At 42.2% G+C, this 105,463-nt stretch overlaps 1 protein-coding gene across 2 annotated transcripts; it reads left to right on the top strand.

Moving 5' to 3' along the window:
* The first annotated feature begins 28,619 nt into the window (after positions 1–28,619).
* On the top strand, positions 28,620–104,940 carry AKT1 (AKT serine/threonine kinase 1). Of its 2 annotated transcripts, none has more exons than XM_079307709.1 (14): positions 28,620–29,168; positions 35,556–35,730; positions 68,061–68,189; positions 74,851–74,962; positions 77,725–77,872; positions 82,195–82,326; positions 82,486–82,551; positions 84,417–84,485; positions 85,192–85,317; positions 86,623–86,751; positions 91,386–91,600; positions 98,758–98,845; positions 103,282–103,384; positions 103,967–104,940. In XM_079307709.1, the coding sequence occupies exons 2-14, from the start codon at positions 35,685–35,687 to the stop codon at positions 104,044–104,046; spliced, it is 1,443 nt and encodes a 480-aa protein (XP_079163835.1). In that variant the 5' UTR covers positions 28,620–29,168; positions 35,556–35,684; the 3' UTR covers positions 104,047–104,940. The 2 variants fall into 2 exon arrangements, with proteins under 2 accessions (XP_079163835.1, XP_079163836.1); XM_079307710.1 differs by lacking the exon at positions 28,620–29,168 and adding an exon at positions 29,338–29,457.
* Positions 104,941–105,463: the final 523 nt, after the last annotated feature.

Here is a 105,463-nt window from a genome sequence, read left to right as displayed (position 1 = left end):
TGAAGTGTCAGAAAATAACAACAGCATTCCCCTTTCCTCTAAGTATCCATTTGGCACGTTGCTGGCTTGCTTTTTCAGGACTCAGAAATACTATACTCACCTTCACACCAAGGCAATGCTGGGTACAATACAGGTGTTGTACTGATTTAGCTACGGTTGTATAAAATACTGGTAGTACAACTCACTAATGTAAACAAGCACAAAGTCATTACTGGAAGCAAGGCAACAGGAAGAACTGCCCCAGAAACTTTATTCCAAGAGCTCCTGGGTTTCTGACAGCCCTCGTGAGAGCACGACAGGGTGAGCAAACTCTCTGCTTTCCTCCCCCTGGCCCCTGAGCCCTTCTCAGGCTGAGGGTTCCCCTCCCACCAAGCCCAGAGAAGGCTCTGTTTTCACTCCTTCCTCAATGGAGCAGAGCCAGGCAGAGCTGCTTGGCCAATACAGAGCTTTGTGCCTGGTGCCTGTGCTCAGAGGAGATCACAACCACCGTGCCCCCAAACATCAGGGTGGCTGAATATGGATGGGGACTGATGGAAGCTGTTGGGAGTGACCATGTTGGGCATCCTTGTGCAGCTGTGTGCATTCCTGGGTCTGGCTAAAACCCTTCTGGGCTCCAACAAACCTTTTGCTGGCTATGGAGCTCTCCAGAGTCGAGCAGAAAGCCTGGCTATAGGGCAGAGAGAGTAAAAATCAGTGGTGCTGGCAGGGCTTCCATTTGCCAGGCAAGGCTAGCCCTGCTCCTGGTTGTTTTTGCTGCCTGGACACCAGCCAAAGCCCACAGAAATTAGTAGAAAAACCAACTGGATCAGGTCCATAAAGCCTGAGGACTTGCTTCCATTCTTACCCCTTTGATCCAACAAGAGTAGGTATTTACTGAGTGGGGCCTCTCTAGTCCTCTTTGTTGGCCAGATGCAGAAGCAGTAGCAACAGGTTTTTCATGTGATTTAATCGTTTTCTCTCTCACCACATTGGGCAGAAGCCTCTTTGTGTTTGTTTCTACATGATTTCAGTGCTTTTATGTTGGTTTTTTTTTTAATAGGACATCTTCTTTGTGATAGTCCAGTTGCATTTCGGAGGGAGAGTCAGGGCCTGAGACTGTCTGATACTTGCAGAATTGAAGCTATTTTAAGTGCATTGGTCATAGTGAGGTTTATTTGCAGAAGTTCTTCCAAACTTTTTCAAAGGCTGTTTTATCCCTTGCAGACAGCAGTGAGCATTAGAAGGACTGAATGCTTCATTCCCTCCTGTGAAACAGGGAGGAATTTAACCCCAAAAGATGCAGAGCTGGTGATGGTAAGACAAGGAGCTGCCCTTGGCATCCACGGGACTTCCCCAATTAGCAATCTCCTCCAGCACTTACCCTGCAGTCAAATCCAAGGTCAGTGTTTGGGGGGGTTGTTCAGTTTGCAGTCAAGTCATAAAAGTGGACACGACTTTCCCAAAGATCTTTTCAAGCATGTCATCCAAGACTCCAGAAAGCATTAACTTGCACTGCTGCCATTCCAGACATTAATCAGAGCATATATTGCAGACAGTCTCCTCAGCAGTGTGCTTATGTGAGTCGTATTTGTTTTATGGCTGTCCTGCTGATTTCTCCCCGATAACGAGACCCTGCATGTGCTGCAGGATTTGTGAGTGTATATTGGAGCAGCCAGGGCTGTTGTCAAATCATCCTATCAAATGGAGAGGCTGGTGGCACTAAGCTGCATGTATAAATTACATATTGTTCTATTTGCCATAACGTGGCTGTCAATAAGGCTGCATCAATCTAGCAACACGCATTAAAATCAAAAAGGACTCTGCAGAGGTACCACTGGCACAGGTCACATTTGACTCTGCAGTGAGAGCTTGCAACATCCCTGTCCAAGCCAGCCAGGCATTTAATGTCACACCTGTACCTTGGTGCCCCTGTCAGCATCTGGGAGGCAGCTTTCACTCAGTTATTCATCTTCCCATGGTTTCACTCAGCTTGTCTAACCCTTAACTTCTGGTTCGTTTTTTGGGGTTTTTTTTCAGTCTGCTGTGCTCTGTTTTTTCTTGAAATGAAGGTACCTTTTCAGCCTTTATAAAGCCACTGCTTTTTCAGTAAAGAGAGCATGCTTCTTGCTTTGCAATGCTGAAGGAAATTTGCATGGCATTGACAAGGCACACTCTTCTTTCAGAGTTTTTTTTCCCCTCTTTCACTCGTTCATCATCCTGGCAGCTGTATATTAACATTGCTTGGGTTTTCTTTGCCAAATTAATTTAAAAATTCAAATACAATTAAGCATGTTCCTTTTTAATATTTGTTTTATTTATTTATCAATGCCCAGGAAGGAACTTGAGAACCCACATTATAAAATAATAGGTGTGTAGAAGTTTGTAGCAATATATATAGAGAATGACAGTGAAAGGCCATAAGTGCCAGTGGACACTAAGAGATGAATTTGGTGTCTGCTTTGGGACCAGACATAAAATTTATCACAGCCAGACAAAGGTTTTTAAATCAGGAGCTGCTGTATCCTCAATAAGGGTCCAGTGTAGAGTTACTGATTTCTTATTAAAGGAGAGAATTTAATTGGTGTTGGTCTATTTGTAAGAAAATAATGCTCTGTGTTAACAATGCATTTCTTTTGGTAACTCTCAGAAGAAACCTTAATACTGCAGAAGTGTTTTGCTAGATTAGGGCTGGGAAATCTCAGGATGAAAATACTTGCTGAACAAAAAATATAATCTAGAATAAAGGGCTTTGTTCTAAAGGTGTTCTCATACAAGTTTTGTAGCAGTTCCTCAGAAAACACTTAATCCCAGGACAAATCAATATTACTTCCAAGTACTGCCCTGAGCTTTACAAGGCAGAGATCTGGCATATTTATCCCACTATCTGCAAAAGGTCTCTTAAGCAGGATCCATTCCTCTCCTGAGACTTGTGGGGTTGGCTGAGCATATTCTTAGAAGAAGTGTTGGGTTCCTCATTAGATAAATCAGCAATCTCAGGGCACAAAAGACTCTGTCTTTTCTCACATGTGGGGTATATAATATCAGTCTTCTCTTTTGCTTTTCCTTGGGGTTTCCAAATCAGCCTGGCCTGAGTACAAACAAACAAGTATCCCAGATGCTTGTTAAAAAAAGAAAATCCCAAACATCTCACTTTTCTCCACTGCCCACACTAAAACCTCCCCGTGTTACACAGTTCAGGCTGTCACTGCTACAATATCTGTTGGTGGCCTCAGTGACATCCACTCCTGCCCTCCCAAACACGTCCCCATAGCTGCAGCAATCACCTCTACTCTTCCTTTATCCTTTCATCAGGTACTGAATCAAAACCAAGCTGCCTGTTCCCACCTCCAAGACCCTCTGCAACTTGGAGTGCTCACACTGACATCAGCTTTTAACCTTTTCCTCACCCTCATAGGATGTTTCCCTCTTCCCTCACCTTCCTATCTTTTTAGAGTTGGCCCCTTCAGCAAAGGCAAGTCTTGCTCTTTGCTGTGCCTCAACCTTGCCTTGATGTTGCTCACAATGTAATCAGAGGAGCTGGGATGAAGATTTTGGGGACACATTTAGGGGTGACTTAGGGAATTCTGTGCAGAGAGAGGCTGGGCTCAGTGGGCTGTCTCTGCTTGACTCCTTTGGGAGCCTGAGTTCCAAACCCAAGCCTCTGAGAGCAGCCCAGCCCCAGGTATGGAAAGAGAAATGGGAGGCTGGGGATGAGGAGAGCAAGACAGATCATTTTTCTAGTCAAAATGAGCTGCTTTTGTCTCAGGGCTGTACAGTAGCCATCACACTGGTTCCTCCACTTCCCTCTGATGTATTCCAGGTGCAGGGGAAGTCCAGAGAATGTCATGTAAGAAATGCAAATAAAAATGTCTTTCTAGACTTCCTTCTCTTGCATACTGTCTGCCAGAACCTTCACTCCCTCTTTTACTGTTTTGCCTATGGATGCATTTTATGCTCTTATGTTGCTCTTCTGGTAAAAGAAGAATTACTTGCTATGAGTTTACATAACTTGCCTTTTACTGCTCTGGAAATGAATGTGGGACTTCAGTCTTAATTAGACTTTCAGTGTAAGTCCTGATTTAATGAATCACTGAAAGATGTGAATAACATTAAGCAGAATGTGGCTGCAGAGTTGGATGCCTGAAGTTGGTCACCAGAGTGGGTCTGTGGGAGGGGGAGCACTTAGTACCAAAGTGAAGGTGCAGTGAGGGGGAACAAACTCCCTGAAACCTGAGTAAGTTTGAATTTAGCTGCAGGTAGACCCCTGCCTGTGGAAGAGTTTTGATTTCAGAGCCTGTACTCGTGTACTCAACACTTTGCTCCTGCATCAAGGCTTCACAACAAAGCAACAGACCTCACTGCACCAGGAAGTTCAGGCTGCAGTCTGAGATCCAGGCTATCACATTACTGAGTAGCTCCTGCAACACAGCGACCAGCCTGAGCTCCACCTGCACCCAGGGAGGAGAAGGATTTCAGTGGCTTGCTCTTGGAAATAAAGTGGGGTGGTAGGGATGTCAGAAAATGTACAAAAAAATGTTAGGAAAAAAAATACAGGCTCATTAAGCTGTACTCCTGATGCTTTTGCAAAGTGTCAGTCTGATCTGGTGAACCTGGTGGCACTCGCTAAAGAGCAAAAGACACTCAGCACCACACTTAGCCCGAGGGCCAGCCCACACCAGTTAATAAGTGAAAGGAACAACCTGGAATGGTGATCACCTGCTGGGGACCTGCGGGTGTCGCTGGTAGGATGTCACCTGGTCACAGCAGAGGGGGATGAATGCAGCACTGTCCTGGAAATGGTGCTGGCGACTGGAAACAAAGGAGTTCTGTAGAAGCTGGCATGACAATGAAAGGCTCCTCCGCAGAAGACAAAGAAGGGGCCAAACTAAAAGTAAAACTAAATGGACTGGGAGAGCTGCAGAAGTAGCAGTGGGTCAAAACCCCATGGTTTTTACAACTCTCTTTTCTGTCTGACCTTCACAACCCACACTTGATGATGTGCCTAGGAGGTCTGTTGGGCTGGGGTGACTGTAGGACCCAAGGTTTTTGTAGCCAGCAGTGTACATGGTGTGATGTGCTGCTTGCTGCTCATGCCTGCCTTTAATTCCATAGTCCAAAAGGCTAAGTACTTATTTTCAGCTGGGGGAGGTAGAGATAGCCTCCAGCTCTAGTCCAGAGCAACGTTCAAACTACACCTTTGCAATCAGGATACTCTCAGGCTCTCTGCTGCATCTTAGTGATGAATATGGGAGAGGATTTGTGACTACATGCATTTAAACCAGACTCCAAAGAAGGCAGGGACAGAAAAGGAAAGCAGAGGTCCTTTTAAGATCAGTTCTAACAGAAATTTCATTAAAGAGGATATTTTAAAATTTGGTTATTGAGAGTTACCTGAATTCCCCCAGCTCTTCCAGCACTGCATTTGATGTGGAGTCAATACTGAGAAGATCAGCTTTGATGCAGAAACTGAAATCCAAACAATTTCTCACTCCTAGTTTGGAGATCAGATTGCCCGTTTGATTCATGTATACAAGTAAGGTGAGCAAAAGTAGCAAAATTTATATAGAGCAGAGATGAGAAAGAAAGGAATTGCAAGGCAAATAATATTTGGAATCATAGGGAACTCTGGGGAAATAAGCAAATACCAAGGAACAGTGAAAGGATAAAAATGGCAAAAAAAGTAGATTTTATTTACTGGAAAAATAAGATGGGTAAAGGCTAAATCCCACAATCCTTTACTCATGCAAGGATTCCTGTTGACTTAAATACTTGTGTAAAAGTATTTTTCTGGGTAAAGGATTTGTTGGAGTGTGTCCAAAACCGGGTTAAGGTTGACGTTTTCACAGAGGCAGCAGTCTTTCCTATGCCACCCTGGGTAGTGAATGACAGTCATGGGACACGTCTTACAGGACACACCAAACAAATGAACAAACTAACAAAAAAACCCAGCCTCTGCCGAAGTTTCTGGGAGGTTTGGGGTGGCAGGAAGGTGACTCAGTGGCCAGGAGGGAGGGTCGGTGGCGCTGGCTGCGAGCGCGGACCCTCGGCCGGAGGAGGCGGCTGCCAGCACAAACTCACACAACTTGTTCTGGCACCTGGCCTAGAACAACACGGGGCTGTTTTTTCCCTTCTGTGCTCAACTCTGTTGCACTGGGACAATGTGAGATTTTTAATTTTATATGCAGAAGGAAAAAAGAATTCGACCTTTTCCTTTTTTTCCCTTTTCCTTTTTTTTTTTTTTTTTTTCCTTTTCTGTTTCTTCGCTGTACTTATCTTTATGTGTGGTGGTGGTGTTACAAGGCCAGGTCAGCAAATACTTTATTCCAGTGACAAGTTTTTTGTGCAAAGGTCACAGGGGGTGGCCATCAGTGATCAGGCACTTGTAATAGTCACAGACAGATGTGCTGCTCCCACCTTTAATTTTCTGCTCCTTCTGTGAGCTACCAGGCCCAGCTGATGCAGAAAGAGGGAGAGAATGAGTAGAGCAGTAGAAGGGAGGAGTTTGGTGCTTAAAGCCTGACCCACAAATGAGATAAAAAGTCCTGTCTTCCCTGTGCCCTGCTCTTGGCACCAGTGACTCAGGGAGCCACGTTGCAAACCTTGCACTTGTCCAGGTGTGCCTCTATGGAGATGCAGAACTCTTCCCACATCTTCAGCAGAGCCATCAGAGTGAGCCTGCATGTACCTGCCCAGCAGCACCAGGAAGGGCTTCACTCTGCCAGTGTGAGCCCTGAGGAAGAGCTGCTCATCCCCCTTCTCCTGCTGCAGGGCTTTGCATTGGGTGCCATGAATATGCACAGCCCCGGTGTCACTGAGGCTTTACTCCAGGCAGGTGCTGCCTGGATCAGGACCTAAATGGTTAATTTACAAGTGGCTTCTTAGAGCAGATGTTCCCATGTGTATCCCCTCCTTCCTTCTTCTGACACATTTCCTACACAAACAGCAGATTGCATTGCTGCTGTCCTTTTGATCTGCGGGAGGGGGAGGAAAATCCCACACAAATGATATTAGTTCTCTTTTCAGGCAGGCTGGTGATGGTGGGTACGGGCATGTGCCTCCCTCCCACCTCTCCCTGCCCAGATGCTTTTTCTGGGACTTTCTTCTTTAGTCCCTGCCCACTTCTGGAGCTGCTTTTAAGGTTGCTTACCTTAAAGTCCAGAAAGAATGAGGAGGTAAGGTTGGGCAAATTGTGGAGAATTTGTGTTTGCAAAACGTTGCTGTCTGTCTAAACATATCCAGAGGCTGGGGGACTGTCTGCTCCATCTGCTGCCATGCTGCTGGCTCTCGTGCCTGGCACTTGGCTACCTGCACTTCTTGTGGGCACTGATTAATTAAGCTACACTGCTTAAGTTCTTACCAGTCAGGAGACTCTCTTTGAGCTTGTGTCTAGATCATTCCCAATCCCAGATTTACTGTCCAGCCTAGTGGACATGGCCATGTGTCTCAGGCTGGTTGCAGAGGGACAGCTCTTGCAGCCTTGGTGAGAGGTGGCTCAGGGTGGGGTGACAGGAGACTGCAGGATCAGATCATTATGGGGAGATCAGGCCTTCTCTCTTTCTTCCAGGGTGAAAACCAGGAACAGCAGACAAATTCAGCAAGACTGGGTTCAGGATGAATTAAATGAGGTGATTATGGGATTGCAGTTAGGGTGTGCATCTCCTTGATACAGCACTTCCAGGTATCAAGAGTGCAGGGGTTTGGAGGACCATGAGAAAATTTCACAATCAATGAATTCATCAAAAGGTGTTAAATGCACAGATTTGGGCTGATAAAGCCACACAGTACTGACAGCATAAAGAATATTCTGGGGTAGCAACACTGATTGCTTGCTCCTTTCTTGCATTCATCTGACCACATCACTGCTGTTCTTTTTTGGGAGAGAAGACATGATATACCTCTGGTCTGTCCCAGGATGGCCTTTTTACATTATTATCCTGAGACAGAGAAGAAAGCTTGCTGTCTCTCTGCTGTGGGTAGCAGTTGCAGAAGCCCTCTAGATGTGTGATGGAAATGATGGAGGTAAGGTGTGATAGAGTTGATGGAATCAAGGTGTGGTGGCCACTAATTTTTCTAGCATCATCCAGCTGTAACTTGATTGGGTTGAAAAGACAAACAGTTCTGCCTGAGCTCCTTCCTAGAAAGACCAGGCATTGCTGTTCAGGAAGAGTCTTTGGGATGTCTGGGAGTCTTAACACTGCCAGTGTCCCTGGCTTGCCACAGCAGCAGTGTGGGTGCACTGACACAAGGCAGGGTGCACATGTGAAGTAGCCTAGCTCTGAGCTGCCTGCTGAGACATCTAAGTGTAGCCAGTGCAGTTTTGGAAATCTGATATTTTTCTTTATTTAATTTTGTCTTTTTTCCCTGCTTTAGCGTCATCCTCATTTTTAACCCTCAGTTTATAGCATCAATGCTCTCTCCCATTGTCTTTGGAGGCTTCCATGAGAAACACCTGATTATAATGAGGATGTTGTTTCCTGAGGCAGGGGATGGGAAGGCTCAAATGTGACACTGTGACCAGCCAAAACAGCAAGGCAGGGAGTGACTGGTTGAAATGCTCTAAATAACAAATTCTTTTAAACCAAAACCAATTCTAAAGAGACTCAGCGTATTTGCAGATGTTATTCATATAGAAGGAGAATCAAATATCATCAAATAACCCACTAAGCCTGACTTGCTCACTGGCTTAGATAGGATATGCTAAGCTTTGCATGTTACTTCACTCGATTTCTTGGGCTTGTAACCAGAACCAGGCAGTTTGCAGCATGTTCACTTCAGCTCCTTCTACTGTAGCTAAATTTATTAAAATTGCCCAAGAGTTTGCACTGAAGTCATCTCCACATAGCTGTACACCAGCATTTCTGCAGGGACATGGAGCACATGAGGATCCTGGAGGGTTGTGTGTGGGGAGGGTGTGTGCAGTGATGTGGGCTGGTCCAGGCATCACCAGCACCTCTGCTTTCCCAGAACATCTGGGAACGTGCCAGAACATCTGCCCTGGCACAGGCCACTGGCATCAAGCAGTGCTGCTCTTGCAATTGCTCTCACAGAAACAGGCAGTGGGGAAAGGGAAGAACAGACTCGTTGCACTCCTGTGAGGAAAAGTGCAGGTTGCTTTTCTTTCATGGTGTTTCCCATGCAGCAGCTTTTACAGTTGAATTTGGGATGTCTCCTAGATGGTGATTTATTTTATTTATATATTTGAATTTCACAAAGGTCTGATGTTTCGTGTTTCACTCTGTCTGCAGGGGGGAAAAAAACCCTGCACAGTTCTTTGTTTTCCTCATATTCATATTTTCATAATTCTTGCACTGCAACCCATCAAGTGAGCTCTCATTTCAAAAAGTACGGGGGTAGAAAATCTACAGTTTTCTGTATTTTCGTTTCCTTGAAACTTTTTTTGAAGTTCATGAAATGATGAGAAGTTAGAGACTGCAAAGAAAAGGCAACCAGAAAAATGGGGACAAGTGAATCCCTCCCACTCGTCGCCCTGGCATCACCCCAACATCTTTCATTTCATTTTGTTCAGCAATAACAATAATAGGAAACAGACTTTTTTTGTCAAGTTATCAAGTGTCCTTTGTGAATACTCAAAAAGGTAACTATTTTATTAGTTTATTACCATCAGCATTTGGCTTCATTGCTCAGCACTTGGAAAAGCTAAAAAAAGCAGGTTATGGTAGTCACAGTGCCTGTCACCAGGAGCTCAGACTGAACATGGGAGACAAGGATTCCCCCACAAGCATCAGAACCCTGAGGTCTCCACGGGCCATAAGGGTTCACTTGCTCTTAGACAGTCTGTCCATATTGGCTCTACAATATCAGCAAAAGCTGAAGGCAATTTCTTTGTGCCTTTCCCAAAGTTGCCAGCATCCCTCAGTCCCACTCAGCATCTGTCCCATGGCACGAGCTCTCCTTCCTTGGTGCTTTCACAGCTTTCCAGAGCTCAGGGATTAGGTGGTTGCCCTTCACATCAGGAAACTGTATGATGCATTTCAGCACTTAAAAAGATAAATGTATCAGTTTCATTGCCTTGTGTATATGTTTATGAAGAGTGTGTCCATACAATTTCTACCACTAAATTTTCAACCCTGTGGCAGCTCTGAGTAGCCTTAGATGCAGCAAGAATCAAATTCTTTCCATTTAACATCAAATTTTTCATTATTGTGTGATTTATTCAAAGACTGCAGTGTGGAAAGTAAGAAATGCCTGTTGTTGCCAGTAATATAATCACATGTGGGACTTAATCCTGTAAACATGCACAAGAAAAGTTACTTACATATCTCAGTCTTTAGTGCAAGCAGCCATTTGAATAAACTCCTCAGCCTGAACATACATCTGTACAGTGTTTAACATGTAGGGTTTGAGCCAGCCTGGGGTCTTTGTGCTAAATATATAATAATTATTATAATGAGAGTATTAATGATTTGTTTGTGTGCTGTTCTTACATCTAGTGCCAAATATTATACAGAATGTGAATCTGGGAAGAATTTAGCCCTTCACATTTTATATCTGTAATAATCCATGACTGAATTGCTGGATTCCATCTCATTTGTATATGCCATATTTTTTTCCAGAACATCTGTTTAAACCCACACTGGATAGCTGCCAGATTAGTGGAAAGGATATGGTATAAAGAAGACTTTTGTTTCCTCTGAGCAAGGAGAAAAAATAAGTTACAAGTTGGTGCATATTGCTGAGAAGAAGCAACTTTTTCTCTCCAGAAGCAGATGTCCTGTAGTGTTTGAAAATGAAATGTTTTTGTGTCTTGCAGGCAAAGGTTCTGTGCTTCAACAATATTGATTGTCAGTTAGTGCAGGCTGTCAGCCTGCCATGGTTAACCTACCAGTTGTTGGAGAGACAATCAAGAGCAATTAAGAATCACATTTCGCAGTTTTAAATGCATCCATATTGCCACTTTATTCAAAATCCTTTTTTTTTTTTTTTTTTTTTTTTTTTTTGGAAAGTACATTGGTAAGAGAGAGAGAAGGAGTTTTCTTTTTTCCTTCTGCCAACCATATTTTCATTGCTGGCCAAATTAAGAAAGATATATATAATGCTCATAAAGTTGCTGCAGTTACTTGATTAAAATCTTACATCCAGCACTCCTTTGAACATCAATCTATATTAATAAGGAGGGAGCACATTGCATTGCATGTCTGTGTTGTGCCTTAGACACAAAGCACCAGGGAAGCATCAAGGAAAGGTTCAGCTGCAGAACAAGCAGTAGGACTGTTCTTCATGAGGATGGACCTTTGTGATTTGGAACAGGAAAATGGATAGGAAAATTAAAGTCAAGAAGAGCCAAGGGCTTAGCAGCTGAAATTACAGCAGTGCTGGCTATGCAGCAGTTATGGGAATGGCTGATAGAGTCAAGGTAGCAATGTGCTGAAATCAGCCTGGTACACCAAGAAAAACAGAGTACTACACGTTCCCAAAATCAGCAGTGCCTGTGGCTCTTGCCAAGCATCCTTCAAGGCATTGGTAGCTGGTGGCTCTTTAAAGAGGAATATCAGAGACACTGGGTCTGGGCACTCTCTTACCATAACTCAGTTTGTCACAAAGCCTGTGCCAGGCACTGTTGTGAGAAACTGTGCATATTATCACCTTAGTTGGTAGTTTCAGTCCAAACACCTGGGAACCATCTCAACATCATAAACCAGCATGACTTAGAAGGACTTTAGGCAAAGACAAATCCTGCCTACTTTTCCAGAAGTTTTTCATACAAAATCATTTCCTAAAAGTAGCAAAAATTCCATCTGTTCTTTCAAAACAGCACACCGCTCACAGCCTCAGAAGAGGTTTCCATCAGATGACTCCCACCATGGGATTCCTCTACACCCCAAACCTCAGAAGCCCTTCCTAAGCCTGTGTAACCCACCTCTCATGAAATCCATGTGTTGTCTGGGTCTATAATGCTCGGGGGAATGGGACTGGGAGCAGCACTTGCAGCTTTTGTTGGTAGAATGTGCCCCTTGCAGACACATGGGGTTCTGCCTCATGCACAGGCAGGGCAAGGAAATGTCAAGTCCTAAGCAAACCTGTGCACATCATTCAGAGATTGTCAAGAGCAACCAGTAGGAAATGTCAGCACATGCTTCATAGCTCAGAGGATCACAAAAATGAGTTGGCTGTGACCCTGTCCTTGTGAAGGGGTTTTTCCCACCTTGCACTCACTTCCATCAGCATTACAAGCCCTCCCAAAAAAACACAAAGCAGCATTGAAACAGGCTAAACCAGCAACAGGCTGAGTCCCACAGAGCTGCTGTGGCATTGAAGCACTGATGGAGTAATCCAGTAAAATTTTCATGATTTAGGATCTCAGCAGAAGTATTTCAGAAAGGATGGGCAATTTGGGTCAGCAGTACTGCAAATGGAAGATGCTCAAACTGGGGAATCCAAAGAAAAAAGGGAAATTATGCAGCTGAATAATATTGAGAAATCTCCTCCTACATGCAAATGTACACAGCTTCTGATACCAAGGCTGATATGAGTATAAAAAGTGAAGAGTTTCATCTTTAGTAAGACTTTGTCAATTCAAAACTTAGATTAAAGGGATTTCTGTGCAGTAGCTCTCTGACCATCTTCACCTCTTTGTACAAAACACAAGTTTGTGGTTTTACAATCACATTTTCCTATTTTTAAAACATGTTTTCTCTGCTGTCTTGCTCTGTGAGAAAGACATTGAAACTGCAAGAGAAACCATCTCAACAGAGGAAACTGAAATGGTTTTGTGCATGACATGTGAACAAGGGAACAAAGTAAACACCGACGAAAATAGAAAGCAGAGCTTTATTTTCTCTCTGATCTTTCATTTTTAGGGGATATTTGTGATTACAGAGAACTTCCAACATTTCAGGCAAATGGGAAATTTTTAAATAACTGAGGTAATAGAGAGTTTAGGTGTTAGCATGCGATGAAACAATATCTTATTCTTACTGACAGCAGGATACAAAGATTGTTTGTATTTAGGACTCTTCCTGAAGCAAGAGCAATGGATAAATGGCTTTATATAAACTGCAGATCTTCACAGCACTCTCCACAACTCTGATAGCTCTATACTTTGATTCTTCTAAGGTTAAGCATTTAAGGTAACTAAACATGATTTTTGCCCCTTCTCATATGTCTGCCTTTGAGCTGAAGGAGAATTTTCTATTAAGTGATTCAAGCTGTGGAAAAGTACCCTGATCATCTCACTGTTATTTATGATCCCCAAAATCTTGCTTCTGGTACCAGAGACGAGAAACTTGGATCCACATTGAGAAAAATCACTTGGTGTTATGCTAATCTCGATCAAACTGTTGACACTGACATTAAGCAAACATACTGGGGTGTAATTACATTTCACACTGATCTATGAAATATTCATGTAATAATAATGAATACATACATGCAATCATACAATATCATCATCATAAACTGTGGTCAAATACATATGATATTTGCAATGCTTATACCTTGTTCATATAAATAAATATTCATTAGAACTGAAACTAATTACTGCATGGTTGATGACAGTTGAGAATATTAAACACCACTACTGAATTATGCCTTCAAAGGCAATGAAATGACATTCATTTTTGAGTCGGGTCAGTTTATTTGTCCAGCTATGATAATATTTTTTCCAATGGAAAGAATAATATTTATACTAATTGTCATGAGAATATCTAAGCATTTTCTGTGACTAGTAATCAAATTAGGGAGCTGCAAGTGTCTGTAAGTACACCAATGTTAGTCTATTTTCATATTTAAAATTGGCCTTTCCCACAGCTCATTCAAGTTTATGTTCTAGCCACATGTCCCACAGATAAATAAACAGATGCTCTATATAAAGAGTTAGATCATACTCTGAATGAGTGAGGAACATATGTCATCATTAAGGGAAGCTTCAGTGCCAACTCTGGCATTAAGGTAGAGGAAAGAAAACAAGGAAGAACTTGAAATAGAGCAACATAATCCCAAGGAAGTTGTCAAAACCAGAAGAGAGGTTATTTGTGCTAGAGTTGGCAAGAAAATGTTGTTCGGCAGTTTTTTACTGAAAAACAAAAGAATAGCTAGAGGAAATTTTGATTTTTAATTAAAAAACATCCTCTGTTGTTGGTAGTTCTGGCCTGAAACCAAAGACTATGTTTTTTTTACCTTAACAAGCCAAATCCCTGTGTTTTGTTTGCACTGAACTTTTTGTGCAGTGTTTGAGGTGCCCAGTTTTCCAATGAAAACAAAAAACAAATAAAACTTAAATTTCCCAAGAATATTTCTCTTTGTTGGAAATCTAATTTTTTTTTTTTCAAGTAAGGAATTTTCATGTAAGTTTTTTTTTACATGCTGCTGATGAAAGGAGGATATCCAGATATAGCTGATGATAGATCTTTGCTGTCTGAATGCAACCAGATGACATTGCTTTTATTGTTACTGTAGTGTTGTGTGCTTCATAAATAGAGACTGAGAAGACAGTTCATGCCCAAGAGATCATTGTAATCTAAATATAAGTCTAGAGGCTTTATTTATAAAATATACAGAATCAGGGGTTTTTAATTGCATGCAGAAATATTTTTCAGAGAAAAGTACTATGCACAGATAAAAAGAATTCTAGTTCTGAAGTTTTGAGAAAATCCTAAGTGAAAATTCATACTGTAAGTGACAACAACAGCAACAACAACAGAAAGAGAAAAAGTTATCTGCAAATACCCGAGGGATATAACTGGAATTCGATCATAGCAAATGAGCAGAGGACTGACACAGAAAACCTGGAAAAGACCAAAGATCTCCCTGAAGAACCAAAAGAGGGAGATGAAGTCTGTGATGGGCAGAGATCACTGATGCAATCAGAGGGTTTATGCAGGATATTGATCCAAGTGATGGTTGATTTCCCTAAATAACAATCTTTCTAAGATACATCCAAAGATGTGGTGAATAATAATGCACAAAGCATTGGAAGGACAGAGCTGCTGCTACTCCGATTTTTAACACTAAATTCTCTAAATGAGAGTTAATTTTTTGTAAGGAATGCACAAGAATTGGAGCGGAAAAGAGGAAAAGGGAAGACCCAGTTCACTGGTACCAGCATAGCAGGGGGGGATGAGGATGAGGAGGCCAGGCTGGGGAGCCTGTGGCTGATGGTCCATGGAGAGGAGGGAGGTTGTGCATCTGCACATGGTGCAGCTCCTCCCAAGGAGGTTGCTGCATTCAGCAGCCGCTTTTGGCTGCCAGTTGCATCGGTCAGTGGCAGCGTGTAAAGGTTTGGCAGTACACAGCCGGATCTCTGTGAGACTTGGCTGCCTGCACCATCTTTTTATGCACTTAATTTGAGAAATGAGTACACGACAGAAATTTCTCATGGCCTGACGCGACAGAAAACATCCAGTGCTTTGTAAGCTGAAAACCTCCCATAAAGCCCCAGATCCAGGAAACACCCGCCTGCCACTCGGGATTTGGAAAAGAAACTTTACAGGAAAGTTGTTGAAAGGCTGTTTGGGGCAGGATCATTCATACCAACAAGCTTTATGCTATTTCTTGTCCATAGTTGTGCAACTGCCCTTCTGTCCAGGTGTCCAGCATTGCCACTAAATGAGTCTACACCAACCAGCTCCTGCCAACAGGTCCTGAACTCCTGAAATGGGAGTGAGGGAGAGGACAGCCTGGACCAGGGTGGCCACTGTAATGGTCTGCTCACAGTTGTTGTGGCCATCACCACCTGCTCTGGGTCCCTTGGATGAGCGAGTCCTCTGAGGGTGACTGCAAGAAGAGCAGAGCCATAGGATGCCAAACACAGTCAGCAGGCACTGGCAGGCAGTTGGCAATCAGGTACATTCCTGCCTTGCTCCAGCTATTTCATTTATGCGACCGTTTGGGGGAAACATCTGGCACAACATCTGACTGACACATATCCAGCTACAGAAAGCTGATAAAAACCAAAGCAGCCATCAGGGATAGCAAATGAATTTTTATGTTACTGAAGTCTCATTCTCTTCTCTCAGCCACCAGGAGTGAGCCAGGAGTAACTCAGCTGAGGTCAATGAAGGACAGGCTAAAGATGGTATGAGTTTTGGTGAAAATATTCCTGCCTGATGAGACAATCTCTCAACCAAGCCATCCAAATTTCCCCACTTGTACCATCACTGATTTTGTGTAGGACCTGGGATAGTCATTTTTCTTTCCCTCACCTCAGTTTCTCTCTCTCTAAATGAGTAAAACAAAAGGCTGCTTTGGTTACACAAGTTGATATCTGCCAGTGCATTCTAGAAGAGTTGAACATAATTACAGCCATTCTGACTCCATTGATGATTGCATGCAACTTTTGGTGAACATCCAACAACCAAAGGTAAAACAGCATCAGGAGCTGGAAAGTGAAACACTTGCAGTTTAGCCTGGCTGTAAAAAGGTTGTTTTCAGCACAAACGACGAACCACTGCAACAGCTTCCCAGAAACCATGCTGGATTCTCCATGCAGAGTATTTACAGGCTGCCTAACTTTTTTTCTGCCATTAAAGATAGAAGATCTAGAGGACTAGAAATGTGTTTCAACATTTAGCTTTCCTGTACCCAACAGCTGTTGTCCTCTCTTTAACTCACAGCTCACACTAAGATGTGAGGGAAGGCCAGGTCTCCGTGGGGCTCAGATCCAGCTCCAGCGAGCGAACAAGCTACCTCATGTCAGCTGGGATGTGGTAACTCTGTGGGTGCTTGCTCCTACAAGCAATCACAACAGCTCCCTACAGCAGCTGTAGTGAGCTGTCTCAGCCCTGCTTTCCTCACAAGCAAGTGCCATTCTGCTGCCTTTACGGTCACAACCGTCCCCCACTCGGCTGGGCTGACAGGCAGCAGCTTGCTGAATGGAAGCAACTTGATTGAGACTTCTCCAGAGATGTGGTCATTCTTCAGACATCTTAGAAGTGAATTGTGGCTGTGCAGTGGCAAAGTTGAAACAGGAAGCCCACAATCTTCTCCCCAGGTCTACGTGGAGTTCTACGGTTTCACAAGCAGTCGCTGCTGCTGCTATCCAAAGTAAATGCTTAAAATACTTTCTGCTGTTGGAATACGCCAGAACAGCCCTCCTCCCACATCCAGCCCCCATATGGAACGATCTAAATGCAAAAGAAATTACTAAAAGGGTGTTTTTGGAAATAATTAGGTCAATTAGAATGTAACAAGGAGAGTGGTCTAGACATAGAGAGCATTTAAATTAGCAACAAACTGCTCCATTTGGGTTCTTCAGTTCAATCAGCTATTTAATCATCAATTCATCTATGTGAATTCCTAGCAAATTAGGGAATTTGCTAATTTAATGTACCCTCAAGGTGGTGACTAAATTATGTATCAATGTCACTGATGCCTGCTCTGTCTAAAGCATGAGAAATAGTCAAGATCTTCTGAGTGGGGCTTTGGTGTCATGTACTCTCCAGGGATCACACAAACTGATGTGTTTTAGAAAGGTTTGTAAGGTTAAAAAACAGACTTTGGCTCTATATTAGCCCATTTATTTAATGTTTCCTTGCCCAAACCTGAAGCCCAAGCACAAAGCTGCTAATAAATGGGAGGGAACTGGAAGGAATTTGTTTCTCAGTGTGTCCCATACTCTAAAGTGGCAGGTGGCCATTTTTAAAGCCAAAGGTAATAAACAATAATCACTTTTATAACTGATACAGTATAAGCAGATCTAAAAGTGGAAGGTGATATAGGAAACCACAGCATCCTCTTACATGATATGTTAAGAAACTAGTCCTTTGGCATGTACAGCATGTCTCCCAGGCAATATAAAATGCCATCAGTCTCTCCTCGTGGAGCCAACCCTTACCTGGGTGAACCTGGCCCCCGTGCAAAGCCACACAAGAGTTATCCATCACTCAGGTCACTCCTCTAATTGTAACTGACACATTAAAAAAATCTGTTCTGACTCTATAATTGATGCCCTGCCAGAAGCCAAAGTGTCCCTCCTCTGGGGCTCAGATGTGATCATCTCACATCCTCCTTCAGGACTGGCACAGACTTTGGTGAGACTGAAATCAAGCTCTGAGGAAAACAAGTGTGTGGTGTGTCTCTGAAAGGGACCTTTGCAGAAAGCATGGGTGGGGAGGAAATGGAAGATGTGAAAGTTGAGTGTAAAGGAAAACAAAAACCGGAATTTTTGAAAATTTTAATTTTGTGCTGCACAACCTGCATGTTTTACCCTCTTTGCCATTCCCTTTCATTTAGACTCAGCGATTTGAGGAAGCCCCCACTGTGTAGTCAATAACAGACTGTGGATTCAATCTTGGGTCCTGCCTAGAGCAAAATGGATGCTATTATTTGTCACACAGTAGCTCTGCTTAAACACCCCGTGCTCCTGTCTCATGAGAGCAGGCTGACAGCCCCAGAGATCCTTTCTGGATGGAGTGGTACCTCTACAGGTAAGAGGCAGCATCATTCCAGCACGAGGTGCTCTTTGTCAGACACTGTCATCTGCAGGGGTTCCTGAGAGGTTACACAGTGACAGGAAAACAGGTCCAGCGTCACAGAGTTCAGATGTTTCTTGAGTGGTGTTCAAATGCCTGGAGATAGAGGGATGGGTGCAGCCTTGGCAAGATCTTAAAAGCAAGATAAGGAGAAAGGAATAATTAGGCATCTTACTGGAGCTGAAAATTCACTTCTCTCCTCAGGATTGGTGAACAGCTTTGGCTAAAATAAGATGCAATTTGAATCTCTGCCAGTTGCCTGTATTAAACCAAACCCTTCTTTTCTTTTTTTTTTTTTTTTTTTCCTCATCAAGATCAGAGATTGCTTTGTTCAATGTTGGAGCACGTCAGAAATTCTTCTGTGATCCCTGGAAGTCGAAGTGGAGGGGAGTGGAGAAGAAGGAGTTGCCATATTGCTGCATTTGGCACCTGGTGAAGCCGAGTGAATGCTGCCTCCAGGTCTGGGTCTGGGATTCTGCAGGGATTTGAGAAATTATAGAAGCTGCATAGATACAGTTACCCACTTTACTACCTCTCTGTGCCTGTTTTTAGGACATTTGTCTTAAATATAAACTCCAAAGAGAGGGACCCTCTGCTTATGCTGGGGGTGGCTGTTTTCAGAGAAGTTTGCCCTTCAGCCCAGGACTTTGCACAGACATCAGCTTCCTTCCATAGCTATTTGCTGGCTTTAAAACGTCTTTCACCCCTCCCAGATGGGCCTGAGATGGCATGGAGTTGTGTTCCCAAGGTTCTTGGGATTTTGAGAGTTTGCAGGCACCATCACTGAAGCCCAGAGCAGACCCAGGAGAGGGGTTTCAAGGAAAATACCCTTTGACTTCAGCAGAAAGTGAGTTTATTCAGGCAATAAATGAATACATCAAGTATAGACTAATGTGGCCAGATCTGAAATGAAAAAAAAAAAAAAGACAATTTTAGCATTTACAGTGCCAGATTGAAGAATTTGGTCACATGGCAGGAAAGAAGGTCACTGAAGAGAGCTCTTTTAACAGAGGCTCACTGATATTTTAAACTTGGTCACATGCTTTTTCATTTGTGTCTTCTCTGATGTGAGTCCCCTCTTCCTTCATCTTCATTTACACTCATCTGTTTTCATAATTTGCTTTGAATTCAAGCAGACTTTTCTCTATCAGCCAGTTTGAAGAGGCAACAGAGTCACCCCCCTCAACTCCTGCTTGTCCTGTGTCCAAGAGGAATCACTTCTCCTAACAAAAGAGCATCATGGCAATTGCTTTGACATGATGCATTTCATGCTGACTGGTCAAGATCAATTTTAGAAACAAACTGTAGCATTGCAAGTGTTGCTACTCTTCCACTTGCCTCTGCAGCCAGGCTCACATCACACATTCCACGTCATGTTGTGGTCCAAAAGAAAAGGTTTGCTGCTAAAACAGTGGGACTCACAGCTAACACTGTCTGTCAGAAGTGCTCCATAGCGATGGCACTCTGGCAAAACACAGATTTCTATCAGAGAAACATATATCATGCTCAGGAGGACAGCAGTGTTTGTAAAAGCGTGCCGTACATAATGAGGAGAATTTCACCATGCACAGCAAGGAGATAGATTTAATTCATACCTGTGAATAATTTGATCTTCAATTTTCCTCCACATTACTTTCTACACCCAAACAGCTTGTACAAGCTATCGACGGGCAGAAATTGTCAAGGAGTTACGGCTTTTTAAGATCTGACTTTCTCAGCAGTTGCAAATGCACAAGCAGAATGCTGATTAGCCCTAAGATGACATATGCATTAAAAAAAGGACCCCAGGAATAAAATAATTCAAGGCTACTTAAAATGGAATGTGTTTTTGTAAACACTACACAAATAGTGATTTGGGGAATCTGAGCCTCGAGCTGAAAGGCAGGCTGTATGTATTTCAAGGGAATGTACAGTTAGTACCTTGACTGTGGTAAAATTTCAATGAGCATTTTTGACTATTGCTAACTATACATTTGAGCTGTGTGGGTCAGCGTGGTGACTCAGCAATTAAAGTCACTTCATCCTGCTGCAGAGGACTGCAGTTTGGTTTTCAGCACCACATTTAGGATTTCCAGGGGGAGCAGGAGATGAGTCAGGGAATTAGAGCAACCTTGCATTACTTAACTAGTGCTTGTGGCTTGATCAATGGCACTGGGAAGGCTGTGCTGTAGGGAACCCCTGCAACAGTGTCGCAGTGTGCTCACTGCTACAGAGCGCTGTGGAGGCTGCCAGTGCACTCAGAAATGGGGGGGAAATAGGGAAGGCAAAAAAAAATACATACGGTCAGCAAATAATGTGAAAAATTACTGTAGCGTCACATGGCAGGTATTATTTACCTTACTGTGTGTGAATTGGTGCATACTATATCACCAGGCAGACAGAAAAATTCATACTGCATTAAAAAAATACTAAAAAAATGCTGCTATTTTCTGGTTATACCCAATCCCTGGTAAACTGGAATGTGCACAGACCCTACAACATTCCTTAGGGCAGGAGTGTGTGCTCGCCGGTCAGCTGCAGCATCGGGCAGGTAATTAACAAATGCCTGGGTAAAATGAGCATGGGCTTGTTTATCAATCAACATCCTATTAATTAGCCCACATGTCAATTTTAATTGAAGTGATTTGTATTAATAATGGTTGTTTGTGCAAGTTGTGTGGCTTACCTGCAGGAATCCGTCCTTGCTCCTGGGCTTAAATTCTGGCAAACATTCCAGCCTAGGAAATTCCTTCACAATTTCAGAACACTGATTTTTGTGAGCTAAATAGCTGTGTAACTGATAGCTATTTATTAATAGAACTTTTAGATGGTAAACCATCACCTGATAACTACTTCTGAAGTGAAAACAGGGTAAGAGTGTTATGTAAGAAACTCTCTAGCTGAATCAATGTAATAAAAAAGCTCCAATGATACACATAAGGGGGTAACATTATTTGCAAATTATAATAATGGCTTTCCACATCTGTTCTCATGAAGAGGGAAAACTGTGTGACTGCTGGTATTTTATTTAAGGTTTGAATCCATCCCATATTGCTTTACATTTTGCAGATAACCCACGAAGCTATTACTCTTCTTCAATTTACCTTTTCTTATTTTGTTAAAGGTAATGCTGTAGCTCAGGTTACTCGGAGGTTGTCATCATCCCAGGATCAGGTCAAGCCTCTTTTGGAACTGAATTATCCCAGGTGTGCTTTCAATTTAAAAATGACTCCGTGAGGACAAATATTAGGACAATCACAGCTGCTTCCATGCCACTGCACATGATTGTTATTTTATCATTTATAGGCTTGCCAGAGCTCCCTGGTGCTGTGTGCTATCCTCACACTTCACAAGAGGCAATACCTGCCCCAAGGAACTTATAATCAAAAACTGCAGAATGGGCTGGGAGAAGGGAATTAATCAATGATTGCCTTTCTCTGCATTAAATACAGGAGTGTCTGAGGTATGGAGATTCAATGACTTGGCTAGGTTATGCAGAGAGTCTATAAAAGAATTGGGAATTGAAAGTAGCCCTCTTCCATCTAAATCCAGACATGTTGAGTCATCAGTCAATAACAAGACTGATTTCCATGGCAGTAGTGTTTGGAGGCTTTAATCAGGTTTCATGTCCTATTATGCTGGGTACTGTGTAAATATAGAATAACAGATACTCTCTGCAGGCATGTCCTTAAACAGATCCCTGCTGATTTCAGTGGAACTCTACACGTCCAGAAGGATACCCTGGGGTAGATCTGATTTTCTAAATAGGGATGAGGCACAGTAGGTGGGAGTAAAACCTGCAGGATTTATGGGGAACATACCATTATAGGTAATAGGTAGCAACTTCTTTGATCCCTTATTTTATTTTGGAAGAGGGTAAATGAACGAGAGAAAATTATAAACTTTTTCAGTGTTATTCTGGTACCTATATGCTTCAAAATATCTCAGTAGTGGTGTTTTACTGAAATGTAAAATTTCTCTGCTCAGGAATAAATAAAAAACACTTAAAACAACTTTGGCAAAGCTCTTCTCCAGTTTTTCACACAGTCTTTAGCAAAGAGTAACCTCTTTGCCAGTTTAAAATGTGGGACTGTGAAAGGTAGATGGAAAATAAAGATGTTATAATGGGAGAACTGTGAGCACGTTTGGAGGACATCTGCTGAGATGTTATCGGTGGCAAAGAAGCCCTGCCCATTGGGTGACATCATTCCCTACAACTGCCAGCCTGTCCTGGCAGGCTCCGGGGCTGCAGGGGAACGCTGTGTGAGAGCCAGGCTGGATGCGGCACAGGAACACAGTGGGCTCGATTCCCTCTGGGCTGTCAGGGAATAAATGGCTGAGGAGCAGTCGCTCCTCCAGCTGAATGCAGATGACAAGGCTGAGGGCACTGAAGACTGCAAGGCCGCTCAACAGAATGATTTCTTTCACTGCTGCCTTTATTATTGTAGAAGTTAGTGTGTTAGATGAGCACCAAGAAGCTTCCTCAGTGATGGTGCTCAGCCCGGACTTGGACATGGGTAGAGATGGGTACTGTCCCACACAGTCCTGGAGGGATAGCCCTGTCCTGACCTACACAGGCTCCTCTTGGACCCAGCTAATGCATGAGCACTTCTGTTCAAGGCTGGGGTGGGAAGCTCAGCAGACAGGCAACGTCTGGTGACTCGAGGTCCAAGAAAACTGGTGCTATGTGCCAAGCGTGCTGAGGGGTGGGGTGGGCAACCAAAGAGGTTTTTGTTACATCAGCACGTGTGCAGGGGTTTTGAGCCTGCATTTTGCAGCGCACGTGCCCGATACTTATTCCCAATATCTTCTTAAAATTCTCCCTAAAATCTACTTAACTTCTGGTTTCAATACCTTGCTCTCTACTAGCGTGCTTGAATCAGGACTGCGTTGTTGAGGCAGACCTCCAGATAACATTGATTTACTGCAGTTAGGTTTGTATCACAGACCAGTCCGGGAGTGCATGAACTGAGTGCCCTTCCAGTGAACCTAAAGCAGTGTGATCCTCCAGAGCAGTTCACATGAACTCTGGCCATCACTGGGTATATAGCCCATGGGACTCCATTAAAGCTAGCCTGAAGAACCCCCACTTCCCTAAAACAACTTTGGTTTGGAGATGGGTTCCTAAACATCCGTAGAATCACTCCAGAAAACCATTCCTCCAGTGCCATTACTGCTCATACAGACAAGTGCATTGCAGCCAATTGCTCTCAGGGAATTTCAGACAGAGGGCAGAGGAAGAGGGTTTGGGCTTGGAGAAGAGCCCAGCCCCCTCAGAGCAGGATGGACATAATTCACTCTGGCCACAGAGCACAGCAGCCTCAAGCCTATCTGTAGGCACAACTTACAGGACTGCTCCTTGTGTTATAAATAAAGCAGAATCTGAATATAAATGAAGACATCAGTAAGCACAATTTTGTGGCTGCAGTAGCCAGAGCGTCAGACCAGAATAATGCGGAAACAGTCACCTCTGCCTTTAAATTTCCAAACTTTATAATTTTGAGCAGGTGATTCAAAGCATAGCAGATTTTTGCATGCATGCAGATGCCATTAAAAACACGCTGAAGAAGTTATAAGCAACCCCTTCTCTTCTAGCATTATTATGTAAATAATAAAAACACTTGCCAGTGCTCTGGGTAAATGTCCCAGGTATATGCATTTTAAAGGATATGGGAAGTCACCACAATGCTTAAAACCTGAAAATCGTGATTGCAACACTTGCTGTTTAGGAAAGAGCAAATGTCACGAAGAAGACTGAGCTGCTCTATGCTGGCTGTCACCTGGAGATCCATGTGGCCAGAACCAGTGCTCCAAGAACCCACTGCTGTGCCTGTGCCCTCATCCAGCAGCATGGCTGCTGCTCCTTTCAGAGATCTGCATGTGGAGATCTGCAGGGGTAACCAGCCACTGAAACAGCCCCCAAGTTAATATGCTCACACTGTGCTAAGCTCTGTAATTTTAGGTGAAGAACATAATCAGCACTGGGTGAGGTTTGGGAATGCAACAGGAACCTGAAAGTTTTTATTTTCTTTTAGTATGTGTCTATAATGTCAGTATTTCAGTCTCAGAGGATTTGTCTATCTGACTATAGATAAGATCGTGGTGTTCTCTCTCACAGATCATTGGAGTTTAGCTTTTTTTGGGTATCTTTCCTGATCTAAGAATTCATGACGTGTCACTTTACAAGGAAAGGGGAAAAGCAGAGGTTTGAAGCAGATTTCAGTCCCTCACATCAAAGCCCATGTCTTCTGATGTGTGGCTACAGTGCCTAACAGTGCCTAGCCCGAGACTTGTGGTTATTATTGTAACAAAATGGCTGCAGTGGGGTATGGCACAGAACTGATATATTAGCTATTTTTGTATGCTTTATTTGGTGCATTTTCTATGCAAAAGACTCAGTTCCTGCTTATGTATCAAACTCCCCCTAGCACGTTTGCCCCTTGTCATGGCTATCATTATTCCTGGTGAAGAGGACTGTACTGCTCTCATTTTGGAGTTACCAGCACTGACACCCTGCCATCCCAGGCCTAGCTTTAGCATCCAGGAACAGAAGCAGGTAACCAAAGCTAGGTCTTTTGTCCAGCCTATTCCAAGACTTCTATCAAGCCCTGAGGAAGAGCAGCAAGGCCTCATTCAGTGCTGCTCTCCACATTATCAGTTCAGCTGACACTCAGTTTTGGAAATTCATTGGAGAAGTACAAACAAACTCATACATCTATTTGGTCTCCAGATTAATTTCTAAAAAGCAAATGCACAATGTTCCAGCATGACTATATTTATTATTTTTTCCAGAGAGCCTGATATTGTTTTGTTATTGAGAAATACACCTTCAAACATTGGATTAGTTAAGTTTTAGAAGCGCAACTGTTTATTATATTTGGCACTGTGAAAAGCACCTCTAATTTCTATTTTTATTGAGCTGGATTTTTCTCTGAGATCAGGACTGAGTTGTTTGTTTAAAAGTTATTAATGCCTAGACTGAGATACCAGTTCTGTAATTCTAATAAGATGCCATATAGTTTGTTCCTCTGAACATGTCTGAGTACAACCCACCTTTTAAAAAAGGAGGAACAAATTCACTGTTGGCCCACAGAGGTGCTGTCATTACTTGAAATCATGGAACAGAGCTTGTTCTACTGGGGGTTAACTCAGTAATTCCACTTCATTTTACCATGCTAGTCTTTCTTCTTATGCCTGGCTGGATAATTTTATCCAAAGCTTCATAATTTAAACATTTAGAAATAACTTTTTAAAGTGACACTGAATTAATTGTTACCTATGTATGTGTTAAAAATGGATGGGAACAGGAGTGCCTGCTCTTCTGGCGTGGTATCAATACACTGTCTGAAAATCATACATCCTTTGCCACTAACTCCCACATTCAGTATTTTCGGGTAATGCAATACCAAGGCTCAGTTGATGCACCTTATCCTGAAGCACTTTATAAACTAGAGTTAACAGATGTGAAATCTGAGGAAGCGCTCAGGGAAATCTAGGGACTTCCCTGAAAATTAGGGTTTATAGACTATAATCCCACTGATGATAGCTGAGTGATAAAACCCACATTGTTTGTATTTATAACAATTCTTGAGTGATTTCATTGTTCTCAAAGAAAAAAAAAAAAGCTGCTTTTGTTCATTGTTGATACAAAGTCACTCTTGTTGTTGCAGACCAGGCACTTCCTACTTTACCTGGGTATTTTTATCCACAGTACTTTGCTGTGTTTGAGAGATAAGCCCTTACTCCAGACTCTGAATCACACTTCCCCCTCAGATTTGGGGAATGTCATACCCAGATCGGGATCCAAACTTTCTAGTTTGGGCCTGTCTTTCATCATGGTAAATCAACAGTCGGCAAATCTAAACAATATGTTCATGTTGAAATCTGGAGGGGTTTTTTTAATTGTACTTCCTTTCTAGCAAACAACGGACGTTTATTTTCTTCTCTTCAGGACAGAAAACTGTTTACTCTATGATTTTATTTTTTAAACTGCTGCTTCATTTGCAGGGGCAAGTCCTAATGGCCTTGCTCACCAAGCAGCCTGTGAGCTAATCAATCACAAGAGGGCTTGTTAGGAAGGTGAGAAAGCTCTCCTGAAATCAGATCTATTACCTCTGCCTGGACAGAAGTATCTCACAGCCATTGAACTCCTATACTTAACATGCAATCTTTACTTCTAGATGTAACTATAATCTGAAGGCTCAAAATTAATTGATAAATTAATTTTATCCTTGTTTTTGTTAAGTAAAGTACATGTCCTCTAAGCTGCCTGCAGGTTTTGCACACTGATGATGAATTTAATTTTAAATATATTCTTTAAGGACTGCCTACATTTTAACACACACTAAGTATTTTGTACGCAATGCATGGTGCAATTATGCAAAATGTGATCACAAACCTAGATTTTTCCTTTCTATTACCTTTACATCTTAGAGAGTTCCCAGAGCCCTGGGTAACTGGGCCAGTACCATGGGGCCTGCTTACTCTGCTAAAGTGCCTGAATTGTATATTTTTAAAACTGTGCTGAAATATGCCCCAGTAAACCTAAAGGTGATGCACAGAAAATCCCACACTGGTGTAGCTGCTCTGCCAGCAGGAATTGCTCTGTATGTTGGTGGGAAAGGAGGCATTACTCTTTCTTTACCTTCCATGAAGCAGAGTGAAGAATTTTCTTCTCTTCCTCATCATTGGCTCTTCTAGCACACTGGTGTACCCAAAATCCAGGAATCCATTTGACACTCAGGAACCCTGATGACAGACATGATCAGTCAGAAAAAGAAAGTGAATTTCAGTGAACGTTTACAATCAACAAAGTGATGTGGTAGAAAAGCCTCATATTACATCCAATAGGTTTGTAAAGGCAGAGCTGTATTCCCAGCTTTACTGCTGTAAATGCATTTTATGCACTTTTATGTTGCCAACAGTGCAAAGCTGTGGAAAGATGTGCAGTTTCCTAAATTCCAGCCAGCTTCTGATTGCAGAAATGTGATCATCAGTGATCGTATGTTTCTGAAGAAATCCAATCAGTTCTTACAACCCAGTTAACGTTTATGGCACTGTCAATTTGAGAATAAACAAAATCCCTTAATGAGCGAAGAAGGCAAATTTTGGGAGAAGGGCGGAGAATTGTTAATCTGTCATAGGTGTTTCCACAACATTGTTTTTAGAGCAGAATGGCTGTCAAAAACCTTATAAAAAATCTTGTCATGCTGTAAGCAATAGTTGAAGCAATTTGTGATGTTTTGAGCTGTTCCTGCTGTGAGAGCAGGGTGGCCTCAAGTGCAACATCCAGAATCATTACACTGACCCCTCCACAGGCGATGGACAGGCAGCCTGTCCATTGTGGAAAGGGATATTGGAGCATCCTCCAAGGTACTGTGATACCTCATTATTTATTCATCTGATATTTTATGGGAGTGTAAGGAAAAGCTCTGAGGGCAGAGAATTAGCACTGGCACCCTGTGATTTTGGGGGAGTTTGCAGGAAGAACCCCAAGAGGTTTAAAAGAACCTGGCCCTTCCTGGAGTCTGAAATACTGGGGCTGCCTGGGCCTCTCTCCTATGTGGAGATAGGTCCCTCTTTTTTGGGGTTGCTCTTTGTCCAGAGAAGGGCAACTAATCTGTTGGAGAGTCTGGAAAACAAATCTTAAAAGGAACAGCTGAAGGAGCTGAGGGTGTTTAGCCTGGAAAAAAGGAGGCTCAAGGGGGGACCTTATCATTCTCCAGAACTCCCTGACAGGAGGGTGTAGCCAGGTGGAGCTGGGTCTCTTTTCCCAGGCAGTAAGTGACAGGACCAAAGAACATAGTCTTATACTGCACTGTGGAAGGTATAGTTTGGATATTAACAAGAAATTCTTCACAGGAAGGGTGTTTTGACATTGGAATGGGCTGTCCATTTCAGTGGGAGGTGGTGGACTCCCTGTCCCTGGAGGTGTTTAAGGAAAAACTGGATGTGGCACTTAGTGCCATGGTGGCGTTCGGTCATAGGTTGGACTCGATGACCTGTCTTTTCCAGCCTAATCGATTCTGCGATCCTGTAAAATTGCCCATGCTCCAGGCAGCCGGTTCACAGGCCGAGTCAGGAGGGGCCCCATCCCGCCCGGGGCACAGCGTCCCCAGCGCTCCGCGGCAGGGCCGGGCCGGGCCGTGCCGGGGGAAGGGGGAACACCGAGCCGCCCGGGGCCAGGAAACGCCGCCCCCGGGGCCTGGGGCCGGGCCGGCGGGTGGGCGGAGGGGCCGGGCTGGCGGGCGCTGCTCCGCCGCGCTGTGGGAGCTCGGAGGGCGGCGAGGCCACGAACCCCGTCCGGGGAGCGGAGCGGGGCGGCCCCTCGGCACGGGCGGGAAGCGGCGGCAGGACTCGGCGGCCGCTCCGCGGAGGGTGTGAGCGAGCGCCGCGGAGACGCGTGCGGGACGAGCCGGGCCCGGGGCTGCGGGGGGAGGCGGCGGCGGAGCGAGGCGAGGGGCGGCCTCGCAGGGCGGAGCGGCGCGGAAGGCGAGCCGGCAGCGGGAGCGGGCGTGCGAACCCCACGGGCCGAGCGCCTGCGAGAGGGGGAGGAGGAGCCGCCCCGCCGCCCGGGGATGGTGAGGAGGAGGCGGCGGCTGCCGGGAGCCCAGTGAGGCCTTCGCTCGGCGCCCGCCGCAGAGCCCGCCCGCCTCGCCGGCCGCCCCCTTCCCCCGCTCGCTCGCTGGCTCGCTCCCCCCTTCCCTCCCCTTCCCCTGACTCCCTCCCCGGCTCCCTTCCCCTGCCGCCGCCGCCGCCGCCTCCTCCCCGGGCTCCAGCCATGTAAGTGACCCGCTCCCCGGCTGGGAAGGGCTGGGGGAAGGAAGCGCCGGGGCCGGGGCCTGCTCGGCGCGGCCGCATTGTGCGGGGCCGGGAGGGAAGGGAAGGCACGGGAAAGGGGGCGGCCGCTCTCCCTTCGCCTTCCCCGGCCGTGGGCTGCCCCGCCGGCCCCCGGGCACGGCCGGGCGGGGTGCGGGGTGAGGAGGCCCGGGCTTAGGCGGCCCCGGCCGCTCGCTGCGTCCTGCCCGCGGGCCCGGGGCGGACAGGAAGCTGTTGGCTGCCCGGGGATGCGGTGGGGGAGAGGGCGGCGGGGCGGGGGTCTCCCCTCGGGCCTGCCCCGGCCCCTGCTCGAGCATCGCCCGGGGAAACGGCGGTGGGGGCGCCTGGGGGGTGGTTTGTGATATTTCCGAAACAGCGGCCAGCGAAGCAGCCGAGGACCCCCCATTTTCCCACCTCCCCCGCCCCCATTTTCTCCCCTTGTCTTCTGCGGCCGCGTTGTTCAGCCCAGCTCCGCTTTGCGGACCACTGAGTGTTTGCCGACGGGGGCGTGATTCTCTCCGTGGGCATTTGGCGTGTGTAGGTGGCTGTGCAGCGCTTGTGGATTTGATTTTTTTTTTTTTTTTTTTGCAGTCGTGTTTTGCAGAGGTGTAGGGAGCTGTCTGCAGATGCCCCCCCCCCCGCCCCCCTAGGTGAAATTCTGCAGTTGCCGAAATGTTCTTAGAGACTTGTAAGACTTGTAAAACACACAATCAAGCATATAAACGTTCTGGTACTTTTTAATATATTTTACTGACAGGACACTACTGATGCAGATACAGCTTGCACCTTATCGGTGGTGTGTGTCCTCTGTCCCAGCCACCCCTGTGGGAAATATTTAACTGTTTTGCTTTGTTTTCCTACCACCTCTATCCATAAAGAAACAAATCTATATATTTATAGCACAGGAGAGATGTACATTTCAAAATACAGTTATTAAAGAGAGTTACTAACACTTAATGCTAAAGAATATTTGTTTGCAGGTAAATAAATTTGACATACTGCATGACTAGTAATTATTTTCATGTAGTAGTTAGTTTCATGGTGACAGGCACAACATTTTTCTGAGTTAGCAGATTTAAAGACACTGTGGAACTACCTTTGTTTTTTTTAAATAGTAGGGTTTGTGTTGTGTGTGGTGTTTATAGAACTGGTTTTGGTGTGCAGCAGTGGTAAATGAAATTGATCCAGTGTCCACAAGTCACTTTCAGCTCCAGTATTCACTTACGGTCTTATGAAAATGTCCTGTAAGTGATTACGTTAACAATTAAATAGTTTCACAACTGTCTTGATTTCTTTGGGGACTGAACAAAACTTCTGTTACAAATACTTTAAAATGGAATTTGATTAAATATATCTCAGGTATTAAATATATTCAAAGTTCCGAGCAGCACAGTTCTTAAATTATATGAGCATAAACTATAAAAGGACTTGTTCTTGTTTGGGAATATAAAGAAGATTTTGTCAGGGTTGCAGAGGGGGTTGTGAAGAAGTCACTTTTCTGGCATCACTGAATTTTGAAATAGGTGGCTTAGTTTGTCCTATCAAACTGTTTGCAGCACGGATAGTCGGATGTCGTAACTGTGGCCCCTCACCTGAACAGCATTAACATAACCTCCTGTCTATTGATCAGCAAAGGCAGGAGAGCGCAAATATTTCAAATTACTGTTTTGTAAACCTGGATTAAGCAAACAGATTGGGAAAAAAAAAAGGGGGGGGCGGGATATAGCTTTAGAGATTTTTATTTTCCAGTTACCATTTTCCCCGTAACTTAGTATCTGAGAATCCTTTGTGAACAGTGTCATCAGCTGCACTTGCTGCCATGAAATTCCAGTTTAGAAGTGGTGCCATTGGACACATAGTAGCAAATACAGGTGACCACACCTAAGTAGTGGCCCACAATACCTTTTCGTGAGGGAAACGAAGATGGTGGAACAACCTGGTCCTTCCAAGCTTCCTTGAAAGCTGTCTGCCCAGATTTGGTAACTGGGTCATGGTGCGACGCTGCTGCAGGCTCAGAGGGCCTTGAGCGCGTTGGAATCGCTGCTGCTGCCGTGAAACAGCCAGGGCAGGATTTGCGTAACGCAGGAGATGTACTTCACTGGTCAAAGCCTGGTGGGAACATCTATCTGTATGCTCCACTTGAAATGTTGGCTGGAGCCCAACTTTGTTGTGTCTGTGCTGTTTAGGTGCAGTTGGCTGTCAGCTGGGAGCTCGCACTGGGAAGAGAGCGAGGTTGCTCGTGGCATCCCATGTAACGGGCCCGGACTCACTGGCCTGGCCCAGTCTGGTTCCTGTGTGCCTCCTCTGCTCTCATGACAGTGTCATGTGGCCACAGCAGGCAAGCTGGGGCAGCTGGATCCTGTTTTGCCTGGTCCTGCTGCTGTGTGTTCTGAGAATGTGTAAAGATGTGCGGGACGTTTGGGCCCAGGGTGTCTTGGGGAAATCAGGAATGTGCCACACCAGGACAATGGGCATTGGTAACTGGTGGTGTGACAGGGCAGTGTTAGCACAGGGGAATGCTTTTTTGTAATCTGCTTTCTGATCTGGGCTAAGCAGTGCAGCCCGGACACAGTGTGACATGCCAGGACTGAGGCTTGTGGGTCGGTCTCCCTTTAGTCTCTTGCTTACTTTCTCTCATGAAGATGAGATGATTACCATAAGTGCTCCTGCATCCCATAAGCTTAAGCTTCAGCTTAAGCGTGAAAGACTTCCTTTTCTTCCTGATCTGCTCTACAGTGTAAGTGGAAGCAAATATAAAACTTTGCATTGGAAAGAGAGCAGGAAGTACAGATTAATATTTCTACTTTCTCAGAGAAAAAAAAAAAAAGGTGAGGATAATGTATAGAAGAGAATGAGAGAAGGAGTTCTAATGTGACTCTCCCAAACACAGAAAAGATGGTTCTGCTCCACCTTCTGTTGAGTGGTTGGTTGGAGTGACTCCTTAAAGCAGGTTTCACTGCTGCAGTGCCTAGGGAAGTGAGTTATCTCATTATTTATGAAGTTAATAACCTTTAAGGAATTAATATGTACGCAAAAGCAGTGTCACCATGATACAATGCTGATGTCATGCCATTCATGATTTACAGCACTTCAACCACGTGAGGACTATTTCAGTGTTTAAAAAAGTATTACAGAGCTGCAAACTGACAAACAAGCAAAGAACACTGAGAGAAAGACCGAGTTGTTTAGCGTTTGACAGTATTCAGTCCTGTGCAGACACAGACTGGAGCAGCCAGGTCATACTTACCTCAGATGCCCTCTCTTCACTGGGAACCATTCCTAGATGGCCATAAATGAGGACTGTAATCATTCTTTTTTTTTTTTTTTTTTTTTTTTTCCTTTTTCCCCTCTAAGGATTTTATGGAAAAGGAACTTTTTCTGGTTTACACATCTTCAGTAGTACATTGACCTATAGTTAACTTGCTCTTCTATTCCGAGAAATTACTCTTGCTTGCAGCCACTGTCTTCAATAACATCTCTTACTAAAATAGATGTATTAGGCACAGCTTGAATGTGTGTTTTAAAATACAGTAGAGTAGGTTTGCTGCTGCTGGAACTGTCTATGGACATCTTGTTAGATAGTGAGAGGGGATACCCAGCTCTTCACATTGCAAATTAAAAATAGCTTAACTTTCTCCATGTGAAGTAAGTGCTCTGACCTGGCTGACTGAAGGACTGATGTGGGACCCATGCTGCAGGTTGGTGTCAGGAAGTGTTTAATGTTTTTTCACTTTGTTGTGCCATGTCTTTTTTATAAAAACTCTCCACCCCCTGCACCACCCCTGTCCCCTGAAAAGTGGTGGGCAGATAAAGGCACATCCTTGAGAGCACAGCTACAACAGCAAGTGGGAAATATTTCTTGGGTAGAAATGGTATGGAAAAGGAAGTCCAAGCTGCTTTGATACCACAGAGAACAGAAAAAGTAGTCCCTCTAAACTTTGTATTTCTTTGTTGATCTGCTTTATTTGGCTCTGTTGTCATTCAAATTTGGATTATTAAATGACAGTTTAGCTGATGACAAGCAGGAAGCTGCCAAGTGGTAATCCTGACAAGTGTTAACGCAGGAAAACCTGGAGTAAGTTAGCTGCAGATTGGAGAATTCTGGTCCTTTATGCTTTTTTATGTTTTTAATAATAGTATTGCCTTTTCTACAGCCTAGTTTGTCTTGTAACTTCCTTTTTAATTTATGGTTGTTGGAAAGGATATTGATTGCTCAGTGCCTCTAAATGGCTGAATTCAGGATGCAGAGGTAGGATTGCACAGTCCCTGCACCCTGTATGACACAAAGTTAAAAGCGTTAACTTTCACACCTGGGTGTTGCATTTCCATACTCAAGTTGTGATAATCTTGGGGGTTTTGTTCAACACTTTGCAAATTGCTCAAGCCTCTTAAGTGAGGTCTAGTCTTCTCTTGACATCAGCACACAAATCTAGCTTGCATGGCTGTTGTGCATTGTACATGGCCATTTTGAAAAGAAAAAGCCTGCTGTGTTTGTCAGGTTCTATCCTAATTGCTCTGGAGCTCAAGGAGTTTGTTCCAAGGTGTTTCTGGCAGCTGTGGATTACTGGTCTCTGTTCTGCAGCATACAGTCTTCTCATATTTATTTATGAAATTAGGAATTCTTACATGTCACTTGTTCCAATGTAATTTTTCGTGTGTCTTCCCTCCCTCAGGCAAACATCTGTTTTGTGGAGTTGATAATTCTAAGTAGTGAGGTCGGCAGATTTGTAATTTGGAAAAAAAACCAAACTCACCTTGTTTCTGGGGAGAACTTCAACATAAACTGTTAACTGGAAAAGCTGAGAAGCAGTAACAAACAGTGTAGGTTTGTAGGCAGAGTGTCAGGGGAGTGACCTCCTTTCTCTGTCCATTTCTGCTGGCAGTGATGGAACTTGTTCAAATTCAAGCTTTGTGCTTTGAACACTGCCTGTTTCAGATCACTCTGATGTGGTACAAAGCCCTCTGCCCCTGCTGGGGTTTCAGTTCTAGGTTGGATTCATTTTGACCACCTGTTTTCTTCCATCCAGTGTTGTGTCTTAGTGAGTTATGGGGAATTAGTTGCTTTTAAATCTGGTTTCTGATGGATGGCTATCACCTGCACACTCAGAGATAATTGATGCAGACTGCCAAATGCATGCAGAGATGGTATATATTTGTCAGGTGGGAATGGAATGTCTCTGTGGTAGGTGAGAGACTCCAGCTCTTTGGTGGCAGTTTACAAATGCTGCTGGGTTTTGTTTTATTAAACTTATTGGTTACTGCTGGGAATTTGTCACCAATTAGGTTTTTTGATCACTCAAGTAATACCAAATTGAATGGCAGCATGGACACTTTGGGGAACACAGAGGAATTAAAGGAAAAACAGGGAATATTTGTACCACAAGCACAAAAATAATCAGATTCAATTTAGAAAAATAATAAAAGCTAATGCATTTGGGAAGAGATTACATTCAGTGAGGGAGAGAAATGCACAGATTGTTTCTGTGGTAGTCAGCCATGAGCAAGGCACATTCTCAATAAGAAATGGCAATCTTGAGCTATTTAGGGAGGGGCTTTGCCTCATAAAGCAGAGGGGTAAAAATCCCAAGTTGTGCTTGGGTATATTTCATTGTTATAAAATCAGCAGCAAACTGCAGTGTGGTTAAGGAAGAGCAATAAAATTGATCAGGGTTCTGTAAGGGCTGATTTGGGATAACAGTAAGGTACGTGAGCTTATCTGTGGTTGTTTTTATACCTCTAGGAGAGGTAAAAGTTAGAAATACCAAAGGTAGAGAAGATTATTTTTGGGGAGTCAAGAGATCTGAGTAGGATAAAAGGGATGATGCTGAAAGTAGGAAAATCTGAAGCAGGATAGGAATATTTACTGTCAGAGGTTTATCTCTAAGACACACTGTGTGCTGGTTAACAGATTATTATCAGGCTGTAAAGAAACCTTCCAGGAGATGTTCTGGAAGTCTTCCTTACCAGGAAACATTGAAATCTGGGCTTTGTGATATTTCAGAATTTTTATTGTTGCAAAGAATGAGGTGATGTTGCAGACATAAAGGTCTACTAGGTAAGATCTTGAATCCACCTGTAATTCAGACAGCACCTGGTATTATTGTGAGTCTGCCCATGATCAGCCTACTCACTGCAGAAGCAGGACTTAAGCAAGCCTGTATTTTGGCACCTCCACCTGCCAGAATAAATTCTTGTGGAGAGCTAAGCCCTTGTTTAAGATTTGTAAAAGAATAGAACAGAAAAATCCCAAACTAACAATTCAGCAATGAAAACTGCTCCCTGTTGTATCCCTTGTTGCACATCTGCGACATGCTTTGAGATGATGGTGTACTCTTCTTTTGATCCTTTTAGAAATAGCTGGGAAGGAGGAAAACAGGAAAAACCCTTGTCCCTCTTGTGGAGCCTTCTGCTGGAGTTCAAGAATTTCAGAAGAGTGATCTTTTGCCATAAACTGGTTTTTCAAGAGACATTCCTGCCATTATGAATGAAGTAGCGATAGTGAAGGAAGGCTGGCTTCACAAACGAGGTAAGTGACTCTTCCCTTCTGGACAGTAAATTGACTCCATTCCTCTCTAATCTGGTGCTCAGCAGCATGTCTTCAAATAATCCATTATTTTCCTGTTCATCCTAGTAGTGGGAAGCAGCACATAAGGAACATGCTTGGCTTTTTTTTCAAGCTTTAGAAAATGCATCTATGAGGTGTTTTCTTGTGTGTGTGTGTGTGTGCATGTGCTCACCAAAAATTGGTGTCAACTGCTTTGAAAATGATGATAAAGTAGCAAGTGAAGGAGATGCTACTTAGAGTGTTAGTGGTTAAACTGTAGTAAATAATTTTGGTTTGTGTATAGGTCTGTAGCTTTCCTTTTTGTGGTAGAAGGAAGAATTGAGATGAATATTTTTGAACAGTGAAAAATATGCCTGTATTTTGCAAGCAAAGCTGTGCTCTTGCAGAGACTTGCTAGAAAATGTGCTGTTCTGTTTGTGTGTGAACTGCTCTGGGTACCAGTGTCCTGGACAGGAAGAATAGCCTTGAGTTTGTGCACTCTGTGAATTTTGGTTGTACCACCAATGACATTTGATTTTTAGAAAAATTCTTTATTCTTGACTGAGTGGCAAAACTAAGAAGATAGTCACATGTATTGTTAGGCTTTTTGCCTTCTTACATATTTTCTTCCCAAAACAGTTGGTTTGTTCTTTTTTGGGGAGGTGTTGATTTTCAAGTACCATAGCACTGATCCTATAGGGTATTTGACTTACCTGTTTCTTTGTATTCTACTATTGTTTCTTGGAAAGGAGAGTACTGCTAGGTACTTTCCATGATAGTGTCATTTTTTGGACCAAAAACAGAATCTGTGTGTTCCAGTGGTAGGAAAGCTTACATGGTTCTGCAGACTCAGGATTTTTCTAGAGGGTTTGCAACAATTTGCCTGAAGGTGCAAAGGTATAGCATAATTATTTATGGAAGAAATTTGAAATGCATTATCATAACCTTGGTGAAGGCTGGTGGTTCTTCAGCAACAATAAGAAATTTCTAGGAATTTAGAAAACATGTTGATAATGTGTATTTTAAGAGGGTGAAAATGTATATTTCTGACAACTGGATATACAGTGTAATTTAGCATATTGATGCTTGATGTACAAATGTTTTGCTCAAGTTTTTTTACCGAGGCGTGTGGGGCTTTTCTTTGTTCTGGTATATTTCAGTTGGAAACAAACACCTTTGCACTCATTGGCTTAACTAGCTCATTCAGTAATTCTGGTGTACCCAGGGTGCTTTGTTCTGATAAAGTATTTGAGAACTCTTCTGCATTTGGATTAAATAGAAGAAACAAACACAGTTATACTTCCCATTCCCATTTATCTAGAAACTCTTCAAATCAGATTTTTTTTTTTGTTGTTTTAAACAATGTTTTCATGCAGTTTTTAACCATCTGTTGTATCAATTCTTCCTGCACTTACCTGTAATTAAAAAAAAAAAATCCTGTTATTTTTAGAAGCACTGCACAAAAATCTGAGGGAGAAGCATTTATTTTGAACAGTATGGAAAAGGCATTGACAGGATGATTCAGAGGCACATATGTCTGAAACTTTTAAACAATCATGTTGTATATTTCAGGGTTGTCTGTGTTTTTTTGTTGTTTCTAGGATTACAATAAAGCTACTTTTAAGTAAGGAGACCTCTGGAGGAGGTAGTAAAAGATGCCCAGTTGATTTTTTTGTTGTTGTTCTTTTAAAATTGCCTTAGAGAAACAGATTATTATCTCTGATAGTTTGCTGATAATATTATGGTTAGATTATGTGCTGAACACATTCCCATTTTCAGAATGTTACTATGCGTGTTCCGCATACTTGATGCTGCAAATCTGTGCCCAAACTCCTAAACTGTTAAACATACCTTGGCATTTTTTGGATGCCAGGTTTCCTAATCTTTTTAACCTGTTTCCCAATGTATTTTTGTCCTCCTGGTATGTGCAGTGACACCTATTTCATTCCACTCCATTGACTTTACAACTGTTAATTCAGTGTAGTCCTCATGAGGAGGTTTTTAGAAAGCAATGCTCTATCTTCTCTTCAGCCTGCTGGTGTCAGCCCTGGTAATCTCTTAGTTTTTACAGCTGTTCAGGGATAGGTTGACAAATTCAGTTCATTTGGCTCTGTCTTTGCTGGGGAGTAACTTATCCACTCTGTGTGTGCGCGTGTGTTTTGTTCAGCATCTTTCTTTTTTTAATAATCTACATTTATTGCCAGACACTATCAGTGTGCTGGCTCTGCTAGATCAAGTGCTTCAACCACAGGATGTTTCCAAAACTGATGTCTGATACAGTGAGCTTCTGAAGTCAAGGCATAAACAATAATTAGTGCAGGGAGGGACTGCTAAAGGGGGGCATTTCAGATATAAGAAACATATATATATATATATATATATATAGTTTGTCTTTTAGATAATATACAAAACCAAAGGTTGCACTGCATGTGTTCTTTAAAGATCCTAGGGCTTTCCAGACACAAATATTTTAGGTAGTGACTGGCCAAAATCCAGGTTGGGCAATGATCTTCTCTCAACCTAACGTTCCCCATGGCTTTGGATTGGCTTTGGTGTCTCTTACAGTTCCTGTCCTGAGCAGTTGAACAGCATGGCTGCGTGCAGTTGAACAGTTGCTACATCTCACCCCAGAAGTGGCTTAATTTTGGTGGATTTAATGATTTGTGTATGTGTAAATCAGGCTGCAAAGTGCTCTGGAGCCCTTCTGGATGGCAGGTGTAAGTAAGCATAAAGCCATCATTAGCAGGAGCAGGTGTTTCAGCCTGGCAGGGAAGTAGCAGGGCTTTCTGGAACCATGGAGTTGTTTTCTTCTGTCAGCATGCTTTACGTTTATGTTTTTGTTTCCAAGATTAAAAATACAAATGGAGAAATGAAATTAAACATTGCTTGCCTGACCGAGAGCTCTTGGCAGTTCTCTAAGTCAGTCACTAAAGGAAGCTCTACTTCCAGTAGTGCAGATGTTTGTTTGTGCAGGGGCCAGTCATGTCCATGGCATGTCTAACCTCAACCAAGCAGAAATAGAAGAATTCATGAATGAACTTTCCCCTCCCTATCCCTTTCCCCATTGGCAGTGCTTGGTGCTGTTACTCAAATCCCAGCAAGGACAGACTCTTGTGACCACTCTTTGTATAACTTGGCTGGACTGTTCCAGCAGCAGGCTGGAGGTGTGGAGGGGCTCAGGCTTGGGGTTGGTGCATTGTGTGTGTATCAATGTGTGTGTATCCAGCATGTGCAGTGCTGGTTGTGTGATGCTGAAGGAAGGATGGGGAAAATGGTTCGACACAGAGGTGCTGTAATTGTGATTGAATATGAGAGGAGAAGGAGAAAATTATCTGCCCAAATTGCTGCTTGTTGAGCTCTAAGATTATAGGTTTTCTGAATGTATATCACGAGAATCCTTAATTTTGGCTGTGTGTGGGGAACTTTTTGGAGAACAGAGGTGTGCCCAAGTGTATTTTACTTGCTTTACTGATGCATTTTAAACATCTCATTGGATTTCTTGCATCTTTCTGCTCTGGTCCCTGTTTATAAAGGTCCTTCTATTGTTTTCAGTGTTCATCCTGTTTTGTTTTTTTTTTTTTTTTAATGGAAGTCTTTCTGCATGGCTAACAAAGAGGGGATTGTGTGTTTTGATACTCTGTCATCTCTGTCCTCCCTAGTATGTCCGGTTTTCTTATTAGGGCATAAACTTGTATGAGAAAAAGGAGTCTTTTGGAGGCAGGGAAAGAGGGGGAGGGAAGAATATACACTGACATTTGAAAAAGGAATTGAAAATCTCCATTTCACAGTCTGAGAAATCGGAAGCAATTATAAGGAGCTGGAGAGACCTGTGTATTCATCCATTAATATTTAGCAGGAAATGCAGAGCTATTTTGTTTTTAAATAGTATATTAAGACCAGATAGTAATTTTAACCATGAAAACCATCACATATCCTCCAAATGCCAATTTTTATTGACTTCAGGCAGGTAAAGCTATTTGACTGATGGAGTCTCTGGCTTACAAGCTGATCAAAACTAATAGAGGCCCTTAAATGAGAAGTAATACATAAGATACCTACTTCACTTCTGCCTATAATACCTTTTTTCTTTTGGTTAAAGAATTATTTATGTAATGAATGGAGTGATACAGACAACAATAAATAACAATGGCCCACTGTGATTTGTTTTGCTATAAATTCATTGCATAAAGTGGATGTGAGATCCATATGTAAAATACAAACCAGGACTAAAATGCTGATTGTTGCTCTTTTAGCTTTCTCTAGCAGAATAGCACAGATGGTGAACTTTAGCTTTGTTATTTTGAGCACAGGTTCGTACTTTCAGTATTCTGTTAGTGTGAATCAAAGAGGATTTTGCAAGATATGACCAGATATATTTTTAAGCCAGGGAGTCTCTGGTGTTGCTGTTTTTCTTCACCTCTTCTTTCTTCTCTCTTTTCTGTTCTCACCATGTTCCCTACCTCTTTTTCTGTGTGTGTGTGTGTTTTATTTTGGGGTGTTTTTTTGTTCTTACCTTGGCTTCTGTCTGTCCCTGGGATGTAGTGATACATTGTTTTGGTGACCTGTGTAGTCAGAACCTTTGAGGTTCAGATTAGTTCAAGGATCATCTGGCTTTCATGGTATTTCAAAGAATGGCTGTGGCACTTGATGCAAAGGATCCTGAGAGCCATCTGAACTCTGAAGATGCCAGCTATAGAGGGCACAGCTGCTTCAGAGGAAAAGCTGGGGGGAATGGAAAGGTAAGAAACAAGATAGGGGCTGAACAAAAAATGGAGTGGGGCTGAATGAAGAAAGGAGTGGGGAAGTTGTGACAGAGGGAGAGAAACTGATGCTGTTTCTAGAGCTGAAGGGTTGGGTTTATAGGGAAATCTGTTACTCTTCTTGTTGGAAACAAAAGATAAGCTGTGTCAGTTTGTGGTTTTCCTTGTGTGTCTCTTTTTCAACACAAGGGGCAATAGTTTTGCAATTCTAGCTCTTGGTTGCTTTCATTTTGCTTGTCCTGTTCTGGGAAAAGGGGACTGGGGAGGAACCAGGAAATTGTCAACCAGTAAATCTGACCTTGGTGGTAGGCAAGATGCTAGAAACATTAAGAAAGGATGAGATCACAAAACATCTGGAGAAATATGAGCTGATAATGGCTAGTCAGCTAGACTTTTGGAGGGTAATCTCATTTGATGGAATTATTTGTGGAGAGATCATAAGAAATAGGCTGGATCCAGTGTACTGTAAAAATTTTGCTCTGGATGACAGGGGAAGTCAGAAACTGAGAATCAGCTGGTGCAGTGTAACTGTACTGTACTTCATCTTTGAAAGAGATAGTGTAGCCTAGAAATGGCTCATCTTCCTTTCACAGGGCAGGACTACTTGTCTTTGAGTGTTTTTGTTACTTTCCAGCATCCTTTCAGAAAACTTTCTTCCAGAACACTTTTGCATTAAACTCATTCTTTAATCCACAGCTTTACATTTTTGAAGGGTGCATCCAAATGTTTCTTTTTTTCCTGTAAAAATTACTCCCAGAAAGTCTTTATTCCAACATTTTCACAAAATACTTTCAGTTCTTTAGAGAAGTGATGCTGGGTTAGATGTGTTTCTCATTGATTGTGAGGTGACTGGAACTTACATGCAAGTGACACTGAACACTCTCGCTTTGAATGGCAAAGAGGAAGATCTGGGATGTTGGTGCCCACATTATTTATGTCAGTCTTGGAAGTTTACTTTCATATTCTGTTTTGTTGCACATCAGAAGCGAAACAAACTAGGTCTCAATTTTATCTCTAAAAGTGGGATAGAGTCATGAATTAATGTTACTTGTTATTAAAAGGGATTTGAGAATGAGGGATCTAGGACATTGCAAGCCCTGTGAAAGTGAGCTTGGGAATGCTTGATACAGTGGATCATGCAGAAAGTGCCTGTATTGGCTTTGATTTTCTTTTTCATGGTTCCTTCCTTTGCAAAAAGGGAAAGATAGGCCTCTGGAAAAAAAAAAAAAAAAAAGCTGTCCATGTTTTCTGTTCTTTTTCTCTCTCAGTAGGCATGTTGAGAAGTCATCAGGTTTGGATGTAGGAAGAAAGAAGTACTGAGTGAGTATGCTGTTTTGAGGTAAAGAGAGAGCAAGAGAATAAAGCTTGCTCGTTGTTCTTGCAGGGGTGGTTTTAGTCAAGGTGCTGTACCATGCATTTAAAATTTGGCACCTTGTCCTTGTTTGGAAATGTCTTCCCCTGCAGCCCCTGTGTGGATGCCAGAAGGTTCCTTCCCTTCCAACTAGTGCTGCTGCCACTGTGTTCAGTTGAACTCCCTGTCTGTGCCTAAGGCTTCCCCTGCCCAGACTTGCTCCTGGTTATCCCTGGTAGCCTGTGACTTTGACATGTGAAATAGCTGGTGAGGACTTTGATGTTCTTAGAGCAGTACATGGTGACATGTAGTGTCTCTCCTTTCGTGCACTTTCTGTGTTACTAATAATTCTCTTAAAATTTGGGGTGGTGGTTGGTGTCAGATTCATTTGGGAAATAGGCCTTGATATCTATTGGGGGGAAAAAAGGATTTGCTTAATATTTAATATTAATGTATTTTAAAAGAGAGCGCATTGTAAAAACCAAATATCTGTCAGCCGTGTGGGGTTTTTCCCCTTTTACATATTGGAGTAGCTGATTTGCTAAGAGAAAAAATTAGTTAAGTCTTATTTAAAAGTCATCTCTCATGGGGGAAGACTGAGGAGGGATTATTATTTTCAGATGCATTATGTTGTAGGTACAATGTGCTTCTTAAAGGGGGAACAAAAACCAGGAAACTATGTGAGGAAAGAGGAAGAAAAAGAATGGAGAAAGAAAAGCACCATATTAGGTGTGAAGTAGTGTGTTTTTGTGAGAAATATTTATTGCAGCTGAAAGGGGGAAATAATGAAGACTGACTTTGAATGCAATTGGTAAGCATGCTACAGACCTCTGGGATTATTCCCCCATCTCTTCAAGTTGAGCCAAAAATGTGAAAAAGATAGCTGGTCAAATAACATTGTGAAATTTGTCAGTTTATTCAAAAGTGCATGGTCATATTTGAGGACAGCCGAGGTAAACAATTATCACAGACTGTGGGCAAGTCAGTTACTGTTTCCCCAAGTCTCTTGGGTAAGCTGGGAGAGCATGTTTTGAAGTGCTGTCCGAACCCAGGCCTTTGGTGAACTGCATGTAGAAATACACTTTGGAGTCAGTGGTTCTGTGCATGGCTGCAATGGTATTTCATGCTCATGTCGAGACTGAGTGCAGCATCTGAGTCATTTGTGGGGCTGTCAAATCAGTCTCCTCTGCCTGTGCTTCACTAATGGACTCCTAATGAGAACCACAGGATGAGCATGCCAGAGAAGTGGGCTTTGTGTTGGTGGTGAGCCTTCACAGGAGGTACCTGTTTTGGGAGGGAGCTCCAGCCTTAGAATGACTGGAGTTGGAAGAGAGCTTTAAAGATCATCTAGTCCAACCCCTGTGGCATAGGCAGGCACACCTTGCACTAACTGTGTTGCTCAAAGCCCTATCCAGCCTGGCCTTGGGCAGTTCTAGGGGTAGGACATCCACAACTTCCCTGGGCTGTTTGTGCCAGTGCCTCACCACCTTCAGAGTGAAGATTTGCTTTGTCAAACATTATATCGTCTCAATCTACTCTCCTGTATTTTAAAATTGTAATCTGTCACAATAGGCCCTGATAAAAAATCTCTCTCAGTCATTCTTTAAAGCCCTCATAATGTGTAAAAAGTGAGCAATAAGATCTCTCCAGAGCCTCCTCTTTTCAGGCTGAACAGCCCCAAACTCTCTCAGCCTCTCTCCATAGGAGAGGTCTTCAAGACAAGCATTTTTTGCTGATGGAGACCCCAAAGGTTGACTCTGGTGTGCCTTGAAGTGAACTTCAGGTGCTGATGGAGGTCAGGCTTCTTTAAGCAGTTGCTACTAATTCTCAAATTTGGAGTGCAGCCTTTATGGCTATGTTGGCTTTATAAATCAGTTCCCACCTGTAGAAGTCACAAGGTTTTGATCCTGAAGCAGAGAAGGTTGCTAGTCCTCATGATGTTGAGAAAAATGGGAAAAGATAACCTGAGTGCCTGCTTCACAGTTTAGACTAAGCAGAATAAAAAGGGCTGTTTAATTACTTGTCACAAAAGAGCTCAAAAAGTAGAGGATTTGAAATAATTTGTAGTATGTGTTTTTGTTTTTCTGGCCTTAGCAGTATTAGTACCCTGCTATTTCTGCAGTTGTATCAGAGGGTCTGGGGATCACAGAACACATCCTAATCACACTTTGGAAAGCAGGCAATATGAAAAAATAAATTTCTGATTATCTGCAGGATGCTTGGCAGGTCTAATTGTTAATAGAAACATAGAAATGAAACTGTATTTGAACTGCTTTTTTATTTATCAAACTCCCCTGAAATAAATCTTAAGAGAAAAAATACTTAGTTAAAATTTTTGCCACGTCTTCTCATACAAGCTTTTGTATGTGCCATATTACCAATTACATATTGCTGCTGATTTGTACAGAATGATGTAGTTAAACTGGTGTGGAAAATATTTGTGCTGAGTAGGGTTTATGTCCAGAATTACAAGGCTACACACAATTCTGTATATTTTTGGTTTTATGCCTATGCTAGAGCTTCTCAGTTGAAGTATTAGCAAATAGTTACACCCTTGAACAACCTGTTAAGCGGCTCAAAATCCATTGCCAGGCCTCTGCAGAGTGGGAATATAGCCTTTTATTTGCTGGTTGCTTTTCAGGAGCTTCCAGGCATGGATTTTCTGGACTGGTGTTTTTACACATTGTATGTATCCCTGTGCTTCTCTGTGGTCAATAAACCATCTATAAATAGTAATCATTTAACTAACTGGAAGTGTTTTCTTTGTAATGTAGATTTTTCTTTGTCTTGTTTTATTATTTTTAACTTTTCATCTTGCAGTCTCTTTGCCTTCCTATGCTCATTAAGTAGAATGAAAGTTTGGGAACACCAAGGAATAATTCAAGACTCAAATATGTAGTTGCATAGATTTAGCTGTATTAAATGTTTATTATTCTACTGGAAGTTTATGTGTGGAGCAGGCTGGAATCTAGTTGTGATTATCTGTGGTGACAGTGCTGGTTGTAGGATTTGTAAGTAGTTTTCTAGGTGGACTTTGATTTCCAGGCAGAGGATAGGAGTTCTATGCCACTATAAATTCACTGATTGAGTCATTCTATATGAAGTGCTCTTCATGCTGCTGGGGCAATGTATTGAGAAGACCATGGGCTTCTTCCCATAATTTAAAAAAAAAAAATTCCTATCTTTTTACATGGTTGTTACTAAAAATTTGGTTTATCTGCTTTAATCGTAGAATGGATTGAGTTGGAATGGACCTTAGAGATCATGTAGTTCAACTCCCCCTGCCATGGACCTTCCACTAGACCAGGCTGCTCAAAGCCCCATCCAAACTTCTCATGAACACTTCTAGGGATGGGATGTTCACAGCCTCTCTGGGCAGCTTGTTCTAGCACCTCACCACCTTCAGCCTAAGGAATTTCTAACCTAATCTCTATCTTTTTTCTTAGTATGAAACCATTCTCTGTTGTCCTCTCACTGTCTGCCTGTGTAAGAAGTCTCTCTCTCTTTAATCCCTCTTAAAGAATGAAATCAGTGACTTTAATACTGTCTTTGGTGTTATTTTTCCAGACAGTGAAAGAGTAGGATACTATTTGACTTTTTCAATTTGAAATTTTCTTTGCATCAGGGATAGTTGTAAATCTGGTCTTCTTCTCTGTTTTTACTGTAGCAGGAACGTTTGAAGTGTATACAACTGATTTATCTCCTGATGTAGAAGTCAAAGTTGCCTTATCACTTGCATGATAAGAAAAGCATTTATTCTAAATAAGAATTAGGGGAAAATTGCATTTTCATTTGTGGAAAACCACTACAAACTTGCCAGCAACAACCTCCAGCTGACTTGCTGTATCGCTGTAATGCCTATTGAACACTTTTGTGGCAGATTGTTTCTGTTGTTTCTGCTGAAGTTCAGCCTGTAAAGTCAAGATATCTCGATCTGAGAGATGGGAAGATGGTTAAATTACATCATCATGGAAGAATAGCAGCATACTTAGCTTTAAAGCCATTCACGACTACATTGGCACCCCTTTGTTATACAGTGTAGCTGAAAACGAACTGCAGCAATAATGAACCAATCCATCTAAATCACAGCAGCTGAACAACTGACTGTTCTATCTCAAAATGCAAATGCTTTGTGCAGAATGGATTTAATTGTAAATGTTTGCTTAGTAGGGAATATGAGCCTTTTAGTTTGTGACAATAATTGTGAATACAAAGACCCACAGAATTTTAGGGTTTACATAGCTTGTCCCTGTTCTTATAACAATATTTCAAAGTCACTTTTTTAAAATGTACCATTTGGCTTTTTTCTAGCCAGTGAATAGAACTCTAAATGCCCAATCTCCAAGTGGTGTTTTGGAAACTGAAGGATAAATTTAGCTCTATGTACTTAGATCAGGCAGAATTTTTTGTTATATTTCTTTCAAATCTATGTTAGGGCTTTTACGTAGTTTCAGATAATAAGAGGAAAAAAATGCTGACTTTCAGGGGTTGAATTTGTTTTGCTGTGCAGAAATGCCAAGTGTGACTTAGAGTATTAAGCATTTTCTTTGAGGTTCTAGTAAGGTGCCTCAAACAATTAAAAGGTTACTGTGAGGAATTTCTTTTGTAGTCAAACTAACAAGCAAAATCCCTCTGTATTAAAATCTTCATTCTTTGTTAAATTCCTGGAGCCTGACCGCTTGAGTGCAGCACAAGAGGGTGAATCTCTCTCACTGATTTGAATGAATTAAAATAAAGCAGCATTGTCATTTTGGGAAAGGAAAAAGCTCACCAAAAAAGCTTCATCAAAAAAAGTAAGAAAAGAAGAATACCTGCCTCCAGGCTGTTCTTAGGTATCTGTGAAGGGAAAAACAGATAAAACTTGGAAAACAGACACACACAAAATGTGCATGTTTATACTTCTGTTGGCATTTTGTGTGTTCTTTAATAGCCTTCACATGTGGATTAGTCCTTCTGAAAAAAAAGGCAACCAAGCCCCCTGAAGAATAGGCCTTTGTGACACTGGAGAAGTTTACTGTGCCAAAGTTATGGTAAGAATTTGTAAATTTTGGCTGCTGAAGTACTTCCTTCCCCTGCTATGTTTTTATGTTGGAAACTTGTAAGTGTGGAATAGAGGGTGTTTTTTGGTTTGGGTTTTTTTTTTTAATGACAATGCAAACATTCATTTCACAAACTAAGCCGCCTGTTCACATGACGCTGCTGCTGTATATAAACACCCTGTTGATCTTGTTCTGCAGAAGTGTTTGTTGGGCTTCCTGAGTCATACGGAAATGCTCCACTGCTCTTCTTGGGGCTGTGCTGTGGACTTAGGCTGTATCTGCTCAGATATAGTTTCCAGATTAAGGTCCTTGAAAGACATGTTTTTACTTGGAACAGGACCCTCAAAGTTGGGATTTTTTTTATGCCTCATTTTCTGTATTTAAAATTTTTCCTCCTGCTATCTCGGGTGTAGGTTTTGTCTTGGTTAAAGCTGAACCTATTGGGAAGATGTTTGGTGCTTCATAGCTGCAAACCTCTCTTCCCCTTACATATGGTGTTGTTTCTTCACACAGATCTTAGTTTGAGGCAGGCAATAACTCAGGCTGAAAGAGCTGTGCAGAGCACACAGGCCCAAGAGGATGCTGCTGGCTGCACTGCCAGGTGAGCCTTCCCAGCAGCCTGGGATGCAGACAGATCTGGGCAGCACAGTTGACTTCACAGGGGTTTTCTAGACTAACCAAGGGCAGAATTAGAGTCCAAGGCTAGACTGTCATGGTGACAAAATATTTAGAAAACATTTTCTTGCTTGAAACAAAAGCTTGGATTATGCAACACAAAGTACTGTCCCAGTGAAATAAATGATGCTGTGTATTTTTAAAGGGCTCTGTGTGTTCCCTGTCAGCTCTTGCCAGATTCAGCACGTTCAGGTAAAATGAGGTATTTTTCCTTCAGACTGTTGCTTTTACTAGCTGGGTTAATCTCCCACCCTTTATGCAGTGGGGTTGCAAAGATGTGGCAGCCAAATGTGACCTCACATACTGAACACAGTGGGACAGCCGTGTTAAAGATGGATGCAATGGAGCCCTGTCTTCCCTTCAGCCATGGTGGCTCAGCTGCATTAGGAGCAGTTGCTTAAAACTTACACCTTGTAATTGGCATAGACTGATCTGATTTCTAGTGTGCTCTGTGACTAGACTTGGTGATTGCTTTTATTGGGTTAGAATGTGCTGTTCTTGCTGCAGGAGGAGCTTTTTGTTCTGTGGGTGTTTCATCCTTCCATAATAACTCATGTAACTCTCTTTTTGTTAATCCTGAGGTTTGGTGATGCCCCAGACTTACCAATATCTACCCTCTGACTTGAACAGAAGCCACAGGTCTAAAGTGTCTGTAGAAGATTGTTCATTGGGAATAATGTAAAATGATTTTAAGTTAAGCAAACCTATGAGAACGGAATGAAGCCATTTACAGCTCAGCACTCTGCACCATTTGAAATTAATACATATTTTTCCCAGTCTGTGTTTCCTGGGTAATATCAGTTGTAGTTTCAGAGGAAGCATGATTTTACATGTATCCTGCCTTTTCTGCTTAGAGCAGCAGGTGGCCAGATTTCTTTCTGAAAAATAGTGACTTGTCTCAGCTCTACAGCAGCTCTAAGAAGATCAGCTGCAAAGGTTTTTTTAATCTTCAAAGTTGATTTTTTTAAAGTTCCTGTAGTTGTTGGACTGTACTGTTATTCTTGAAAATGGAAAACAAAAGCAAAAACATGGAGGAGGGGAATATACTTTTCTAAGGTTTGCATCATCTTGCATCTTTGTATGCTTGGCATGTAACCGTGTCCTATTCAGAGTGCTGCTCGTTCTCTAGGCTGCTGCTTTGTCCCTACCACTAGTTCCTCTGTTGCATTGAGCTGCAAAACCAGCTGCTTTTGCTTTTCATACCTATTTTTACCATCTCTAATTTGCTATTAAGATGTTAACTTCTGCCTCCCTTTAGCCTCTACACTGTGACTACAACGTAGAGGCAAGCAAGCACTTACGTGCTTTCTCTTGTGCTACCCTTTCACACTTGGGAAATGGTCCCTGTAAACAGCTGCAGTGCTGCTTTATTGTCCTCTTCAAAAGCTCTGGTTCCTTGTGTTGCTTATAAAAGGCTCCAATGAACTTGTAATGTGTGTGTACTGAGACTGCTGTTCCCAGCCATGCCCAGTATCGGTCCCCCTTTTTGTGTGTGTGTCTGTGTCTGGCTTTCCATTGTCCCTGTCCTGTGACAGTCAGCTCTGCAGAGCAGGGACTGCCTCATTGTTCCATGTGTACAGCAGGTGGCTCAGATCCAGATGTGTCTCTGAAGTTGCTGTTAACTGCAGTAACAAATCATTATGCTACAGAAAAGCTGCATCTAAAATAGGGGAAAAAACTCAGCTACACTGTAATAAGTTTTATGCACTTTTAAGGATTGGCATTTGGGTTTGGTTTTTAATAAACTTCTGACATGTTACTGGTAGGATTTTGCAAAAAATGAATATATATGAAGTTCTCTTCACATTTTAAGAAACCTTTGGCTAGAGGAAAGCTTTCTTCTCAGGAGCTGCTCCAGGCTACTAGGAGTGGGCTACTTCACAACAGCTCTTGTTGGTTTCTTGGAGAGGTTTGTTTATTCCTGTGAATAGGGTGTGCTTATGGCAAAACCTCATGTTTCTGGAGATTTTCCTCTTTTCAGGCATTATTTTAGAAACTGAATGTCACACAACAGGATGTGTGGTTGTAGATATATGTTCACGCTTCAGGGGCCATGCATACCTTTGTGACCATGTACAATCCTGTGCTTTTTCTCTCATCATTCATGTGGTGAAATAAACCATGGAGGAACAGTGGGTTCATTTCTCCTTTTTATGCCCAGAACACACAGAGAATGTATTGATACTCATCTTTCTGTTGACTCTTAAAATGCTCAAACCAGTTATTGGAGGTAAAGAGGTAAAAAAATGAGGGTACGTGGCCAAGCAGGCTTGAGATTTTATTCCTCAAATTTGATTTAAAAAATTTAATTTGATAAAACTGCATTTGTTCTATTTCTTGTGTTTGTGTGTATTTTAATTCTGAATTACCTTCATGCACTATTAGTGTTAAGAATTCTCTTACAGCTTTCTGAGTGGTCCCCCTTTTGTAAGGGTGATCACCTCAAATGGATCTTTTTAACATAATGGATTCTGTGATTCTTGACAGGTTTAATACTGGGATATTGGGAATCTCATGTAAAGCCCACTTTGATTTTGGAGGAGAATAACAACCCCATTTGTAGAGGTGTTTGGCTTTATTTTTCATATTCCTTGTGATAGCCATCAAACAGAAAAAAAATAGCAGTTCTTCAGTTCTCAACAGGCCTTTTCATTTTTCAGTGTTGGCTGGTATGTTCAAATGCAGAAGTTGGGATTTTTCAAGGAAAGGTTCAAAACTTGGAATAATAAACAAACTGTGCTTATTTACTATTTTTGTAAGTGTTTGGGTCTGAACCCAAAAGTTGTTTTTTGCTTTAATTGCTAGAATGTCTAGCTTACTAAGATTGCTGTGTAGCTGTGAAGCTGCTGGAAGTTTTGCTTTCATTTGTTTATTTGGCTCTTGTTGCTGTGATGCTTGCTGTCAGAAAGTAGAAATGTTTCTAACCTCATCCTTGCCTTTCTCCTTCACTTTTTTATCATCCTAGTATAAAAGAAAGGGGAGAAATTTGGGCATAGCAGGATGTGTGGTGGAACTATCTCTGTTCTTTCTGGTCACCTTCAGGCAGGGCTTTTATTTTGTCACTGATGGAAGTTGAACTAGGTGCCTGATAGTGCTGTCTCCAGAAGAAGCTGGTTGGCTGCAGCACCTTCAGGCTTTAGCAGAAGTTGGCTGCAGCTCCTTCAGTCTCTGTGGCAGAGGAGCTGTGCTTTGGATGCACATTTTGTTACTGGTGGCTGGAGTTTACAGCAACAGCCTGTTGTAAAAGTCCAGGCCTGAGCCATGCTTACCAGCAGCAATTGATAGAACAGTCCATGGATAGCAGAGGTGACCTGGGAGCTCACCATGGCCCATCTGGTGTCCTCAGCTACCACCAGCTCACAAATTTCTTCCTTTGACCCAGTCAGTGTAGTGCCTGTGTCATTCATCAAGGCCTGTTCATGATGGTTTAGTAGCACTCTTGTCATTTTCTGGCCACTGAGATAAGCAGTCACCTTTTGGAGTCAGATTGGATAAACCTGGTGATCCATAGTGTAATAGATCTCTGCTGTTTGTTCCAGGGTCACCTCAAACAGTTGACATTAAATGCTGCTTTATGAATGCCCTTAAGTTGTAGGTTATTTCATAACAGGTTCTCTGGATGGTTGCAGCTAGAGTCCCAAAGGACAGAGTCAATTTTGGATCTGATCTGCTGTTTCACTTAGAAAAGAGAGCCTTTGAGGGCAGGGTTGAAGCCTGGCTCCGCCAGGAATGGGAAACCTTGAGCAGTGTACAGCCTCTGGAATTTGTTTTATCTGAGAAAATATTGTTGTGTGAAGTCTGGAGCCAAGGTTTCCATAGGAAACTACGTTAGACCTTGTTTGGATCTGTGTATGAAATGAGATAGGTACTACAGCTAAGGGACATTTTTTTATTGGTGTTGTATAACTCACACTCTCTAGAACAGGGAGATTCTTGAAGGATGCATGTCTAATACCTGCTTCCTGTTAAACTTTCACTAATTATTTTAAAATTATACTTAGAATCTGCTGTGGATGTTTTTAATTTTCTGCCTTGAAAACTTGATACGTCTTCCTTCCTTTTCCCACAATACCAGGATAGTGATAGTTATTTTGGAAATTGTTTTCCTTGTTCAAATTTGGACTTCTGAATGCAAACAGTCTTATGCCTGATACCCTCTTCCATTTTTCTGGGGTGGAAATGCTATTGCTAAAAGGCATACCCATTACCCTATTCCATGTGGCCCGGGGGAGCTTGATAGGTCAGTCAAATTGAAGGCAGAGCACCTTGGAGCTGAAGAGGTGTCTGGTGCATGAGGGTACTGTCCTGGAACTGAGAATTGAAGCCATTCTTCCCCTGGTCTGCCACAAACTTCCTCCTCATACAATCACCTAGGACAGGGTTATTTTTCTCACTCTGTGCCCCAGTTCCCTATCTGTAAAGTGGTGATAACAGCACTTCCTTACTTCATGGGGATGTTTTGAGGACAAATGCAGCTCAAGCTGTAGGGCTCTTGGATACTGTGGTGACTGGGAACACAGATGGAAGAAGGGAAATGTTCCACATAAAAGCTTTCTGTTCTTTGAGCCCAGTGGTAGATTATGGCACTGATGTGATTGTGACTTCCATGAAGTCATGGCTTGACTGGTGCCATGTCTTCCCTTCAGAGATTTCCTTGCTCACTTCTGTGTGCTGACAGGGAAAGCCCTTAATGTCCTTCTGAATGTGATTGTTTGGGTCCTTGGCTGTGAGCTCTGTGAGCCCAAGAGCCTGGGTGAATCTTGCTGGCTGTTTTGCAGCCTGGCCTGCTCACAGTTACTGAATGGAGTGTGTACTTCTGGCACCAGACACCCAGGACATTTCACAGACTAACTCATACCCTGGAAGGAGTTAAAAATACATATGAATGGATTTTCACTTGCGAAATCCAGACTACTGTAGCCATTATTGTGAGCAAGCCCTGGACTGCAGTGTGGCCAGAAGAAAGCAATTGTCCCTGACATAACTGGTTAAATTTCTTAGAAACCACATCCTTTGTGTTGCCACTGACAACATAACATTCCTTAATGTTTGATTTCAAGCAAAGCTTTATTACCCAGCTGTACATGCAAGCATGCTTTCTTCTAAAGAATTTCTGTCGAGTGTCACCACAGAGTGAAGCTCTTTCCATTTTAATGTGAACTTTATAGTCTTGTTTATATATAGTACAAGCAGGTAAGAGACAGGAAACCTATCTGCTTAATATGTACATTGTGACATGTCTGAAGGGAAGGAGGCGGTGAGTTGAGTATTTGTTCAATTGAATCTTGCTCCTGCAAATGAGTTTGGTTTTGGAAGCTTTTTGGGCCAGGAGGTGAAAGTATACTTCATTTATTGCTTGCTCCTTGGAACATGGGGCTCATATAATCTTTCTTGTTCACCTGCCTTGATAAATTCTATATATAGTTGTCTCTGCCCATCCACTTGAACAGGACAAAAATAGCTTCAGTGTAATCCATCCTCTCAGTCCTTTCCTCTCCACCCCTTCCCTCCCCTTTCCTTTCCTGCTGCTAGGTTTAGGGCATTCAGTTGTTTGGGAAGTGGTGTTTGTTTTGCTTTGTTTCCTTACAAGTAGGGTTGGAGGGCAGGAGAAAACATTTGTACACTGGCATAAAATTGTTGTGAAGAGTATGCAAACTGTCAGAAACACTTCCTCCTCTCTTACAACATTTGCTGAGGGGTCAGAGTGTGTGCAGAGTGTGTGGAGGGAGGTGGAGCAGAGAGGTTGGGAAATGACTTGCATGTGGCATACATCTGTCTGACAGAAAGCCAATCGTGCCAGGGGATAAATGGACAAACAAATAGTGTTTCAGTTCTGAACTCAGAGGTTCAGAACTTAAAGTTTGCGCAGAGCAACTCTTCAGATAAGTTTCCAAATTGGACCTTGACTTGTGTTGTGCAAACACGCAGTAGCTAGCACAGAGGAGTCTGTCCTCTAAAACCCTGCCTGGGAGAGGATCTGGGCACAGGCTGTGCTTTGCATGGCTTCTCCTGTGTTCACAATGGGCCTTTAGCATGAATTAAGATTTCTATAGACATTGGCTATTTTTGGATTGGATAAAGAACGTCCACTGAATTTACCAAAATGCTTGCTGTCTGTGTTATCTGAAATATTATTGTCTTCAACCATTAAGCTGATAGAGGTTTAAGGGAAAGAGTATTGTTTTGGTGAAACTGCTTTGAAATACAGCCTGCCAAGTTCTTGTATCTTGAGCTGAGTGTTGGGTATGTTGTTGTTCCTGACAGACACGTTGTCTGGAGATGTAGGGGGACTGATTGTTCCGACAAAAAATATTGCTTTCTGTAACTCAAGCATTGTTTTTTTAAAATTAAAAATGCTAGAGGATTGAGTTGTAGCAGAGAGATTGAGGGGAAACCCTTTAATTGATGCCTAATAAAATCCAAGGTGTTTTTTCATGAAAATTTTCATTTCAGTATCTTCCTTTCAAAGAAAAGTGAGGGTAGGGTTTTTTTGCTTATTTTTGCATTCATAAAATTGCTGTGGGACAGAAGGAAGAAAGAGTTGGTTTTGAAAATCGGTTGCAATTTTGAAGACTAAAATTCTTTGTTCTTCCTCCTCTTTTGCTTGTGTGCCAATAAAAGCCTGAGCCATGGGGCAGTGTCAGAGTGGCAGTGTGGCCCCGTTTTGACTTGCACTCTGAGTGATAGAGTGTGAAGGATTGAAGGACAACTGATTGGAGGGCATTGATCATGTAGGGTCTTCTGTGGTGTGAGCTGTGCTGGACAGTACAGTGGAACCATTCCCAGACCTGGCTTGCACTCAGGAGCCAAAATCCTTGTTTGAACCTCCAGGCTGTGAGTTTGTGACAGGGCTCACTACCAGAACCCACCTCCCCTCTGTGCCGCGGTGTCCGATTGCCTTGGCCCCCGTGCTCAGCCCTGCTTTTAAAGCAAAGGGCACTTGAGTTTCTAGGAATGTTAATTCCTTACTTTGCAGTGCAAATACATGCTCTGAGTGTTTGGAAAGGAGCGGGCCCTGAATTTAGAGCTTACACTCCCAGGCACGGTGTAATCCTGTTAGGAGTCTGGGCTGCTGCAGGGTCCCGGGCAGGCTGTGCTGCCTCGCAGGCATCTGCTTCTCTGCCGATTGAGTCAAGTCAATATCCTCAGAACTGCAATTTACACTGTAATGATGGATTACACTTGTCATGGTTTACAGAATTTTGTGTTGTGTGTTTAATAAAAGAAAACGCTTTCTAATGCTTATTATTTCTGAAGTCCAACACGTCTGAACTAAAGCTCAGTGTATGCGAGGCAAACTATGCTCTAATTTTACAATTGTCTGATGGGACTTTGCGATTTATTTGTTGTTACTTCCTTAATGATGTTGCAGTCAGAGGCACTGTTTTGCTAAATGTTGTGTAAAAAGTAAATTGTAGCACAGCAGATGTTGGTATTTGGATGGATGTCGGTGCAATGGGGGGACAGCAACAGTCATCTCTGTCAGCTGTCTTCAGGCTCGGCAGGCCTGCTGCGTGGTTACTTTGGTGTGTAAAAACAGCTCGTTTTGCAACTGGGAAGTTTGGCATTACATTTGGCACTGAGCCATGTAGCTGGGTTAACACAAGTGTTTATCCAGTGATTTTCTCAAAATTGGTAACTTGGAGAGAATGTTATTGAACTTCAGTACAAAGAAAGGGGGAAAATGTGGATGGATCTCTTTCTAAAAGGCATTGATGTTTATAATCCTAAATTCCATTTTAAAAAGTCGTTTTATTTCCCTCACCCCTTTCTTTTTTGCTTTTTCATCTTTTTTCCAGCTTACTGTTGACAGTTTCCTTTTTAAGAATTAAGACATGGAATCATACCTAAGGAAATGCCATAACCACCTTTTTCTCCATCCTGTGATGAATTAGGTGCAAAGAACAGAGGACTGCAAATGGAGCTGTTTAATTGCCACCACCCAAAATTTGGTAGAAATTCCAACTGCTGCATGAAACGAGATATATGCATATCTGCAGAGCAGTTGATTTCTGGATGGTAAATTATTGTAAATTTTATCTTTGGGTTAACAATCCTTGCAGGCCATCAAGAATTTTTCGTAGAACTCTTGTTCATATTGGATGTATTTCTTTACAAAGGTAGCAATTAGACTGCATTTTCAGTAAGGACAGGAAGGAGCATGTGGTAGTTTTGAAGAGCAACAATTCCAATCAGATTTTATACCTTAAATGTGGGACTTGTTGATTTAATGTTCATTGGGAAACTTTATCATAAAGGATTAATTTTTCGAAGCAATTTTAATCTTGTACTGCATCTGTGATTAAACAACTAGATGTCTTCATTATTTGAAAAGGCTTCCATTTCTTATGAAATTGGGAAAACTGTTAAACTAGAAAATTTGGATTCTCTGATGAGGGGAAGAAAAGTGCATAGAAAAACATTTTCTCAAACCAGTGATAGCGACCCAGTAGTGGACTTGTGCTTAGTTAATCTTATAGTTGAGCTGTAATTTTACCACAAAATAAAATACCAGGAAAGTAATTTTCATTTGCATCCTTTGTTCTCTTTTTTTTTTCTTTTTATCTCTTTTTTAAAAGGGTGTTACCTGTACTGTTCAATTTCTATAGCCAAATGTGTCTTCATTTAGAAAACTGTAATTTGCAATAAGTCTGCCCACAACCAAGGTTCATTTAGTATGCTGTGGTTAAATGAAAATTGTAAGTGTTCAGTGACTGCTTTTTGGAAACATTTTTGTCTCTTAGTTTGATACTTGGGCTATAATTCTGAAGTTAAAAAGGTTTTCTCACAGGAGATGGAGAAATAAATGTGCAAAAGCAGTAATAGGGAAATAATCTAAACCTTACAGCTTCCCCAGACCAGAGGGTGGTACAGTCTTGATGGCCAGTGTGACATAGGAAGATTTTCCTGTGAGTGTTGGCTGTGCCAAGGAGCAGGATCAGTGCAGGATCCTGTGCTCACAGCCAGGCTCCATGTCAGCTCTGTGGAACATTCCTGTGTGTATCTAAAGGATGTAGCTTGGAGATTTCAACTTGCTGGGTTTGGCTGCGTGTCACCAGCGAGCTCCTGCGTGGGGACCATACTCACCCCACAGACTGGGCACAGCCTGCACTTCCAGCTGCCTGCATTGGTGCTGGGACAGGAGCAGGAGAGGACTGGTGATGGCCACAGGCACAACTGGCTTGGCCTGAGGTGACTGTCTGGTTTGGGCTTCAGCTTCTCTCTGCTCTTCTCTTCTGCCCATCAGAGACACAGCTTGTCCCTTTGTCAGCACTGCTCTGATGCAGCTATTTCAGCCAGAATTGTAGACATCTACAATTCTGCAGAACTGTAGACATCTCAGCTCATGTCTACCAAGGTTTCCTCCCTCTCAAAGGTGTCTTTATTTCCCCCCCCTCCTTTTCTCCTCCTGCTCCCCTCCCACAGTACCAGCAGCAGTGGAGTTTGCAGGGTGACCTTGCTTGGCTTGACCCCTGGAGTGGCAGAGGAGTCCCCAGCAGCTGCCACCTGAGCTGGAAGCATCCAGTGGCAGGAAATGCTGTAGAACAGAGGGTGTGCTAAGCATTCAGCAGTGCTTGCATGCAGGCTTTTCTGTAGTGTGTCTGTACCTTCCTTGCCAGAAGTCCCTGAGGCACGACTGTAGCCTCAGATGGCCTTCAGGAATGTTACCTCAGGTGACCTGTAGGGCTTCTTCTTTCTCCTTAAAAAAAAAAAAATACATAAACAAGACAAATGTCATATGATTTTAAAGCTTTATTTATGTGTTCTTGTGTTCTCAAAATGCGGCAATCTGACTTTCCTGGACAGCTGTTGTAGTTGTGGCAAGTCCTACACCTGATGGCAGCTGTAGCTGTGATGTGGTTAGGCAAGGGATGTGTTTTGGAGTTTGTTTTGCTTCTGTTCTTTGAGGACAGCCTAGTGAGAGTGGGAAGATGGAACTACAGAGAGTGGACTGTGCTCAGTTATGGGATGGGGCATTCAGGATTCGGGTGGATGAAGGAATGTGTGTGGTGAGGAGCAGTTGTGTGGTGTCTGTGCTTGGAAAACCAGGTGTGGAGGAAAGGTGGAGCCAATGCAGCAGTCCCTGACCTCAGAAGATCCAGTGAGGCAAGTGCCAGATTTGATGCCCACAGAAACTGCTGCGAGTTTAGGGCAGGCGGGAGGTGATGTTTGTTTTTTCCACTGCTTATAGGGGTAGTTTGAATAGAAAAGATTGGAATTTTAGCCATGTTTTCCCAAAACAAAAGTAAGAGGCACCACAGAGTGGAAACTGTAGTTCAAGCTCCCGTGTTTTGTGTCCATCTGCTTCCCACTTCTGTGTGGGAAATACTGTTCATTTTTTAGCTATTTTTAAAAAGAAATGTGACTTTAGTGTGTAGCAAGGTGCTGTTGGCAACAGAGAAATTTATTTATGGTAGCAGTGTCAAGGTATGTGGGTCTTTACTGTGTCTTTTTTCAGATTGGTCTTTATTTCATTCATCCTTGTATAAGAAACAGATCTTCATGTGACTGAAATGCATCTCTCCTGGAGCGTGGAGTTGTTAAGAAATATAATGAACTTAATATAATAGATAACTTAGGGGTTAAAAATTAGTTATGATTGTATGTATGTGTTTTTAGTTGTATTTTAGACATGTTTCAGTGTCACATGGCTAAATTGTGGTACCACTGAAATCCAACAGGAATTTTGGTGTTTGGTTATATTAAGACTCAACATTTTAAACTATCTATTATAAAAATAAATGAGTTGCAATAGCTTGTGACCCTGTTAAGGCAGCAGTGTGGATTGTGCTCTGCTTTGCAGTGATGATACACCTTAGTCCAAGGCACAGAAATGCTTGGCAGAGTTTCTTATGCCTGTGTTACTCAGCTAAGCTTAGCACCAGAGCTGAGGTTCCTGTTCTGCTTTTAAACTACTCAGTGGTGAAGTTACTTTAATAAATTCTCAGCATGCAATTAAGTTACTTTGCAAAATTCCTCTGAAGTGAGGCAGCACTCCTGTTATCTGAAGGAGATTTTCATTGCTGAGTTTGGGGTAGTGACTCAGTAAAACTTATCTGCAGAATACTAAATTTGGAGGCGTAACCAGGAGGTTGCCATGATAACAAATATTAGGACTTGCTTTCTGGGAAGTGCTCCTAATTTTTCCATTGATGGCCATTAAATGCCTCAAGATAAATGAAACTTTTTATTAGAACTAACATGGTCTCCTTGTGCTCCTCCAGGATTTTGTTGATTTGCTAGTGACAAAATGAAGAAGGGAAGTCCAAATTAGCCCCAGCCCTATAAGGGCATCACCTATTTTTTAATTTTGCTTCTTATTTTTTCCATTGAAATGTTTGCTTAACTTAGCTTTCATTCATCTTTCTAGCAAAATATTTATCAGTTCATATAAACATGTTTAAAATTCTACATTGATTTTATTTTTTTGGCACTTTTAAGAAATTTCCTGATGCACAGCATGATCACACAATTACTGGTAGAGCTTTTATTGTAAGTGACCAAAGACATCCCTGTGCATTTATGTTGAAAATTAGGACTCAAACCGAGAAGCTAAAGGATAACAATACAATGTGTTAATTTCTTTCTTTTCCATAAATTGCTTATTTATTAAAATCTGGGTTCTGCAGCTTAGTTTTTATAAAGAGAGCTTTTTCCCCCTCCTTAAACTGCCTCTGAAGTTGGTTCGTGTATATTTTAGAAATACTGCTGTTTCCATAAATCTCCCCTAATGTCCTTTAGTCATTTTTTTTTCTCCATTTCTTTGCAATTCCCTGAGGTTTTGATTCACTTTGTGAATGACACAATGATGTGGTAATGGGAGCCTAGAAGAGCAAGCCAGAGACTCAAGGAGTGGTGGATGAAAACACCCTCAATGTGGATGTTTTCTGTTTTCTTCGTGGCTGTATCCTGCTTTCTCCCTGGGGGGGCTCCCACCCCCCAGATCTCTCAGCCTCACCAGCTTCAGGATTTTAATGAAGAACCTTTGCTGAGTGCTTTCTAGGTTTAATGTTCATAAAGAAAATAAATGCATCATAAAACTCACTCTTTCCCAAGTCTTTGACTCACCTAATCTTTTTTTAATGGGGCAGAGTGAGGGAATGGACCTAAAATAATTTTTAATCAATTAATGATGCTTTTCCTGAACATCTCCTATGTTTAGGTCGCTTGAGGAATACAAGTTAAAAAACTGATTTCAGTCTTAATTTGTTCTGGAAGTGCTTTGGTTTGTGTGTTTTTTACTTTGTCCCCTCAAACACTCTGGGAGGGGATTTACTAAAGAACAAAACTGGAATTGTGTTATTCAAATCAGGCATGTGTTCAGATAAGCACAAGAGTCATACCTAAGGATCCTTAGGTGAAAAGGTAAAATAATTGAATCAACTTTCAGATGCTGTCTAGAAAAGCCCATCCTTGTTAAAATACACGAGGGTGTGGTGTATTTGGTGTTTCTGGTTTAGTTTTTATTTTTCTTTATATTTGTAGTTGACATAAAATCCTTGGAGGACTAAGTCATACTGGTTTTATAAGTACCAGGGGTGTATTTAAGCACTTGATTTGCAGAAATGTTGAATACTGTATTCAGATTGAGCTTGAGGAATAGTTGTAGCTACCTTCTTCCTCTAAGGGAAGATATTTAAAAACTTGCAGAGGCTTATTAGCTTAAGTACCTTGTTAGCTGCTTGTGCTATTTTCCATCATAGTGTCAAGGTAAAAATTACTTGGGGAGAAATAATTGTTCTAAGTATGCTTAATTCAGTTCAGTGAATCTGACACCTCCTCTGTCATTTTTATTTATTTATAAAAATGAGAGAGAGTTGGGCACCTGTCAAAAGCAGAGAAATACACTATGGCACTTTCTGTTACAGGAATGTTTTATTTTGTTAAAATCTTGTAGGTACTTGCAAGTTTATTGCAGAAAAGATTTCTGTAATAGTGTTGGACACCTCAGTAGTTTTAGGTCCTTTTGTTCACACCATGAGGTAGTGAAGATGCAATTCACTCTGAGATTGTTTTCAGTATAGCTTAAGAAATCGCTTTATATTTTCCTGTAATTTATGTAGCTATCCCTAAAACTGCTGTTTTTAATGAAATTTCATTTACATCTTCTCCCACTGGAGACAGCTGTAGGTTAGGACTAGCCTGACTAAGCTGTGCCAAAGGTAGGAGTAAGGAGTTTTTTACATGCTGATTAATTCTCTTTTGCTCCTTTGGGAATATCTGGTATTGCTTAAATTGATTGCTGTAAGCAATATGGCAACATTTTTGACCTTCTAAAGTGAAATTCAGCAAAAAAAAAAAAAAGAATATAAACCTCCATGTTTCAGTTTTACATAACTATACATTTGAAGTATAGTGGTAAAAAATACAGAGGTGTCATTTTCTGCAGTGGTGGTGTTGGCTGGTGATCTCAAACCTTTGGCAGAGATAGAATCTGAGAACGTGGTGCTTGTCCATCCTCTGCACAGGGAAAGTATTGGATGAGATTCTGTTTTTCTTTCTCTATAATCTGGCTTCTCATCTCTCCCATGGCCAGCTTTGTGAATCAGAGCACCCCTTGCTGTCCTTAGGTGTTTCCCACCTGTGCTGTTGTGTAACTGAAGACAGGCAGATTCTAGTACGTTTACTTTTCTACGTTGCTTTGTGGGAAGCCCTAAACCTAGGCTATGTGCTACTCTCTGAAGTTAATTTGCAGATGTGGAGTGCCAGGAGTTGTGCTTCCACAGCTCCCTTTGTCACTTGAAGGCCAGATGTCTCATCCATCACCCTTCGCTCCCACCTCTGGTGCCCACCTCATTCCCTCCCTCTCCATATTCCCCCAAGATACGATAATGGAGCAGGTGCCCTGTATTGCAACTTTCTCTGAGCTTGAGAAACGGCAGGACGTTTAGAAAAGCTGAAACCAAGGAGGAGGAGGCGGCACTTCTGAACCTGTTGGCAGTCACGTCAGTCACAGCCATGCACCCCACAGCCGCACTGCCCGCGGGGGAAGAAAGTGGGAAACCGATTTGTCGTGCCCCGAATCAGCCCTTTGGGACTGTGGGACCCCTCGTTAGAGCCATTCCAGGCACGGAGGAGCCGAGCTGTACAGTGCCGGCCCTGCTCGGAGGAGCCGAGCTGTGCAGTGCCGGTGCTCGGAGGAGCCGAGCTGTGCAGTGCCGGCCCTGCTCGGAGGAGCCGAGCTGTGCAGTGCTGTCCCTGCTCGGTGGAGCCGAGCTGTGCAGTGCCGGTGCTCGGAGGAGCCGAGCTGTGCAGTGCCGGCCCTGCTCGGAGGAGCCGAGCTGTGCAGTGCCGGCCCTGCTCGGAGGAGCCGAGCTGTGCAGTGCCGGCCCTGCTCGGAGGAGCCGAGCTGTGCAGTGCCGGTGCTCGGAGGAGCCGAGCTGTGCAGTGCTGTCCCTGCACGGAGGAGCCGAGCTGTGCAGTGCCGGTGCTCGGAGGAGCCGAGCTGTGCAGTGCTGTCCCTGCTCGGAGGAGCCGAGCTGTACAGTGCCGGCCCTGCTCGGAGGAGCCGAGCTGTGCAGTGCCGGTGCTCGGAGGAGCCGAGCTGTGCAGTGCTGTCCCTGCACGGAGGAGCCGAGCTGTGCAGTGCTGGCCCTGCTCGGTGGAGCCGAGCTGTGCAGTGCCGGTGCTCGGAGGAGCCGAGCTGTGCAGTGCCGGTGCTCGGTGGAGCCGAGCTGTGCAGTGCCGGTGCTCGGAGGAGCCGAGCTGTGCAGTGCCGGTGCTCGGAGGAGCCGAGCTGTGCAGTGCTGTCCCTGCTCGGAGGAGCCGAGCTGTGCAGTGCTGTCCCTGCTCGGAGGAGCCGAGCTGTTCCCCTGGCGCAGGGGCCGTGGCTGCGGGTGACCTTCCCCGCCGGAGCAGCCCTGTCGGCAGCCCGGCCGCCTCATTGAGATTCTAGGCACAGGGAGCGCCTCTGCAGCTGTACGCTGGAGGCCGTGGCCGAGGAGGCTTCCAGAGAGGGGCCCAAAAACCCATCAAAGAACCGGCCCCTTCGCCGCGCCTCTGAATAGGCAGACAGACCAGAGGTCCTCCTCTCTCCGCCAGCGTCTTGGGAAAGACATTAACATAACCTCTTTTTTTTTTTTTTTTCCCCCTCTTTCTTTTTGATTTTGCCAAGCTACCGAAAATCTACTGTGTTTAAATATCTTGTTCTGACAGTTTGCTAAAGGGAGTGTAGAGTGGTGCACCAGCCTGGTGGGTGTCTGTGCAGCTATTTTTATAAAAAATAAAACATATTTGAGCTGAGAGTTTTCATTCGGGTCACCCTAGACTTAATTGTTTGGTGTCAGGTCGTTAAGATCCAGAATTAGCTCCCTGCACTTGGAAAGGGTTTGCTTCTGAGTGCTTTAGAAATGCAAAGGCAAGTTTTCAAGTCCTGCTTTCTTTTTTCCAAATCTGTTTTGATTTCAGCTGGTTTTGAAGCGAGTGGACACTTACTCAGTTTACTCAAGCAGTAAGAATTAACTGTAAATCCCCATCCAACTCCTCAGCATGAACGAGATGGCAGCTCCTGAAAGCTTCACGTCTTTAAGGAAATTGGCATCTGTTTTCCGAGCCCTTATTAGGCCGACAGGATGCAGACCACTTCTCATGGCCATTGAGGCTCAGGAGTGAGTCACTGGGCCTTTGATGGGTGGCACATTAGCGCTGGATTGGCATAACTTTCATGTTGCCTCGGACAGGAACTGGGGCTGTACAAGCAGGGAGTGCCGTGCATCATCAGAGCGTGTGGGAATGTACAGAAGGCTTGCATAACTCCAAAGCTCTCATTTTTTTAGTGTTATGCTTAAATGCAATTAAAGGTGCTACTTCTGATGCTCAGAGCAGAAAGTTTAATGCATTATTTATTGGTAGATTTGTGGTAGCCACTTGACTGCATTTCATATAACTGAGACTTTGTTTTCAGTCAGTGCTCCTGGGCTTGTTACTTGGTAACTTTGGGCTATAAGAAAGTTAATAGTCGGTCGGGTGCTTTTGTAAGTATCAAGGGTAGCATTGGATGCTGACTTGGTTAACCTAATGAATTTTTTTTTTCAAACCATTGGTATGTATGAGTTGATTAAAACAAAAGCAGAGGCTTCTTAAATATAGTCTGTTCTGAATTAAAGGGTGTGGTGTTGGCTTTGAATGAGCTTGATGCAGCAACAAGCATGCAGCAGTTGGTAAATAAAGATGGATTTTCTTTTGTTCTGCTGGTGCTTGCTGCTCATTATTCTCCACTTACCCCGTGAGCTTCCCAGGGAGTGGCAGCTGTTTCTGATGTTAGACACTCTATCAGTGGTAGACAGCTCCAGATTCGGTGAGATACTGTTGTGGAGAGGAGAGGAAAATAATCTAACCCTGCATTATTGTAAATCCTCAGTAGAATTAACTTTTCATGAACCAAAGGAGTTTTGTGTTTAAGTTTTTCTGAAATATTCAGGCATAAGTGTGCTTTGCAGTATGTGTTACAGCGAAAAAGCTTTTCTGGCATGAGATGGATTTACATTCTGAGTGTGTGTTAAGTATTTTAATGTGCAGTGTGTGGGGGCAGACACAAGGCAATAAAGGGAAATCAGTCTATAACAATCTTTGTGTATATTTCCAGATATATACAGTTTGGGAATCTTTGCAATTTGGAAATTGCTTGGAGTAAACAGAATGGTACATAAAGATTTTAAATAATAAAGCTAGCAAGCTACAGAGGAGTCTGTTTGGTTCCAGGATTTTATATGTAGGATTTATAACCCATGCTTTTGCTTTCCTGTCTCTGCAGTGTTAGCATTCTGTTACTGAAAACAAAGAAGGCTCTGCCAGGGCATTACACAAGCAATGAATCACAGAGGAAAAAATGTTTTGCTTTGTAAATTGTTCACTTTTCCATGGTGGATCATTATTTTTTTTTTTTTTTTAGTGTTGTCTGATAGAATTTGCCACACATGCTTGCATTTACTGTACTCAGTACCACTCTTTCTAGTGTGACTACACAACTGCTAATATTAGTGACTTAAAGTAACTTCTTCTTGTGATTCTGAAAAACAAAACCACAACAGGAACAAAGAACACAAGGCAAAAATTGAAACAGCTCAGTTCACTCTTGAGGCATGACAGCTTGCTGAGTATATTGGAGGAAGGAAAAGGTGTTGATGTTTTTCAGACAGCTTTGTCCCAGCAGTTCCACATAATTATTTTTTTGTCTGTATTGATAAACTCCTTTTCTGCCTGCAGTACTCAGATTTATTGTCACCTTTTATTGCGGTCCTCGTGGGCTGTAGGCCATGTGTAGTCTTTTAGCTAATCATAGAAATATAAACTTATTCCTTAAGAATATGCACTTTGTACATCTTTTTGAAGACTGTTGGTGAATGTGTGTCCAAGGTTCTGTATAAGAATGATAGCTTGCTCAGGCTTGAATGTAAAATTTTACTTGGAGATCATCTCTTTGAGAAGTCACATACCAGGCAGTGTCTTGCCACTTTTTTATAGAATGCAGAAGTACAGCCTCAGTGAGTTATATAATAAAAATTTGTACCACAGATGCTGCACTGTGCCTCATACTCTTCTTGGCAAGAACAATAATCAATAATGTGTTCGATTGCCATATTACAGTATTCATTAAGCTCCAGACATGTGGAAAACATTTTAAATACAATCATAGTACTTATTTGCAAATTAAAAAGGTGAATCAGGAATCATAACCAGCTGCAGCAATGCTTAAAGGAAGATCCAGGAAGAATGATCCCTGCAGAAAGACTAGTGGTAATGAAATCCTTGATTTTTCATACAGAAGCAGTGAGTGTGGAGGAGGATGCTATATATGTATGGAATGCACCATTTTAAAGATGTGTGATTAATCCTGTTAGAGGATGTGTTTCTAACAGAGAAGCAGATCGGTGGGATAAAGCTGTAAGAAAGTAAGAGCCAAACATAAGCATCTAATCTCAGAGAAAGTCTTCTGTGACAGTACAGTGTAATTCTGTTTAAGTATACTTCACTGCAAATAACCAGATAATAATTTCAGAATCTGCAAAAAATTGATGCCCTTTCTGTAAATGCCAGTGGGGAAGATGTGCAGTATGAATTAGGGAGTAAGGGAAGTAGAAACTCTTGGTCTTGTCTGTGTTCAGATATTTTTTGCCCATCCAATCTGGATTTAGTCCTAAGTACGGATATGAAAAGGAGTATGTGGTGCTCATTAGGTCTCCTGGGTGTGCTTTATGCAAGAGAAGAAAATACCAAGTCAGGTAGGTAATAGCATGTTCCAAAATCCTGATAGTCTGGGCAGCCACCCCCCAACCTGCTTACCTGGCAAACCTCTACTCAGGAGCTGGGCTGAGCATGCCACGAATCTTCTGTAGTCACATCTGTGGTGTAATAGTAATGAGATTGGAGTAATCTCACTGATCTGGGATGAGTTGGACTGATAATTTAAATGTGAAAGGCATCATAATCTCCTGCTGATCCCAGAAAGTTTTCAGCATTTAATTAAGGTCAGAATTAAAAAGATGATGACAACAAAACCTTCTACATTTGCCTCCTTGCCTATAAATGTTAAACCATGACAGATGAATTCTTCTGAAATTTCTGGAATGATGATGACACTTTTGTAAATGCCTTATAGCTTGGTGTAATACCTTCAGCAGTAACAGCCATCTCTAAAAGGAACAATGAGAAGGTTTGTGCTCCTTTTCTCTTCTCTTTCTTGCCCCATACCTCAGTTTCATCAGTTCAAATGGGTATTTTCTGCAGACATGGCCACTGCAAAGGTGGCACTGTGGGACTCCCTCTAACAGCTCTTAGTTTTTTTGCTTTAGATTAGAAAATTAAAATCCCAGTGAGGACTAAAGAGGTGAAAGCAGCTGGTGGGGGCTGTGCACACCCGTGTCTGTGTTGTGTGTGTGTCAGGGTTGCTTCTGTGTGCAGGAGGGAGAAGGATGAGTGTGAACTGAGAAGTGGCACAGCTGCTGCCCGGAGCCGGTTGAAACTGCACCACAGACGGAGAGGAGGTCTGTGGGGAGAGGAAGGAGACAAAGCAGCTGCAAGGGAGTTCCTGGGGCAGGGTGCACTTTGCTGGGAGAGAAATTACCAGCAGAGGAAAGCTGAGCAGCAGGAAAGTATGAGAAGAGCCTGGGAGAACAGGAGAGCAGCAGAAGGTTGCCAGAGCCAATAAATCTGGTGAGCCTTCTCTCACTGTTGGTTGTTTGAAGAGCTTGCCAGCAGGTGAACCTGTGGGCACTGGGCACCAATTACTGCAGGGCAGCATTACAGGATGCATAGGTGTGGTCCTGCTGTGGCAGGCTGGAAAGGAGTTCAGCTCCTAGCAGGTTCCCTTATCTCCCCTTTCTCATTTCGGTGAGAAACAGTACAGAAGGGAGGAGGGTATGGCTGATGGGTGACTGTGGATCTTTGTAGTGGACCATTTGCTTTTAAAATTTTTAAATCAGTTGTTGAGGTGAGCAGAATTGGAAAAGTATGACCAGTACTGTGTTGAGAATTCTTGAATGAGATTTTTGTGACTCAATTGAGTAGAAACATTACTGCAGGACCTTCTAGGGGCAGCTTGGCACCATGGAAAGCTATTTGAGGTTCTTGAGAGACTGCCTCAGAAAACAATGATCTGATCAATAGGCAAAAAACTGAGGTATACTGACAGTCATCCAGAAGAGCTACTGGTGGACTTTTGTCTTCCTTCCCTGAAGACCAGCATAATAAATCCAGTAAATAACTGAGGTTTTGATTAACTATTTTCTTTGTATTGTGCTGCTGAACATTTTGAATGTGGCTGTAACACATTACACAAGTATCACCTGTGCAGGTTACTCAGATGAGCAGTAGCATGGTGTGAGCAATGGGTGTTTCCTCAGACAAAGAAAAGTGGCATATCTTTCAGAGTAGATGTTTGTTTTCAACTTTGTGGTGGCTATACATCATCCAGTGTTTTCCCCTTCGTATTGTGATATATCATCTTGTGTTTCATGCTTGAGATGTTGTGAGAGAAGTGAGTGATGTTATGTAACATAAGCAGAGAATTATCTTCTTATGGTCTGAAAGTGACTGTTGGTTTGATAAAGCAGTTGACTAATTAGTAAATTACCCATTGTTGTTTAAAATACTTGCGCTGCAAAATGTAAATGAAAAAATTTCTCCACTTGTCAGTATGAAAAATGACAATAGCAAAAATAATACATAGGACATCTGCTCTGATTTTTTTAAAATTTAAAATGCATTTAAGGCAGATGTTGCAGAATTTGAATGGAAATCAAAGTAGATGGAAGAACAAAACATAGCTGTTTACCTTTCATGAAGACCCATTTTTATGGCTAACATTGCTATCAGTATGTGACTCAGTGCCTGTATTTTTCCACTGTTTGTATCAGACTGAACGGAGTGTTCTTAAAACTGCTGTTGTCAGGATGACATATAGTTCCAATATTAACAGAAATTATTGGTGTGTCAGTGTTTTGGTGTGTTTTCTGATGTTGTTTCCCTTTGCCCATCCTCTCTTTCCAGGAGAATACATCAAGACATGGAGGCCGCGGTATTTTCTGTTGAAGAACGATGGCACCTTCATCGGCTACAAGGAACGGCCACAGGATGTTGACCAGAGGGAATCACCTTTAAATAACTTCTCAGTAGCTCGTAAGTGTTTGTAGCTGCTCCCTTGTCCAGTTGGGGATTGGTGTCTTCTTGTAACATAGCTGGTAAGCTGCATCAGTAACATTCAGATCTGACCAGAGCGATGTATCTAAACACTAAGTGTGTTTATTTGAGCTGGTGAATCCCACTGTGTTTCTCAGGAATCATTGTAATGTGGAGGTTTGATTCTCTGCTTTTTTTTCTTTCTTTAAAGTTTTCTAGTAATTAAACCACTATTTCTGGTTATTGAAAAAAATGGGGTTATTTGTTAATATTTTGTATGTATATATGTTAGTCAGCAAATTGCTTTGAAGTGGAAATTCATTCAGGTGCATGTACGTGGCAGGTAGGTACAGCAGAAGCATTTCTGCCACCAGATCTGGATTCCAATGGTATTGACATAGGTCAGAGTTATTTAATTGTTAGCATAAGAAAATACAGAGTGAGCACAGGTTTTAGTGAAACACACTTAGATTTTCTAAATTTTGAACACAAACCCGTAGTTCTTCTATCAAAGCCAACAAAATGGTTTGGAAATAATAACATCTCCTAACCTCTGCACTCTCTATTATGCAAAATTTCCGACTTTGCTCAGGTGCTGTAGCACAGGATGTGATAGAAGACTCTGAAGATAATTTCCTTTTCTTGCTCATGTTTTTAACCTTTCGCTGTATACTTCCAGCTTTTATTTTCTCCTGTTCTTAATCTTTCCTGTCTCATGATCTGCCTGTGTCTCGTTCCACCACTTAAAAATAGATCATTGTGGCACCTGTTATTAACAATGATCTGTTCCATGTTCCTGGTGAACACTACTGGAAGCAAAGCTCTGCAGAGAGAAGTGTAGGGGCTTTCCCTCTTCATTACAAGGTAGCTCAAAATACAGGGGGTTCATCTTTGTAGCTGATCATTAAGCAAGTATTTATTTTGAAACACCCTGCTCCTGGAAGAGGGCTGGGCAGCAGTAGGAATTAATGGAATTGTTCATTATTTTTCCTCCAGAAGCAGCATATACCTGTTCTGAGTGATGATGGGAATAAATAATGGACATGCTGTTGCCTGGTGCCTCTGTGCAGGATTCCAAGAGTGCTTTGGGGCTCTTTGTCTCATTTAAGAGGCAAAATTGTCGTAGTGTTTTCATTTCAGTAATGACATGGTACTTTCCTCTTTAGACTGGTATCTTCTTACAGATCAAGAAGGTAAAGCAAAGCAGCAGAAAGCCATTAATTCATAAATTAATTCAGTAGTTGGTCTATAGCCAGAGGCTTTTAACAAATGCACTTTCTGGAGGACACTTCCACCCTCTTGCTGCTAACTGCATTACGTGGGCAGCTCAGTGCTAAGGAGTAAAAAATGTGTTCATTGCCTTTTCTTTGTCCAAGTTGCCTTTAAAATGGGTTAACTTAAATCAGTTTTCACAACAGGAATATGGTGCTTTTTGTCAGATTGAGCCCATCAGTCTCAGCATTTATAGATAAACAGGTTTTGTTACCATGGCATCGGAGCATTGTCAGAGAAGACACAGCACATGGCTGTAGATCAGTTGTAGTCCCTGTGAAGGCATCCTGGGCTGCCTGGTGGGAGGATGTTCCTAGCAGTGGCTCTTGCCTGGTGAACAGGCAGGCTCTTGCCTGGTGGCAGGTCAGGAAGGCCTTGAAGGCTGGGGTGGGACCTTCTTGCTAGAAGTCATTATTGTGGATTTGGGCCCACAGAAGCCACTGTTTCCCCACCAGGATTTAATTTCTCATATAGGCAGTAGCAAGCAGTGCTGCCAGCACTTCTGTCCCTTCTGGGTGCCCTCTACACTTTCACAGATTGACAGAATATTCTGAGTTGGACGAGACCCACAAGGATCATCGAGTCCAACTCTTCAAGTAAATGGCCCATATGGGGATTGAACCCACAAACTTGCTGTTATTAGCACCAGGCTCTGAACAGCTGAGCTCATCTCAGGGATCACTGTTGGGATGTATTTTGCAGCACAGGCTCTCCCTTTGAACCTGCTTGCCTGATCCTTTCATTTAGGTTAACATGTCACATTAGTGTGAATGAATTTGAGCTTCTCTGGAGGAAGGCTCAGGCCAGAGCACAGGCCTGTAGGAGCCTCCTGCCACTGAAAGGTGGGGGGAATTTAGATTAAACATTTTGTAAAAATTAATCCTTCTGTTTTCTTTTCCTCCAAGAGAACATGATAGCCCTGACTTTTTTTGTTAATTAGTGAACCAGATTTTTTTTTTTTTTAATGAGATGGCAGGCTGTCTCTGTCAGTCTGTTCTTTGGAAGTGGTCCCATGTTTCTGATTAGAATCTTTGCCCTCTTCTGCTGTACAAAAATGTAGGCTTTTTTATCTTTGCAAGTAAAAGGAGGGTTTTTTTAAAGGGGAATTTTATTATTTATTATATATTTATACTTGTAGTATAAAATTCCTATGAGTGATTTTGTCAGAGCACATGAGAAGTGGGAAATAATTCATGAGAAAGCTATGACAGAAGATTACTAATGGCCACCTGTCTTTAACAGGTATGAAGGAAGTATTAGCAATAAATCTGTGTGATTTACATGCACTTGACAATCTCTTCTTTCTCCTACACTAGCCTTTTCCTTTTGGTCTGTGAGGGTTTTAATCATACATTTTTGCAAACTTGTTTCTAAGCGACTCTAGCTAGAGAAAGGCTTACTATTTCTTTAAAACAATTTTTTCCATCTAATTTTTCTTTTAAAATAGCCATATACCAATGTTTGCTTTATTTAAGGAGTTTATTTTCTCTGGAATTAACCTATTAATGATTTATTAAAAAAAAAAACCAACAACAACCAAACACAAAAGAACCCAAAGTAACACTCGTGAAACATGGTCCCTGAATGTTTAACTGAGATTTTTGAATCTTATTTGTGTTTGTGTTCTGTACTTTACTACTAATAGGTTAGAAGGAATAAAAAAGTCTGTAACTAAAGTCTCTGCTCCAGAGCTCCTGCAGATGAATAACCAGTAGAGCCTGAGTTGTAAATCTGTGAGATAAGTAGCCTTCATACTGATTGTAATCTCGGATTATCATGTATGTCTCCCTATTAGGTTATAAGCCTTTAAAACCATATAGCTGAGAAAAGCAGTATATTGTGAAAAACCACATGGAGAGAGAGGCTGTTCCTGTTAGAAAGGGATTATTTCTCCCGGCTGTCAAAAAGGAAGATGGACTGTGGTGGTTTTGTTGTACTGCTGAAAGCATAATTGCTCAACAATACGAGAGCTCCTTTTGGGACAGGACTGTGTGTCTGCAGTCAAGCATTTTTCAGAGGGCACAGGATGGCCAGATTAGTGGTTGGATTTTTTTGTCTGCTGTTACTAAGAGCCACCTTTGTGCAGGTCTGTAACTTGGTGCTCCTGGCTCCTCAATTTTGGCGTGCTGAACAGTTCAGAGTTGAATCTACCCAGTGGTGCTGGCAGAAAGCACACACTTCAACATAATACTCCTGTCTTCAGAAAGTTTTATTTCTTCATCATTCTTATTTCCTTATTTGCCTTTTTCCTTTTTTCTTCCCGTTTTCTTTGTTTCTCCATACCTTTCCTTAAAGAAACCAGAGCAGGAATAGGAAGGATTCTTCCTTGACATTATTGTTTTAAGTGTGATGTCATTATATAGGGAGCAGTTTGACACTTTCATCGAAAGTAATCTGCCTTTTAGCTTAAGTGCTGGGAAAGCAAATATTATGACATTTTAGAAAGTCACTGGGATAATACTAAGTGTCTTTCAAATACAAAATGGTAATTTACATTTGAATGCCTTGGTGTCTATTCCTGTTAGGAACAATTTCTCTGTCCTACTTACTTTAAAAGACCAAAGCCAGGAAAGAATCAAAAGGTTCTTTAGAGAAATTTAAATAATTTTAACAGGCTGCTGTTTATAGTACTTACTCTATTGCAAATGGGGAGTACTTATGTTGGCCTGTTTCACAGGAGAAGCTTCCTTCAAAGTGGGTAGTGACCCTCAGCCCTTATTTGAAATGGAATGTTTTATAGCAGAATCCCCAAACATGCCATAAATCAGACCCAATACTACACAGCATCTGTCTGTGCTCTGCTGGAGAGGTGCACGTTGCAGTATTATATTGATGATCAGAGAAGGTGGATTTGGTGCTTCTCTAGCTTCAACTGCAGTGAATTTGGTTTAAAAGTAATAAAAATCTACTCTTCATTCATTTCATTGATAAAATCCATGTGGTTATCATATATGGTGAGAAATAAGTGGTAGTTTCAAACTTTGTAGAACCTATGTGGTACAACACTTCGGTAAAGCAATTTAAAAGTAAAGCCTTCTGTATTTCTTGATATGTGCTGTTATGATTGAGCAGCGTAATTAGACAGCATATTGTTCACTAAACAAAACAATTCTGGGTGACATTCTTGAATTATAGTGGTTATTAACTGACAAATCTCTATTATTCATCTTGCTGTATGCCTTAAAGATTGCTGGATCAGCAAGCTTAACAAATATCAATGGACAGTGCTGATTTAGGGGAAGAGTGACATGTAATTGGTTCTTGTCTATGACAGAAAATACCTTGTGTGGTTTATCATGCTAAAATCAAATGGTTAAATCAAGAGCTCATGGCTAGTTTAAATATCTATGCAGTTACTTCAGAATATGAATCTAAAGTGTTTTTAAAATCTAAGCAAAACCTCTCTGTTTATTTCTTTATAATGTTGTACTTCGGGGTAAGTATGGGAGAACAGCTCTGGATTAGCACAAGGTTAGGAAATAGCCTGATGTTTTTTTGAGTCTTCAGCCAGATTCAGTGCTTTAGGGCTGCATTGTGCAGGCTCCTAGGGGACAACCCCAGCCTTCATCTAATCACGTCAAGCAGATAAAAATGGGAGGCAGAACAAACAAACAACAAAAAAAGAAGGGCAGCTAAAGGGAGGTGGGAGGTCTGGGAGCAGGAGTGCAATCTTTGGAGCAGAATTTATCAGCACCAGGCTGACAGGGCTGCGCCAGCCCAGGCAGTTGTGTTTGGCTCTTGTTGCCATTCTGTGAGAGGATGGAGTGGCTGGGAGGCCAAATCCAGCCCGGCTGCATCGCTGTGTGGAAGTTGTTTAATCTGAATGAAGGAGTGCCCTTTATTGCGCTAAAGCCTCTGCGTGACTCATTAATAAACTTTCTCTTATCTAATTGGAGTGCTTTAGTAGGAAGCAGTATAACCTCAGCGTGCTATTAAAGAAAAATTATATTTTCTTGTCTTGAAAAATGCAGAGTTACTAATTGAAAAGCTTATAATTCCAGCAGCAAATGAGGCATGAAATATATTGCAAAAAATACAGCGCTCAAAAACACTGGCAGTAAATATTTTATCTTGGTGCTAATTAAGAGCTTGAACTTAAAACTGAGCGTTCTAAATTTACACAATAATGAAATTAACCTAATGGTACCAGTGTAGCCTTAGTGTAACGGGTACTGTTATTATGGTGGATTCTGTCCTCCACTTGCACGTTGCTGATGGTGGAGGAAGTTGATAGCTCTAGCAGAAAACAGAAATTTCTTCCTGTCTTCATAGTGCCTTTTTATTTATTTAGAAACCAATTTAGAAGCTGAAGGCCAAATAACAGCCAGCTTGTGGTTTCATTAACTGCAAGGAAAATAGTTTAATGCAAGAAAAAAAACTTCCACAATTATATTTCCCCCCTGCTCACTTAGTTTTTTAGTTTGACTTTCTTTTAGCAGGATCTGTTTAATTAATTAGCTTTTCTATTAATGTTTATCTAAGAAATGTGATGGTTTGGCTCCTGTTCTTATTTAATTGATTTTCTTTTGTTTTTCAGATCTCTCTTAGTAGAGCTAAAGTGTACCCTTTATCAGGAGCATTTTCTGGCCCAAATTTGAAGGATAAACACTTGTAACATCCTAAGAAGCTTAAAATAGTAGATGTGATTTAAAAATTAAAAAAAAAAAAATTACACTCAGCTCTCAACAGAACATTTTGATGAAGGAAGTGGTGGCTTAGCATGTAGCTGTACTTCTGTAGCCTTTTCAGGCTGTGCTTAAACCCTGGCAGTGGTGGAAGCTGCGTGTCCATGCAGCATCCACGGCAGCAGCTCCCCAAAGGCTTTTGGAGCAGGGTCTTCTCAGGGGGTGCCTTTGCAGTTTAATGTTCCCTCTAGTGTTTGAGAACTGGAAATGCTGAGGCTGGTCTTCATCAGGTTGCTGCAGAATGATCAGACATTCTCTTGCAGCTCCCTGGAACCTCGGACAGGGGTTTATGTGGGAAAGTCAGTAAGAGGGAAGGTGGGGACTTGACTTTAGTTTCAGTATATGTAATTGCTGCATTATCAAATGACTTTGGCCGTGTGCTGTGCTCTGGATGACCTTTAGAGTATGGGACCTGACTCTGAATGGCTTCTGTGTTATCACATCACATTTCTGCTTACCTCCATGGGCAAACCAAATGTGGATCCTTTCAAAGCAGAATTTGATTTCAGAGCTGCTTAGATGGCTATCTCCCAAGCTATTTATTGGTTTCATCAACACAGTAAATTGTCCCAAGTCTCCTGAAGAAGTACTTACAGAGATTTCTATGGCTGATTAATTGCAACAGTTTGCTAGATAAGAATAAAGACAAATGATTATTTAAACCTGCTTATGTACCATGACTCTTTCTTCCTTGATTGTGGTAGAGTGCCAGCTGATGAAGACAGAGCGACCTAAACCAAACACATTTATCATTAGATGCCTCCAGTGGACCACAGTAATTGAAAGAACATTTCATGTGGAGACTCCAGAGGAGCGGTATGTTTCATTCATATTTAATGCATAAACTCCTTGCAAAAGCAGATGCAAGTGTTCAGCATTAATAGTGAATCCTCTGCTGAAGCTCTTATTTATCAGATGATGTCTGATACTGTCCAGATACGTCTGGACTGAAAAGTGACAAATAATTTTTGAGTGCCTCAGTTTTAGTGTGTTCTCCAGTATAAAATCAACCCTAAAGGTGGGTCTCAGAAAGTGGATTTGGAGCTGTGTTTGTGAGTGAATTGTTGCTAGGTTGGGTATCCAAAATGGACAGGTGCAGGTGTGTACCAGCACACAGGTAGTTATTTCTGGAAATGTAAGGTTCATTTCTCACTGGAAATGTTGTGGTATGTAAAATGAAGGGTTTCTGACCTGGGAGTTTCTGGAAGGATGAACACAAGAGAAATAGAGATTCAGGCAGAGTTAAATTGTATCAAAATAGTGACCTTTTAAAGTCTATTTAGACACCCTATTTCTAAAGGAAAAGTTAGTTGTATCATTGCTGATTGCTAATGTTTTATGCAAATTAGATAATAAAGGTGATAGTTATCTGCTGCAGGTGCAGATTTCTGTTTCATCTTTTAGGAAACAAAGCTAAGAGCTACATCCTGTGCTCTCATCATTGGAGAATTGATCTCTTACCTCCAGAGAGAACAGTTTTCCAGCACAGCTATAATACAACTCCTGAGTATTTAAATATTTACTTGCTCTTCAGAAACTGATGTTAAATTATTCCAGTATCATTGCCCTAGGGGAGTGGGTATCTTAAAACCCTGGTCCTCCCTAGATATGATACTAGCACGTTTGTTTTGAAGACCAGTAAGTTCTACCCAGTATTACTCACTTATTTCTTTCATAGCCTTTGCATGCACTTTGCATGCTCCTTATTATTGCTTTTGATTCTGTTGCAATGATCAGAAGAAAGTTAAGTCAAATTAAAAGCAAAGAAAAAGAAACTGATGCTTGTTTCTTTTAGGAACTTCGTGGTCAGTGACCCTAAAGGGAGTGAATAGCAGTTTCCACTTGGGGGAAGATTGTGTTTCAGCCTTGTTTTGTTCCCTCCTAGCCAATTAAGTCAGCTTTGTGACACTTCAGGGCTCAGAGTGTTAGTCACCTCTGTTGTGTACTCTTGAGACATAAAAGCTGAGGGTGAAATTCTGTTCTCCCAGAAATCAAAGATACTCACTTCAGGAGGGCTGAGATCTCAACTAAGTCAGTAACAAAAGAGATATGAAGGTCAATATGCCTTTAGCTTTCTATATGCCTTTAGAACCAATGTTTCCTTTTTTGAGAGAAATGGAGAGAGGAAAAGTGCAGAAGTAGTTATTTTTGTAATAATTTTGAATATAAAAATATGACTAGTAAATAAGGGAATGTGTTAGTGATGGTGAATAGAACAGTCTGTGCTGGGAGTATAGAGAGAATGTTCTGAATATTTGGGATTACCTTGCTACCCTAGACAGGGCTGGATGAATTGTGCATAATTCAGGCAAAATCTAAAATAAAAAATGCACAAGGCAGGAAACACCTTACGTGGTGTAGTTGTTACTAAAATCTTGTGTTGGATACTTTTTCCCATGGACTTTACTTCCTCTGGGGAATGCTCTTCCTCTTCAATCCACTATGAACAGAAACTCACATGTTCAGATATGATTTTAAAAAAACCCAACTTCATAGGACCAGTGAAAAATTGGACATTGGTAAGGATGGCACAGCTGCACTGCAGAATGTGCACAGAGTTGTTCAGCATTGGCTGCTGCTAATCTTGCTGTAGTAGCAAAATATTTTACCTGGGATGTCCTTAGGAGAACAATTTAACTAGTTCCTAAAATACATTCTGTTCTCTGTATATACAAAAGACAGTAAACACGTTAAATTCAGGTATTCCACTGGATGTGTCTTCAGTCCCTGTGTTTATCTTTAAATCCTGTCCGGAGACCCTGGAAACCCTTATGAGTTGTATTATTTATGTTCAACAAATTTGCAGTGAAATCAAGTAAAGGCCAAGGACTTTCACTTCAGTAGCTTCCAAAGGTGTGAAATCTCCCAAAGGACACTGGAGTGGAAGTGGTCTCCATGGGAGTTGAAGGGGTCACTGTTAGAGCACTAGTTGCTGAAACAGCTGTGGAAACTTTATCATAACCAAGACCTGTGCCTAAGATGAAATGTCACTGCTTTTGCTGACATTCTGCTAAAGTTTGCACAGCAATTGCAGTACTAATGTCATCATCTTTACAACAGAAGAATAACCTAAGTGTCCTGAGCTTTAATACCTTCTCCAAGAACATCTCTTGCCACTACAGCCACTAAAATTTGGGATATGTGTGTGAAGAGTTGCTACAGTGTTCCCAGGAGTTGCATGTGTGTTTCAGTGCACCATAGAAATGTAGAAGCTGTCTTTAATTGCTTTGTGTTTCATGTAAGCCTTTTACTTTTTGGTTTTGGCAAGTCTATTTTGGTTATATAAATCACCAGGTCATATCCTGAGGTGTTAACTGAATGCCCATTAGAAATTCTGTTATCTGAAAAGCCTTGTAGTATGTCCAGTCTGGGAGGACTTCAGTTGTCTCTTGTTTCTAGTACAAATAACAAAGATTTTAAAAATGCATTTTTACAGTGCTTGAAAATGCACATATTTCAATATATCTCCCATTGATTCATCAGAGAGTATTAGTGACTCTGCTTCTTGGTGATCCTTGCCATGGCAGATGATAGTCTAAAGCCACAAGTAATTGATGTCTTTGCCTATATTTTGCCAGGGAAGAATGGACAAAAGCCATCCAAACAGTAGCAGACAGCCTCAAGAAACAGGAGGAAGAGATGATGGATTTTAGATCTGGCTCTCCCAGTGATAATTCAGGTGCCGAAGAAATGGAAGTTTCTATGACAAAGCCAAAACACAAAGTGGTGAGTATAGCAGGAGTGACTTTTTTAGGTCTCCTGAAATATAGACAAGAAATGGCCATCAAGCTGTGTCTGTTCCCTGCCAGTTACATGATTGGCTGTAGATGCAGCTTCTGGAGGAAACAATGGTCCCAGCTGAGCAGAGCCTGTCTGGGTCTGCCAGAGTTCTGAGTTCTCATGCTGGATGGCTTTCAAGGCCAGCTCAGGTCTGGGTTTGGTTTTCCTGTTTTCCCGTGGTGCAGAGCCTGAAACCAAAGCACCTGCTGGACCTTGTGACTCTGTAAACCCCTTGCAGGCTGGTGCAAAGGTATTCTGGTGGATTTGCAGGATTTAGGGTGGGCCTGTGGATTTAATTGCTCTGGATTAGGGGTTTAGGCTAACTCCAGCCAGCCACTGCAGTGTCTGTCCTTAGTGTTCCTACAGCTTGGGGTTTTGCATTAGGCACTACACAGTCTGAAGGGGACCAGCTATGGAATGGCCTTCCATGACATGAGCGTGTGCCAGAGGAGATCTTTGCCCTGTTGAGCTTTTTTAGGATCTGTCTTCAACTTCCCTTTATTTCTTTCTACTGCATTGTGTTCTTCTCTTCATTTTTCTGTTTTCAAAAGTGTTTCCACCTGTTCCCGCAGGAAGGAATTGATAGAAGCTTTCCCCATGTGAATGCATTGTCTGTGGATTTTAAGTGGGCACTTCTTGTGTTCTCATCTCACCACTTTCATAAGTTTGTTTCAGTTTTGGGAAAGCTGATGAAGTTTTTCTATAAAAAGATAGCCATCTACCAGTGCCTTCACTTCAAGGTTGTGTTACCCTTGTGTTATGATGTGGGTGGCTATTTCCATGCCACTCTGAGTCAGAGCTTGCCAGTAGGCTTCTGGGTTTTTTGCTGAACAGATCCTGCTCTTGCTGAGCAGTCCTTCATAGAAATGCAAGAAGGGGTGTCCTGGCAGAGCTGCCAGTCACTGACACCCCAGAGGCAGTGCTCCGTTCTCCCCTAACCCAGCTCCTGAGTGGCCAAATGACCACAAGTCCCATCTGAGTGAAGGGCCCATGAAGGCCAAGGGATATTTAGGGCAAACACAAAGCCATGACTTTGTCTAGATCCTAGTTCTTCTTAGAGATTCTATCTGAACACAGCTGGAATCCAGAAGTTGGTACCTGTATGTGTGCTTTTCTATATATTTTCTGTCTTTTTCTTGTAATTCTCTCTTGTTGGAATATATTGAGTAACTTACCATTGAATGGATTTAAAGTTTGATAAGGTGAGTGGTCCAAATTGATACTGTGAGAAGTGTTTTATGTTGATAGGATGTTGTAGTAAACCTTTAGTGAAAGTTCCTGATTTTTCTAAATTTTGCCAGTAAACTTGTGTGTTGTTTTGACCTCATGAGAATATCTGGTTGGTATTTCTCCCATGTGTCCATCTCAGAATAAGGAGAAAGTAGTTTTTTTGTCAAAACCCATGTTTTCTGGCAAAAAGGTCATGGAATCCTGGGTATAGAAGACACAGGTGTGAGAAAAACTGGCAGAAAACACAGGTACTTTTGGAGAATATTGTAACTTTGTCAAAAGAAGGGAAAAATACACCTTGTAAGAATTCCACTTCCGAGTCTTTAGTGTTGGAAGGGCCAGAGAAAGAGCTGATGAAGTTGCAAATTGCCTTGGAGGCTGAAACAATAGCTCGCCTCAGGGCCGAGTGAGAATTAACAGCCCAAAAGCAACTAGCCCCAAACCTGAGAAACCTGTTGGACAACTCTGTGAGGAACCAAAGAGCTTAAGAGTTGCAAATTAACACCGTTGAGGAAGGTGTGGAGGATGAACCAGGGTCTTCCAGCCTGGGGGAGGAGTTGAGCCTCCCTGAAGGTGATTTCAGCTCCCCCAGCTCTTTGGAGGAGTTGGATGCAACAAAGCCAAACCCCTCCCCAAATCATAAACTCCGCCCATTGGTAAAAAATGAGCAGGTGAGACTCCCTGAGCATGATGTCACTGATGTCACCTCCCTCCACTCCTTGGAGAAGGGGTTTTACTCAGCAAAGCCATCCCCCATGCCCCCCACCCCAAGCCCTGCTGTCAAGAGGCAGAGCCAGTCGTGGTATCACACTCTGCAACAGAATTGGTCAATTTGCAAGGAAAAATTATCAATTGTCCTAAAGAAAATAAAACTGAGAATATTTTGAAAATGTCACTGATGGGGACTGAAATAAAGCTTTCTGAGGATCTGTTGTGTGAAAAGTTTAAACCTGGGGGGGGGAAACTCATCCCTCTCCTCACTCCAACATGTAAAATTAGTGGGAGTGTGGCAGGCAGTGGGCTTCCAACCAATGCACAGGAAACAGCTGGTGTGCCCTCTTGGCCTCCTCCAATGTTGTTTTTATTTATTGCAAAATTTAAGGATCAAGACCGAGACAAAAAACTCTGCACCAGCTAAAGTGGTGAATTTAAATATCCTCAAAGTTTCCCTGTATTTGCTGTGAATCTTTGCAAACTCCTCCTACTCGGTCTCCTCCTGGCAGCAGTGATGTTGAGCCTTGCTTGTCACTAGATGCTGGAGGTGGAACTGCTGCAGAATTTGTAACCTCTTGGGGAAAAAATACTTTTATCATTGTGCAAGTTTGTTGTTTTTGGTAATAACTCTGTATGTTCAAGTATATCCTGGTCAGCCAGAAGACTGGGTGTATGTCTGGAAGTGGAGTAAAGAGTTGCTTAAGCAGAAGTGGAAAGGACTTTAACTGTACACACAGCTGTGAGATCTGCAGCTGGAGACATCTAAGTTATGTGAATAAAGTCAGCTCTGGACAAAGAGGAGCACAGAGGGATGGTATTGGACAGTATATAAACAGTAAATCTGTTGGAGATACAGCTGCAATGAAATCTGAAATCTAAAATGAAATACATTAAATGATTTATAATATTGTATTTTCAGAGCAGTGTCCCCAGCATGCCAGCACAGTTTTTTGCTCCTGGGTTAGTCGACCATCCTAGCAGGCCCTTGTACCTAACAGCTGTAGTAACAAGCATGGTTTCCAAGGGGTGAGCAAGAAAGAATGGAGTGGTGTCATTTTTCCTAAGGACCACTCTGGCATCACACACACAGAACAAATACATATAATTGGTTAGCTTTTCGACTGGAGTCCAGATTTGCAGAATTACATGTAACAGAATGTTAGATCCAATGAAAACTGTTTTGTCTAAAGTTAAAAGGTCTCAAAATGATGTCTGGCTACTACTCTAACTCAAGTTGGCCTACATAAGTGATACATGGTGATAAGAATACTGAACAGTATTGTTAAGGTACTAGAGAACTAAAGTTTTATTAGTGGTGATTTCATTTTTAATGTGTTCTAAGGTTATTTTCACGGACTTAATTATTCAATTAAACTTTCTATAGCAGAGAAGACAAAAGATTGCCAAAAGTACTACACAAAAGTACATGCTTCCTCTTTCTGAAGAAATGTTGGGATGCATGTGTGTGGGGGAAGGGGACAGTCAGTTAGAGTTTCTATGTGAACACAGCTGGAACCCAGTAGCTGGTAGCTGTATGTGTGCTTTTATGTATATTTTCTGTCTTTCTTGTAATTCTCTCTTGTCGGAATATTTTGAATAATTTATCACTGAATGGATTTAAAGTTTGCTAAGGTAAATGGTCCAAGTTAATGCTATGAAAAGTGTTTTGTGGTGATAGGATGTTGTAGTAAACCTTCAGTGAAAGTTCCCTGATTTTTCTAAATTTTGCCAGTAAACTTGTGTGTTGTTTTGACCTCATGAGAATATCTGGTTGGTATTTCTCCCATGTGTCTTAACTCAGAGTGCCTGAACCACTGGAAAGCCCTTCCAAAATCCCATTGAGTGAGTAAGTAGATAGAGACCTTACAGGGAGTAATTTTGTCTATGGTTTTTAGTGCAGTTCAATGAAGCACAAGAAAACTGGTCTCCTAGACAGGTGGGGAACATCAGAAAAAAGGAATCAGAGCAGCGTGTGCCTTTTAATGAATATTTGCACTGACCAAGAGGTCAGAAAGGCTGTGGGTTAATACATTCAGTGTTACTTGTACAGTCGAGTGTTGAGTCATGCAAAAGAGTGTTCTGTTAATTGAAAGCTTATGGTTTTCTGTAAATAGTTTGATTGATTATCTTTGGGAGTGCACTGGCATTCATTTTTATGGAAGAATCATTTCTGCTCCTGAATTCTGCTAAACAAAAGGATTAAAAAGGCCACATGTGCGACATATGCGATGCATTCTCACGTGAATGAGAAATTCTGGTCTGAGAATAATACACTTCTTGTTAGATCATGTAATTCAGTTCTTCTTTATCTGTATCGTTAACAGACCATGAATGAGTTCGAATACCTTAAGCTACTGGGAAAAGGCACTTTTGGAAAGGTCATTTTAGTTAAAGAAAAAGCAACTGGACGGTATTACGCTATGAAAATTCTGAAGAAGGAAGTTATTGTAGCAAAGGTGAGTAGATGAGAAACTCAGGGATGTGGTTCACCCTTGCATTCTCAAAGTCATGGGAAGGATTCTCAGAGTAATTATAAATAATTGCTCTGTTAGTGTTTGAAATGGACCCCTGATCTGGGGCATCACTTTGCTGATTTGCTCCTGCTTGTGTTCCAGGATGAAGTGGCGCACACGCTGACAGAAAACCGGGTTTTACAGAACTCTCGGCACCCCTTCCTGACAGTAAGCATTTCTGCCTCACAGTATAACTTGGCATCACCACCACCAAGGCTTTCCTTATTTTTTGTTACTTACATAATGCATCTGAGATCTGTATTTACAGAGTGGCTGTGTAGTTTTGTACCCTTCCATTTTAGGGCCATACAAATGAAAATAGTTTTTCAAGTTTTCTGATTATTGCAGGGCAGGTCCTCAGCACCTCTTGAAGACCTGTTTCAGGGTGTGGTTTGACATTAGGGCTCACCCATCTAATGACTCCATATCTCTGAGAGGAGTATCTGCTTTCCTTGCCCTTCAAATGTTTGGTCTCCTCTTTGTAGCAGAGATCAGGGTGACTCTGTTCTTGTGACAAACAAATTCAGGAAGATACACTAGGGAGAAAAACCTTTGATTTTGTCTCTGTTGTTTTTTTAAGCTCCCGATAACAGCTCACTGTGGAATCAGCAGCAGAATGCCAGCCAAAGGGTAGTGAGTGGTCAGAGCATGTGGACTGGGGAGGGGAAGAGCAGGACTGTGCTTTATCTGCTGCTTTCCTTTTGAATTGTAAAGTCAATCCATACTCTCACTTTAGGCCTCCAGTACCAGCAGTCTCTCTGGCTGAGTTCAGATATCCAAGTTCTATATCAAGATTTTGTTTCTAATATTTATTACAAGTTGTCTCTGAATTGTTTACAACTGCTTAAAGCCTCTAAGAGACTGTATAGGATTCTTGTTTCATTTGGCCAGGTACAGGGGCTTAGCTGGAACACAGACCTTTTAAGCATGACCTCTGGAAGTAAATATTGCCTGTATTAAGTAAAGTCAATAATGTTGACATGTCTAAAACCTGGTCCTGTCTAAAACCTGGTCCTTCGTTTTTCTGGAAAAAATATGATTGGTTTAAAAGTGCCACCCTTTGTAATGAAGACAACAATATTATATACAGTATTTTATTTTTATGTTTTTATAAACCCAAATATCCAGAACAAGGGCTGTCTTGGGACATTAGCTACAAGACTGGGTTTAGCTTGAGTACTAGGAAGAGGTTCTTACCTTACCCAGAGAGTAATTGGGCCCTGGAATAGGCTCCCCAGGAAAGTGGTTGCAGCACCAGCCTGACAGAGTTCAAGAAGAATTTGGACAACACTCTGAGGCCCATGGTGGGATTCTTGGAGTGGGCTTGTGTAGGGATGGAAGTTGGACTCGATGATCCATGTGGGCCCCTTCCAGCTCAGCATATTCTGTGATAATAAATCCTAACACTATGACAAACAAGTTGATGTTACCCTTGCCATGGGAATACATGTGACAATACACAGGCACCTTGTGACTCTCCACCACAGCCTCCATCTGTTTTTGTGTATTGCTCACAAATTGGTATTGCCAGTGTTGGCCAATCCCCTGGCAGGCTGTCAGCAGGGAACAGTTGCAGGCAGCAGGGCAGAAGCCAGGGAATTGGTGTGTGAAAATACTCATGTGTTTCATATAAGAGGTCTTGTAGCCAGTGTGGTGAAACTTTGTGCTCCAGGGGTTGGTTGTGGCCTCATACCTGTTAGTTGAACCTGTGGCCAGAGGAGAAAACTTCACAGTCACTGTCAGTACACCCTGAGTCCCTGTTAATGGACCAGGACTTTGTTTCACAGCATTTTAGATGGTGATAGCTTCTGCAAAGAATTTGCTTAATGTTTTATTAAATTTATTTAATGAAATAAGTTGGCAGTGAATCAGTCCTCAGCTGCAACAGGAAAATGCAAGTGTTGTGGAAGATTTAAGGACAAAAACTTCACTAAAATAGAAAATTTCATGTCTGCTTCTGAAAATCTATTAAAAATGCTTTTCTGACTGTCACTATGATCTGTCTTCTAAGTTTTGATTTAAATTTGTTTCAGGCTTTAAAGTATTCCTTTCAGACACATGATCGCTTGTGTTTTGTTATGGAGTATGCTAATGGAGGGGAGGTAAGGGAAATACAATAATGTTTAATACTTTAGGATTATCCTGTTCTACTGCTAATTTTGCTTGACATTATTTAGCTAAGGTCTATTTTTGCAATTCTAATTAATCCAAGTTGTCTCAATTAAACAGATTGTTCACAGGTTTAACTAACATGAAGAAGTAAGATTCAATTTTTTCAACTGCATTTTTAGAACATAGAGGTTTTGAGCATAGGTTCATATTTTACATGACAGCAATATATTGTAATCTGACATTAAGAAGTTCAAGAAGGCAAGGTTGCTTTCTGGTTGCTCTAGTTGCCAGACAAGTTTTAACACTTAATATTGTGAGCATACTTGGAAGGAGAACTAGAAACTGCTAACTACTATTACAGTCAGGAAGGAAAAGTCGAAATATTAACATTTCTCTAAATCATGTATTAGGCTGTAGTTTTAATATGTAATTGTAGTACAGTCAAAAATAGTTTTATAATTTTCTGAACCTGTAAGACTGTAGTACATGAACAGTTATCAGTGTGCATCTGTGAATATGAGACATAATTATCTAATAATTTAGTTTATAATGCTTTTAAACACATTTGGGAACACAGCTGGGTGACAGTGGGAAGGGGTTTTCTCTTAGGTAATAGCACCTTCTAAGCAGGATGGCTTGTGAACTGTAAGACATAATTCAGAAGCATTTCAAGTTAACAAATGACTGTTCTTGTAGTTGTTTTTCCATCTGTCAAGAGAGCGTGTCTTCTCTGAAGACCGGGCTCGGTTTTATGGGGCTGAGATTGTTTCAGCACTGGATTACCTGCATTCAGAGAAGAATGTGGTTTATAGAGATTTGAAGGTACGTAGAAAAATAATTTTCAGCCTTTTGGGGTTTGGCTTTTTATTTGTTGTTAAAAAAAGCAAATGATCTTGAACTATTAAGAAATCCTTTCCTGACTGAACTTTATCCAAACTGTTGTTGCAGCTGTTGGGCTGGACTTTACAGGATGTCTAAACCCTTTGATAGTCCAAGGAGCTGCATAAGGCATTTATTGTGACTCTGGCAGCATTTCAGAGAACATGGAGGATTACTGGGCTACAGGGGTTTCATTTTCACTTGCCTCCTTATGTTCTGAGAGAGACTTTTCTGGTGCTTCTGCACGGTGGGGCATTGTCCTGGTCTTAGCAGAGAGATGGAAATTCACACTGCATGGACTTAGCAGTGTACTCACATCAACTTCATAGTAGCAGCTTGCAGTTAGGAAAACTGCCTAAGCTTCAAGTTACTCATTGGTTTGGGGAGCACAGAAGGGGAAAAAAAAGCCCCAACCAAACAAGATATCTCAGGACAAAAAAACTTGAGAAACACTTGAGGAAAATGCAGCAATGACAGTTTTTTTCTTCCTGAGAAGAGAGGACAGGATGAAGGGATCCTGGTGGTTTATTTAGCAGCAGTCTGAAATGAAGCATGCTCTGTAATATTTTCAGACTATGTCAGAGTGATTTTGGGATCTCTGCTGGGATTTTCTCTCCCATATCACTGTGATTCCCCTGTAATACATTTTAATGATATGATGAGGAAACTGTCCTAATTCCTGTGTGACTTTCTCAAAATTAGGGGCTCAGGGTGGGATGAATACCATGTGCTGAGTAAATGTATATAGTGATTCTCACTTAAAGGATCTCTTTGGAGGTGGTTCTTTAACCTTGCATATGATTTCTGCTTTATTTATGTTTTGCTATTACTGGACTGATTTCTATTACATATGCTAGTATTCCTGATAATTTCATAAAATTAGAGTAAAAGCAGGGATGAAGTTGTGTGAGGGGGAATATACTCTTAATATACTTTCTAAAGAGCTGGTGTTCTATTGATGATGATATTGTAGAAGCATAAATATAATGTTCATGCTCTGCATTCTTTCTGTATATATGGTTGATTACCCCAAGACTACAAATTACTTACTTAATGTTCCCGAAAGAACTGAGAAAAATGTTGCAAATGTATATTTACATTTTACATGCTCTGGCAGTTGCTATGGCTCTGACCCTAGTGAGGATGAGGTTCAAAACAGATCTGCAAAATTCATGCCTTTGATTATCCTGCTCAGGACCACTGTATGTTACAGGTAATCATGTCTTTTAATTTGGCTTTTCTTCCCAGTTGGAAAATCTTATGCTGGATAAAGATGGACACATAAAAATAACAGACTTTGGACTATGTAAAGAAGGCATCAAGGATGGAGCAACAATGAAGACTTTCTGTGGCACTCCAGAGTATCTTGCACCAGAGGTATGTTTATGTTGGCTGTTGTGTTAAATTGCCTTCTTACATGCCTTCCGTGGTAGCAGTAGGAGTACAGAATAATTCCTGTGCCATGATGTGCTCATGCACTAACTGCTGTTATATAATTACACATCCTGAGACTCCTTTATTCATCATGATCTGGAACACATCTTTAGCATAATGATACACGATCATTTTTTGGCAGGGTAGTTTCTTCCACTTGACGGAATACGTACGTTTTACTGGAATAGTTCTTGTTTCTTGTATCAGCTGGGTAATTAAAAAGAACCCCTCTTATAATCACTTCAAGTATTTCACTATAGGTTACCTTTTTTGCAGCTTGCTATGTGTTGTCCTGTTTGAAAGGTATCGATAGGACTTCACTTGAGAAGTGGAAGCATTGTGGTGTTACAGCTTGGAGTGAGGGGCAGATGAGAAGTGAAGTCAGGCTGTAGGGGATGCTCAGTGCTCCACAGGCAGGCACTGGTTTCTCTGCCCACACTCTGAGCTGTGTGGAAGCAACTCCTGCACTCGGGAGTTTGGGGCACAGAGCCTCAGTCAACATGGTGTGCCTTGCACAGGGGCTGCTGCCCTTGCAGTGAGGCTCTGCTCCCCTTGCAGTGAGGCTCTGCTCCCCTTGCAGTGAGGCTCTGCTCCCCTTGCAGTGGGGCTCTGCTCCCCTTGCAGTGGGGCTCTGCTGCCCTTGCAGTGAGGCTCTGCTCCCCTTGCAGTGAGGCTCTGCTCCCCTTGCAGTGAGGCTCTGCTCCCCTTGCAGTGAGGCTCTGCTGCCCTTGCAGTGGGGCTCTGTTCCCCTTGCAGTGAGGCTCTGCTGCCCTTGCAGTGGGGCTCTGCTGCCCTTGCACAGGGGCTCTGCTGCCCTTGCAGTGGGGCTCTGCTGCCCTTGCAGTGGGGCTCTGCTTCCCTTGCAGTGGGGCTCTGCTCCCCTTGCACAGGGGCTCTGCTGCCCTTGCAGTGGGGCTCTGCTCCCCTTGCAGTGAGGCTCTGCTCCCCTTGCAGTGGGGCTCTGCTCCCCTTGCAGTGGGGCTCTGCTCCCCTTGCAGTGAGGCTCTGCTGCCCTTGCAGTGGGGCTCTGCTCCCCTTGCAGTGGGGCTCTGCTCCCCTTGCAGTGAGGCTCTGCTCCCCTTGCAGTGAGGCTCTGCTGCCTTTGCAGTGGGGCTCTGCTGCCTTTGCAGTGAGGCTCTGCTGCCCTTGCAGTGGGGCTCTGCTGCCCTTGCAGTGAGGCTCTGCTCCCCTTGCAGTGGGGCTCTGCTGCCATTGCAGTGGGGCTCTGCTGCCCTTGCAGTGGGGCTCTGCTGCCCTTGCAGTGAGGCTCTGCTCCCCTTGCAGTGGGGCTCTGCTGCCCTTGCAGTAGGGCTTTGCTCCCCTTGCAGTGGGGCTTTGCTTCCCATGGCATTTGCATTTCCATCAGGTCAGAGCTCATGCAGAAGCTGGCCTTGGGCTGCTGGCAGATTATAGATTGTTGGCACAGCTTTCCTCTGAACTGGGAGACTTGAGCAGTGCAAACCTGCCTTGAATTGAACTGTGCAAAAGTAACAAAGGATAGGAAACCAGCGTGGAGGAGGAATATTTCTGCTGGGAGCTGATGTCTTTGCTGATCAGCGCTTTTGTGCTCCCTGCTTTCATAGTGGTGGCAGCATGCTCTTGGGTTTTGTTTGGTTTTTGTTTTGTTGTTTTTTTTTAACTCCCAGCTGCTTTCAAGGGCCTCCAGTCCTTTGTAATAATGAAGAACATGGGCACCTGTCGAAGTAGCTTGCAGCAAAGAGGCGGAGCCCGTCTCATGATGCCTGCCAGCTTTTCCATGGATCACCAGAAGTCTTCAGTGAATCTAAATGGGGGTCCATGCACCACAATTTGAGGTTTACTGATGCAGAGAGTAATTAGCAGTATGATGGAGGGTTTATTATTCATAAACATGGCTTTTATTTTAGCTTTCCTCTTAAAATCAATTGCTGAACTTCAGTTTTTCATCAAGGATTTTATGAGGACGCTGAAAATATTTATTGGTTTGGTTTTTCGAACTTGGAATGTGGGGATTCCCTGTGCAGGCAGTTGGGCTGTTCTTTCTGTTCTGTTACTTGCTTTTTTTAAAATTTTATTTTATATTTATGATGATTTGCCTCATCCAAAAACCCTGAAGGACAAATCCTTTTGATTAACTCAGTTCTCTCCCTTACTTGCAAACCCCATCTGTGAGTTGGAGTGTTAAATTCTGGTTGTCATCTGGCTGATAGCATACAAAAAAATCTGGAGATTTTGTGCAAGTGATCTTCCATGTGTTTAAGGTCATGCAGCCTTTAAAGGAGGGATGTTGATGCTCTTGTCTGCATTTGTAACTCGAGTCCAGCACAGCAGTGTGTCTGTACAGTTGTTGCATCGTTGTTTTTAGGTTCATACTGGAATCTCATGCATGGATGACAGTGACTGAACCATGTCAACTTTGATGTGTCAGATGCATCAATGGCTGTGATGTTTACAGCTGTTCTGCCTTCTCTTTCGAATTCCATCTCACAACAGTCTAGAGCTGCTCGTTAGGAAATGATGATCCCTTAATTTAAGTGAAATGACCTTGTTACTTTACTGCTCCCCAGCTATGCAGTGTGGATGGGTGCAATCTTGTTTTTTTATGGTGCAGTTTTGATACTCACACCATTGCTCTCTTCTGTGCAATCACTAATGTGATGATATGCTCATTGTGCTAAAGAACTTTGAAGAAATAAGCATTTTATACTCTGTTTAAAATTAATGGAGGTGAAGGAGATCGTTGTAGTTAGTAATCTAGCTTATAATACAGAGTATTAATGCACTTTTTCAAGTAACATCTGAAGTGTTCACTGCATTTCAAAAGCACCTGTAACATTAACTACATGCACAACAAAGGCCTCTGGTTTTCTTTTTCTTTCAGTCTCTCCTATTGCATCTCTTGCATCAATTTAAAAAGTAAAAACGCGTATCGGAGGCCGTGTGAGTGTTTTATTTTGGGTAAGGCGAGTGTAGGGGAGTGTGAGCAGGAAGCGCTGGTCGAGCAGGGTGACTCAGAGCAGGAACTGCATTGTCACAGGAGCCGGGAGCCCGGGGCTGGGGAAGGACGGGCTCTGGAATGCCGCTGCCGGCAGCTGTGCCGGCCCTACATGGAGGGGCAGCTGCACGGCCAGCTGTCGTTTGCTGTGAATCATACGGCCCGGGATGCCCTAAATAGACCGACGTGGGGTAATCTAATACCTGGCAGCCTTTTGATTTTTACTGCAGGCTCTCTCCCTCGTTCAGATAATTAAGGGGAATAATTAGGGAATAAAGGGAGGCAGAGTGCAAACAGTTGTTACGTGAAGTGCCTCAATGCTTCTTTTTTTATGTGCAAAACCTTTATGTCAAGATTTGCAAGAGGTTAAGATCTTGCTTTTGTTAAACTTGAACTGACTTTGGCTCTTTTACCTTTTTAATTTTGAGTGTTAAGTATTCTGAATTGCAGGAATGGAAAGCTCACACAGACACTGTGCAACAAGAAAACAGGATGATAGTGTAGTTGTGGTTTGTGCTCCTAGCAAGTGTAAGCAGCTCAGTGCAGGCCCATGCAAGGAGTAAAGATCAGAACTAAAACCTGAGGACAGGATCTGGAACATGAGATGTTGGTGTCAGCTACAGACAACTGCATAGGAGACACAGAGTCTAGAGAAAGTCCTTGTAACATCCACTGCACAAGCCACAAAACTCTCCCCACTCCCTTCAGCAATCCACTGTGCAGAAGGTCAGAAATGCACTGTGGCAGGGCTTCTCTGGAGCAGGCAGGAGAGGTGGAGGGTGCTGCTGGGGTCCTGGGTCCCTGCACCAGCTGCTGCTTTGCTAGGTAGAAGTGCCCAGGGGAAGGGAAGAATGAGCTGTGCTGGGCTCCTGTTGCTGTGAGACCTGGCAGAAATCCACCCCACTGACTGTTCCTGTGTTTGCAGCCCTCTAAGCAGAGGCAGGAGTGCCTTTGGAGCAGGGCAAAAGGGTTGGAGGAGAAACATTTCCAGACAATTTGGCTGCTGTTTTACAGCCTTAGAGCCAGTCAAATGTTAGGAATGGTGTTCTGGATCTTAGTGTTTAATGTAGATTAGTCATTGAGTATTTGTGGGTGGTCTTTTAAGATGTGCAGAGCCACCCCTTTGGGATGCAGGTTGATAAGATGATGGATATGTTTGGATTTTTGAATGTGAAGGAACAGGTTGATGTCCTTTTCTCCCTGTACTGGCTCCTTTGTGGTTTAAAAACTTGGATCTCATTTGGAACAGTTTGTGATAAATAAGTGAGAGTTTAACAGCTGGCTCTGTAATGTGAGAACAGTTCTTGTTCTTTGGACTTTCAAAGGTTGTGCTTATCATGACCATAATGTGAGGGAGGGTGGGAGAAGGAAGACAAGGAAGCTGCTCTAACAATCCTGCTGCCTCTTCTTCCCCACTCTGCTCATCTAGGATGGTGAGCATGGATGCCAGTTCTTTTCACATGGTTCTTCTGCAAATACTCTACTGGTAGATTTGGCTGTGTTGTGAAAGGTGGACTTGCTGGGGTAAATTTTTGCCTCTTGAGTTCTGTGTTCATGCCTGGTTTGGGAGTATCTTCTAAAGGCTTTTCCTTGCATTCTGCAGGTTCTGGAGGATAACGACTACGGCCGTGCAGTGGACTGGTGGGGTTTAGGAGTTGTGATGTATGAAATGATGTGTGGTCGGCTCCCTTTCTACAATCAGGACCATGAAAAGCTCTTTGAACTCATCCTCATGGAGGAGATCAGATTTCCACGCACATTGTCACCTGAAGCAAAATCCCTCTTGTCAGGTTTGCTGAAGAAAGATCCTAAGCAAAGGTGAGGCTGTTGCTTAATAGTTGCACTTTTTTTAAGGTATTTGAGAAAAAAAAATGTAATTTTATTTTTAATCCATTCAAATTGATTATCCAACAAGATGCAGCAAGTGGATCTACTCTTTTTTTTTTTTTAACCTTTTGTATGAGCTGACAGTGTAAATAGTGACATGAAGCAGCTTTGGTGCTAAATTTCAGTGTGTGGTGGCTACCATTAAAGCAAAACTATAGCCTGGGAAAAAGAAAGTTAGCACTACCTTTGGGCTTGATGAATCCAGTGGCTGCTGTGAGTTTTAAGATGCTCTACACCAAATGCTTTTACCTTCTATTGCAGTTGAGACTGCTGTCCCTTTCTTGAATTTTTGCCTAGATCTCTGCCAGTGATTTAGCATCCTGCTTTGGACAGTAGGTGGTGGTGTTTGTACCATCTTTGTGGTGGAGTTTATACCATGCCCAATTGACTTTTCCTATTTCCTTCTTTTGTTTTTGTTTTACTTTTATTGCTATATTTAAAAAAAATAATCCTTGATTTAAAAACAGAGGAAAACACAAAAAGAGCCCCTAATAACTAACAAACAGAAAATAGAACATGATCCAAAAAGGATGTTGACCTTCACACAGAGATAAACATCAGTTTAAAAATCTGCCATCTTGTCAACCCAGACATTTGTAAAACAAATAATATTGTGACTCTGCCCCTGATCTGTCCTGAACCTTCCACTGTTAATGGGCCCCAAAGAGGAAACCTTTCATGTGAGGTGCAAGCAGAGAATTCCTGTTTGCTTTCTGGTGTTTGTTTAGTCTCCATGCATTCGTGTGCACATAGCAGGAAAAAGGGGTTTGCCACTACCTGGATACTTGTAGCAAGCATTTCTGTCATCATTGTAGACTATTGCCATCACTATTTTTCGGTGGAAAATGCTGCTGGGAGGTGTGCAGATCCACAGTTTGTAATCTTGGTGGTGCTGGGAGCAGGGCAGGGCTGCAGCCCTGTCCGGGGTGGCAGCAGCTGCAGCCCCTCGTGAAGCTGGCGCCTGTGAGGGGGGCTCCAGCAGGAGGCTGTGTAATTGATGAGCAGCCCCCAGGCTCTGTGAGCCTGGCTGCAGCCCCTGCCAACAGCATTCCTGTCCACTAAAGCACTGGGTTAAATGCAATTGTGACCCTTTCATAGCTTATTCAGGTGGGGCCTTTCAATCACTGGGAACACAAGCAGCATCTGCTGCAGTTTGTTCTTAAAGGAGCATCTCTGATGAATCAAAATGCAATTTGTTTACAAACAAAGAACACCCACTCATTTCTAATTACGAGATTTTCCCAATGCCAATAATTACTCCACAATATGCTCACTTTATACAAATAGCCACTTCTTCACATGTATCTTCTGCAGGCTTGGAAGCAGCACTGCTCTGATCTGGTAGACAGATGATTTTCATGCTGCTGATAGAAATAACTGTTGACTAGACAAGCTTGCACACATGCCTTATTGTAATTATGCCTAATTACACTGGTGCTTCCCAAGCTTTTTTGGATCATGGACTATTCTTAAATACTGGTTTCTCCCCAGTCACCATTCCCTTAACTTCTGACTGAAGTGTTGGTTAGGCAAATCCCCTGCACTTTGTGACATTTCAAGCAGCATGGAGAGCTGATCTGGAAGCACTAGAGGCAGAAGTCCTGCATCCTGCCCTTGTAGTGTTATGTTCTTTTTTTTGGGTGGTCTGAGTGCTGGGGTGGGTTGACTCACAGTGAGCCATATGGACAAAAAACAGCCAGAGAGCTACTGAAATACATTCACTGAAAAGTTATGTAATGTGTGATAGTCTGGTGCTTTGGGGAGCCACTGTGTAATTCAACAGAAATCTCCTCTTCCACAAAGCCCAGTGGTGGACAGAAGTTGGTTTCACTGTAATGTTTGTGGCAGAAAGCATCAGAATTGGCAGCATAACTTTGGATGAACTTCAGAGGATGAGATGGAGGAGGCAGCCAAAACCATGAGAAAAAGGAAACTGGGAGATGTTGTCACTTCCCCTAAAATAAAAAAAAAAAAAAGCAACCAACCCAACAATACTGGTGGATATAATGAAGCTCAGTGCCAGGACAGTTTAAGTTAAATATTAAGGAGCTAGGGAATTGTGATCTATGTCAATGAATTAAATCTGAAAAATGACCTGTTGAACCTGAGCTGGATTTAGAGAAACAGTGTTAGCACTCTGTGTTCAGCAATATCAGTTCAGTCTCAAGCTCCCAGGCATATGGAGAAAATGTGAAGAACAATAAATTACATTCTGCTTTTAATCATGGCTGTTTTCTAAATTTGGTCATATGAAATCCATTTTGTAAGAGAAAAGGAATTTTGAAGTTTCTTTTGGGATTGATGGAAGTTTATTAATCTTGTAATGTGAGCCCTAATTTTCCTAAGAAGGAAAAAGTCTATTCTGTAAATATTTCCTGTTAATGTGACCTGAAATTCCCCTTTTCTTCTTCATGGCATGGATCAAATGAAAGAAGGTAATCAGAGCATTTTTTCATACATGAAACAACAAAGTTTTTACATTTTATTTTTCTTCCTCTAGCTGTGGGGACTGCAATCTGTGAAGGTGGCCATGGATCAGAGCACCCCATGTAAAAGGGCTAAGTTTAGATAGGTGGGTGGGTTTGTAGTCAGTGTCTTGCAAGCTTTGAATCTTGGCAGTTTTTAACTGAGAGAACTTCAGGATGGTTTAATCTGAATTTTGATTGTTGGATTTCACTGTGTGCCTTAGTCCCTGTCATAGGCCAGGGTTGTTCAGCTCTCTCAGGTGGGGTTTGCCACAGGCTGCTTCACCTGCCTCTGTGGTGCTGTTGGACCTTGCCATGCAGCAAGAACCAAAGGAAGAGATGCAGCATTTCAAAAACCTGTTCAAAGAGCTATGGTGCTCCCTGGGCCCTGGTGATCAGTTCTTGCAGTCACACAAAGATCTGGTACTTCATTCTTCCCTAGCCATGATGGTTCTTTCCATATCCACACAAAACTTTGGTCACAGATGTTCAGGAATGTCAGAGTCAATCAAGCCCTTGCTTGTATGAAAACCAAACTCTTTGTTTTTTTCCCTGGTGAAGGGAGGAGATGTGTAGTTGAGCTGTGTGTGTGTGTCCTCTGTGCTGCTCTGCTACAGGAAGGTCAGATGGCTCTTGAGCCCCCTGCAGCTCTCACAGCCACTGCTGCTGTTGGAGGAGTTGGAGATGACACTTGTGGGGACTTCAGGGGCCTGCAGGTGGTCCCAGCTGGCTGGTGGCCAGAGGGAGGAGATAACCTTGAAGAGCTGGTCCTCTTGGACAGCACACTTGGATGCCTTGTGGACATGCAGAGTTTTGGAGCTACACATGTCAAGTGACTGGTGTTTGTTCTGAAATGTGTGTGCCTTGAGTAGGAAAGTGCTTCTGTCTCCAGACAGCTCCAGTGTCCTGTGTATCAGCTGAAGTGCAAAATGTTCAAGTCTTCATGTTTCACCACAGGTGCTTTGAGACAGGCTGAGATTTAGCTGTTGTATATGATAATTTTAGTCTAAATCAGTTCTGTCCACAGCAATTTAGACAAATCAGTCTAAAACTCAAACAGTTCACCCACAGAGATCTAAATTGAAGCTGAGAAAAACATAAAAAGCAAGTTTAAAGAGCTTTCTTCTCCCAGCTTTCCAGAAACCACTACTTTAGAGACTTCCCAAGCTTCAGCAACCTCAAACACGACTCCTCTTGATTACTTGTGTTGCAAAGTTTTTTCAGTGCTTTTTGAATCTACCATGTTTGTGTCACATATGGTGACACAGGGTCAGTGAGGAGGTAAAACTCAGCAGAGAGCTGGGAATTAGCTGCATTAGGCTTTCCAAAAGTTTTAATCTCTGAGCAGGAAAGCACCCAAAGACTGTGTGCAGGGCTTTGGGAAGAATGTGGCCTTTTCCTTCCAAATCTGCAGTCTTCAAATCATGCTGTTCTCAAAGGCAGACAGAGCTTCTCTGTGCTGATAGTGCCATTCACAGGAAACTGATGTGGATACAGCTCCCAAATCCTTCCTGTGGCTATTAGAAGCCTCTGAAGGTAAGGGCTATAGTAAGATAAGTTACTGGTGTCCATCCTGACTGTATCAGAGAAGGAGAAATGGGAGTCTGTGCTTGGAGCTGGTGAACACCAACAGCATTTGCTGGGCTGTTCTTGAGCCTGGTGGGGATGTTTGTGCCATTGTAGAACCAGGTTTGGGGGCAAGGGTGACTCAGAGAAATCATGTGAAGGCTGGAAAACTAGAAGTGTGCTGGTTTCTTTTTCAAGAGCTAGGAATGGACCTGGGAGCTGAGCACTGTTTACTTCTACATGGGCAAATATGTTTCATTTGATCCACTAATTGCAATCTTCGTATGTGTTTATAGACTATATTTATATACATATGTTAAAAAATACAGTACAGCAAATTTTAAAAATTATTACTACATGATATATCTGTGGAATGATGGTTGATTGCCCTCAGTTTATGGAGCACAGACATTCGCCATTAAATGGGTAAAGGGACTTAAAAGCAATATGCAGTTTCATAAAAATTTAAAATGTGAAAATCATTTCATTTTAATATTGATGTTGCACTTTATTAATAATTTCACTTTTGGATTTAAGTAAAATAAGAAAGTCTCTCAAGTGTAGATAGAAATTGAATGAGTAACCAGAATTGGTTAGATTTTGAGGGATGTTTTCTCTTGTTTTTCTTTAAATTGCTTTTTGGCCTCTGTACTTTCTATTATATTTCTTTGTATACTGCAAATTTCTGTAGCTTTTGCTTTTCAAGTCCTATATATACTATTTTTGTTTCTGTCTGAGGACTTAAATGTGCAGAATTTAACTTTATTATCCAAAAATCTCTTCAGAGCTCTCATTTCTGCTGCATTTTTCTTTATTTATTGCATGTCCCTATGAAAGACAAACCTGCTGCTCTTTACATTCTCACTGCTGCTTAACCGTGATTTTTGCATTAGTTGCCAATTTAATTTTGTTCTCTTTGAGAGGGACCTTTCCTAATAATTCTGTAAAACAAAACTGTATTTTGGAATAAATCCATATCCAAAATACGAGGTTTCTGTTGTTTCACCAGTCACTTTGACTAGATTTGTGTAATTTTTAAAAGGTAAGTAAAACATCTGGAGTCTTTCTTGGCATTTCCCTGAATCTGTGTTTGCCCTTCATGGAACGCAGGCTCATATTAGATAACATATTCTGCAAAGCCCTTGTACATGCAGCAGCCAGCCAGCCTTCCTGCCTGCTTCTGCAGAACCCCATTCAGGTGCTGCCCAGCTCAGAGTCACTGCTGAACTCCTGTGCATCTGTGGATAGAGAATTGACTCCTCACTGGCCATCATTGTGCTGTGGAAGCAGCAAGGAGTCTGGTAGAGACTTGGCAGAGCGACTAGACCTGGGGGGAACCAGCCGAGAAATGATTACTCACAGAGTTTGTTTCTGTTCCCAGGCTGCCCTGGAGTTTGTCTCTGTTCCAGGCTGCTCTGCAGCTGTAGAAAGTGCTGCCAGGCAGCTGGGAGAGCCCTGGTCCAGCTTGGTTTGGCCCCTGGGGCTCTCAGATGGACTTGGGTTGGTCTTAGAGCTCACCTGGGGAGCACAGAGTCACCCAAGTATTGGAAGGCTGGGGAGCTGTTCCACTGCACATCTCCTAAAGGATGATAAGGAGCAAACCCCTTCAGCTGCTGTGACACTGTGATGGAACAGGGCAAGGAAGACTGTCAGGCACCTCTGCTGCTGGGTGTCTCTGCTACAGCTGTGGCCTCTGCCAGTTTGCCTTCTCTGCACATGGTGCTCAGGCATGGCTGAGGGGTTGAATGCATCAGGATCCATCATCACTGAGAACAAAGTGATGCAGTATTTGACTTCTCCAGGCTGAAGAGTCATCCAGTGCTGTCCCAACAGCATTCTGCTTTCATGCTGCATTCCAGAGCATGCAGTCTCACGCTGTAAAAATACCACTTCAATGGGTTTTAGCACAGCCTTCATCTTTTCTCTGATATTCTGAACCAAGCCCCTCCCCTCCATCCACAGATAATCATGAAGTGGGGCATGGGGTCACCCCACGTGGCCAGAGGACATTCAGGGCCAGATGTTGTGCAGCAGTGGATGAGCCTGGCCAGGTCTTGGCTTTGGGCCCAGAGAACAGGCTTGTCCCTGATGTCTGTAGCAGTATAACTCTGGTTAAGTCTTGTAGAGGAATTGCTTCAAGCTCTTGAAATGGGGTCAGTATCTCAGTTTGCCAGTGGCACCAGGCATGGGAGAACAGGCAGATCCTGGAGATCAGCCTGGGTGAACATGGTAACACCCCAGCGTTGTTTTAACCTTGTTACCTGAGTCTCCTGCTGATTACCCAGTATCTGTTTTGTTTTCTCAGTGCCTGTCTTTGCTTGCAGATGTGGTTCAGTCTTTTAGAGAACATTTTAACCTCCACAGCAAAATTTAAGCATCAGTTAGCTAAACACTGCAGCTAAACTGATTGCATCTATAAGCTGTGTGGACAGTTTTATTTTGGAATAAAAGTGCTTTATCTTGATATACCTCAAGTCAATAAAACACCCTTTGTGCTTTCCTGAAGCCAAGAAGGAGGAAAGATTTGCATATGCTGTGATATTATCACTGCAGTTGTCAACTGTTTTCTTTAATGGAAATTTGAATCAGGTTGCATAAATCAGTTTGCCTTAAAAAAGCCTTGTCTCTCTTTCACTTCAAATTCAGTTTTAGTGCTGGCATCACTGTGCTCTAGAAAAGTCTAAGGGGTAGTTGCATGTTAATATAGAGAGAAGGATCTGTGGCTCAGACCTTTAATTTTACAGGATCTGCTGTGGTCCCCAGGACAGCATCTTTCCTGAAGGACAGATCTTTTGAATTCTGGTGGTTTTTTTGTTTTCTTTGTCTAAGAGAGACACTTTTTCTAAATCTGTTTGTTAGCCTGTTTTTAAATCTTTAAGTGGAACTGTGTTGAAGCCTAAAATAGGCCTTGCACAAAACACCAAACACATAGCAAATGTTAGAACTGCTCCCAAATGCATTATATAAACTCAGAATTTCTTCAGTACACTGCAGTAAAAATTGCATTAGAAAAATAACTGTACTCAAACATTTAATTACTTATTTTGCTTCCTACAGGTTAGGTGGTGGTCCTGATGATGCCAAGGAGATTATGCAGCACAAATTCTTTGCTGGCATTGTTTGGCAAGATGTATATGAGAAAAAGGTATTTATCCAACTGTTCTCCCAAGGTGAATTGTAGCTGTGGATATATCAAATGTTTCAAATTTTGTTGCTCTCTAAAGGTACACAGAAACCCTCCACAGAAAAGGTTTGTAGTTGTTTTTAGCAACAACTTAAAATACTGTAATCGGATTACTTCTGGATTTTTATTTTGCAAAGATAGGAGTATCTCTTAATGAGCTGCATAGTTTTATGGCTGAAAAAATAGGATGTGATCAAAATAGCTTTCAAATTTAGAGAGTATGTAAGTGTTTAAAATGGCTTTTCCTTTGAACTCTTGCTGCCATTTCTTTCTGTTGACTGATGCCTCCCTTGCAAGCCCAGAGTCACAGTTGGTTCCTGAGCATCTGAAGCCAAACTTCCTAGAAGCAGTAGTAGAAGATGGGCTCTTCTTTCCCATTGCATTTTTCCTTCCTTTTCAATCTAATGTCAACATTCAAGACTAGTCCAGACAAGTGTAGGCTCTTACATTAATCCAAGCCTAATACTGTTTTTGTGTGAGGCAAAGGACTGATACAAGGTGTCTGCACTCCATGGTATTTCTCTGGGTTTTCCTTGAGACTCACTGGGTTTGTTGGCTTTTCAGTGGGAGCCACTGAATTCACAGAGCCCAGCTTTTCCTGTATGAATGTGTTTCATCAGTTGTCTGTGCCTCACTGCCCTTTCCTTCTCAGAGAACTGTTTCACTCCTCCAAGATGCCCTGCTTTGTGCTCTAAGGGTGGTGTGCTCTTGTCCTCTCACATCCAATTCTCAACAGCTACATTTTCATAACACTTGTGAAATGCAGCCAACTAAAATGTGGGTCTGCTAATTCAAGGTTCCCATCTACTGGTGCCACATGGTCTCACTCAATCCCAGCCTTTCCTGATTTCCCTGCTTTCCCTAGCAGCTCCTCATGGTATCAGATCTAATTTGATCTCTGAACACAGTTTGGTTGTCCCTCCAGTTGGTGGGAGCAGGTAAGAAACTTTGCAGAAACTGAGTTCCCATATTGTAGTGGGAGCATTGTCCAGTGCCTATGTACAGCTACAGAGAAGCCTCTGTTTCCTTCTCTTCTTTCACTTCCTCACAGATCTGTGTGGCTAAAGGAACTGAAAAATCATAAAACAAGTTTTTGTGCCTTGAAAGCGTGGGTAAGATGTTAGACCTCAGCCCTTTCAAAGTATCCCTTGAGGGAGAGCTGCATGCAGTCATGAGGGTAGGACAGAGTTCCATGGAGTTTATTCAGTATAATGTGAAAAGTAGATCTGAATTCCTATTCTAAACAGGAAGTTGTCCCCGTTTTCACCCAGCTGACAAGCTGACTGCTTGAGGGTTTGCTGGTTTTATGCAGTTTAAGCTAAAAAGCTGACAATGGGGTTCAAATGTTTTGAGTAAAGTTATTTGTCATTTGGTAGTTGATCCAGTTCCCTGTACAGAAGAGAAATCACACAAGCTGGAGACACACAAGCTGTTTTATATATCCATAGGACTGAGAAAGCCTTCATAAATTGTCCCATAGTAGTAATGATTTGGATTATTCTGAAAACTATCATGAAATTTCAAATATTCCAATCTTTTAGAGAAAACTGTGTGCTAATTGAGACTGTTTGTGACCTTGACCTATCCAAGGAGTCTAGACTCTGGCTTTGCTCTGTCCCATTAGTGTTTGCATCTGTGGTAGGCACGCTGTGCAAATGGAGAGTCTGTGAGTAATTGCTGCCTACATTCTGGGTTGTCCAAAGAGGGTCTTGCAGAATTTACCTGAAGTGTAATCCCATGGATTCAAGTTGGATTTTGTCAGCTGCCAAGAGGTGTTTGTGTGCTAACCTTTGTTCCCCACCATCTCCAGTAATGCTGGATATGTGTATGAATATGGGCTTGGGTAATCCAGAACATTTGCTTTGTAATTAGGCTTTTTGGAAAAAGTTGGGCTTTAAATCACAAAGAGATTTGGATAACTGGAGTTGTCCCCCAAAATTAGAATGTTTATTAGCCTCACTTGGAAGAGTGCTGCCTGTCTGTGGTGCAGAGAAAGGTGCAGTTTAATTTGCCCACCCACAAGCAAAACATATGCAAAGAGATTTTAATCACATGGGGGTTTTTTCTGGTCCTTGTTCTCTCTTAAACCAGCATGAGCCTGCGGGTACCAATGCTGGTCTGCAGCCGTGGGAGGCTACAGGTGGCACCTCCCTGCCAGTTGAAGTGCAGAGCTATTGCAGTGACAGCTTTTCAGTAAAGTGACATATTTGCTTGTTAAAGGCAGCGCTGGAGCTTTCTGCGGCTTCCCCTCTGTTTCCAGCTTAGCGCTCAGAATTTGACAGCTAGGGGGAAAAGATGTCTTGTGGGTGCATCATAATCTGTCTCAAATTGCTTTTAACAGATACTAAAATAAAAAGGAAAATGATACAGGCAGTGCTGGCCCATTCCACATGTGTGCTGGCTTGGGCTTGCTGCTCTGAGTCGCTCCAATGTGCTCAGTTCAGGTGTCTGCTGCAGTGCCCAAGTCCTAAATCACTCTGTGCTGTGCACAGCAAGCAGAGCAACTGGGGGCACTGTGAGTGCCAAAACCACCATTAGCTTAAAAGGACAGATAGAGCTTCACACACACATGCACAGCCTGTCAAAAACAAACCCAGGGCTGCTTTGGGAAATAGGCAGAAACTGCTACAAGGAGAGGGAGAATAACGTTATAAGAGGAAGAATCTTCATGCTCCACAGGGCTTTTATATGTAATATGTTGATGTGATTTGGTTGAGAAGTGTTATTAACATTATAATGTGGAGCATTCCCTCTTCAATAGCTTCAGGGGACTGCAAGGCTCAGAGTGACTCCCAGCTTTGGGATATCCTATTTCCTTTTCCTTCTTAAATTCAGGACATGAAGACTGCTTCTAAGGACCTAGTATTTTTTTTTCAGGTAAGGGTATTGTACCCGGCTCCTTTAAGAAATTCCTGGACACAGAGAATTGCGAGTAATTGGGAAAAAAAAAATTATGAATATATATTATAATTGTTCTCTCTTATATTAAACAGAACTTTTATGCCCCTACATTTTTAAAGATTGATTTTTAACAGTAAATGCTTCTTTGTATAGTCTTTCTTACGATCTTTACATTGAAAATGAGCACATTTGACTGGATTGATGTTTGTAAGGCAGGACACTGTTAGGTGCTCTCAAAACAGATCAGAAAGACCATCCTGGTGATAGGGAGCTTGAAACCAGTGTTTCTCTTATTTGCCAACTTGACAAACAAAATCATTCTTCACATCCAAGCAGGAGGCAAAGGTGGGCATGGGGAAGAGGTGTTTTGTATATTCAAGATTTGCTAATGTTTTCTAGGTAGAGATTTCTGTCAGTGTTGTTCTGTTTGCACAAGTGCATGTCTTGGGGTCACTGCATAATTCCATTTGGAGCACTTCACCATCCACCTCGCTGAAGCTGTCGCTGCAGTTTTGGATGGGAAGCTGGTCACTCGTCAGTCAGGCGCTGAGCCGCTGCCCGGGGTGGCTGTGGCTGTTCCGAGGTGGCGGCGGGCGGGGGCGGCGCTGCCGCCGGAGCTCGGCAGGCTCAGAGCCGGCTCCCTGCTGCTGCTCCCCCTGCAGGGGAGGCTGAGCCAGGTGGGAATGCCCCGCGGAGCGGCCCGTGTTCCGAGCGTGTGCATCTGTATGCAGCCGGCTCCCCGTCCCAGCCAGGCAGCGCCGCTCCATCTGGAGCTGCTCTTGCCAGAGCTTGCCTAGGTACACAGGGAAGATTTCCAGCCTGTCTGCCCGAGCGAGTCTCAGGAATAAACCCCAGAGTGCGGCTCCTGGTGCAGCGAGAGGAGGATGTTCACTGCTGACTGGGCTCAGGTTTTTGTTAGCACTCCAGCTTTTCCAAGTTCTGAGTTGACAACAAGCTGCTTTTGGGGACCAGCAGTGTTGCTGCTGGGTTGGTCAGACCTCCAGTGTGAGCTGCATGGGCACAGTAGTGCTGTAGCTGAAACTTTCTGGTGAATGTTACACCCCTTGTAGTGGTCCACAAGCTTAGCTGATAAATGTCGTATCACTAAGCATCTTTTTTACTTATTTTCATCCTCCTCAAACTTAAATTTGACTAGATGAGCTTGACAATTTCCATATAATTATGAGAGAAACTAGTATGTGTTGTTATTTTTCAACATTGGTCTGCATGTTATTACTGGAAGAAATTTTAGGATTCTAAGGTTTCTTTGTGCAGTTAAATCTTAGGGAAAAAATGCCTTAAATACCCCATAAATAGGAAGTGCACATCTAAGTAAGTATTTTTTACTATATATGCTTCCTTCTTGGTGAATTGTTTTTTAGACACTTTAGGAATGCAGAAAAAGGCACTGTAGCTTATAACTATGTCAAATTCTACTTATTTCAAATAGCACTGCAAGAATCTGTAAATGGACACTTTTTTTTTTCTTTCCTTAGCTTGTACCTCCATTCAAGCCACAAGTTACATCTGAAACAGATACAAGATACTTTGATGAAGAATTTACAGCACAGATGATAACAATCACTCCTCCTGACCAAGGTAAAGTTTTTCCCAATGTTTCCCTCTGTGTTCTCCACACCACCAGAAATAATTTGCTATGATGGGTCTCTTCAGCCCATATGAAAAAGCATCAAGTTAAACTTGAGGGTTTTCCATATGTTTTTGACCAAGAAGTTGGTAAATTGATGTGAAACTTACCACATCTTTCCAGTTTTGGAAATGAAAAAACCTGTTTAGTAAGAGTGAAATTGTACTGTTGTCTTTTCCAAATCTGCCCGTTCCCACTGGAAGTCATTTATAATAGTGAGTTTTGCTCATGTTCATATCCACATGCCCTGTGTATATGCAAGGAGTCAGTTGAGCATGGGCTAATGCTCATATTCAATCAAAATATTGTATTTTTGTGATAACTGAATATGTTTGATTCTCTCAAATAGCTGCCAGAAATTCAGAACAGTGAATGTGGATTTAAGCAATGCATCTCCTAGCAATTTTAAATGGACATCTGAACATCTCTTTTCTGAAATAACTTCACCATGCATTATCTTATTGTTGATTTGCTGTAAATAAAAAAAAAAAAGGTAGCAAATGTTACCTAATGTGTTTTTTTTCCTCTTTCAGATGACAGCATGGATTGTGTAGATAACGAGAGAAGACCTCATTTTCCTCAGTTCTCCTACTCAGCCAGTGGAACTGCTTAATGTTCTGCCATTCAGAAACAAAACAGACTGCATTTTGGGGACCTTACTTCAATGGACACTAGAGAACTTTCTATATTATCGAGTTACAAACTGTGTTTGTATTACGACTTAGATGAATTTGTAGGAAGCCTCACAGATTCTGTATTTAAAACAATTCTTTGATGCATTTTTGAGAAGGAGAACAAATCCATTCTTTAAGTATTATGTCAAGGCTTTTATGCTGAATGACCATAGGTTTTTAAGAATATACACCAAAACTGTTTACTTTAGAAATAATTAAGGTATTCAACATATCAGCAACTCTGACCAGAAAATCCCCCTATTTTATTTATTTCATACAGTTCATTATCTAAATACAGAATCTGCACTCTGAACAATTAGATTTATATAGGAAGATATAAGACTTTAGTAGCTAGTGCAATAATATAAGCAACAAAGTGAACAAACTCTGGAGGGTTAAGGTTCAAACTCATTTTGGACAGCAGTGAAGTGTCATCCAACTCCAGAAAACCAACTATAGGAACAGCATTAATGGCCTCAGTGAGGTAAATCAAAAGCAAAAGTTATTTTTGTTATAACATCTGCTACAAGACATTACATATCAAACTGAATCCGGTGGATTGCCACGCCGTACAGATGAGTATTTCATTCTAGACAGTGCATTTTAATTATTCCATTTGCATAGAATTTAGGAATACTTCATAGGATTGGCTTCTCAGAACCTAGAAAACGCTTGATTTACCAATCTAATATGAAAGGCAACAACACAAAAATCACCCACCTCCACCACTGTACAGAAATACCACACAGGTCTAAGTGAGAAATCATCCTCATGAGCCAGACACGAGTACATTTGGCACTGAAGTAATGACTTGTTGCCGCTTTTTTTTTTTTTTTTTTTACAAAAAGATATATGAATATATATAAACACTTAATGAATTTTTGCATCATGCCAGATCATTTCTTCTTTCTTGAGTGTGCATTAAAGGTATCAACCAACAGTTCATGGTGCCTTCTCACTCTTGAAGATTCAGTTTAACAGTGTTTCCCATGTATAAAAAAAACTAGGTTGAAACTTCATATGTGTTTGAATAATGGTGTTCAAAAAGTGAACTTTTTTTTGTTTTTCATTTTTAATCTTAGTGGGAAATTCCCCACACCCTATTTTTGTTGTATCATGTTTCTTTGTAATTTTCATAAAAGCAGTCTTATTCTGTCTCTGCTGCAAATAAAGTTATTCCATTGTAGGTTGTGTTCTTTAAATTGCGCTTTTTTTGTTTTGGGTTTTTTTTATTCTTTTAACTGTATAAAAAATGATTACATGTATTCCAGTTAAGTAGCATTTAATATTTTTATTTGAAAGGAAGTTTATATTATGAAAACCCTCTCTTCCCCTCTCCATCAGACACTGCTGTGC

Source organism: Erithacus rubecula (assembly GCF_903797595.1).
Source record: "Erithacus rubecula genome assembly, chromosome: 6".
In the NCBI taxonomy this organism is placed as follows: Eukaryota; Metazoa; Chordata; class Aves; order Passeriformes; family Muscicapidae; genus Erithacus; species Erithacus rubecula.
The sequence above is the reverse complement of the archived record's forward strand: the minus strand, read 5'-3'. Positions and strand labels throughout refer to the sequence as shown.

What these genes read in the sequence shown, in the direction of transcription:
- AKT1 (XM_079307709.1), top strand. Translation starts at nt 35,685, where the DNA reads ATGAATGAAGTAGCGATAGTGAAGGAAGGCTGGCTTCACAAACGAG. An exon ending in AAATAACTTCTCAGTAGCTC is followed by an intron (nt 68,190 to 74,850) that starts GTAAGTGTTTGT and finishes TGATTGTGGTAG; the next exon opens with AGTGCCAGCTGATGAAGACA. An exon ending in GTGGAGACTCCAGAGGAGCG is followed by an intron (nt 74,963 to 77,724) that starts GTATGTTTCATT and finishes ATATTTTGCCAG; the next exon opens with GGAAGAATGGACAAAAGCCA.